Genomic DNA, 121896 nt, shown 5'->3' with positions numbered 1-121896 from the left:
TAAGCTCGATCTTATCGCAATGCAAATTTTAAAATCATAATTCAGCTAATCATAAGAGGCCATGTCGAAATTTAACAAGCTCTCTTGGGAGGAGAACTCCCCCTTTTCACCCCTTTCCATCCTGGCCTCGAGCAGACAGCAGACGGCATGCGTGCCGGGTTATGCTAATGCCGATCTGAGATCCCCGATTTCCCCCCTTTCACACACCCACCCCGCACCCCGCCCGCCGAATGGGGCAAAAGCGAGCGAATTGAAGCCAACTCGAAATGGAGCTAAAAATGCAATTCAGCGAAGAAATTAATTTAAAAAGCGTTGCAATAAGAGCGAGACACAAAAAGAAATTAAATAAAATGTGTAATAATGGAGAGAGACCCCGTTGGGTCCCAAATCCTCCCCAACCTTCTCCTCTTCACCTGTCTGCTGGCCTGTTCCCTCCGCGGCGCAATTCATAAATCATTCCAGAAATTATGACTTTATTTTTAAACATTTCCCTCCTTCTTCAACTTTTTCAACTTCTTCTTCTTCCCCCTTTTATTTGCGCATTTTTATACGAAAATTATTTACTGACGATGAGTGTTGGTAAAAAGAAAAGGTGTGCCTCAAGTTTCAAGTAGGTCGCCCTTTGAAAATATTATAAAATTGTACTATGATGCTCTTAGTACTTTATTGTGTTTTAATTGTATCGCCAAGTAGCTGCGTTAAGTAAACACAAGCCGGTTCGCTCATTGTATATGCAAATGCAAAATTCATGTTTAATACTGACCCGAGAAAGGAAAATTATGTTCACAAAATTAGTGGTGGCAATAGTGAAGGTAGTAAAGCAACCCTATCCCAGCTTTATGGCCCTCTCACACTCTTAGCCAAATCAATAAAGCCATTAACTAAACTATTACCAAAACTGGCACGCAAATTTCCAATTGATCCATAAAACACTTTAGTCTGTTGACCAATTATCGTAAACAAATTATATTAATTAAAATGAAATATTGTTTGACCAGTCTGCAGAAAGCACAAGTTCCACGACCTGCCAAACTCTAGAAATTACTAAATAAATAAGTGATGAAATTAACTATGTATTTATACTGGCACCGCCATGGCAATTATATTCTGTGGAAACTTGGTCTTTCGCTTTTTTCAATTTCAGTGAAACTTTTTAAGGCAGTTCTGTACAGTTATTTATATTAAATAATACATTTTGATCATTTGAATCAATTTTCTTTAATTTTAAAGAGCATCATGCATTTGATAAAACCTATTATTATTTGGTGGTATAAACTGTTGGATCCTTGTTCTTGTATCCCTACTGTTCTACTGTTGCTGCACCCCCTCCCACCGTCCCCGTTTTAGTCCAGGTAACACCAGCAATTTGCGCTGCATTAAAAGCAAGAGCCCAATGTTTCGCAGTCGCATTTCGTTATCAAGATGCAGGGCTTGCTGTTCCCCGATTCGCGTAATAGCCAAAGTTGTGGTCCCCTTTGACGTGGTTAAATGTGTTTACACTCGGAGGGCATTTGTGGGGGAAGCAAACTAGAATAATTAATAACTGGGGGACAGGGAACACAGGTACTCACACTCGTTGCAGTTGCTGTTGATGTGCAATTGCAATTGTTACCTTTGTTCCATTCTTCTGCGATGTCTGCACTTTGCGAGGCGTTGAAGTTGCATTGTTTTGGTCCACTCACTCAACTTCTGTGAGTGGATGGATGGGTTCCACTCAACTTCAGTTTCCAGTGGTTGGAACAAAGTGGGAACTGGAACCACGCCATGTTGTTGCCGGAATTGGCTCGCTCTCACTCATTCGCTCACACACTCACTCACTCGCTCGCTCACGCTTGTAAAAGCAACGACTTTGTGGGCGGAGCCTGGCCTTTTCCCTTTGGGCCATGTAAAGTCGGGCTTTTTTCACTTTTTTACCCGAAAAAAGTGAAGCCAACCGTTTGTTGTTGTTGCTGCTTAATTACCCGACAATTAAGCGGCCGCCACAGTTCTTCATAATTCAGACACAATTAGTAAATAATTAAAGTTGACAATTGTCGCACACAATTGTTAATCTTCATCATCAGCCGCGTTCGGTGCGTTTTTCGCTTTAAGCTTCTCATTCGGACTTGAGTACACGTCACAACATCAAGTAAGAAAACATTTCATTTTGGGTCCTTGCTTTTTACAAGTTTGTCAAAACTTTTAACTTCCATGGAAAAGACACGCATAGTTCAAAGTTGAGGTGCTGCGTTATGTATTTTCATTTCGGGCGTGGGAGTATCGATTGCTATCAGAAAGCATTGTAAGCTTAGTTAACATAAATGAACCATTACTGTATGTCGAATTTAAGAACTTTTTATTATCATGTTTCACATACTTTTTATTGGACTTGATTAAGTAAGTTAGTATGGCCATAGTTTATAACTATATACGAGTATAATGGAATTCTATGTGTATATGTATATTGTTCCTTTCCAATATATATATTGTTCCTTTTTTCTCTAGGTGAATTATGTGCATTTGCAGGTAATTTCTTATCTTGCCGTGCCAAGTTTCTTCCATTATGCAATCCCTAATCCAATATGACTTTGCCCGAATTTTATGGCGCTTACTCTCCTTCAGCTGTCGCTCGTTGGCTGCTCCAATTTGCATTTTGCATTATAAAAGCAAGCGGCCAAAGAACAAATTAAGGGAAAAACAATTGCTTATACGACATTCGCGTGCTTGGCCCTCCAAAGTTTTCCGCCTTCATTATTTTCGTTGCCAAAAAGAAGCCGCCGCCGTCGCCATGCAGACGACTACGATGATGGCAAGTCGGCCCAAACTGAAAAACTCACACTCGAAAACGGCTCTGAGTATGTATGATGGATTACAGCAATAATTAATTGCAATTAGCCGACGCCCGACTTGGCAAATCTTACCCAACATTTTCCTAATTAGCCACTTGGTAGTTGGAGGCTGGAATAAACGGGTAGAACGTAGAAATTTGGGTCTAAGGTTTTTTTGCATCGATATAGTCGGAATATCCAATACAATTATTAAAAAATACAAAACTTCGAGTTCTAATCACTCAAACTCGTAATCTGAATCATGTGACTAAACGATTAAACATTCAAATCTGTGTAGAATGGCAGACACATACGCTCGCAGGGTATTACAATAGTCGTTATAACAAATTTGTGTATTAAATCCGGTTTTCCGCTTTAGTTGCCAGCTCAGTTAGTCAAAAAAAAGAGCTAATGAAATTTGTTGGCCGAGACAGACTGGAAAGGGGATTAGGTGGCTATGAAGAGATGGATCTAATGAAAACTGGTCATGAACATGTTGCCGCCAACTCATTTAAATTAGTTATGTAAATAGCATAATTCATAATTAAACGGCAGCCATCGCAACATTAATGTTTATTAATAAGTCTCAGATTAAGTTTTTACCAGTGGACTTGTAGTGGCGCCAGTAGACGGAATTTCATGGGGAAACTTGTAGATGTTTCGGGGCAGAATTATAGGAATTAATAAGCTGAGTTTGAGTGACAGGGCAGCTGACTTTGTATCCCTCTCGTATTTGGCTTCTATAGCGGAAACCGCAAAATATTGACGATTAGGTCCTGTTCGAAAACCCCCCATAGAACCTCAATTTCGGTGTGGATAATTACACAGAAAATTCGACTTCAGGCCAATCATAATTTTCAATTTTTATTTCGCCTCATTTCGTTTCGTTTCCTTTTCCCTTGGCCGAAAATTGACCAGAACCAAGTTAATTCCCTACTTAGAAAGAGATGGATGGTCAAAGACCCTTTTATAAATTGTATAAAGATAGAAAATAACTTGCACTGCTCACTTTGCTGAGCGCCGCTGTCCCCTTTTTTCCCCTCTTATATAACTTTTGTGCCGCTTGTCTGTAATTTTCTTGTTGAGAGATTTTCTATGTGAAGGTTGTGCGGCGCTATCAAACATAAAAAAAACCAGCCTTACAATGGCAAATATAATTTGCAGTTATGTGTTTATAAAGCTCTGACATTGAGTCGGCTGCAAACCGCCGACTTTACCAACTTTTCCGAGTTCGATTCCAACTTTGCCGACTTTGGAGGGGAGCACTTAACTTTTGACAATCGCCGACAGCGAAATTGACAGCGAACAGGAGTCGCAATCGCAGGAACTTTCGAGTGGGCCGAGTTGGTCCGAGTTGGTCCACGTTCGCGCTATTTTGCACACTAAAAGGTGCTAATTGAACTGAAATCGATTGATTATTCACTCGCTCGGCATACTCGTATGTACTCAGTCCATTTGGATGGATGTGGAGTAAATGGAGTAGATGGAGCAGATGGAGGGTGTGGAAAGGGGAGGTTCTGCCGGGAACGCCTTCGCTGACCGACTCTGCGCCATTAAATCGCGACTGTCACTTTAGACCAACTTGATGACACGCACATGGAACCCAGCAGGCCAAGTCGCTGCCCAGACATATCGATAACTGACTGACAGGGCGGTTGAGGGCGGCGCAGGGGGAGTCCCCAGCCAGGGGGGCGGGGGCAAAAGGCGAAAGGCAGCCCGCAGAGGCGCATAAATTGTCCGCTGCCGCCAAGTGACGTCAGGTCAGTCAGCAGTTGCAGTAGGTGCAAGGATTGCGTGCAAAAATGCACTTCTGTCTCCCATCCCTCGACCCCCCATCCCCACCACAACCCCCTTGGCCGTCCTTGTGCGAGCCTCTCGTCGCATCAAAATGCAAATAAAGCATTTCAAATGCCCACAGATAGGGAGAGTGTCTGGCCGGAGTCGAGGTAAAAGGGTGACTGGAGCTCCAGGATCAGGCGATTCGGAAACTCTGACTCAGAAAATTTCCCATATTACCTAAAATGATCTGTCTAGATTGGAGTTGTAAGTAAATAGCTTTCTACTTGAGTGACTGGATTGAACTGCTTACATCTTGTATCATAAACATAGCCTAGGGTATATGGTATTCGGTTACCCAGCAATAGTGTGTACTTTAAAGAATGCAAGTTGACCTGAGTGGGAAGAAATGATCTTATAACGGTTTTGCAACCTCTTTTTTTATTTTTTGCTTTTTAAATCGTTTTGGCAAAACATCAACAGAGCAACGAAAAAGATACATCAATTTGGTATCAATTTTGCTGGTGGAAACAATTTAGCTTTTACTTTTTACAGCGAGCGATTTCACTCGGATCCTTCAGGGTTATTTCTGCGGCAAATTATAGCGAACCCAGGTTTGGGGTCTTCAGAACGATGGTAGATGGCAGAAAAAGCAAAATTCAACTAAAGTTTACCATTAAATTCCCATTTAGGCTGTCAATCATTTGCGCTAATTTTTCTTGGCGGCTTCAATCCAAACGAAGCCCTCATTTCTGCTCCTCCACATCTCGTCCTCCTGCTGTCGATGGCTTCCAATGAAGATTAATTTAGTTTTGAAAGGCATAAGAGTTGTGCTTAAGCGGAATTTCAGCATCGCTTTGTTTTCTCTCCGAACTCTGCAACTAACTCTGGAACGCTTGCGTTGGCGATCCGATGGAGATACAGATGGTGGGTCCCCAATAAACCTCCTTCACACTCGATGTGTCCTGTTGACTAGCTCAATTTGCCCGAAACGCTTTACACTTGTTTCCTTAGATCCTCCAGATCCCCAGATCACCAGATCACCAGATCACCAGATCCCCCGAAAGCGTTGGACATGAGTTAAGGTCAGCTGGCGGCTATGTCGATCGTAATCTGAGCCCGGCGTCGTCGTGATGGGCATGCAAATTCCCCTTCGGGCTTTTGTTCTGGCGTAATTTGTTAACAAGCCAGGGGAAAAAGGGAAAAGGGGTGAGCATGTGGAAGCGGTGCCAAGAACTTCGATCTAGGGCGAGATAATGTTGGGCTCAATAAATTAAATCTTCAAATTTCAATTGAGAAGGGCACATAAGATGATGGCCTATCTGCCTAATGGAGCATTTGCATTATTAAGTTCTCCAGGCAAAATAACCAGGACAAAACCTTCCTATTCGTTCTTTATATCTGTTTAATAGTTTGCTAAACGCATTTTATGCTTATAATTTAAGAAGCCACTGCAAACCATTAGGAATGTATAAATGAAAGAATTTAGAAATAAATTAATAAATATTACTTTTTTATGATTAGCAGCAACTATGGCAGGAGTATCTTGAGTTCCTTTGAGAACGCCATTTTTCGGAGACCCTATAGAAGACGATGCTGAAGATCCCCGTAATTGCTGGCCAAACAAAAACAGAGGCTGCGCGGAAGAGGGGGGGCAGGAGCTGCGGGGACCAATCAGCGGTGGAAAGATCAGAGGCTGGGGCGGCAGCATCGGCAGCCGTCGAAGCATCAATCAAATCAATTATTATCGACAATGGAGAGTTCGTGGAAATTATGTGCGGCTGGGACTGAAAGCGGATTCGGGGCGACTTGGAGCTGGGAATGGATGTCGATGTCGATGTGGATGTACAGAGTTGAAGTAGAAGTTGCAGTTTGACGGAGCCGCGTCTCAACCGTTGGCCGCCATTAATAAGCATCTTGGTGGCGCATTTGATATTTGATTGGTAAATTGTGATGCCACAGCCAAGATAATGTCCCCCGGTCGGTCGGTCTTGGCCATCCACTCGGGCATCCATCCACCCAGACGAATGTAAATGGCTCCAGTAGGTAGCCAGGTAGCCAAGATGGCCGCCGATCGAGCGGCTGCAGCACGAACGGATCGGGCCAAACGCCAGACGGCTAACAATGCCAAATTACAGGGGAAACATCTGCCACATCGGCCGAAAGAGGCCCCCCAGGCTGAGTTTGTGCAATCCCCGGCCAGGGTTTCCCATCACTTTTTAAGACCCCCCTAGGAAAAGTACTCTTATAGCAAATAGTGGAACTGTAATAATTTCGTGATGAAAACCAAGTAGTTTAAGCACACTTAGCGCAATGATTGCTGTAATTGCTGTTGTGTATATGTGAGAAATTATTTTGATCAATAAGCTTGCATAATTTTTTTAAACATGTATACATTTTACTCTTATACTATTCATATAAGCCAGAATGTAGTATAGGAAATATTCGGGACCATATATATTCTATATTTTTATATCTGCATCAACTTTCGAGTCGATATAGCCGTGTCCGCGTGTCCGTCCGTCCGTCCGTCCGTCCCCCTTATGAGCAAACTACTCTCTCTGTTTTAAAGCTCTACAAATAAACTTGCAGGTGGTATTTCAACTTACTTTTATAATTCAAAAGTAATAAAATTATATTTTTTAATGACTAAAATGTCATATTTCTTTAATTTTTTCTAGAAAATTGGCTCCTTTCCAAAAGGTCCAAAGACATGAAGTGACAGTCCGGCGGGAAGAGTGAAAAACGACCAGTTTTTGAGACTGAACTGAACAAATGTCGCGGCAAATCCAAACAAACAATTCATCAAAAGCGGCGACAATTAAGCAATAAACTGAAATGAAATTTAAATGAAAAACTGTATAAGCGCCAGTTCGAGTGGGGGGGGTGGTGCCGAAAGGGTGAGGAAAGGGAATTGGGAAGGGGGTAGGGGCTTGGGGCGGGTGGCTGGGGAGGTGAGCGATTATGGAAGAAAGAAGCCGCCGCTTGATGAGTTTCGTCGCTGCAACTGCGGAAAGATAAATTGACTCGCTGATGTAGGCAAATGCACAGCGATCTGCTGGACCGCTCAGATGCTCTCGCTCGCTCGCAACAGGCGGCGACATAAATCATTGTGATTGACAGCTGCTGACCATGATAGTGGATAGTGGTTATGGGATATGGGATGTTGGATGGTGGACGGTGGATGGCGGGGTAGTGGGGGAGTGGGATGTGCACTACCACCACTCCTGCCAACACGACTGCCCGCAACCAAGCTCATTTAAATTCCATTTCAATTGGCCGAAAAAATAAGCAACAGTAATAGAGCGAATACATTTCACGCGCTAATTACAGGGTGTCATCGGAAGACGCGGACTGGACACAGATCAATCATATGGGGATCTGCGCGGTAATTGAAACAAATGCGCAGATGAACACTGAAATTATTTCTTCTTGAGCGCCACGAAGATGGTATGGTATAATTCTGATCGACTTAAAAATAACTCGTAATATAAACTTGTGATTTTAAAGGGAGCTTTTAGACTTTAAAATCCCGCAAAGAATCTTATTTTGCCATGATTCATATAATTAATTAAGGAAGTATATAAAACGTTAGGTTTTTAAGATATTATGTGGACTAAATCATCCCTACAATGAATAAATTAAATGTAATGCATTGAAATCGGGAGTATTGAAAATACTACCCAATTGCAGCGGTTCTTAATCAACATTCAACATATCAACATTTTGTTTAATTAGTGGGCCCAACACTTTAAAGATCAGGAGCAGCTCAAAAGTTGCGGGAGGCACTCCAGTGGATGAAGCACGCGGAAAACTCGAATGAGTAAATTGTGAATAATTTCGTGTTGTCTCATCAATATAAATAAAATATTTATTAACAATTTGTTAAGAGCTATAAATCGCACTCAGCAGCAGCTTTCGGCCGATGCGAAAGTCAAATACAGCGAACCGAACAACACAGAGGGATGTGGCAGGGCTCCCCCAGAGTTTGGGCTCAGAGTGTCTCACCAGGATCGTGATCAGTAGGCATCTGTGGGGTATGTGGGGATAACTGGGAATATGTGGGGATGTGTGGGGATAACTGGGAACCTGTGCCCAGCTGCGGAGGACCTCCTGTGGCGAGGGCGGCGACGGCGGCAGCCTGGGCATATTAATTGTACGCTTGTTCTGCAAGCGGCGATTGCGTCCGGGTCGAATCCAGTGCCACAGATCGGCCAAGTCGTACAGATCGTACCGATCGTACAGATCGTCCATATAGGACCCCCTTTCACGGCCCAGTACCTCTGCTGTTGGTGTCTGGCCAAATTGCTGCTATTTATGTTGGTAACTACCGTATAAACTTAGCAACAACAACACATGCACACGAGACATCGGTGGAACACGGCAAACGCTGAAATCAATATGTTCGCTAATAAATTGTCCCACAATATTCATTAAATTAAAAAAGTAACGAAAAGTGTTGTAGCAGCCAATGGAAAACAGGAGCGCTGCTGCGGGGGGCTAAAAAGGCATTTGGGCGCAGGACCAACTGCTCCTTCGAGAAATATTTTTGATAATTCTGCATATTTTACTTAGTTATTTGAGTACTCAATCGCAGATAGTATGGCTATAAATGTTGTTTAAAAATTAAAAAAAATGTTTTGCAAAAATACATAATATAGTTTAGTTATATTTTTAATAAGAAGGCTACATTTGGAAATAAAGCAGTATTAATTGTCAAATGTATTAAATAAAAGTTGCTATATAAATTCGCTCCTGTCCGCTCAGAGGGCGAAAATTTATTTTTAATTACGCAGCCCCAAACATGACACAAACAGCGGCCGCCACATTCTGATGCCAATACCCAGAACGATGCCGATTCTATTCACGAATCCGGACTCCAATCCCTTAGCCTGCGGCCTGAAGGCTGTAGTGAAGACGCGGCTGGAGATGCGATTGTGACCGGGCCTGGAACAGAAGACTTCAGAGGGAGAGCGAGAGAGGGAGGCGGACTGGCGCTTGGAATGCACTGCTGACTTTGGTGCTGACTCCTCGGCCTAAACTGTGCAAAATTATGACATGAACATGAACGAAGTCCACATAATGATGTTATACAATACGCCATCTTAGCGTAAACAAGGCGAAAAGCCGCGCCAGTGTCCCATGCTCAGCTCCACTGGGGACTGGACTGGCGCTTGTTGGCCCGGCAATCGTAACCCCATCCCATCCCACTCCAATGGAATCCAATCCAATCGCAGTCGCAATCCCACAGTTCGGAGGCACAGGACATGTGTTGAGTATTTGTTGTTTGCGATGCCCTTAGCACTGAGCTCGGTTTACGCTCACTTCGTACACATGTTTGAGCTCTAGATCAATCTTTCCCAACTTGGCTAATATGCACTCAATTAGATTAAGTAGTATTTAAGTTGCAGGTAAGGCACCACTTCAAACTGTTCCAATAAAACTAATCTAATTTAAGGGAAATTAGTCCTGAAACCTAAATAGGTGAACAGCATCCGGAATTAGTTGCATACATTAAGATGACGGGGTAAGATTTAATATAAGAAATTATTAAACATATAGAAAATTGTTCCAATTGAAAAGAATGGTTATCACTTGGGAGTAATGTAGTGTATATAATAGTCGATTCGGCAATTCCTAACAGTTCTTTGTTCCTGCCCAGAAGCTGTTGTCAAGCCTTGAAGGCGCAGCTTTCGAGGGACAGGTTCCTGCAGCCAGTGGATTTGTGTTTTTATACTTTTGCGATTCTTTTCAGTGAAACGTATGGATTTTGGGCACAAATATTTGTCAAAGTGTGATTTATGGCCCACAGATGTAAGCTCAAGCTAGAGGTTAATGGCTGCAGTCGCTGCTCATGCGAATGCTAGGAATGTAACCCAGTTTTGCCAAGGGGTTTCCGCTTTAATGATATGAAAACCGAAAGTCCCAGGAGGAAGAGCCCCTCCGTTCGTGTGGGCTTCACTGTACAGGTGAGCGTGGGCGGTTTGGCCTTAGATACTTTTTCCGTAGTGCATAATGCTGGGTTCTTGACTGCCATTACGCTAAATATAGCAATTACAAGCCAATTGCGAATCACAAATGCCATTGAAAGTGCATTCAACAAAAGGCAAGATCGCCGGGTGAAGGGCGCGGGCCGGGGGGCGGGGGCTCACACGCACATTTAGACGCGATGCATATACATATGTACATGTGTACGTGCGGGCCAAATACATTCGAGTCCATTGGTGTGCGTGAGTAATTGGCAACAACCGCAATATTCTGTCATTTGCTTCGAAATCAACGCAACAAACTAACGTTAAAAGGTTCTGTCTGAAAAGGGGGGTCCGAATCCCCCCGCCACTTCCCAAGCCCCCGATGAGGCCTTTACATCGCAACGCAATGACAATGGCAACCTTCACACAGAAAATCGTTCATTAAGAAAATTATGGAGCTGTTATATGAAAATAAATGGGGGCAGGTCGCCGCGTATGTTACGAGTATAGGATGCAATAGGGCTAAAAAGCTGAACAGAAGAAAGAAGATGATTCAGACTGGTGAGTTTCAGAGTGGGAATCACGAGGAAATTGTCTTTAGGCCTGTGAAATCAAAAGTAGTTTGAAATATAAATATGGGTTGTGTAGAATCTATCAAATTTAAAAACAATTAGGGGCTTTGCGAAAATTAATGGGGAGGTTGGTGGAAAATAATACACATTGGACGATCTATAAGCCCAACTTCCTATCTTGATTCGATTGCATGTGTATGAGCTGATAAAGTTTTTTTTAGTATCAGAGCGTTTTTAGTAACTAGAGGTAAAAACTTAAGCTTTATTTTTATCAAGTTATTAGTTCTATTCTAATAAGGTTTCATTTCTCTCTATTCAGTATCTATAACAAATATAGTATACAGAAGTGAATTAGTTCTATTCTAAAAAGGTTTCATTTCTATCTATTCAGTATCTATAAGAAATGTAGTATACAGAAGTGAATTATAATTTATTTTTGTATTGCTCCAATTGCAGTGGTATAATTGAACTATTAAATCACCCAATCACTGCACTTTATCTCTTATCAATTGGAAACATTTTTTCGCATGTTATCCGGCCGAAAAATCAAATGCCTCACATGAAAGACCCATTGACTGCAGCAGTCGCAGTCTCACTCAAGTTGCCACTCAAATCCGAGAGCGAGTGGAAGTGGATGTGGATGTGGAAGTGAGCCACTGGAATCTGGAATATGGGTGGAGACACCTCCGGTTGCCTCTCGCTCGCTGCTTCTCGCTCTGGGCCGTATGGCCATCTCGTTCTCGCCGAGGCAAGGAATCTCAGTCACAGCAGGCGGTGGCAGCAACAACAAAAAGCAAGGCGTCGCCCTGAGCAACAACAAAAACAACAAAACAACAAAAAACCAAAAATCAACCACGACAATTTATGAAACACAAAAGTGGAGGGAACAACAAACAACAAAAAAATCAAAAGGCAAACTTAAATGGCGACGACGACGAAGTGGCGGCACTGATTTCGAGCGACAGAAGGGGTTGGCCCACAAAGGGGGTTAGGGGTAGGGGTTTCCAGAGGGAGGGAGAGCATGGAAGGGAAAGGGAAAGGACAAGAGTGGCAATGGCTGCGGGCACACACAGGATAATAAATAATTGCCGACATCGGCAGGAGACTTCGCTCAGAACGCTGGCAACATAATTTTTGCAGCCCAAACCTGTCAATGTATCTTCGCATCCAAGAGATGCACATGTTAGGCCCCTCGAGGTGCTTCCGCCCCAAGCACTGGGAGAAATAATGTGCTCTATCTAATTAATTTCGAACTTATTACAATCTTTAAGCCCAGAGGTTTGTAGTGGTTGATACTGAAATCTCTAGTAAATTTGTATTTATCATTGACTTCGGACATGTTTCTTCCACAAAGGGATACTACATAGCATAATCTTTCTTTGTTATAATTGTTTTTAGTGCACCTGATCTGTTCTACCATGTGCTGGAAACGTAGAAAGTTAATCCTGGATAAGCGACGCCTTTGACACTGACAGGAGGATCAGGGCCAGGAATACAGGGATCCGGGGTCACAGAGGACCGACAAACAGAAAAACAGCTGGCCAAGTGGCCAATTTCATTCTCAGTCATAATTCCCAGGGGCGGGGTGGGAAATGCGGTTGCAAGGTCACCCAACGCTTCTAGGCTAGACGACTGAAATTGCAGCACCGCCACTCCGCTTCATTCCAGTTGCGTGATCCGGGTAATTATCCTTCCGTCCATCGATCCATCGAGCGATCGATCGAACGATTGATCTGCACAGGCAGCAGATCGTGACATTTGATGGACATTTGCCGCCGCTGCCGTTTTCTGTTTGCCGTTTTCAGTTGCATTTCACGTTGGAGTCTACTAATCAAATAGCCTGGGAGATCTGGTAGATCCAGACTTGGGCACCCGCCCCACTGCAATCTGCTCTTACAGCCTTCAATCAACTCATTAGAATCTCAATTCCACAAGCTGACAACACAGCAAATTGCCATTGACGTCGCAATTGTGAAATCAGAAGCGTTTCAATGTTTAAATGAGACAATTTGTAGCCGTTTAAATGGGTACAATAGGTTGCAATCGAAAGATATTGTGAATATTATTAAACAAGAATGGATGCATAGTACAGTATATAAACGTCGAGGTCAGGCTACAACTTATCTAACAACCGAAAAGTATTAATAGATTCGTTGGTATACGAAATGGTATATATATATATATATTGGGATATTAATTATAAATATTTAAAAATGGAAAAAAAAAAATATTATTATCACCTATTTGTGATAGGCCCCGGCGAGATTCGAACTCACGATCTCCTGTTTACTAGACAGGCGCTTTAACCAACTAAGCCACGGCGCCCATATATCTCACGCTTTTCAGAGGTTGTTTATGAGGTTCCATATCTTATAAAGTAGAGCACCATTTAAGAGTTCCACTTAAAATAATTAAATTTTGGCAATAGATACTTCCAAACTACAACAAAGTTGGTAAAGATAGGTGATAAAGCACAGGAAATTGATTGATGATTTCCACTTCAATGTTTGAAAATGTCGATAAGGTTAAATCTAATCTAAATATATCACATTTTAATTTATTTTGAGCTGACAAAGTTAAAGTAAAAACATAGCTGCCTTGGATCTATACGATTTTTTCTTTCAGTTGCATGAGTTCTCAACATCGCTCAAACAGGGAGAAATAAAATTTCTAGTGCTGATCTCACATTCATCGGAATTTATGCACACCTCCAAATGCATTTTCTTGGACTTTTTACTTTTACATTGCATCGTCGTATAACCACAGCGAATCAAAAGCAGTGAATATTATACAAAAACACAAGGATATTTGGAGCAAGTACAGTGAAAACTGCTTATGATAGGCGGTTAATTATAAACTGGAGAATTGAAGAACTTAAGACAGAGTTAATTGCATAGGACTAGCATACAACAAGAAATGAATCTTTAGACAACGAATTAGTGGTTGCAGTTCAGAGCGAAATGGCTTTTAAATGGGCTCCACTGCTTATCGGCGTGCTCGTGTTTATTTGCGCAGGGTAACAATTTGAAATTTGGCTCAGGCTGCAATTTGGCGGCGTGTTTTGCATATTATCAGCTAATTTCCTTCCGAGATAAGCACTCTTTCGCCTAAACTCGTTGCAACGCCATGAGTGTAATTTATGCCCCACAGTTCTCCATCTTCTGGCCGCATTTCGAGTGTGTGGCAACAATGAAATAGTTCGCTGGTTCTGTGCCACAAAAACTATTTATGCAAATCGAGCTGCGCTTTGTTGCAGCTCCTCCAGCCATATTTTATTGCATTTTCAAATATAATTGCGCCTCGCGTTGGGCATGAATATGGACATGGACATGGACATGGGCAGGGGCATAGGAATGGGTATGGGCATGGGCATGGGCATGGGGCACATATTTCCACTTGGAGCAGCTTTGCACCGGCGATTTAATCTCGTTTAATTGCTGCGACTAAGTGCAGATATGACGGCCAGAAGGGGGATTACTCGCAGTCAGCTGCCGGCAATCGAAATTGCATCAATGTCAAGCATGTGGAGCGGCTTTCGAGGCTTTCGAGGCACAAAAACACGCCGGGTTGCACCAAATGATGGCCTGCTGCACACCTTGTCCCTGTGCTCCTCGCTCCCTACTCCGTGCCCCTGCCCCAAAGATTTTCCGCATTAATATTGCAATTTTATGAAAACAAGAACATCGCTCGCCGAGCGGGCCGCGTCTCCCAGTCGCCGGACTCAATTGCACCTGCCCATTTAGCGCATGCCGCGCTAGTGACAAGTCATTTTGAATACTCCTGTCCAGGGTCCACTTGAAAAGGATACTTTCGAAGGATACTGTGCACAAGCCCTTACCTTGAGAAGACTAGCTGATACTCTTTTAAGGTTGCATGCAAAATGATATGCCTGCAAAGGCATTAGTAACATACGAAAATATAAAACTCTTGTTCTATGTATACCATGAAATCCCTGATTTACAAGGCTGAAACCATTTGATCATACCTATGAAATACAAACTATCTTTCAGTTTTCCCTCCTGAGGCAGAGTATTTCGAGTGTTTTTATAATTGCAATGTAATATGTAGTTAATTTCTCCCCAGGGGTGGCTTTTTCAACTTGGCTACGCTGCCTAGATCAAGTGGCAAGTGGCCCTTGCGGCCAAGTGCCCTTTCCACTTGCCTCGAAATTAATAACGTTATTTTCGCATTAGGAAGCAGCCATGACACGGGCAGTTATGAGCATTTCGCGTAATTACGGCAATTATAGTATTCATTTTACCCACCGACTTCGGCTGAAGTCCGGGGGCCCTTGAGTACTGGCGATTTTGACAACCCCGACGATCGATGGCATCGAGGGCGATTAGCCACTTGAAGATACGCGTCAGTTTGCAGCGCCCCAAGTGCCACAGCACGTTGCAAGTTCGGGTTGCAATTTCAAAAGCGATTATGCTAATTGACCCAGTGAGCAGTGGCTCTTCCTCTACAGAAGCCAGCGACACGGCGCAATTTGATGAAATTAATGCCGCAAATTCGGTGTACTTTTTGCAGCCGAAAGGCCGTCTAAAATGGACACCCTATGGAAAATGTAGGGCCTCGGCAAAATTTGCATGGCAACAAAATATAGAGTACAATAAATATTTAAATTTTATTGCGCCCCTCGGCCAACATCCATCAGTGAAATGGAGACCAAGAGCGGGCGAAAAAAAGTGAAAGAAATAAAACTTAAAAGCGTTAAATTTACGAGCCAACTGGGCAAAGTGCTCGACACATTTACGGGCCAAACATGGCCGGACCAACTCTACGATTGGTCTTCTTGGTCTGGAAACTCAAGTCGGTTTTTCATTTTCTTTCTGTTCTCACGAGCGGTGCGGGGGACGGGGGGGATCCGCTTCCATTTCGCATGCGCGCGCATTTAAATTCACTTCCGTTTTTGCCGCAAATTATTGTGAGTGTGTCTGTGTGTGAGTATATGTCTGCATTTGAGTGCTTTGTGGGCTGCCATAAATTCATAACTTTGTGGAAAATCATAAAAACTGAATTTATGGCTTAATTATATATGTACACACTACTTGTGAGCGAGGAAAGAAGAGCCAAGTGCACAGTTGGCCTCAACTCGCGCATTTCATTTTCTTCATTTCACGCTGATGATTAAGTGACGCACACACCCTCACAGCCGCCTATACCATTGCGTACTAATACTAATGCAAGCGCATAGTACATATTTCAAAACAGCTTACAAATTTTAAATTTATTTAAAGTAGCATCTAGTACCATACCAACGAATTATCACTCAGAACGCAATGTCCCAAAATTATAATAAAACGAATGGCACCTTGGGAGTTGTTTCTTTGCAGCCTTTTTGGTGAATTTCCCAAATGGTTTCAGCCAACAACTTCAGGGGATATTTTTCTGAGTGTGGCAGCGCGGAGTTTTCGCTAGCATTTATGCTTAAATGCGATGCAATTGTTCTTAAAACGCTGCCAACCTGCACGCGATGATGGAAAACCTCAACGATTTTCATTTTATTCTGGCCGCTGTGTTTGTTGTTTTGACTGCGGCGGCTGTTGCTCATAACTTACAATTACGTGCCGCATTTTCTTTTGTTTCGTATTGATTTTTCGTTTTTTTTTCGCGTTGCGGCGAAGAAACAAAAAATTGGGTTAAGCTGTTTTGCATTTGCAGCAAGTCCACACGCGCCCAGATAGACGATTCCCACGATTTTTTCAGCCTCGCAGATGGGAGATGGCCTGCAGTAGGAGCGGGAGCAGCAGGAGGAACTGGAAGGAACAGGACCTGCAGACAGTTTGTCTATAAAGTTCTCCCCCGACCAGAAGATGAGAACCTCTTGCATAAAGCCAATTAAATTAAGAAATCTGATGCAGTCCGACGACAACAACACAAGCACCAGCAGCAGCAGCAAAACAACGACACACAGAAATAAAAAAATCCGAAAAAGACAGAAATGAAATGAAATGATGCAGAAACGTGAATCACAGAGGAATCTCACTCCCACTGCCACTTCCATTCCGAACTCCAGTCCAGCATTTCAGCTCCATCCGTCTCTGTTGCTCCGTGCGGATGAGCCTGGCAATTGGTATTTTACAACAAACAGAGCTCGCGTTCAGCTTATTTAACATAAATCGAATGGCTACTGAAATACACCAAGTCAACCAGCCAGTCAGTTGGCCAGTCGTCTTATCTCCTGACTTTGACTGCAGTTCTCCTGGCTGCTGGGATGTGTGATGCACTGCACCCGAAGAAAAGAGGCGCTATTGCCAAAAACAAGTATACGCCACGTTGGAGTGCGGTAAAGATAATGGAATTTGAGAAACCATGGCAGTAGAAAAAACGCCAATTTAAGATATTTTAAAACAAATCGGTACATCCAATTTATATGTTATAATTATATAATTAGATTTCATATTTTTATTATTATATATTCTGAAACCATAGATAACCGAAAATCATTTCCTTATTAAAACGAATTTAATAGTATTAAGTGGCTCTCTTTCTATAGCACTTTATTTAGTTATTTCTCCTTTTTCAGTTAGATATTTTTATTAAGGTACTACTTATTTATTTGAGCTTCCTGATACAAAATACTACTTTTTTCCCTGTGTCTCAGGTTGCTGCGCGTATTTCATTCAGTAAAGGCAAATGTAAAGCAAACGACCTTTAGAAAAATTGTTGAAGTCCGAGGAGTTGTTTGTGTCTTTTGCAAACAAATCACGACCCGCGGAGGAAACCAGCCGGCCAGCGAGAGGCCATCTAGTGGAAGGGGACGGTCAAGAGGGGATCTCAACCGATTTCACACCTCCTCCACAGGAAAAAAAGAAAAAAAAAAGTAAGACGGACTGACCCAACTAATAAGAGTCAGCTTCACCAAAAAAAATGAAAAAAAGGAAAACAGAGAAAACAGCAACTGAAACACCTCTCGACGGCGACAACAACCACATGGCATAATAAATAAAAGCCAAGTAGCTGCTGCTGCCTCGGAGTCTGGGTCTGCATTTGGGCCTGGTCTTTTGGAGTTTGGATGGAGTATGGAGGTTGGAGCATGGAGCATGGAGCATGGCCTGGAGTCCGGACTCCAGCCACAGCAACAGCCACGGAGAGGCTGCTGGGCCCTGTGATTTTCACAAGTTGATATCGCAAACACAAAATGTTAATGAGCAATTTCGAGATGGTGCGAAGTGATTTCATTATTTAAACTTTTTTTGCTTTTTTTTGCTTTGCTTAGTTTTTGCCTTTTTCTCGCTGTCTTTGTCTCCGGGATTGGACAGAGGCTGGTGCTGGGTGTTTTTTTGGGCTTTGGGCTTGGGTTTGGGGTAAGACTTTTATTACTGCTGCTCCGATGGGTAATGAAAGCGAAATAATTTTAATTGGCACTGGCACTGCCAGTGGCACTGGCTGGCAGCACTTTTATTTTGGACTCTTTCGATGCCAAATTAATTATTTCCTGTCAAATTAGTTTTGAGTTTCGGCATAAATTACGAGCGGCTCGCTATGAATATGCATTGCACTCAGGTTTCGCCATCGCAAAATGTCACCTGTCGAGCGATGTCGCGTTGGGTTACTTCAAAACATTGTTCCGCCGCATAAATTAAGGCCAGCAACGTTGATTAATTGGGTCGCGTTTGATGATTAAAACATAAATTGCAATGGATGCAGTAAACGCGGCCATGGATACAGCGACTTCGTGCCCAGGACGATATAAGTGTACGCCAGGATATGAAAAGGAGCTCGTGTTAGGGTTGCATGGCACTAAAATTACACTTAATTAAACAACAAGCCATTAGGGATCCTCATTGTGAGGGGCCCCTCGCGCAAAAGTAAGTGGAGAAGAGCCCTCAAAGGGTTGCAGTATTCGAGGAATTTTTTATATGGGCACTATCGACTGATCCAGGGTCTGGCCACAAGATGTACCAGGATCACCTAATGGATCAAGGATATCAACCACATGAAACAGTAATTTAAATATGCAGAAATGGTCAGATAAGTCGCTATGAATACAGTTTAATGCGCACGGGTTTGTTTTAGTAACCAAGCAATTCCAGTCACAAAATGTTTGAGTACCTGCTGGTTTGCTTCGTCCTGCTCATCAGACGCAGCTCCGACGGCAGTCTGTGCGCCACAAAGGTCATAGTGCGCGTGCCGCGGGACAAGGACATTGGCTTGATCTTCGGTGAGGTGCAGTTTCGATTCGCCGTGATTCCTTCGATTGACTAGTTCCAGCAGATCTGACCGTCACCAACCGCATTCGGAGTGACAAAAAGGAGACGCTGGACTTCACCATCGTCTCGGATGGGGAATGCACTGTAAACACGACCCATGGAGAGCAGGTGAACGCGATGGGAAGAATATTTGGCGGGGATTTCGGCTCCATTGAACCGGGCAAGAGTGAAACTGTTTCCCTGGTGTGGCCCACTGTGGTAAGTGCATCATTGATTCTTACAGGTTTACAATTGCATTTTTCCTGCACTTTTCCTTTGTGCAGTCTCTGTACAACCGGGTGGGCAGCTGTCCCATTTTGATCTCAGCCACGAGTGCCCGCGCCACGGATGCAGTGGCCACTGCGAAGCAAGTGCTGCACTTCGACACCCGCTTCGAGACCCTGGATCCGCAGAGCAACAAGCTGCGGCGGCGGAAGGACTACAAGGACTGTCGGAACTGGGACAAGGATTACCTGCGCAACTGCACACCGCTGAACTGCGAGGAGCGATACTTTGGGAAACGGAGCTATTTCAACGTGGAAACGGAACAGTGCGAGCCGGCGTCGGATTGCTCCGGTCCGGGGGAGTACTACGACATCTTTAGCAACGAAGGCGTCGATCCTGGAAACTTCGTATCCGAGGAGGAACTGGACCAAATTAAGCAAGGAAAGTTTGATTCCAATTTTTTGGATTTGCGGGCGCCTCCACCGGTAAATATTTTAGCTCCTTTTGATAATCAGTAATCATCACTGTATCAACAGTATATTCCATGAACTGGTTTTTAATAGAAACCCTTTCTTAAACTTTAATATATCTTAATTGTTTTCTGCATGCATATACAACCATATCGATGCTCTCACACTAGCGCCATCTTACGTGTTTGCTTTGAAGCTTGGCCGTATAGGCTTGCATCGCCTCCACGAGAGCAAGCAGTGTGTTCGTATGTACATTCCGTTGTGTGAGAAGCAGTAATCTAAAGTCTTGCCACATGCGTGAACATGGCGCCGTGGCTTAGTTGGTTAAAGCGCCTGTCTAGTAAACAGGAGATCGTGAGTTCGAATCTCGCCGGGGCCTACTGGAACACAACTTTGAGTGTCCCATAAACTTTTTTGCTTACATACACCAACCATGCTAAACAAGCTTATTTTTTAAAAACTAAATTGAATCATTATAATCTTACTTTACTTATGTAATTCCTGGTTTAGATTCCAGAGACAAAAACCAATCAGCAGGCACATCCCTACAAGAAAAAGAGCAGGAGACGGGCCACACCACCAAGGCACTTTGTCCACTCCAAGTCCACAAAGTCCGATAATTGCGACAAAGCGCGTAAGCTGACTCTGGCCGATTTCAATGACTGCTTTCAGCATTTGAAGGATGTCCAGTCGCAGCCTCTCGTAGAGTCCGCCAATGAAAAGAAAATCAAGAAAAAGTCGCCATTCGAGGTGCCTATGCTAACACAGCTCTATTACGACTGGTACCTTCCTTTAAGGACCGATAGCTGGGGCGAGGGCGGAGAAATCGGTGGCATAGGTGATCCGAGTCCCCAAAATGTCTCATCGGGATCGGAACCCCTCTTAACGTGGATTGGCAAACTGGATTGGAGGGGCTGGCTGTTCCTGATCCTCAAGGGAAGCTTTTTCGTGAGTTTGTGATGTCGGTGGCCGAACAATGTAAATTGATATTATACAATTGTTGCAGATCTTATTGCTAATTGTGTTTCAGGTTTTCGCCACTTTGACGGCGTATTTTCTGGTGTGCCTTATGGTCTATGGATTCATGGAAGTGTATAGCTTTTGGACTAGTGACGAGGCACCTGAACCTTTTATGATAGACTCCAGTTCTCAATCCACCGCCTTTAATCTTGTCACCTCAGAAAGTTTGATGTCCCATCGATAACTGAGTATTTAGATTTTTAAATGCGAATGAATGGTTTATAAATATTTAATTTAATATTTTCCTCGCTTATAATTTTTTAAATTGCATTATTTCCAAGACAGTTATAAGTTTTAAGTGGGCTGACTTGTTGTGAAACTGTTACAAATTACATTTATGCAAATAACCAAAATTCAACTATAATTAAACAGTTCTAGTAAATAAACCAATAAAAGAACGAAATAACGTCACCACATAAAAAATCCAGCGCTTGTGCATAGGGAATACCCTAATCAAATAAAAAGCAGTGTTGCAAGTCGAGTTTGCTTCACACAAACAAAAAACCATTCTCTTTAAATTCCTGATCGGCAAATCTTTTTAGTTTATTTATTTAATTTCATTTAACCGAATTCAAGTAAAATGGGAACCGAGGAGGACCTGCTGTTCCGCAACTTCCAGCGCCTGAAGAGCTACATGTTCGACGACGAGAAGGTGTCCACCACCACATCCCGCGAGCAGGTGAGTAATCCCTGAATGTCGGTCAGGAAAAGATAAGAGCCTATTGGATACTTGCAGCAAAAAACTGAGGGTTCGGTGGAAAAATGCTTCGACCGCTTCGAGCAGATGATGTTCACCCACCCGCGCCTCACCCAGATCTTTCGGCTGGAGCACCAGCACTACCTGGACGTGATGCTGAGGCGACTGCCCTCCAATTACGAATGCCTGGACAGCAGTCGTCCGTGGTGCGTTTACTGGATCCTGCAGGCGGCCCAGATACTAAGCTTTAACTTCGACGACCAGACATTGGACCACGTAGTTAAGTTTCTAAGCAAGTGCGTTGTAAAGGATATTCCTCTAATAGCCATCCGTAATGCTAAATTGGTCCACTTTTCCATAGCTGCCGCTCGCCGACTGGAGGTTTTGGAGGAGGACCCGGACAGTATGCTCATCTGGCGCCCACCTATGCGGCAGTGAACAGTCTATGTATCATTGGAACCGAGCAGGCGTACCGTGCCATCGACCGACCGACTTTGGTCCAGTTTCTGTTCAGTGTGCGTGAGTCGGACGGCTCCTTCCGGCTCCACGTGGATGGGGAGACGGATGTGCGTGGCGCCTACTGCGCCATCTCCTGCGCCAAGATGCTAAATCTTCCCGAGCCAGTGATAAAGGAGCTGTTCGCCGGCACTGGCGATTGGATAGCCCAGTGTCAAACATACGAGGGAGGATTTGGCGGTGCCCCTGGTCTGGAGGCCCATGGTGGCTACACCTTCTGCGGAATTGCCGGCTTGGCGCTGCTCAACGAGGCTGATAAGTGCGACAGGCAGGCTCTTCTCAAGTGGACACTGCGCCGTCAGATGACCTTCGAAGGCGGCTTTCAGGGGAGGACCAACAAACTGGTTGATGGCTGCTACTCCTTCTGGGTGGGCGCCACCATTCCCATTACACAGGCTACGCTATCCGGCGTCGACCAGCAAATGGAGCACACCCTGTTCGATGTGGAGGCCCTGCAGGAGTACATACTGCTCTGCTGCCAAAAGCAGAACGGCGGGCTTATAGATAAACCTGGAAAGTAAGCGATTAATGGCCACTTTGTGATATTGTATCATATGAAATCGTTATTTTCAGACCACAAGATCTCTACCACACGTGCTATACCCTAAGCGGCGTTTCCATTGCCCAGCACTCGGAGTGCGCCAACAGCCCACAGGTCCTGGGCGACACCATTAACGAGCTACTGCCCACCCACCCACTCTTCAACGTCCCACCAAAGTCCGTTGCAGCCGCCCGGAGCCACTTCAGCAATTCCAATGACACAGAGTTCTCAGGTAAAGACAGTCCCTGCAAGGAGGAGAGTTAGGGCTTCAGGATAGGAGGGCGCTGCGTAAGGAGGAACTTTTACTGGATGGTGGTTTACCTTTAAAGAACTAAATTTGCTTTAATAAATTACTCTTTGAAATATAGTATTTCCCTTCTTAATATGAATGTACTTATATGGAAAAGGAATTGATTAAAATGTGTAACGTTTTCTAAACAATATTTATATGTCAGATATTTTTGAAATAAAATTATTATGTTTGCAAATAAATTAATATGTAACCTACTTGCTTGTTATATAAATAAGATGAAACAATTAAATTCTACAATTGCGGCATTAGTCCCGAATAGTTATTATTTTGCCCGCTATTGTATTTGCCCACGTTTTCGTGTGAATGGTTAAACAGGAATACTTGCCGTAGTGAATGGCATCTTGAGTCTGATTTGAAATTGCGGCTTTGTTTTCAAAACATTTTAATTTTGTATGTTCTCCAGTCACAGGACATTGAAGCGTAGGACGCCTGCTCAGGGTATTGACCGGCGGGAGTACATCGGTCACCTGGTCGATGAGTATTACACAACAACCAACATCGGTAACGTCAGTAACTTATCTTTTTTTGCAGTGTGTACTGATTTTCGGTTTTCATTTTTAGAGGCCCAGCAGCAGGTGACTGCTAATTTGGCCAATTTTGCTTACGATCCGATCAACTGGTCACATCTCCTGGAGGCGGATGCCTTGGAAGTATTCCTGGCATCGCTGGAGACGCAGGATCAGCTATTAAAAGTGCACGGGATCGCGGCATTGTGTAACCTTTGCCTGGGTACGCAACCATCTCATTTTCAGACCTATCTTGTTGCTCATCTCATTCTTTTTGCAGACAAAACGGCTGCCCAATTAATCAGAGAACAACTAAAACTAATAACCGGCCTCTTTGTGCGCACTGATCACCCGGAAATAGTGCTGCATAGCCTGGCGCTCTTTTACCAACTCCTGGAAATCGGTGAGGTAGACCGGGATATTCTTCTAAGTCCTTCAGTGCTGAGGACGGTGCAAGAGTGGCGGCTCAAGGCTCACGATGAACGTATCGTTAGACTTTGTCAGTTGTTGCTGCAAGATTTCGCAACACGCACCGAGATTGTTGAGCTGCAAAATGCTTTCCCAAACGTTCCGGCAGCTGAGCAGCCGAGCCCTTCAGCAGGTGCAAGTGGTTAAGCGGTTTTCCCAAAGCGACTTGGAGCAGTTTGCCCAGTTCACCGGCGACCACAACTACATCCATAGCCCGGAAACACCCATCGGGGAGCGCCGAGTTCACGGAGCCCTTCTTAACGCGGTGGTAGCGGGTATAATGGGTACCCAGCTACCAGGTCCGGGCACCGTGGTTCTAGAGCAGAATTTCAAGTTTCTAAAACCCTGTCGCATTGAGACTGACACCCTGGTGACCGTACGCCTGCTCCAGTCTCGCAAAATTTCCACCGTGGAGTACGACATAAGGCAGAACGACGAGGTGGTGTTCGCCGGCAGTGCCAAGTTGCTGACTCGCAACCAAAAAGACTAGCTTTAGGTTCAATAAAAATGGATGTTAGAATATTTATTGTACTACTTCTTCGAGGCCCGCTTGCCCTCGCCCTTCTTGGGAGGCGCCTTGCCACGCAGCTTGCGCAAACGCTTCATCTCCTCCTTGAAGTCCTGGTGCTCATCGCGAAACAGACCGTAGTCGCGAAGGTTCTTCATCAGCAGGTGCGTCTCCACGTGCCGCGGATACCAGTTGACCACGTAGTCCCGCTTGTGAATTGGTTCCTCCGAGAACATGCGAACCACCTGGGGAAGTGGGGACCAAACTTGATTACATTTTCATTAATACATTTATCGTGGGAACACACCTTCATGGATTTCTCGTTTGTGGTGCGAGCCACCTCGCCGAAAATGCGATTTGAGAGGTAGTTCATCCGGCGAGCATACTGCGTGCCGAGCTTAATCAGCTCCGTGTACTTGTGGGACATAGTTTTTATTAATTTGCTGTGCTTTTCATTAAATAAACCGAGAGTTTCTAAGTTTTAGTAAATTGCGGTTATGTCACGAAACAAAAACAAGCGACAGCTGATTTCTTATGCAGTTGGCATTCACACAAAAGGCTAAATTAGGGGCATTTCATAAATTTTAAACCTGTATAGACCGTTAAATATATTATTATAAAAAAAAAATTGAGTTTATTTTCCACTAATTTAAATGAAGATTGAAATTTATAAGAAAACCAACTAGTAATAGCACATTTTCAACATTTTATAAATGAAAACTTATAAACTTTTATAAAAACTTATTTCTTTCCTACATCCGCTCTGGTAATTTTTCATAATTTTTTCAGGATGAACTAACCACAAAAGAAAGACAAATATAGATCGCTTGAGGTCAAATTAGTTTTTATTTAAAATGAAAAGGTATTAGAGTGTGTATCACCATATACGTCAATTGGAATAACAAAGTTTTAGCAACAATCTAAGCATAAGGCTCCTCCCAATGTAATACTAAAATTTCTATTCTAGCTTAGACCGTCTCTATGGCTCCCCGTCGCCTGCCCTCCGATCCTCCAGTGGCCTCGCTTCCGTCGCTCCCGATAAAAGATGTTTCCTCGGAGCTCCGCGCTGGAATCACTTCACGGGGCAGACCATTTAACTGGCTTAAGAGGGCGTTAGTTCCTCCCAGGGATGCCTCACGTGGTGAGCCGCTGTGCCCGGATAGCTGGTCATAGTGGAGCACCCGGATGGGAGTGTGAGAGCGAGAGGCGGGCGAGAGGTTTCCCCGCGAGTGCGGGCTGTTGTTACGTGAGTGCTGGAAATCCTCAAGAGGAATCTCCTCCGACCTAGAATGAGAAAATATTAAACATTTATTTATATTCCGATTGGCTGAAAATGAGTTTAGTTTATAATTAATAATATCAACTGCATCAGTATAAGTACATGAATAAACACATAGAATAACAAGGACAGATAAATTTGGAGAGCTGTAATACATGCTATTCGGTGTTTATTTGTCAAAATAATACGCAAGTTATAAAAATATATGAAAAAGTATATCTCTATACATAGTTATACAAAGTGGTATTACGAGCAAACTTAGTCAATCTTACAGAATTTGTTAAGTATATCTTAATAAAATTAAGCCGTCCTAAGAGCCAAATAATCTAAAAAATTTTGAGAATTATGTAAACAGTATAATAAATGAATCTTGTTAATGTCTTGAACGAAATTCAATTTAAAAAAAATGAAAAACTAGTTAAAACACTACAATACGTTTTAGATATCAACCATAAGAACAACCACTCCAAAACAACAAAGCTAACGAAAATGTTTCATTGTTACCGCGGCCTGGGCATTCTAGGGCTGCTCTCCCGCGATCGATTTCCAGTACTTCTGGGCTGGGAGTTTTCCCGCGACTGCGAGGAGCTGTGGCTGCCCATGCTAACACTGGGCGAACGCTCCCGATCCGAGTGATCGGCCCTAAGATTCGAGCCCGAAGTTGAGCTGGGACTGCGGCGTCGGGAGCGGCCAGCGCTTTCATTTCTAATTCTGCAGGAAGACGCACAGATGAGGATGGAAATGAGGAACATGAGGACACACCGACGTAAACTTACCCCTCGATGGATCGATTGGGGGCCATCTGGGTTCGACTAACCCCAGCGCTATTGCTTCCACGCAGCACCGCTGCAAATCCAGGCACTCGATTGGACGTGGAGAACATGGGACGGTGGTGGCCGCTGCGCGAGCTGCTGCCACTGCTGTTACCACTTCCGCCGCTTCCGGATGCGACCATGGTTCCACCAACAGCGTAGACGGGAGAGTCCATCTGTCCAGGAATCTCGATGAGCTGAGCTATCTGGTACATCTTCTTCTGTCGCGCCTTGCTGCGTCCCTTTGTCAATCTCTGCTTGGCAGCCATACAACGAATGTGATCGTCGAAAAGGAACTTGGCCGAGAGCAACGGAGTGCGGTTATGAGTGACGCCACCCCGGTGCACGGTGATGTGCAAGCAGCGCGAGTCGTCCTTATCACCCTGCACCTCTACGTCCTGCAGAAAGCCAACGAATTTTGCCACACCCCAGCCTAATAGCTTTGCATCCGGTTCGACGAGAATGAGCTGTAGTGCGTCAATAACAAGGAAGCGTCTTTGCTTGGTGCTGTCCTTGGCCACAACGGTGCAGGCTATTAGGTCACTATTGTCTGTTGAGATTGAGAATGGTTAGCCAAAATTTATGCATCGTCATATGGGCATACTTACTTAGGTCAAGTACGTTCTCCACCTGCACCAGATTGACTACATTGGTTAGCGGCAACAGTGTTTCTTTTTCATTCAAAAACTTTTGGCACGTGCGACGCAGCAGGAAGTACACGCGAATGGCCCGGCGGGCCTTTTCCACCTCCCCACAGGGAAGGCGTCGCGTAAAATTGATTCCCGTAAGGGGCGTTCCCGTGGGAGGCAGTAGAATGGTGGAGTCCATGCATAGAAATTCCACGTTCAGTTGCGCCTTTCGCATTTCGTTATATTCGTCTTCGAACAGGTCAAGAAAGATGTCCTCCGACTTGTAAAAGTTGCGGAGGACCACCATCGACTGGTTGCGGGCGCTGAAGAGCAGATCCTGTTGAGCGGCGGTAATGCAGCGCGAATCATCCGAGCTGGACCGGGTGAAAGTGACTAGTAGCTCCAAAGCAATCTCAACGGTAATCAAGCGAATGCGGGACGCTTTAAGGAATAAAGAGTTTTTCATCAAAGAGCTATAACCGTCGTTCGACCGAGTTTGAGTACATACATGGCTGACTGGACTGGGTGATGATGTTTAAAAGATGCTCAATCAAGGCTGTCTTATAACTGAAGGCGCCACGCGTTGACTTTGCCAGAACGTGCTCGAACCACTCATTTTTAATGCCTATATGGAAAGGTAGACAAAATATTTATTAAATAAACAATGGTGGATGCATATGATTGATTAGTACGGGAAGTGGACGAGTTACATACCATCTGAACGGATTGGGACATGTACCAGAATGTGACATTTTCATTACACACAAAGAAAGCAATAAGAATGAAGCAGAAATGGGGTGAACAGAGCAATGGAAAGTTAAACAACGTTAGCCAAAAATAAAGCGCCAATAAAAATTTATGGAACATCCTCATGGACCTTACCTCGATTGTGCGACATAGCATATATGAGGCACAGCGACAGCAGGGCAAGGTAGTCGTTCTCCGTGCAGTCCAAAGCATGGAGGACCGTGTCTAAAAAGGGGTTGGCCATCTCTGCAAAGTCGGCCTTCGTTGAGGAAGATGACTTCTGCAGCAGCTGTTTTTCCTCATCAGTTATGTTGCGCAGTTTTATCTGCTCCGCTTCGATCGCATCTGCTTGAGAGTCCAGTTCCGTCGTGGCTGGAGAAGAGGACTCCACGCCACTGTCCTCGCTAAGGGCATAGCTGGATGAGCTGGACTGACCGGTGACGGTATCCAAAGCCTGCTCGAGACTCTCGTCGGGCTCGCCGAAACCAGGCACAACTACCTCGCGGTGCTCAACGTATGAATTAAGAATCTCAGCCGCACCTTCCTTAAAGACGCTGTGGTTACCGTTGAGGATGACCCATGCAAGAGCGTGCACTAGGGGGGCATGAGAAACCACCAGGAAGACCAATGAGAGCAGGAAAAGGGCTACGATGGAGCTTACTCGCGGATTGTGCATCTCCTGAATGTCGATGTCAACATTGCGATTAAGCACAGCAGCTAGATTCTGGGTAACCACTGCCAGTGAGGGCGGAGGCGGAGCTGGTGTAAGTGAGAATATGTACAGAGGCACAAATAGCTTATGCAGCAAGTGCTCGGTTAACACCGCGTTCAGATCCTTGATTTCCAGCAGAAGAATGTCACTTAAATAATGCAAGTGATCCAGGTGCTCGGCCACCAAATTGGAAAGCTTTTGATTCGATTGATGGCTGCGGATGAATTAGGAATTCAGTTATATAAAGCGGATGGCGATATAACAATAGCTCTTACTCTATATCTGTGCGGACACAAGTGTCTAGTTCCAGAATGTGTTTTCCGATGAACCAGACCAGATTACTGAAATAGGGAGCAGCCGTTCTGGGGACAAAAAAAATGTAAAGGAGCTCTCATAACTGAAGATAAAAGCCTTACTTGTCCCGGATAAAACGCAACATGCTCGGGTTTTGAACCTTGTAGACATTTAAGGAAATGGTGCGCACTGCAATTCTCACCATGGACTCGGGATGATTGAAGAATTTAATAGCCTCTGTGTACAAGGGAAAGTCATTTGTGTGCTGTAAGAAAATGTTACATTAAATGGATATAAAGATTTGTTTTAGGAAGTGCAAACCTCATTGTAAAAGAAGTGTATTGTGTGGGTGTTCAGCTTTAGACTTAGCGTCTTCAGAAAAAGAATGTAATAGCCCATTACATCCTCGTCGGAGAAGTCAAACTTGTGCACCATGATGGAATTTACATGGTTGTTGCTCAACAGATAATCTGCAACGTAAAGGAATGATTATGTCGAGTGTACTATAAACAATTTTGGTAATAGGACTTACATAGGGACGTCTCGTTACGTATGTTCTCAAAGAGGATGTTGAGAGTCTGTAGGAGCTGCACGCACACGAAACTCGAGCCTCCACTCTTTTGCCGCATTATGTGCAGGAAATATGATAGCATATTCTTCTCCAGAAAGAAGCTGTTCAATGCATCAACTTGGAATAAAGTTTATTACTTTGAGATGATTGTTACTCACTCAAACACCAGAGAGTCATGCTGATCGCCCCAAATCAGGATCTCTGCGATGCAGCGCAGCGACTCCACCAGCAGGCCACGATTACTTTCCGACACAGTGGTGTTCTTCTCTAGGATGCTGTACAGGTACTTAAGGTGCTCCAGCGACAGGCGGTTCTTGGGCCGCCCGCCCCAGGGTCCGCCAAACCAGCTGCGACTCCGGAACATGCTAGCAACTCGGATGGAATCAACTGGCTGCGATCCGCCTGACTGCTCTCATATCAGGGTACGGAGGATTGAGGGGGCGCTGTTCTCTCGGATCTTTGCATGCACCGTTGCCCACGGCCACGCCACTGGATTGGCCCACAATAAAGGGGCACCTAATGCTTGATATTGCACGAATCTAATTTTGTAATTTGCGAATTGCGATTTTTCCAACAAATTGCTCTTCTTCTTCACGGGGAACACAAGTGTCACAGTCAGCTGTTGCTTCTGCCCAAGCCAATCGTTATCGGTATCGGAATAACAGAGATGACAAATGGCGATTTAGTTGTGATAGCCTAAAAACTGCGACTTGATCTTGTCTATTAGAAATCCCTCAAATTCCCACAAAAAAAACAATTACATTATTAAAAACATTTAGTGAACAAGACAGTCAAATGCGGAACAAACCTAATATATTATTAGCATATCACACCATGCATTTTATATTAAATAGATTTAGTTTCTTATCACCTCAAACTTTTTAGTATGCGTACGCATTTGTATATTCTATTGAGGTGTAAAATGTACGATTTGCTACTGCTTGTCTGTTATTTTACACATAATCTACGAAAGTAGTTTTTTTTTCTTCTGCGGAGCATTAACTAGCTGGGTTTTTGGTTGAAGTTTATGGAATACGAGCCCGTGTTGGGATCCTGTTGCATTTGGAAATTCTGTGTAGACAGCCCGAACGGTTTGAGTATCATGTTGCCCAGGTCCTTTAGGCTGGACATCATTTCGTTCTTGAGCTTCTCGTTGCGCTCGTTAATAATGGGCGGGAGGCGAACCTGAGCTTCGCGAGCTTCCTGCTGCCCGGGATCGATCTCAATAACTTTTTTGTAGTCCTCCAGGGCCTCGTCGGGCTTGTCGTCTTGTTCATAGAGCTTGGCGCGCCTGTAGGATGTTATTAGACTTTAAATTACAAAATCAAAAGTGGAATGTTGATGGTAGACCTCAGAAGCGCCCTCACATACTCCGGCCACAGTTCGATGGCCTTTGTGCAGTCGTCGATGGCTGCTTTGTTGGCTTCCAGCTTAATCTTGGCAGCAGCCCTGTTCCCGTACAGCACTGCTCGCTCCTTGGGGCTGGTCGACGGGCAAATATCCAGAGCTTCTGTGTAGGTCTTGGCGGCGCCTTCGGCATCGTCGTTCTTAAACAATTCATTGCCTTCAAGTTTCAGCTTATCGGCCTTTTCTTTGTTAGCTGCCAGCTGCTCTGGGCTGAGATCCTTCTCCCGTTCGCGCAGCTCCTCAATGGTTAGCTCGGAGTCCACAGTCGATGGTGTCGCAATGGAATCTCCGCCAGCCGCGCCCTGCTCCGCCTCGTCATCCAACGCCAGCTGGTTTTGCTTCTCCACGATCTCATCCACATCCTTTTCGCTCTGCCGCGTGCTGGTGGCCTCTTTTTCGGTTATCTCCTCGCCGATCGCGTCCTGGAATTCGTCGTCACTATTGGCGTTGTCTGCCATTCTGTTGCAAATAGATCCTTCTAGGTTTTACTAAAGATTTCGGATTGTTGAGCAGCAACAAATAAAGCTCCTCATGCTAACGATAACACTGTGTTTATCGATAACACCGCGCTGTGCAATGTTGAAAAAGGTCAGTTTTTGATTAGGTACTTCCAGAAAGTAACAAAGTACCTATCATGCGCAGATCATTTTTAAAACAAATATTTTAAGGATTAACTATTCTATTTTAATATATTTTGTCAAAAAGTTTAAAATTGTGTTTATTTTTAAGCTGCTTATTTTGGTGACCTAGGTACGGGCATAATCAATACAGATTAACACTTTCTAACACTTCTGCTTTGGCGCTTTGACTGCTGGCCATGCGAATTGGTAAGTCCGAAAAATATGGACGTAGGAGCTTATATTCTGAGTGAATACATCCCCGCCAAGCCGCTGGTCGGAAATCTGGAGGTGTGCTTTACGGCCGGAGAGCAGGTGAGTCAGAAGCTATTGTGGGAATAGGCTTTTCAATCATATCTTTGTAGACACCCACCGAAGCATGCGCCCAACTGAAATGCGGCGATGTTTTGAAGTTTCCATTCGCCCGCTTGGATTCCCAGCCAAGGTCAGTGGAGATAAAGGAGAGCAAGGTGCTCGTGGCTGCAGATAAGGCAACGGAGACGAAAAGTGTGGTGGAGCTGACCCTGGAGTCCACGTTTGACTACCAACCCGGGGACACCATCGGCATTATGCCTACTAATAACACGGAACAAGTGGAAACCCTTCTTTATCGGCTGGAACTGTTAGACCAGGCCGACGCCACTTGCCACTTGAAGATAGTGCTCAACTGCGCCAAGAAGAATGCAAAGCTACCCGCCCACATTCCAGCAACGACTACTCCCCGGGAGATCCTTACTCACTGCCTGTCCCTAAACTTTGTTCCGCAGAAGCAGCTCCTCAGCGCTCTGGCCGGATTTACCAACGACGACAAAGAGCGTGGTTTCTTGTCCTGTCTATCTTCTAAACAGGCCACCGAGCACTACCAATCGCTGATCTTAGAAAAAGGTCTGCTTTTCATTGATATTCTTGAATTGTGCGTCAACTGCAGGCCATCACTGGCCTTCCTGGCAGAGCATTTGCCACGACTGCTGCCGCGACCCTACTCAATTGCTAGTAGTCCTTTGGAGGATGGCAATCGCAACCTCCGCGTTATCTACTCGCTGCTCAGCCACAGACCTGGAGTCACAACCAGCATGTTGGAGGCGGCTGGCCAGCAAAGTAGTCCGGAGCATCCAAAAAAGGTGGTTATCTACCCTCGAATAAGCAACCTATTCCGTTACACAGAGCAGGATCTGGGCAGCAACCAAATACTTATTGCAGTTGGCACAGGTCTGGCGCCCTTTCTTGGATTCTTAGCCCACAAGGAGGAGCTTTTAAAACAGCAGTCGCAAAAGGAAAGTGGACATTCCTGGCTATACATTGGCGCCAAGACCCCAGTAGCCATTCTTAAGCGTGAAAAACTTATGGCCTGGCAGCAATGCTCGCTGCTGGAGCGCCTACGGATGTGTTATTCGCGAGGCGAGTCGCCCATCTATGTGCAACAAATGTTGGAGGAGGACTGCGAGGATCTGGTCAAGTTCCTGATGAAGCCGGAGACTGTGTTATACGTTTGTGCCGATGGCGCCAAGATTTCGCAGTCCATTGCAAGTGGCTTAGGTCGGTGCCTGCAGAAGGCTCTGCATCTTTCGGAGGACGAAGCTTCGCAGCTGTTGAAGGAACTGAAGACGCAGGGAAAATATCGCGAGGATGTTTGGCTGTAATAGACAGATCTTAGGTGCAGTCAAAGTAATAGCTTTACGAACTTTTCTTTTTAATACATTTATATATTGGTAGTTTGTATACTTTCTAACTGAAAGTCTGCTTTTTAGTTTGTTTTGTGGCTTTTTATGTACTGTCAGGGTCCTTTATTTTAACAATTAAAAATAAATCTAGCCGACGAATCCAGTTTGCTATTATTTTGACTGCAACCCCAATGTAAATAAATTCAAAACAGAATGTTTTGGTCGAATAAGTAAATAACGATATATTTAACAACACAAAATAAAAATTACAGTGCAAGGTAAACTAAATACATACAATTGTGAGGGGCCATCATCTTCAATGATCGAAGTGAATGGGGACTACGAGTACTAAATGGATTTGGGTCTGTGTGTAAGGTTGACTTAAGTGGTAAATTGCAAAATAAATCTAAATAATGGTAAAATATAGATTACGACTTAGGTTCCAAGCAAACTAAACGTGCGCACATAAAACATAAAACGTATAGTGGGGTTTGCTCTTTGAATTTAAGCGATTGGTAAAGCGCTAATGTATCGTTATTGTTTCTCCGCTTCTTTAAATATCTAAATCTTTTTATTTATTATACTGTTTATGTTTATTTTGGCAAGTCGTGTTGACCTTGCACAATAATATGCATTTTGTATTTTAACTACGTTTACGTTTAATTGAAATAGAGCCAATTTTTTTAGTGTATATTAATATAATTACGAATCGATCAAAATTGATGTCAGCTTCTTCTATCTCCTATTCGTCTCTTTACATTTGCAATAAAAGTTGCGTATAAAAAATTATTCTACTTTTTGTTGTTCTTTGTTTGGTTTCAAGACTTAAGTTTCATTTTACATTTACGTTTTTAATTGCAAATTTTGCGTTCGTCTTAAATGCGTTTGCGAATATGTAATGTCGGGTATGTTTCGGTTCCAAAAAGGCCATCTAACCCCGCTCCTACTGCCCCTAAATACTATCCGTTCGTTGCCTTGCCTAATACTCATTTAAGCTAAACCAAGAAAATCAAGAATATTTTCGATTAATAATTAAGCTCTTTAAAAATTATGAATGCATAATTATAGGCCAAATATTGGGATCTCATTTCGTATATAAAATTTAACTATGAACCGATCTGCAGCAGCAGCAATCCATTTATCCATTTTGCCTATTAATATCAAAATTGCAAGTAAAAGACAATCCCTATCGGTAAGTGTATATATAACAGATAAAGAAAGCTAACACCGGCTGGCGGAAGATCCTTGAATGTACTTTTTACACTCGCGTTCGTTGTGTTTTAGTAAAATATCTGTCGAGACTAACGACTAGCTACAGACATACTTTTCGCATAGATCTTGTGGTGGGCAATAGCATAAGATATCAAACTAAGAGCGTAATGGAAAATAAAGGTTGTTAAAACCATGTTGTTCTTCAATATAAACTCTCCTGCAATTGGCATTGCTTGTAATTCCCGATGGGACTAGGTTTAGTGTACGTATACCACTTCTATATGATCTATATAAGCCCTCTGGGGACCTTCTTCGTTATAATATTTCTCTTTAGCTTTGACACACACATTACGGCGTTAAATAACATCTCTATTGTGATAGGGTTCTGTTTAGAATTACAATTACAATCTTCTTTGTGCGTATGGCAAATATCTTCAGGGAAGGAACAAGGAAATATTTTTTAATCTGTTCTTTTGTGGCGTTTTGGTTAGTCTTACGTTTGTACTAATTAAAATGGAATATCAAACATTTATACCTATGCCTATCTCTCAATCCCATCCACACTGCGAATATCAGCTAATATACATACAAGCTCTGTCTAGCTGTCTCTAATTAGTTATCTGTTGCATTGATATCTGTATTCTATGGGAAATGCATAAATTGTGGAGATAATTTTGCTTTTGCTGGTGTGTCGTTTGCTGCTGCTAGCTCTAGTCCTAATGGCACTTGTTACACTCATTTCGACTTGCTATATTTATCGCCTTAGTTTTGTTTTGTTTTGATTTTTTTTTTTTTTCATTTGTTTTTGTTTTTTGGTAATTTACAACAAGTATTGCATGTTCTCTGTTAGGGTTCGTTTGCACTTACTGACTACGACGAATTTTATAAAGAGTCGCATAATGCTGATTTGATAAAATCGCTTAAATCACAATTATGTATATATACGGGTATATAAAGAGTAATCAAACTTATGTCCCTACATTTAATAATACAGTATCTATATCATATGTGCGTGTTTGTGTGCGTTGTTACATATACATACATGAGTGTATGCGCCATGTACGAAATAAGCTAATTTGCCATAGGACAATCTAATCTAAGCGATAACCCCGCCCCCTGCCGTCGATGAACTGCTCGAGCGATGCGATATGGATCCACGGTTTGGCGACGGTTTCCTTCGAGTTTTCCGGCCTCTGCTCATCTCTCTGCCCTCGCTGTCTCGTGCTGCAAGAAAAGAAATAAAATCCTATGGTTAATTATGGTTGTCAAGTATTTAGATCGGATTACGAGCTGCACTGTCGAAGAGTAAGGGGGCAAACAGAAAGTGCGATGGCAAATAATTAACATCATCGACCTCTAATAATTGTCATCGCCATGAAATTCGTTTATGGGCCCAAGAATGTGCAATCATGGGCACTGAAATATATAAATGGACTCGTATATTGTAGACTTTGATGCACGCACTTAAATGTGCAACGAATACAAAGTATGTACATTTAACATAAAACAATTGTACTTGCAGTTGAGAATATAAACATATAAATCGCACATCTGATTTCGTGACGTCATTAATATGCATGGTGAAAAGCTGTATTAGCAAGTTACTCATTTTTTTTTGATATGTTATAATTTATTGCCAAGTTTTTAATATGAGGGCAAAACACACAATTTATTCGGGAAGCGTAAGTCAAAGTGAGCTAATCAAACAAATGTTTCCTTATCGGCGAACCCCTTATCACCGCAATTGATACAACCAGCTGATAGGTGGCCAAAGAAGGCGGTAAAAATAGATCGTTACACTCGCGACAGGTGGAAGGACCTTGGGTTAAGGGGGGTCGAGGCCAGGTGAACTGCACATTATTATTAATAATGCACAATCAAATCCATTTAATGGCACCCCCTTCCCTTTTCAATATGTTATTTTGGGGGGTATCTGCATAATCTTTTGGCGTCATTCGCCCGTTCTGTTTGACCGCCTCCCCCGCCTAGATATCTCTGTTGGTGAAAAGAACTATTGTTATGCCATGGGAGAGCGGAGCACGTCAATTATCAGCACAATAATTGGTTATATTTATCAGCATGTGAAGCGGCACCCGTTCCAAAGTCACGCTTCGGTTTCAATGAAACGCGGTCTGTGGAGCTTTTTCAGTTTTCCCCACAAATTTCCCTTAGCGAAATCAGAGACGAGACGAGAAAATCTAAATGCCCAGGTCAACAAAAGATTTTAAGTTATACAAATTGCATCTTATAAAATAAATATTAGTTTTCAGTAACAAAATCTCGAGCTAATGCAGCAATTTCTTGCTGTGCATCTTATTATAATCTTCTCGAACTAATAAAATCGTGTTCCAGATGCAAAGGGGGTCGAAAGAAGTTCACGTGTGGTTCGTGTACCAATGCCTGCGAACATTACATTGCAATCCACTGAGTCGCTCCGCAAAAATATATATTTTTATTGCAAGTGTACTTGCACTGAGTACGTGTATGTGAGTGGATGAGTATGTCGCAGGCATTGGAGACTCTGACAAAACATGGCAATCGTTGGCAAATGTTACTAAAGCCAGTGGATTCGGATCGGATTCATTATAAAACACAACTTTGCATTGTTGGTTTGCGTGATCAGCGCAGGGGGAGGTGAGGTCGTTTACTAAATCACCCCCCCTCTCAGCGTTCGATGGGAAAAATAAGTCGCTGGCGCAAAGTAATGAATGAATCATCTAAAATTCCGCATAGCTACCAACCAAACAACAACTTGTGCGGTTCAGTTCAATAAACGAAACACTCACTCACACACGCAGGCGAACAGCCGAAAAACCTTTCGAGCAAGGTGAAATTATCATTCGACGGCGCCATTCCAAATCGAACTATATGTGAGTGGTTTAGTCATTATTTCTGGGTCTTGGTCTTGGGGCGTCGCTAGACCATTTTCAAATGTCTCTGGGGATTCACGAGGCCCTTTCACTCACTAACGCACAACTGGATGCACGGAAAGAAACCGCTGTTTTTTTTCGATTGAATTTTAAGTGTGGAATAGATAACAGTGGAAACATAATTGACTTATATTTTGCAAGTTGATATTTAATAACTAGTTTATGATGTGGGAACTGAGCATGTTTTGCAGATACTCATAAGCAAACGAATAATTTGTTTTTATTAGGAATTATTCAAAGAGTAAGTAAGTATTTGTTCAGTGCGGCCAGCTGTACTTTGCCCCAAGATCGAGGTTCCACGCCCAGAAGCCAGAATGGAAAACGAAGAAAATGTTTCAGTTTTTGCGAAATTCCTGAACGTATCCCCCTTTCTCCCGTCTTTCAGTACTTCCAGCATTCAAGATTTCAATATCCGCAAGTGAGCAGAACTATCGCAATCTCTCACTCACTCTCCCGCAAACGGAAAGCAAAAGTATGCGCCAGTAATATAAACAAATAAAGAGCCTAGAGATCCGGTAGAAGTTGGAGAAGAGACCAGGGGCGGATCCAGAAGGGGTTTGCAAGGAATATTCCCCTAATATTTTGGTAAAGAAACATAGACTATGAAAGTATCTTTTAATTATACCAAAAGTTGTCACCACATTAAAAATGTAGCCCCGCAGAAAAATTTGCCTCGAGATCCGCCCCTGGAAAATGCAGAGCCAGTGCATCACAATGGAGGGGAAGAGTGCCAAGCCAAAGTGGGAGTGGGAGAGGGTATAAATAGCGCAGCCGAGTCGCGACGTCGCCATCCCCCCTCTCGCTTACTTTCGCCGCAGAAGCAATTAAGTTGAGTAAGTGGGAGGGCGACCAAAGATGCAGAAGAACCAAGGAAGAGTGAGAGAGGGAGGAAGAGCCGGAGAACCGCCATCAGAATCAATTATACACACTCTCATTCTTTGTGTTACACACACTCACTTTGACTTTGACTCCACTTTCGCTCTCTCGCCACCCCATCTTTTGCGCTCTCTCGTAGAACTTTCACGATCTATTTTTTTTGGCTTTGCTTATCACGTTGGAAATGGACGAAAATTGTTCTAAGAATTTGATAAATTCCGCTCCGGTTTCTCTATAGCTGGGGGAATTACAATAGCACTTATACAGCATGTTGTACGCGCCTGATAAGGCCAATACAAATGCATTTCGCTGCGCGTAGGTGTTTTTGCTGTCTGTGTGCCTGAATTAAAGTTTTCTTTATTATGATGTATGAATATTTTTTGGCCAGACAAAGCGATATTCCAAACAGGAAATGCGAACGAGCGTGTTAAATTGCGTACTGAGTTGTTGTTTGTTGTTACTGCCGGAGCGGCTTCTTTCTTTTTCTTCTTGCTTTTTTGTCCATTGTCAATTTTCAATGGTATGGTTTGTGCAAAAACTCCACGTAGTAGACGTAATAGATGTCCAAACGAATGAGACATAAACAATTGCACCGCTAGCCAAGTAACGGTGTGTGCTCTCAAGTAGGAAAACTCCAAACGTAATTTTTAGGGAAAGAAATTCATGGCAAATGAAAAATTTATATCTTTTGATGGAATTTTAAAAATCTTAGAATTTCTTCATTTAAAAATGTTTAAATAAAGATATTTTTGATTATCATAAAACTGAAAACTGTGTGTCTCATAAAAAATCAAAATATAATCAAACATTTCCCAACTATGGTTGAATCATAATACACAAAGAATATTAAATATTTCAGAATAAAACATGGGATTTAAACATAAATAAAAAAGTGACTCATTTGTTGGACTCAATACGAAAGAATCTAAAACACAAGGGGAGTAACCGACCGCTGGTCCAAGTCCGATTCATTGATGGATGACTTTCTAAACTCATATTGAGCTGTCTGCCGCGAAATCATATATGCTTTATAGGGCGTTGCAAGCAATTGACCGCGTTAAAGATTCCCTTTCCTAGGTATAAAAGAAAAAAACTAATCAGACACAAAAGCCTCGTGCACTTCGCAACCTTGATCGAATTTAATCTGTTGTTCGAAGCGAAGCCAGTTACTGATTAAAAGTCTCGAGATAGGCAACTATCGCTGTTTTGGGTCTAGGTCTTTGACAAAATTCAGAGAGCGCAGTGAACAAACCCATCGGCCAATAAACCGGCATCTTCTGTTTCCACATGTGCGATTGCGAAAAGGTTTCCGTTGAAATGGATATCGTTTCGCTTGAATAATGAGCTCGGCCAGATGGACTACCTGGGACTTACCTGTTTTCGAAGGGGAGTTGCCGGGTCCTAGTCCTGCTCTCGCCATTTCTACGGTTGTACACACTACAAAAACTACGATCAGCATTCTGTTCCAGTTCCAGTTCCGGTTTCGTCCACACAAAACAAATTTACATTGAAAACTCATTATACACACGGGGCAGATCCCGAACCCGATCCCGATTCCGCTTCCGATCACGCGTAGAGCAGCCTGGCCGTCCGGTGATTGCATAGCAACTATACGTTGCGTCGGAGCACCTTCTTGGCCGCCTTAATGTTGGGCACGAGGGCCTTGACCTCGCTGCAGTCGTTGAGGAACGGATGGCTGAGCAACTCGTCGGCAGTGGCCCTTCGGTCCACCTCCACCTGGAGGCATCGGTCGAGGAAGTCTTGAAGGTTAGGACTTAGCTTGTCCCAGCTCTTGATGTCTGGCCGACCGTTGGCGGCGATCAGGTAGAGGGCGCGGAGCGGAGTCTCGTATAAATAGGGTGGCTGGCCCTCAATCATCTCGATGGCCATGATGCCGATTGACCAGATGTCCACCTTCTTACCGTACTTCTTGCGCGTGACCACTTCGGGCGCCATCCAGTACGGCGTGCCCACCATTGTCTGGCGCTTCTCATCTCCCTCGATGTTGGCGCAGAACCCAAAGTCCGTCACCTTAACGCTGCCATCCATGCCCAGCAGCACGTTGTCTGACTTGATATCCCGGTGGATAATGCCCTTGGCGTGCAGAAAACTAATCGCGTAGAGCGTCTCGCGGCAGACGCAGGCAATCTGGCGCTCCTTCATCACAGTCTCGGTAACGACGTCAGTCAGCGGGCCCCCATCCATGTACTCCATGACAACCCATAGTTGGTCTTCGGGCTCTAGCAGATAGGCATCCAAGAAGTTCACCAGATTCTTGTGGTTGAAGTCCTTGAGCACCCGGATTTCTGTGAGTATGAGATCCTTTGAGGACTGGTTCTTCATATCGATGGTCTTGACGGCCACCTGCGATTCGTTCTGCAGATCACCGGCTATGAAAACAATGCCGGATGCTCCCTTGCCCACCTCCTGGGTGGTCTTGTAGCGTTCCCTCGGGTCATCTGGATTGCAAATGTTCCGCAGCTCCACGTAGATCTCGGCGTCGGTCTTTTGGGTCCTCTTTTCCTTGGAACGGCGCAGTATCGTCTCGTCGGGATTATCATCCGCTCCAGCATCCTGGGCACCGCCGGCAGGCTTGATGATGATGGTGTCCGTATTGATCTTGTGCTGGTTGTCGGAGTCCTCATCGCGACGAATATCCGAAGTGCGTGAGAACTTCTGTGTGACACGAGGTTTGGGCTTGATTTGCGGCTTGGGCGGTATGGTGTGGGGTGACTTCTTGGGCGGTACTGGAGGGGGCTCTTGTGGCACGGCCTTCAGCGTTTCGCGGTGCTCCAGGTTGGACTTGAGCTCCTTGAACACCTCCTCCAGGGCGTCCAGTGGCACCGTCGACTGCTGGCTGCTGTCGTTTATGCTGCTGCTGTTACTATTACCTGCCGAGGAGCCACAACCGCTGCTGCTTTCCGTCTCCGTGGCCGTTGAACTGCCATCGTCGTCGGATTTTTCTGGATCCTGAGACTTATGCTTGTTTTTGTAGTTGACATAGTTCTCTATCTCCTTGGACTCCTCGTGGATCACGTCCTCGGTAATGAAGGGCTTGAAGACCTCGTTCTCCTTTTTCTTGATCGAATAGTTGTAGTACTTAACGGCATGGTAGGCGGCATCGGGATTCTTGTCCTGCTCATCGCGAGTGATCTGTGAGTTCATCAAGCGCACCCAAGGCGCTGGAAGCCCTTCCAGGTCGCCGGTTTCCTGGTTGCGCGACACATGGAAGTGCCGTTGGAAGTTTGTGGGTGCACCGATCTCGGAGATCGATCCTCCATCTCCGCCCTTCTTTTTGAACCACTTCGTGAAGCTCATTTTCCAGCGGCTTTCTCTCTCTTTGTGTATGAAAGTGTGTGTGCGGGGGGATTTTCTTCAAATGCGTTTAGTTACGCTCGACTTGGGAAATTCTAAACGCTCGGCGGATTTGTTGTTGTTTTGCGTTCGGTATTGTTAATGTTACTGTTACTCAAGCCACCACTCTCGCTCTCTTTCTCTCTCTCACTGAACCAGCCGTGAGTCATAAACACATGCACAAGCACGCACACTCGGTTGTTCAGCCTGCGCTTTGGTGTATGTGTGCGAGAGCTCTTCTTATCTCTAACTGTAGCTGTAGTTTCTTTCGCTTTACGAAAACGCAGAAGATTTTCACTTTTTATTGGCCCCACTTGCTTTGCTAATTATTAATTTAGCTACCTTAATTTATTCAGCAATCACCAGTTTTCAATTGCTCAACACACAAAGGCGGACGCGGACACGAACACGCACACATCTCGAAGTCGGACACAAAAGGAGTGGCCGTCGCAGTCTTGTTCTTCCAGTGTCTGTTGTTGTTGCTGTTCTTACGCGGGGCCGAAAACTCCCTTCCCGTATAGTTTTTTGTTAGCCCTTCCAGGCTTCCATGACTATACGGAAGTTTATTGTTGATCTGGGTTTCTAAACCGCTTTCAGAGCACCACTCAGAAATGAGTTTTTAATAACTTCTTCGCTTTTTCCCTTTGCTTCGCTGCAATTGCACTGCTGCACTCGGCCGCTATTGCTGTCGCACTCGCACCAGTTGTGCCAATAAATGCGAATCGTATACGGTAAACCCTTTATTTTTACTATTAAGCCTACGTAGCAGTTAATTCCCGATTTTAAGCTGCTCTTTGCGTTGCAATTTGATGTTTTTTAGTAAGAGCACAAAAACATCCGCGCGTGTGTAAATCTTGAAAATTGCAGACTAAGTGTGACCGCAGCTCAGTTGGCCAAGAATTCCATTGTGTGACCTTTTACTAAAACATCGATACCATTTTTGGACTATCGATGTTGATCAAGAGGTTCAGTATTTTTTTCAAACAATATCGTAACACATTAAAAATATTACAAATAATTCTTTAAAAAAATTACATAAATATTTTCAAACCTAGCATGCGACTAAATAATAGTATTTTAGTATTGACTTTAGAAAGTTAATTATAATTTTAACGATTTATAGACCCACACATTGTTGAATTATATATTTACATACATATATGTCTTCATTACCGAAAGGAAGCGACCGTTAATGAATAGAACTTACTTAAACGAAAATAAATTTTACGTTGATTGGATATTGGCTGTTCTATACCGCAAACATTTCAGTGTGATCTTCCAAGAGAATTGCACTTTTAGGAAGATAGAAATTAGCTTATTCATCAATTGGGTTAACCTTTGCGGCATTTCCCCGATGCTCTTGCGGAAGTTCATTGCCGTCGTCACCGCTGTAAACAGTAATAAAATCAGAGAATCTGGAAGATAGGCAAAGAAAAAACCCAAATGACAATGGCTAATTACGGGCAACGGTGCAGCTTCTTCAGAAATCGTGTACCCCACAAGATAACAGCCGTGATTGATAATGCGCCATTGAATATATCGACTTACGGATTCCCAATACTGGTTAGTTTCCACTCGTTCGCAGCGTCATGCAAAAGTGCCGAGCTCCGATTCCGATTCTTCTCATAGCCGGGGTCCTTGTGATCCTGGAAGCATCTCGCGCAGATGCTGCCGTTCCCCGGCAGCCGGACAGTCGGATTGTGAACGGGCGCGAGGCCGCCGAGGGCCAGTTTCCATACCAGCTCTCGCTACGCCGCCAAACGGTCCACATCTGCGGCGCCTCGATCCTCTCCAGCAACTGGGCCATTACGGCCGCACATTGCATTGACGGCCATGAGCAGCAGCCGCGGGAATTCACCCTCCGCCAGGGCAGCGTCAAGCGTACCTCGGGCGGCAGTGTTCAGCCGGTCAAGGCCATCTACAAGCATCCGGCCTACGATCGGGCGGACATGAACTTCGACGTGGCCCTTCTGCGAACGGCGGACGGTGCACTCAGCTTGCCGCTGGGCAAAGTGGCGCCCATTCAGTTGCCCACCGTGGGCGAGGCCATCTCGGACAGCATGCCCGCCGTCGTCTCGGGCTGGGGACACATGAGCACCTCCAATCCCGTCCTGTCGCCGGTACTCAAGAGCACTACGGTGCTGACAGTCAACCAAGAGAAGTGTCACAACGACCTGCGCCATCACGGAGGCGTCACCGAAGCGTAAGCAGGGGAAAGGAAACATGGGCCACTCCCGGTTATCATTGAAACACAAAAGGATACATTTATGGTTTTTCAGGTCATATTCGCATCATATTCCATTTATAAGTTCTTATTATACCAAGATAATGCTTATGTTAGAAGATACAAACCACAATAATTACCAAAGCTTGAGCAAATTCAAAATAATTGGCACCTATCACAATTTAGTAATTTTCGATAGGGAGTTGGTCCTAAAGATAGATATCCATTTAATGCTCTATCTATCAAGAGTTTTTTGGTAAGGCAAAGCCAATTAATACCCAATTAACAATATCTTTCAGAATGTTCTGCGCTGCTGCCAGAAACACAGACGCATGCCAAGGTGAGCACAGATAATTACAATTATGTATAATCGACAGCTTGATAATGACACAGTGAACTCTGTGTTTTTCAGGCGACAGCGGAGGTCCGATCAGCGCACAGGGGACCCTCATCGGAATCGTATCCTGGGGAGTTGGCTGCGCGGATCCGTACTATCCAGGAGTCTACACCCGCCTGGCCCATCCTACTATTCGCCGCTGGATACGGCTACTCACAAAGTTGTAGAACATCCGCTGATTAAATGGAACTTATACATTAAAAGATTACTGCATGAATTGCTTGAAGTATTTTGGGAATTGTATTTTATTTCCTTTGCCTTCTGCTAGGGATTATAACTGCCACTTAATCTATAATATATATAATTCTACGCTTATAACATATATATTTTTATAGTTTTATTTTAATATGACTTTCAAAAAGCGCGCCCTTACCACCATAATTTATCGATACCCAAACAGCTGAGCGGGGTTAAAAGACGATAACGATAAGTGATAAGCCCAAGCAGCGATAGAAAACTGGCTGAGAAAATGTACGGAGCGTATATTGTGCGAAATTTGATTTGCTTTTTCGACGGCTATTATTGAAAGAATCTATTCGAAAAGTGGCCCTTTGCTATAAGGAAACCGAAGCCGCCTGCACGCAATAGAAAATCCCAGAACAATCAAAGAAACAGCACATCTGAGCATCTGAAAAGCATCTCGAAAGCATCCGAGGAGGGAGTGGCAAGTGGTGCACTAGCGGGTGGTGGTGGCGGCACGCATTCTATTTAGGGTAAGTGCATCTGCATGGACACACAGACACAAGACACTTGGATCAGCAACCTTAATGCCCATATATATCCATCCACATGCACATCCACATCCACATAGTTCTGTGCTGAATGTCCTATTGGCGTTTGTTGTGGCTGGCCCTCAAAATGATTTACCAGCTGTTGTGCTGCTCCGTGAGCCTGATCTTCTTCTGCTTCAACGTATTCTGGCTCTTTTGCAACCTGGCCATCCCGTGGTGCACTCTCACCTTGCTCGTTGTCTGCATCGCCTCCAAATTCGTCAAGCTGCAACGAAGTCCCAACGAGAAGCGTCTCCTAAGCCTTCTCAGTTCTCCGGAGGAATGGCCCAGTTATTGGCCAATCGCCAACCGGGCGGCCGGCTTTGATGCTCCAGAAAACTCCAAGGCAGCCATTAAGAAGGTGGGTGACGTCACGTGCCGGGTGGTTGGCAGCACGAAAATCAATAACATCCCCTTTTCCACCCCCTTAATACAGTGTCTTGCACGTGGATATCGGAACGTGCTTCTGGATGCCGGCCTCACGTCCTGCGGTGAAATTGTCGTCGCTAACCCCGCAAAAATAAATATTGCACAGCCGCTGGGGGAGTTGCAAAAGCTAAACATCACAGAGCAACACCCAATGGGGTGAGTCCATCAATCAACTGGAAATGCCTTCAAATTATTATAATTCATCGCACACAGGTCGCAGTACGAAGCGGAAGCGGTGGCTCCCCTCAGGCAATTATCCGATTTCTTGGAGGCGGAGGCTGCTGAGACCACAGTGTTTTTGCGTCTGCACGACAACAGCGCCAGGATGATAAACCAACTGCAGAAGTTTATGACTGCCGACGAGTCGTTTGCTCAGCGCACAATTGTCATCAGTCGATCACCACTAGCCATTTACCAGGTGAAAAATAAATTGATTATTATTATATATTTCATTTTTAACTCATCCGTTTCTTTCAGCTCCGAAAACTGAAGCCAGAAATAATTTGCGGCCTTTGGCACGAGACCTACTTGTCACTGGCCATCCTCAAGTCCTCTACACTTATTACCTCAATCTACGGCGCTATTTTTCGCAACATAATTGCACCCGTGATAGGAATAAGCGTAGTTTTTCTCTGCAAAGATGAGATTAACTTGTAAGACAATATTATTGTAATAATTAGTATTTAATTGAGAGCTGATACTAATTCGAAATTTGGTTTCATATTCATTTTTCAGCCACATTGCCGATCTGTGGCGCAACGTGGGCGTCCGTCCAATAGTCTATATGGTTAACTCACCCAACGAGAAAAGATACTTTCAGAAGACCATGAAGATCCAGTACCTAACAGACTCGTTGCGGTCAGAACCGCACGTCCTTACGAAAGCCTAAGAATCCTTGAGGATTTTAACGAACGATGACGACTTAGATCGACGCACACCATACAAACACTGTTTGCATTTAGCTTGCGAGCTTAGCCCTTAAGACAAACTTAAGTACGCATGTGTTTTTGTAGAAGCTTTAGAAAGTATTATCCCAAACTTACCGGTACCAGTGAGATGTATGTTATAATTTGTTAATTTATTGCTTTACTTCTGCTTTTTTATATGAAGCTTTTATTATTTATACCCGTTACTCGTAGATTATACACGATTCGTTGAAAAGTATGTAACAGGCAGAAGGAAGGTCGAGGTCTCGGGAACTTAAAATGCTAGAAAGTTGAGATTCCGGAGAAATAGACGCAGCGCAAATTTGTTTCCCACTCGAACGACTTTTTTGTTCGCACTCCCACTATTTGAGTAACGGGTATCTGATAGTCGAGAAACTCGCGTTCAGTCTTGCTTTATTTACGTCCTGATTAATTTATGTTGTTATTTTGTTTGACGAGTACTGTAATTTATTTTATACGATTATGTTCTCAAACTTTGTATGATGTACAATATTTCTACTATGTACTCAACACAACCATACGCCGTATATGGCGTATGATTTTTGGATGCTATATATACATACAACAAGCTTTCCTCAATTCCCCTTGTTACCCGAATCCCAAATGTAATCAATCAAAAATCTGCAAAATGCTTACCAGCAATATATATGTATATGTCTATACCAAAAACCAGAATTAATTAAAACTACATTTTATTGTGATTATTAAAGAAAATAAAAATGATTGCAACGATTGATTTAAATTCATAATCCTGCCTCTTCAATAATATGATTTATTCCAATTGGTTTACGAATCTTTATTATTTTTGGGGAGTTTTGATAATGTCTTAAGAGATAAACTATATATATATGTATTAATATTTTTTAATGCCTTAAGTCTATTAAGGTTAGTTTTTGTTCTGAGCTAGGGGAGCCATCCCAACGATATCCCACCGAAATGGAGAATTAACAAGAGAAATTAAAAATTAACATGCCTTCATTAATTGATACATAAATGAAACATTTTTTTACACAAGTTAACGTAAATTGAAGTAGTTCAGATTAAAAAATAACTAAAAAAAATTATACAAAGTAGTTCAAGCTTATGAATGAAATAGATGTGATTTTACTTTCGTCGTGATCGAGTTGCGCGCTGTGATGATGGCGCACTCTCACTAGCAGCGGTCTCCGGTGCCGCCTCGAAGTGCACCTTTCGGCCTCGTCCACCACGAGCTGCCGGCACCGGTTTGGAAGAGGTGACTTCGACTTGGGGATCCTCGGCGGGCTGCTCCGGCTCTGCTGTCTTGGCGCCTTTTGCTCGACTGCGAGCAGCAGGCTTCTTCACGGGTTCCTCCTCCAGAGTAATGGCCGCCTCCTCCGAAGGTGTTTTGGCACGTGATCCGACCCGCGGCTTTTTAATGGGTGGATGCTCCTCCGTTTCAGTCTCGACTTTGGTTTTACGTCCCGCGCCGCGTATGTTCTTTTTGGCCGTTTTGACTTCCGGTTCCTCCAAATCGCTGTGGTCAGCCTTTCGACGAGTACCGCGCCCTTTGGAGGCTGGCAACGGCTCCTCCTCCGGTCCGGACGCTTCTGTTGTTGATGGAATCTCTGGGGTTGCCTTTTTTGCTGGTGGCTCCTCAACGTCTACTCCCTTGCCCTTCGGCCTTTTCGGCGTCGCCGGACGCGGCGATGAGTCCACAATTAATTCCAAGGCCTTTGCAGTCAGGTTACGAACGCGGCGACTACGAGCCGGTGTTGGCTTGTCGTCGTCCGGAGCCTCCGTGTAGTTCTTGCGCGGCAGGTTTCGTCCTTCGCGTCGCTGCGAGGTAGTGGGCTCCGGAAGAGCCACTGTGTTGTCGGGTGTAGATTCTTCTTTCACAGGTGGTTGTTTGATTGTGGGCGTAGATGGAAGTGGATCCGACTCTGACGCCTTGTTGGCCAGAGCCTTGCTTGCCGCTGGCTTGCGTGCCCGCCGCAGTCCTGAATGTGGCTTATCATCGTCTGGTGCCTCCTCGTAGTTTTTACGTGGCAGGTTACGGCCCTCTCGGCGGCGTGGAGTAAGTTCTTCTTCATCGGCAGCCTTCGAGGGGTTGCCCGATGTGACCACGAGTGCGGAAACGATTTCGGTAGGCAAGTCCTGCAAGTCGATCTGTTTTTTTTCCTCGTCCTCATGAGCTTCGTTTTTGCGACCGCGACGAATTGCCGTTTTTTTGGTCGCTGGCGGTTCCTCATCGACACTCGGTGATGCCTTGCGGACGCGCCGAGATGCTGGCTTCTTCTCCGGTGAGGTCGCTTCTATATCTGCACTTGGCTTTCTACCGCGGCGCGTAGTCTTGGCCGCTGGCAGTTCCACGACCTCGGAGCTCTGGTGGGACTCTGCTGAGGTCTCTACCTTATGTTCTGGCTCCAAGGACGCCCTGCGTCCACGTACCTTTGTTTTCGGCTCAGTCAGAACTGCAGTTGTTAAGGCCTCATCTTCGGTGGCTTTGCGTCCACGTCTGCGTGAATGAGTGGGAAGTGTAACTGGTTCCTCTGTTGGTGTATTTTGTATCGACCCTTCAACCGTTTCTACAGTTGGCTTACGACCGCGTCGCCGGGTCTTTTGTTCCTCGCCCTCCTGTGGAATAAGTTCGGATAGTGCCGTTGCCGATTCTGTGACTGGTTCGATTGCCTCGTCGATTTGCTGAAGATGCTCTTCCCCGCTACTTGAAACGGCTTCAACCGTTTCCACAGAAGCTTTTCGTGCAATGCGCCTAGTCTTTTTCGCAGGCTCTACAACTGGCTCCTGCTTTTCATCGCCCACATGGTGAGATTCATGCTCTGCTGGTGTTCTACCCCTCCGCCTTGGTTTTTCCAGAACATCTTGAACAACGTGATCAATATCTACAGAAGGCTTGCGTCCTCTACGCTTCGGTCTTTCAACGTGATCTTCCTTAGCATGATCCTCTACAGTTGCATGCTTAAGCTCAGCTGATTTTCGGGCTCGTTTTTTTGGTATATTCTGATCAGCTGGGTTTGGGTGATCCTCTTGGACGGAAACCAAGGCCTTCTCCTTTTCAGGACTGTGTGCGTCATTTGGTGCGCTGGATTCTACAATATCGTCCGATTGCTTACGACCTCTTCGCTGTGGTCTCTCCGCCCGAGTTTTACCCGTCTCTTTCGGTACATCGTCCTGTTTTTCAATAGAGCGCAAGCTTTCAAGTTTATGCTTTTTGTCTGGAACGTTGCTTATGTCCTCTGCTAATTCTTTTTGCACTTCTTTTTCCGATGAGACATTTGGCACATTATCTGGATCTAGCTCTTCCTTGGATATATTTGAAGTAGCAACCGGCGCAGGCTCTTTTGGTCCCATTTGTTCCGAGTGACTGGAATTGTGTTTACTGGACAATGCAGATTCCACTTCCACTACAGCTGCTAAAATATCTTCAGTCTTTTCCCTTTTGGGCAATGTCGTGTTCGTTTCCTTTGCAGATGCTTTCCGCACTCGTCGTTTTTGCTTTGGCTCTACATCTTCCAAAACTTCTGTTTTTAGTTTCTCTTTTTCATTGCTTGTATTTGGTATAACTGCCATATAAACTTGGCGCTCCATCTCTGTATTGGTATCTTTATTTCCATCTTCATTAATGGCCTTCAGATCTTCAGCTTTTTCGATTTTCTCGGATGCGGTGTCCGTTTCAGCAGATGCCTTTCTTCCGCGTCTTTTGGGTCGTTCTTTAGTGGTTTGTTTTAGGTTGGTATCCTGCACATCCCTTTCACCTTCTAAATCGGCTTGCAACTCTGACTTGGCTGGCAAGACAATAGGATCTTGATCATCTCGTTGCTCGGTGTTAATCGAATGAGTACTTCCAGCTTCGTTGACAACTTTTAAATCCGTATTTATATTTTCTATATTATCCGATATAGTATCCGATTCCTTTGAAGATACCTTCCGTAATCGTTTCTTGGGTTTGTCTATAATGATCTCAACTTCCGCATTTGACTCGATCCTTTCCTCAACTTTTGGCTCTGTTTCTTCCTCTAGGATGGGTTGGAGAGCTTCTTCTTTAGATTTATTGTCATCATCTTTTTTTTTCTGCTCGACATTTGCTGTAGTTTCAGAAACTTCTACTGATGGAGTTCGTGTTCGCCCTCTCCTTTTCTCTGTAATACCTTCCGTTTTGTCCTCATTTACATCCGATGGCGGTTTTCCAGCTCGACCCCTAGATGTAATGCCGAGATCATGATCTGGCTTAGTATCTCTTGAACGGTCTTCTATTTCCAAAACCTCAGCAGAAGGTTTTCTCGCCACTCTCTTCGGACGCTCGATCTCAGCAGGTCTATCAGCGGTAGCCGATCCCTTCCTAGTCACTCTTTTTATTGGCTTAGTATTTTCTTCATGCGGTGACTTTTCTTCCTGGTTTGAAGACCTTCGGTTAGGTAGGAACATCTCCGTTGGCTCGGGAGACATTGTTGGTTCGGAAGTAGGGATCTCTACTTCATTATTTGTAACATCGGGTCGCTCTTTACTTTCTTTTGAATCAGTCGAAGTAATGTTGATAGGCTCCTCAGATGGTATTTCCTCAGCTTTTGGATTCCCGAGTCCAGCATCATCTTTATTGGCTAACATTTCCTGGTCAGATCCAACTGCTGGAGCTGATATATCTTCGGATACTGGCCTGGTGTGTGTTCCGTCTCCTTGTTCTTGAACAGTATCTGGTTCCATGGGTATATTGTCTTTTTCTTGTAAGTTATTCGTAGCGTCTTCGCCATCACTTGTTCTTGCGACGTCGGCAGATTCTTCAGTAGTGACTACAACTTGTGGCTCGTTTGCTGAGGGCGTCACGAAAGAAGAAACAGAAGGATTTAATTCGTCAGTTTCTTTTTGATTAACGTCAGCGGGATCTTCGTGAGGTATAACGGAAATGGCTTCGACAGCCGTTGATTCTGGTCCCTGGCCTATTGAACTATTAGAACTACAAGTAGCTGGGTCACCGGGCTGTGCCTTCTGCTCTGCAGCGCGAGCAATATTCTCCTTTTCTTCTGATATAAATTCCACCTCTTCTACTTCGTCACCATCTTCAGCACTTTGAACATCCTGGCTCGATACATTCTCGGTTTTAGAAACCGATTTATGCAATTCTAATTCATCCGTGTGTGACGAGGTTACCAAAATGTCACTTTCTTGCATTACAACATCCTCTGCTTCAGTTGGAGCTTCTGGTGCATCTGCCATTGAATCAGACCTGTCCTTAGGTTTGTCTTCCGTTTTTGAAATAGGAAACTCAATGTCGCGTGACGAAGAAACATTAAGAAGATCGCCATTGGAGCTTGATGAACTTTGTCTTATTGATGATGCAGATGTGGTATCCTCTGGGAGATCTTTTATCTGATTTATTTGTAGCTCACTTTTTTGCGACTCCAAACGGTGTGGTGAAGAGACTGCAGCACTTATCTTAGGGCAGATTTCATTTTCGGTGGACTTTTCAGCAATAATAGAAATATTGTTGGCAGGTTCAGCGACAGAATCCTCAATAAGAGAATTTTCATCGCATATAGACTGTTGGGCTATGTTCGAGGAATCCAACTGAATCGCCTTCTCCTCTACTCCATTTTGGTTGGATGACTCTTCAGACACGGATTCTTTTGCGTCATTGGCTTGAATTAAGGTACCCTGTGGAATAGTGTCTTCAATTTGATCTTGAATTAACGAATCTTTATTTGGTGAACACTGGTCAACAATGCTTGAGGTATCTAACAAAATCACCTCATCGTCGGATTGGCTTTGATTACATTTCTCTGCTTCGTTTTTGTCCATCTCCATATCTGCATGGGTGTCGACTAACCTGGATGGTTCTGTGCAACTTTCATTTGAGCTTGAGGCATCCAATAGAACAACTTCATCGTCGTTATTCTTTTGATCCGAATGCTGGGATTCTGTGGGTTCTTCTTTGTCCATTGTGTCAACTTCTTTTATTTTTTCGACATCAGATACTTCCTCAGGCATAGTAATTTCCGTGGATTGATTAATATCCTCTATTCCTGATGTACTTTCATCTAGTGTATCTCGCTCAACAATGGTAGAGGCATCTAACTGAATCACCTCTGTTTTAGAATCCTTGTTAACTTGGCATTCCATAGATTCCTCTGCAGCGACAGCTTCGGATTCCTCCGTGATAGAAACCTCTGTATTCTGATCTGTTAAAGATTGATGAATTAGTGAAGTTTGTTCCACCGAAGTTTGCTCAACAACGTTCAAGGTGTCGTCAGATATGTTTTCTTTATTTTTCTCAGAATTCTCTTTATCAGCAGCTATAATTTCATTTGATGATTCCTCTAACACGACGTGTTCTTCAACGTCATTATTTTCATCCTGTTCATCAATTTGAGCGCTTTCATCCTGTGAAGTTAATGTTGCAGAAAGAGAAGTCTTGAGAGAATCCTGGGTGCAGCTTGGGGGAATTTTAGATGAATTGGTTGATATTTCTAGTTCGTCCTTATCTTTTGAAACAGCTTTGCTGGCATCGCCGTCTGAGGTTACATTAGCAAGTACGCACTCAATTGAAGTTTGATTAGCACAACCGACGTCATTCGGCACAGTTGCCATTTTCTCCTTTTCTTCACTTTTCTTGGAAATATCTGCATCTGTAGATGTCGTCGCATGCACCACATCTTCAGAATGTTCGATCTCAAATGCTGCAGTGGAATTGTTTAAAGATTCTTCCGCTTTACTTACGCATTGAACTTCAGAGGAAGAATTTAAACATAAGTTTTGAGTACTGAGCTGATCCTGAATTTTATCTCTATCAATATCAGAGACCACATCGATGGTTTTACTGATGCTAGTATCACAAATCTCTACCTGCGCGCAGATTTTAATTTCATCCGGAGGAATTAGCTCATCTGTTTGAGGATTAGTTTCCACAACTAAATTTTCTATTTTACTAGCGGATGAAACCTCTGTAGGACTGGCTTCTATTTGGTCTTTATTGCCGGATGATGTTTCGATGATTGGCTGTATAGTTTCAACACGTTTTGATTTCTCAGGCAGTTCTTCGGCTGGCGATTTTTCAATGTTTACTTGATCAATTTCACTTAAATCAGGCAATCCGATGGTTGGTTTTGTCGTTTTATCAATAGGATTTTCCTTCACAGACAATTCGGCAGGTGGCCTTTCGATAGCTACTTCATCACTTACACATACAGGAGGCACCTTATCAGGACATGCTTCTTCTAGAGGTTCTTCCTCAGGTGAAGATTCGATGACTACATCATCAACAGCTTTCGTTTCTATGAATCCTTTTACAGGACTGTCACTAACACTAGGCGCCTCATCAGGTTTCGCTTCTTCTTGAAGTTCCTCAATAGGATTTGCTTCAATGACGGGTTGGATAGGTTCATCAGCTTTGGTTTCCTTTAAAACCTCTTTGACGGGATATGGTTCTACTCCTTTATCAGTACGAACTGAAGAGTGTACCTCATCAGTTTGATTTTTCTCTGAAACTTCGTTAAGAGGCGAACTTTTAATGCAATGTTGATAAGGTTCTGCATCAGTGGAAACATCAGCTACTTGCTTTTGTTCCACGAAAGGCAAAGTCTCAATGGCTGGTTTAATGACTTCACCATCAATGGAAACCTCATTACAGTTAGTTTCATGTACAAGTTCATCGGAATGTGATTCAGTGAATGGTTGCTTAGACTCTGCTGGTGTATCTTTTGGGGAGGGCAAAGTTTCTGGTTGATCAGATTCTGCAGCAGTAGAAACCTTATCTGGTTCGCTTTCTTCGGAAAGTTCTTCATAGTGCTCAATAGGTGGTTTGGAGGTCTCATCGTCGATGTGCTCAACCGCAGTTTTTGTATCTTCTGCAAGTTCTTTAGGCGATATTTCGATTGGTGGGTCATCAGTATTCACTTCACGTTTATTGGAGGGTGATACGTTGGCAACTGATCGATCTAATTCGGTAAAAGATTTTTCAGGTGTAATTGCAGTGGCTTGGTCATCGGATGTGGACTTGCAAACTTCCTGTTTAAGATCATGGTCAGGTTTAGTTTTTTCCAGACTGCTGTTAAGAACATAAGTAGAATTGATCGAACTATCCGCGGTTGTGTCCAAAGGAAATACCTCTGACTCTAGGATCGTCGAATCCACCACTGCAGATTCAATATTTTCATCAAGTGGTGCTTCCGTATTATCCGAATTAGCTGTTTCGATATCGAGAGTGTTCCTTTCTTGAAGTTTGTCACCTTCGAGTTTACTTCCCTCAATTGTGCTGTCTTCCACTTCAATCAGTGAAATTTCACTAATAGTACCCGCATCGTTCTCATATTTACTTAATGTCTCATTGGCAGTTTTGTTTTCCGCCAGATGGAAAGAATCTTCAGTTTTGCAGGCTATAGATGTTTCCTGAGCAGCGTCAGACTTTTTGGAAGTTGATTCCGCTTCCTTGGGCTCCTCATCATCACTAAATACCAGGGGCTCAGTAAGGCCAACATTTGAGTCTGTATCTGAGCGATCCTCAATGTTATCAGTAGGTGGTTTGGTCTGGCCTAAAGTCCTCGTCTCATCCACAGTGACTTCGCACGACTCCACGGCCGATACTACTAGCGCCTCGGAGAACATTGAGTCGGACGTCTGGTCTAACAACTGGATTCCACTCATCTCGTTCGGGTTGGGCGAAAAAGACCTGGAGCCACATTCTGCAAAGACGCTAAGATTGGCCTGCATGGTAGCTTTGTATGTGGTGCTGGTCAGAGGATCTTTCAAGGAATCGCGCGTTTTGGCAGTCTGACCGACACTCATCAGTGCCTCTGAAGTCACGGTTTCATTCCTTTTTGACGACCCCAAAGGATCAACACCAGTCGCGTTGCTGATCGTTGTCACATTTATCTCAGTTTCCGTGTCTTCCATATTAGCCGCAGTAGTTTCGGGCACGTCATCGAAAATCTTGTCCAAATGCAATGTGTTGTTCGTCATGTTTAGATCGTATTCTGTGGTTGTCGCCAAGGAATCCTTGCGAGAGTTTAGCACTGCGCTAGCTGGTTCATTTGGCACCATTATATTCCGGGCGCTGGGCGTCTTCAGAACATTATCTAGTAGCTTTCCTTGCTCCATGCGCGCTACTGCAATGCTCCTCCTCTCGTGGTAAGGAGTCCTACCAACAGAGGTTTCTAATAGTTCTGCCATGTTTCCAAGAATTGGTGAGGCAGGAATTTTCGGTGTTCGCATCATTTCCCTTAACCCTTTAAAACGTGGTGTGCTGCAGCTTTTTGGTGTTTTCAATAAATCTCTTAGGCCGTGGTAGTCTACCTTGTCGATATCATCAGCTGGCAGTTCGTTGCCATAATTTTCGTCGTCGGCTACGGCAGACTTATTATCTATAACAAATATAATTTAAATGAAATATTTCATTGCACTCCATAAATGATATTGCATCAGCCTACCATCTTCGGGACCAACTTCTTCCAATATGACTCCCATGTCGCCAACAGATTCATCCACCTGAAGGGCCCTCTTGGGTGTGTTCAAAAGACGCATCGATTGGCGAGTTGGTGTGGACAATTCTTGCGTAAATCGACGCTTGCGCCGGGGAGTAACCACGTCTTGACTGTCCATCGCTGAACAGGAAGCACGACGCGAACGCTTGTTGTCGATCTCCGGTAACGGCTTACTGCTGGCTTCCATCGATGATCGCCGAGTGCTTCTCCGTGGCGTTGTGGCCGTTACCCTCTGTTCAACAGAAAGGCGGCGCAAGCTTCTACGAACCACGGGGGTATCTGCATTTGGAGTAGGTTGGTCCTTTTTTTGAGATGTCTCTTCTGTCGCAACAAAATGAAAATGTATTTTTGGAATTACAAAGTTTAAATTGTGAGTTACCAGTAGATCTACTTTCCGATGGCAGTTCCTCGCAAATACTTTCCTCGATTACTTTCTCAGAATTACCTGTTACGGTTTTAGAACTTTAGATTTCATTATATTTATTTTATATCATAATTACATACCATTCTGAGGAATTTGTTCAGGAATATTCGCATGAACCTCTTCGCAAATGCTATCCTCAATAACAGCTTCCTCAAGTTGTTCGTCGACTGTAGTGGACGATGTTACGATTTCTTCCTCATCTTGCTTACATTCCTCTTGATTTTTGGCAATTTCCAATTCATTTTTGACAAAAGATTCTAGTTCGCATTCATTCTCTTCGATTATGACCCCATCTGGCTTAGGATTCAAATCGTCCTGTGACGAATCTTCTTTACCTTCCGCGTCTGTTTCTGGTCCGCTTAATTCAACTTTGTCTTGGACAGGTGTAGGCTCCTCTAAGCTTACTGACGGCAAACCCTTTTCAACTAGCGAACTCAGCTGAAATGATACATCATCCTCTACTTCTCCAGTTACGAGAGCAGTCACCGCTTCGATTGCCAACACTGCGCCACTCTGATCCTTTCCTTGGGTATCATCCATTATTGTGAACGTGCGGCTCAGCTCGTCCTTTGAGTCGTCAGGTTTTTCCGGAGTGGAGCTGTTGATCTGGGGAACATCGATTGCCTTTCTTGAGCATGGCGATGACGGCATGGATGATCCAGGCTTAGGGGAACCACATTTCGGCGAGTTAAGCGAACGACGTGCCTTGGCTACGAGCTTGTTGCTCTTGTCAACGCCAGGACTACGCTTGGCCGCCGCAAACGACTTTCTAAGCTGTGAGACCTTGTTCTCCCTGGGAGATTCCATTAGGGATATCCGCTTTCGTGGCGAGGTCTTGGGTGCGTTTCCTCGCGCCTGTCCTTCGCGCTGGACTGGCGTGCGCCGCTGTGGGTGGAATGGCAAACGCCGAGGAGTAGTCAGGCAGTGGCGACGAGCCTCCAGAAGAGATGGCCGCTTGGGGGTGACCAGGGGGGTGGTCTTAACTGGCTGGTTGGCGGCGATCTGCTTCTTAGTGCTGGTAAGCAGCGCCCGTTTCATCAGGGACTGAGGCGTTCTCTTAGGTGTGGCGCCTGTGATGCCAGCCTGACGCTGAGGAGTTTTACACCGATGCGAAGGGCTTGGTGATGGCGGTGTGTCAGCGTTAGTTATGTCAATGACTATTGGGGAGGCATCTGATGATTCGTCGGTGCTGTCTACACTGATGGGCGTCTGTTTCGGTGTGTGTTTGAAACCAGGCGTCTGTTGGGGTGTTTGTCGTAGCTTTGATGGGGTGGTCAGGTCAATCAGAAACATAGAAGACTCCCGCTTGGTCTTCTTTGACGTGGATGGCGTGCTAAAATCCATCAGGTCTCGGCTGCAGCTGTCTTCGTTCAGTTCAGAGAGCACACCGCCCTTGGGGGTGCTGTAGACACTCTTTGGCGTGGAAACAGCCAAAGACGTCGTGGTGTAGCCCGGTTTCCGCACACATGTAAACGATTTCTCTATCTTAACGCCAGTCTCGCGCGGCGAGAAAGAGGTGATCACCACGTCGGACATGGCGCAAAGCTTGAGTAGCTTCTGGTGGCTACCTGGTGGCGTTGCGGTATTCTCCTTATTCTGCGTAGACTCCAGTAGATTTACTTTCGGGGACTCGCAAGGCGCCTCTTCTGTAGTGGGTGGATTAGATTCATTTAGGGAGACCTCCTCCAAGTGGCTCTCATTCTGATCACGAGACTCTATAGAAGTATTTCCTTCGTCGTCCGAATTGATGCTATAGTGAAAACTAAAAGGGAATAGGGAGAGATAAGGTTTTATGACTATTAACAGGCAGGCAACACATGCTTGAAGTAGGGATTTTTTCCTATTGTTGTTGCCCGAAGACATTTTAGGGGTTGGCCAGGTAGTCGGTCAGGCGTCTGCCTGCTGTAGTTTACTTACTTGTGGACTGTTAGGCGTTTTTCGGCTTGTAGACGATGCGATTGCTAAATTAAATAAAAATGAGGAAATTAGACGATTTGGAAGACTGTACTAGCTGGAGCAGATTGTGGATAATACCTTCAATGAAGGGCAGGAGTTGGAGGCCTGTTCGTTGGGCAACAGGCGCTCTGGGGTGCATGGGGCATCCTGTACCTCGGAGGACTTGGGAAACTCCCAAGTGTAGACCTTGTCTCGAATGGTAATCTTGCCACCGTGTAGCAAAGGGCGCTTGCCTGCAGCATTGATGGCCGCGTCGTTGAGATGAATGGGGTCTTCGCTGGACTTGTTGTATATGATCACCTGAGGGCGGAAAACGCGGGATGTTAGGGTGGTAAAGAGGGGTTTCCTGCCATCCAGACTCACCCTGCCGAAGGCGTCGCAGTTTATCTCGCAAATTAGACGCTCCTCCTCCGGCCCCTCCAGTATGAGGTCGCAATTGTAGTAGGAGCCCACCTGGAAGGTGCGCCCCTTGGCTGCCAGAACCACGGTTTTACCATTTTCGTCCTCGTAGCGCAACCTGGCGCCATCCAGCGACATTTTCCAAGCGGCGTCGCAAATGCGGCTTGGGTGCGGGGAAAACGAATACCGAAGCGAGCTCTTTGAAAAGCCGCTGCTATTGGAAAGATAAGACACTGCAAATACACGTACACACAATAGCCACAAACTTTTCACTGATTTCTCTCACACTTTACCACCAAAAACTGTTTTTACGGCCTACATTACGAGCTTGCCAAAGTTAATTGTAGCGAAAACTCTGTGCAGGAATTTTTTTGCAATGGACGCGGAAGACATGCCAACCCGCTTTTAATGCGCCGGCTTATGCGTTACATTTGAATTTTGGGGCGCGGGAACTGACAACTTGCTTAAAGAAAAAGTGTTTTAAATTAAGTGGCTATTGATAGTGGTTTCGTTCCAGAAGGGAAACGAAATCTTTATTAAAGATCATGTAATTTATAACTTTGTCACAAGGAAATATTTTATTGTATATAATCAGAAATGTAGTGCAGTCCAGCGAGCACAGCCCCTACTGCAGTGTTGGACAACTGCAGAAAAAGTACAGTTAAGAGTGTGTATCGCAATCTGCAAAATTAAATCAGAAAACGTTGTGTATTAAAATAAATAACAATAAAAATTGTATTTTATTTATTGAAAAAATTTAATAGTCAGTTAATAGTTTATGAGTCTGTATTATAATTTCATAACATAGAGTAATCGACTGACAAATGTAATCGATTGTACCTTACTGGATTTGATTGTACAGATGTTATTGGCAAGTGTCATCCCTAGAATAGAGCCGGAAAACCAAAACTTGCAACAAAAGACTAATATTATTGACCTAAGTACAATCGCAATGGACTCCGACGCCGCACAAAAGACCTGGGAGCTGGAGAACAACATCCAGACATTGCCCAGTTGTGACGAGATCTTTCGCTACGACGCAGAGCAACAGCGTCAGATCATCGACGCTAAGCCCTGGGAGAAGGATCCCCACTTCTTTAAGGACATTAAGATCTCGGCTCTGGCGCTCCTTAAGATGGTGATGCACGCCCGCTCTGGCGGTACTCTGGAGGTGATGGGTCTAATGCTTGGCAAGGTCGAGGACAACACAATGGTGAGTTTGGGAGTTTGAGAAGGTCCCCCAATTTATAAGTCGGTCCCTTGCAGATTGTCATGGATGCTTTTGCACTGCCAGTCGAGGGCACGGAGACCCGCGTCAATGCTCAGGCCCAAGCGTACGAGTACATGACCGCTTACATGGAGGCGGCAAAAGAGGTGGGCCGGATGGAACACGCCGTGGGCTGGTACCACAGCCATCCCGGTTACGGTTGCTGGTTGTCTGGCATTGATGTGTCCACGCAGATGCTCAACCAGACATACCAGGAGCCATTTGTGGCCATTGTGGTTGATCCTGTGCGCACTGTTTCCGCTGGCAAGGTGTGTCTGGGTGCATTCCGCACCTATCCTAAGGGTTATAAGCCACCAAACGAGGAGCCATCGGAGTATCAGACCATCCCGCTGAACAAGATCGAAGACTTTGGTGTCCACTGCAAACAGTACTATCCCTTGGAAATTAGCTACTTCAAGTCGGCTTTGGACCGCAAGCTGCTCGACTCTCTGTGGAACAAATACTGGGTAAACACACTGGGCAGCTCGGGTCTGCTCACCAATACAGAGTACACCACAGGTCAAATTATGGATCTCTCCGAGAAGCTGGAGCAGAGTGAGAACTTTTTAGGTCGCGGTACATAATGGGTCGGTTTAAGAATTGTGCACATAATTACCAGCATTAATATCCACAGGTACCGATGTCAACGAGAAGCGTTCCGAAGATAAGCTGTCCAAGGCCACGCGAGACTGCAGCCGCTCAACCATTGAACTGATACACGGTCTGATGGCTCAGATCGTTAAGGACAAACTATTCAACAAGGTCGGACTGGGCAAATAGTTCAACATTTCAGATTTCGCAAATTCCTAATGAATTTTACAATACGTTGTGCATTCTTTGCAAATGGGCGATTTATTAACCAATTCCGTGGAAAATACTTTAAGTAAGTCAAGCTTATCTAAAAAAAAAGAAAATATAAAAACGCCTCTCAGGCTGATAAACAACTTTTAAAAGCTTCTTTTTAATACTTATTAGATGGCAGACGGCATTAAAAAAGGTTGTATTATTTTTGCCTTGGCGGAAAACAGAAATTCTTCCAGATAAACAACCTTATTTTATTGTTAAATGAAAAACTATTCTGTATTTAAAAAAAATACAATTTACTTTTTAATTTCTAAGAGTAGGTTATTTGTATCTTTTATTTTTTTTGGCAAAGTCTGGTTTTCACATTAATTAAACCGTTCGGATAAGAAGAGGTCTAGAATGATGTAACCTAAACCGGTCTCAAAGCAACAACTGACTGAAACATTTCTTAATTGCTTTGGGATTTTTAAAGTAAATATTACAGAGTCTGGTTAGCAATATAACAAGCCGCAAAAGCGTCCCCCTCATCAATCAAATGGCTTAATTTTTTCCATCGTTCGGTTCGTCTTACATCTTTTATTCTTCGATTGCGTGTTTGCCGATGGGCTATTGGGTTTCTCCAGCAGACCCGTCGTCTACTGTCTGCTCCTGGGAGCGAAAGCCACAAGTGAGATGTCAACGCCCTTCCAGCACGTGGCCCATTCGATTTGGATGGACAAGGGGGCCGCTTGAGAAGGGCGCTAATTAAATACATTGTCACGTTTATGGCCGCTGTGAGGTACACAAAAAAAAGGGGCGCTAGGCAAATACAAGACCTGTTTAACCGTTATCATCACTCCTGCAAGGAATGCCCATTAAAATGTCAACATTTGTGTGGGTCTGTGCTGGAAGCTTTATGTGTGTATGTCCCAGGATTTATTCCGTGGATTTCTTAAATCCTCTTAAATGCAAATGTAAATTGCGGCGCATAACAAGTCCCAAAATCCCACATCAAAAAGGGAGATAAACAAAATAACCAGAAATATTAACGTACTTGAAGGAAGTAAACGAGAACCTTTATGAAGATATACGTGACGAATTCTACGAGGGCTGCGTTTGTGCGTGTAAGTTATTGGTGGAAAAGCAATAAAACTTTCACTTTCAGATATTATATCGAAAAGTAAGCGTCAATTGGCATCAACAAGGAGCATTGACATGAAATGTAACACTGCCAAAGGGGGTTAGTCCCTCCTTGAGCGCCCACCAAATGGGTAGCAGGAGTCTAAAACGATTGCCGAGCTGCTATAAAAGTTCCGGCGACAAACGACAGGCGCTTCATTCGCGTCCTGGATGCCAGCTAGCAAGCCTCCCATTTGTGCTTCACAATTTCAAGCTGAGGACATCATGGCTGCGTCTATAGCATCTAAAGCATCCTCCTCGTGGCAATAAAGTTAAATCCAATAAAAATCAAAGTAATAGCTATGGAAAACCTATTTACCGAGTGCTAGTGCGTGCGTTTAGTGCCATGGGAATTGTAGCCAGCATATGTGCGCCTTCATTGAATTTTGCGGAAGTTATAAATAAATTGCAAACTAAAAGTGGAATACAAGCAACGCGAGCAGGAAATTTATGAACTAACAAGACGGCAAATGAACATCAAAAGTGGATTTTAAAGTGAAACTCGGCCACCGGAACCTGTTGAACAAAGTACGTGAAATTAGAGGAAAAGTATTGTGGGGTAAAATAGTTTTAAATAATAAGGGATATTCTTCTATAAGCCAGATTTACATGTACTACACACCAAAAAGAAAGCTATAGAAAGACTTACCCCAATGAGATCAATTTCATAGATATTTTTTATGGTTTGCAACATTTATGATGGCATTACACTGATGGCATGATTACTTTCTGATAGAATCATATAAAATACGGAAAATAATAATAAAGCAACAATCAAAAAAGAAATGGCGAAAAAATGTAGCCACGTCGTTTTAGATTCTAAAGTGCTTTTATCTTGTTAATACATTTATTGTCTATTCACTCAATTTTTTTCAGAAACATCAACCATGTATGGGATGCTGTACGAGAGTGTGCAGCACTACGTGCAGGAGGAGTACGGCGTGGACATTTGGCGGAAGGTGTGTCACATCATCGACTGCAAGCACAACAGCTTCAAGACCCACCAGATCTATCCGGACAAGCTGATGCCGGACATCGCCGAGGCCCTGTCCGCCTGCACGGGCGAGTCCTTCGACTTCTGCATGAACTTCTTTGGGCGCTGTTTTGTGCGGTTCTTCAGCAACTTTGGCTACGACAAGATGATCCGCTCCACAGGGCGATACTTCTGCGACTTCCTGCAGTCCATAGACAACATTCACTTGATTATGCGCTTCACCTATCCCAAGATGAAGTCGCCCAGCATGCAGTTGACCAACATGGATGACAACGGAGCTGTGATCCTGTACAGAAGCAGTCGCACTGGAATGTCCAAGTACCTGATTGGACAAATGACCGAGGTGGCCCGTGAGTTTTACGGCCTGGAGATCAAGGCTTACGTGATCGAGAGCCAGAATGACATCAGTGGAGGCACTGCTGGTCCCATCAAGCTCACGGAGGGTCCCCTAACCGTGATTGTGAAGTATCGTCTGGACTTCGATAACCGGGAGTACATGGCTAAGCGGGTTAATACGGAGGCCCATCCCTCGCAGCTGAAAATGCCCACTGTGAAACTGGATGTGTTCCTCGATCTTTTCCCCTTCACAATTGTGCTGAACCACGACATGAAGATTACGCATGCGGGTGAGAAGATCGTTGAGACCTGGATTATGCACAATCCCGGGGCCAATCCAAAGGGCTTCATTGGCACCCATGTAATGGACCTATTCCAATGCCGTCGTCCGAAGGACACCACCATCGACTGGGATACCCTAATCCAGATGAGAGCCGTGCTTTTTGAGTTCGAGTTAATTCGTACGGGTCACAACCGCGCTGCCTACGACGCCGTCTTGAACATGGACTTTGAGAACTACGACGAGATGGACCTAAACGAAGCCCAGACAATGGCGCTGGCCAAGGCCAAGGAGTTCAGTGAAACCCATCCGGTGGATGATGATGAAGCTGCGTTAGAGGATGAGATCGACCCTGCCACTGGTGAACGTCGATCCTCCCAGGGCTTGCGGTCCATCCTGTTGAAGGGTCAGATGTTCTACATCAAAGATGTGGACTCGCTAATCTTCCTTTGCAGTCCTCTAATCGAAAATCTGGATGAGCTGCACGGAATTGGTCTGTATCTGAACGATCTTAATCCGCATGGACTGAGTAGAGAGCTAGTTATGGCGGGATGGCAGCACTGCTCCAAGCTGGAGATCATGTTCGAGAAGGAGGAGCAGCGATCGGACGAGCTGGAAAAGTCGCTGGAACTGGCAGATTCGTGGAAACGGCAGGGCGATGAGCTACTGTACTCCATGATTCCACGGCCCATTGCCGAGAGAATGCGCCTCAGCCAGGAGCAGGTCTGCCAGAGTTTCGAGGAGGTGTCAGTCATCTTCCTCGAGGTGATGAACGTCTACGATGAAGGATTGAACAGCATTCAGGGAGCCATGCAGGCGGTGACCACCTTGAACAAAGTGTTTTCGGCACTGGACGAGGAGATCATTTCCCCATTTGTGTACAAAGTGGAGACCGTGGGTATGGTTTACATGGCTGTTTCGGGTGCTCCTGATGTGAATCCCCTTCACGCCGAGCACGCCTGCGACTTGGCCCTGAGGGTGATGAAGAAGTTCAAGGCTCACGATATGGGAGATGTGGCCATTCGAGTTGGCATCAATTCTGGACCTGTGGTGGCTGGAGTAGTGGGCCAAAAGGTTCCTCGTTACTGCCTGTTTGGGGACACCGTTAACACCGCCTCGCGGATGGAGAGCAGCAGTGATCCCTGGAAAATTCAGCTATCGAAGTACACCGGCGATAAAGTGCGTCATGTGGGCTACAAAGTGGAGTCGCGCGGCACGGTCAAGGTCAAAGGCAAGGGCGAGATGGAGACCTATTGGCTGCTGGAGGGACCTGAGGACTAGGAATAGCAAAATATGAAATGTATCTATGTATGATTCACAATGATTTACCATGCACTGAAGGATTGTACGGCACCTGTGGCTTTTGTAATTTGTTGCAATAAAAGAGAATTTAGCTCTGCTTCATTGTGACATTGAGACGTTTGGGTGGGAAAGTATGAATAGTACCTATTTATTTATAATGAAACTTAATTTCTTTTATTACCACCTATCAAAACAACAGTCTTATGAGCTCAAGTTCTTGAAATATCCTGCGGCCTGCCTCTTCAATTACTAACTTAATTTACCAGACGCCCCTGCCCTTTGCCGCAGACAACCCTCATTTCGGAAAACCCATTTTTAATAACTTTTATGGGCGGTTTGCGTGTCACTTTGCACACCATCATCTGCAACCCACGAAGTACCATCGTAAGCCCATCCAAGCATCTAGTAACGTCCGTTCGCCTGTTCCTTATATAAATTAAATTAAGACACTCTGCGTGTCCTTAGCTCAAACGGACATTTAATTCCGGTGCCATATAGACAACAACTACACAGGAAAAAGACTCTCTAGCTATAAGTATGTAAATATTGCTTCGTTATCTTATCTTTAGTTTTTTTTGCCTGTGTAATCACTGTGAACGCTAGTCCACGTAGTGACGAAGCGCACCATGGCAGGAAGAAGGAGACTACTATACATATATACACACAGAAATAAAAATCCGCTTTAGTTATCCGAACATAACGAAAGAATTACAAGCCAATGCTTTGAATATATTTATGGCTTAGTAGGAAAACCGCTTAAAGTGGTGCTGGGAGGTAACCACACTGACAGAAAATATCAAAAAATTGTTTTTCAAATAAACCATACTTATTAAAATCCTACGCTCCGTTTTATAGATATTCCTATACCAAGAATTTTTAAAAGAAAATAACCCGGGGAAGTATTTTCTGGGTTCAATAATAGACATTTAGGGTCTTAAAAGCTTATATCATAACTTTTGTGTGTTAAGGTGCGATCGTTACTAGTTTTTAGCTCACTAGGAGGTGTTTTTGTTTGACAATTATTGTGGCAATAATTTACTTATTTTTTTGGGAGGCCAATGTACGTAAATGTAATATTTTATTAAGCAACGCAAAGCGACAGTTCTGTAATTGATGACTTTTTGAGTGGCAGAAATATCTCCTTCTTTTTTTCGACCAGGCATATTATCGTCCTTTCGGTGGAATAATGGTCTGTCCATAAAATTGTCAACGTTTATTTAAAAGACTACCCGAAATCCGTTTCGGTTAAGTGGGGCAAAGGCTTTTTGTTCGATGCTGTGAAATCCCTTTTAAATTGCTTTAAAACAACACATCAAATATGTGCAGGACTCGGGCTAACAAATGTATGTACATCTGTTTGTATATATGTATAAGTGCGTGAAAAAGGAAAAGCATTAAGCACAGAGCCACAAAACCATTCCTCCATCCGGGAAATGGCAAACGGGCAAAGCGAAAAACTCTGTTACAATGATACATTTGACAGGCGGTTTCCGATACTTCAGGGCTTGGGATACACTTTTAAAGCACTCGAGTTTTTAATGATTACCAAGAATGGGTTCATACTGTTCAGAGAATGAGAACGGAAAGTCATATATATGAAATTCAATATTGCTACGAACTGCATGACTGACTAACTTGGTCGTCAGTCTATTGCTAAGTGCTATTCAGCCCTGGTAAGGACCCAAAGGACAATACTTTGCCAGGATACCGCACACATATACATCGATGTGGTGGAGTGGGGCCATAAAAGGAAGTGAACGGGGAGAAAAATGACTCCTTCGGTTGTGTGTCAATGTTGATACTGCGTCGGAAGGAGAGAAAGTGGCAATTGTGGCAAAGAGCATTGACTGTCGATGTTCCTGGTCTGTAATAACACCGACGATGATGATGATGATGATCACGATGGTCAAACAGAGAAGTGCGTGTCGAGGCGCAGGCACGTAGGTCCAAAGTGGGCAATACAGTGGGAAACACAGCTCCAACTGCAACTTGGTTAGTGGGTGGGCTATAAAAGGCCTGACCGCCAAAGAGGCACGCTTCAGTCGACCGACATCGTCCCGGCCAAAAGGGAAAGCTCCACGGGAAGCCGACGGAAACGACGGATCCGACGGATGCGAAGGAGCCGACAGACTCACGAAGCTCGTCCGTCAGAGGAAATCATGAAGCAAAAGCAAATCAGCAGCCAGAAGCCAAGGAAGCAGCGACAGGCGGCAAAACAAATTTAGTGTAACAATAGCAACTGCCGACGACGCAACACGGAGTCCGGAAAAGTGCGAGTTCGCCGTGGAGTGCGCGTATATACGCCCGACTTTACGCATCCGGGGATGCTGTGCGTGTGCAGGCGTATATGCCTCCTTAAATTATAAATAAGCGACAGGCAAATGCCCCGTGGATAAAATTAAAACTCTTTCTGAGGCACAGACAAACGCGACTCCGATGCTGAAGAACCTAATGCAACTCAGCTAGGGGATTGGAACGAGGCGGAAAGCAATATAAGGTATGGGGGATTGCTGGGGCTATAATAAGCTAATTTCACGGTCTACTAATCAAAGAGATATATAGGGGAAACTGATGGGCTTTTCAAACATCCGAGGAAGGCAGTTCGTCAAAGGATTGGGAAGCTATAAACCAGAGAGAGATACTACATCATTTGGATTAAATCTTGTAGTTAAAGTTACATTTGACTTGGCCAGAGGGCATATCATTATAATCCATTTAACCTAAGCATCCAATCTATTATTTATCCATTTATATAGCGACCATAAATTATGAGCATTATTAACTAAGTACAAAGGAGCAAAAGTTAAGCATTGCGCTTATCTTCCATTTGACAATGTAGATTCCCTGGCCATTAATCAAACGTTAGCATTTTCAAACAGCATTTTATCTACTTATTACGACCTTGGGCTTCTCGGAAATTTGCATGTTTCTGCCAAAATTAAATACACTCAAGCTCGTGAAAGATGTTCGAGAATTTATGGCTCAGTTAGTTAGTCTTTGTGGGAAAAAATTGAAAAGCCGGCATTGCCACCAGCGAATTACCGGCAATAGGAAACGGAAATAAGTTAAGCACAATGAGCTATGTTCCTTTCGCGGAGAACGTGACAGGCTTGAAGAACCTTGAGGAGGGTCCTCCCACCGCAGGATTCCCTGCGTGTGTCTGCCACATGAACTCAAATTAAACTGTCGGGGCAATAAATCAAATAAAACGAGGGAAAAGCAGACTTTCCTTGAGTGTTGCTGCCGGCTAGATAGGAGGATATCCTATGACGGCTTGAACATACATATGTCACCTTACATTGATTACTATTTAAATGGATTTTAAATTGATGTCTCTAAGAATAGGAAGTAGATTTCACGGATCAAGCAACAGAACAATTATTAAATTGGTTTTATATTTCTGAATTTTCATATTTTGTACAGAATACAATTTAACGTTCACCTTAAACTGTTACTATAAACCGCATTTGCCCAAGGCCTATTTCAGCAACATCCTAAGCCACAATCAATCACTTGAGTTGCGAGTTTGTTGGCCTAATCCCCGACCCAGGGCAACGTAACTGCCCCAAATCCTCCGGGGTACGAACACAGTTTACCTAATTACCAGCTCTGAACGATGGAAAAACTTTGTCTGACCTCCACCCCTGATTATGTGACTGCCCACTTTGGTTCGTTACAGGAAAACTTTTGGGAAAGCAATTTGGACGATAGACAGGACTTCGCAGCACCAAGGACATTCGCATCCTGCCCCACCATGTACGGAATGCTGTACGAGAGCGTGCAGCACTACATCCAGCAGGAGTACGGCATGGAGACCTGGCGGAAGGTCTGCCAGATAGTCGACTGCAAGCACCAGAGCTTCAAGACGCACCAGATCTATCCGGACAAGCTGATGCCGGACTTTGCGGCTGCCCTGTCCGCCAGCACGGGCGAGTCCTTCGACTTCTGCATGAACTTCTTTGGGCGCTGTTTTGTGCGGTTCTTCAGCAACTTCGGCTATGACAAGATGATCCGCTCCACAGGGCGATACTTCTGCGACTTCCTGCAGTCCATCGACAACATCCACGTGCAGATGCGCTTCACGTATCCCAAGATGAAGTCGCCCAGCATGCAGTTGACCAACATGGATGATGATGGGGCTGTGATCCTGTATCGGAGCGGCCGAACTGGCATGTCCAAGTACCTGATTGGCCAGATGACAGAGGTGGCAAAGGAGTTCTACGGCCTGGACATGACTGCGTACGTCCTGGAGAGCCAAAATGACATCTGCGGCGGCACAGCTGGTCCCATCAAGCTTACGGACGGTCCTTTGACCGTGATTGTCAAGTATCGGCTGGACTTCGATAATCGCGATTATATGGCCAAGCGGGTCAATGTCATCGCGCATCCTTCCCAGCTCAAGATGCCGTCGGTGGATCTGAACGTGTTCCTCGAGCTGTTTCCCTTCACCATTGTGCTGGATCACGACATGAAAATCACACTTGCGGGCGAGAAGATTGTCGAGACGTGGATTCTGCACAATCCTGGGGTGAACCCAAAGACCTTTATTGGCAGCCACATATTGGATCGGTTCAAGTGCCGCCGTCCCAAGGACACTCAAATCCAATGGCAGACCATTCTGCAGATGCGAACCGTCCTCTTTGAGTTCGAGCTCATTCGCACGGGTCACAACCGTGCCGCTTATGATGCGGCCTTGAACTTTGACTTCGAAAACTTTGATGAAGCCAGCAGCTTGAACGAGGCGCAGGCCATGGCCTTGGCCAGTGCCAAGGAGTTCAGTGCGGAGAACGCCAAGGAAGAGGCAGCTGGCGCAGGCAGCTCCAAGGACGAAATAGATCCCGCAACGGGACAGAGACGCCATTCGGTGGGACTCCGATCCATCCTGCTGAAGGGTCAGATGTTCTACATCAAAGATGTGGACTCGCTGATCTTCCTGTGCAGTCCTCTAATCGAAAATCTGGATGAGCTGCACGGAATTGGTCTCTATCTGAACGATCTCAATCCGCATGGACTGAGTAGAGAGCTAGTAATGGCGGGATGGCAGCACTGCTCCAAGCTGGAGATCATGTTCGAGAAGGAGGAGCAGCGATCGGATGAGCTGGAAAAGTCGCTGGAACTGGCAGATTCGTGGAAACGGCAGGGCGATGAGCTCCTGTACTCCATGATTCCTCGGCCCATTGCCGAGCGAATGCGGAAGAGCGAGGAGCACGTGTGTCAGAGTTTCGAAGAGGTGTCCGTCATTTTCATCGAGGTGCTCAATGTCTATGACAGTGGATCCAACAACATCCAGGATGCCATGCAGGCGGTGACCACCTTGAATAAAGTGTTTTCGGCATTGGATGAGGAGATCATTTCCCCATTTGTGTACAAAGTGGAGACCGTGGGCATGGTATACATGGCTGTTTCGGGTGCTCCAGATGTGAATCCCTTGCACGCCGAGCACGCCTGCGACTTGGCCTTGAGGGTGATGAAGAAGGTCAAGGCCCATGCCCTTCCCGGAGTGGCCATACGGGTGGGCATCAACTCCGGACCCGTGGTTGCAGGAGTGGTTGGAATGAAGGTTCCTCGATACTGCCTCTTTGGAGACACCGTAAACACCGCCTCGCGAATGGAAAGCAGCAGTGATCCTTGGATGATCCAGCTATCCAATTACACTGCGCTGAAGGTGAGGAAGGTGGGCTACAAGGTGGAAGCGCGGGGCTTTGTCAAGGTCAAGGGCAAGGGCGAGATGGAGACCTACTGGCTGCTGGAGGGACCAGAGTAGTACTGAAAAATTGATTGTGTTTAGTAACCCACTATTTGTACAATATATAACAAAGCGGAAAACCACCGCTGGGGTATACAAATATAAAAACCATATTTTGAGAATCAAAATCTTGTAACCTTTTGGAAAAAATCAGGTTTAAAAACGTTTGAAATGTAAAGTTTTGTCAAAAGAGTCTTTTCGACTTCTTGGTAAAAGTGAACGAATACCTTATTACCTACATATATGATAAAAGTGGATCAATAAAAAATATATAAATACGTGGCACATTGAATACTGAAACATTGTTTACGTTTACATGGGAGTGGGGCGACACCGATCTGCGATCCTGACCAGAAGTATTACAAAAATGTCCCTTTTAATTCCGATGGGTAAGTAATCTATGCAATCGGAATCGGTTCCCGCCTTTTTGTTTTCACCAGCTGTTCGATTTGTTAATGCGGAAGACCATTTTCAAGTTTATGAGTTTCAGGATGCTAAGCTTCAATTTAATCGTGGCAGTTTGCGAGAATTTCGGGATCGGCATCAATGGCAATCTCCCGTGGCGCATTAGGTGGGTTGGCAATAAAGGTCACACCGCAGCTATAGGTTCCATACCCGCAGATCCGAGCTGAAGTACTTTAGCCGCACCACCAAGCGAACCAGCGATCCTAGCAAGCACAATGCAGTTGTGATGGGCAGGAAAACCTATTTCGGAGTGCCGGAAGGCAAGAGACCTCTTCCCGATCGGCTGAACATAGTGCTGAGCACCACACTCCAGGAAAACGAATTGCCCAAGGGAGTACTGTTGTGTCGCAATCTCGAGGCGGCCATGAAAGCGCTCGAGGACAAGAACGAGGTGGAGAACATTTGGATTGTGGGCGGTAGTGGCGTCTACGAGGAAGCCATGGCCTCGACAAGATGTCACCGGCTGTACATTACCAAAATCCACGAGAAGTTTGAATGCGATACCTTCTTTCCCGCGATCCCGGACAGCTTCCGTGAGGTTGCGCCCGATTCGGACACGCCACTCGGTCTCCAGGAGGAGAATGGCATCAAATTCGAGTACAAGGTCTTGGAGAAACAGTGAAAATAAAATAATCAACTAATTTATTTGCCTTGCACATCTTCAACTCCCTTGGCCGCCAGCATCAGCTCGTATAGTTGAACTACCTGGTCATCCTTCAGCATTTCGACGGTCGTCGGGTCAATCTCTTCGCCCAAATCCCCCTTGGGCTTGCCCCGAATTCCCAGTTGTTGGGTGATTGTGGACGCATATCGCTGCAATGGAGGATTTGCTTAGAAGGGCGCCTTTTTGTATATTACGTAAAACTTACGGCCCACTCTGTCATAAATAGCTGTGCCTCCATGGGATTGCACTTGAGGTGTCGCCGGAACTCGTCCCGCACATAGTTGTCGCCCAGAGCACGCAGTTCCGCTGGAAGACCTACGGAGTGCAGAAGTCTCGTTTAAAATGTATGCAATTTATGGTAAAGGGGCATCTTTCATATCACCTCTGTGCAGGCGGAGGATCGTTTTGTACAGCAGGCGGACACGCTGCGGGTGGGTCAGTTGGCTCATTAAAATTCTGGACATCCTGAGTTTATTTCATATATAACATTCTAATACTATATTTCTTAGCAGCTGACTAAAAAATAATTGAGCAAATAAAAACTGTTTTGAGGCAGCCAGTGTTGGCTAACTTCGAATTAAGGCTCGATTTGAGTTGACAGGTGGCAACGTATCAAATGCTTGGCGCGCATTTGAATACTATTTTTATCTCACTGTAAAACCTATGAAGCTCAGTCGCGAAAATAAAAAAAATGTATGAGGAATAAAGTCGCTATGCATTTCTAAGCGTTTTCAAGAATTAGAAACGTGCAAAGTGGTCTTTTTACATAATGATTTATTTGTGGCATGTTTGTATATATGTATATAATCACATGTGCAGTGTAGGTTCTATCTGTCGTGGATTCATCCCTTGGGGCTAAATTATAAATTAAAGAACATCTCGGATGGAAAGTGTGCTCTACATCAGAAAACAAACCAATAAATGACATACACACACGCTCTGCACCAGCTTTGGCTAACTATTGCACGCCTTTCTCTCAATACTATACGCCTAATTACACCAAGCACCAAACGGAAGGTGGCGGAGGGGTACACAACATTGTTGTCATCGTCGTCGTTTTGAACAGAAGAACGTTTTAACAATCAAGTTTACTAGTTTTGTTATTGCGGCGCGGCAGCAGCGGGCGCCGCTGGATTCGCTGGCTCTTCATCCTGTCCGTCATCTGCATTCTCTTCGGGCAGCAGGGGCTGACCCTCGCCGCCCCAGGGAAACCCGCCAGGACGATCCTCGGCAGCCGCCTGGAAGTTGCGTTCGATGTGCTCATTGAAGAGACGTTTCCTAGGGACAAAGACTAGTAATTAAAAGCGTTATATTCCATTTCGAAGTGAACTTACAAGAAGTAGGGGGTTTTGATCAGTCTGTAGCCGTTGGACAGTGTGGGATAGACGTCCTCCAGCACGTAGTAGATATGGCCAACACCCATGCCGATGACATCTACCCACACGGTGTTTCCTAGGATCATGGAGCAGCAGAGTAGAACCCATGGCAGGTAGGGCGCCTGGAAGTTAAGCACCCCGAAGAAGTTCATGGGCACCAGTGGATTGCGACGTGACCACACATAGACCAGCATTAATGTGAAGGCTTGGCCCAGGAACAACAGGTTGACGAAGATTCCGAAGAAGGTCATCAGCACGCCGCCAAAGATGAACATCATGACAAAATCAGAGCTGCGTCCGCGGAAAGAGCCATCCTCCAACATGCGGCAATAGCGATATGTAAACACCATATTGAAAAAGAAGCTTATGCCTATGGTGCCAAAGTACAGGAATGTGGTGGCCAGGCGCCAGATCTGGAACTTGCGCACAATCAGCGTGGGATTAAAGTATAGCTGCAGCGGCGACACCAGGTCCAGATGCTAGAAAGTTGGCAAATTATAATCGACGATAATACACGTACACGTCATCCGCGATTAAGAACGCGATCCGGGATGCACTTACCACCGCCAAGGTGGTCAGCACGCACACCGTGGTGTAGGCTCGTGTGACCACCGGGATCTCCAGGTAGAACTGCCGCAGGGCATTCATGGCGGCTCCTCCTCCAACGTTGACAAGTGGATTGGGGTCGTATCCTTTGGACTCTTCGCTACTTCACTGTTTATTCACCCACATCCAGAAGCGATCAAGCGGTTTTCGGTAGTCGCTTCACCGGATCCCTTGTACTCCAGGATTTAGACGTGTTAATGGATTGGGAATAGCGCTCGGGCCGATGGGAAAATAAATGGAACGCTAGTTTTTATTTTTATGAACAAGGTTAGAGGTGGGCAAATTACTAGTGACACTGGCGCCAGCTATCGATAAGTCTAGGTCGTGACACGATGCTCTTAAATTGAATTTAATTAAACTTTATGCTTAAAAGAATCAAGAACAGATCAAGATTGTGCCTGTTTGCGTTCATTACAATGACAACTCTTGGACCTTCCTAAAAGTGCAATATTAAGCTGTAGCTTAACTCTAATCACATCCCAATGGTGTGGTTACCATATCCGTACATCTAATTATATTTATGCGCTTTAAGCCAATTGCTTGTCGGTCTTCAGCGAATATAAAAGCTGGGAGTCTCCCAGGAGCTTAAGGACATCTGAAACCGATGGCCCAGGTTCGTTTTCCCGCATATAAAAGTAGCATTAAGTGTACTCCAAAGTGTTTTCTTTTATGGACATGATTTTGATAATAGTTTATATTTATTTAAGCACATTAGAGTGAGTCGACTAAGAGACTTAACACCTTAGTTATCGTATTTGCAAAGATGTTTGTCATTCTTGCTGAATTTCTTGAATTGTTTTAATGCTCAGAACGCTCATTGTTTGAACGACATAGAAACTCCAATAAGTAGACTACCCTTAAGAAAGCATATTTTATCCACACTTATGTTGATTTAGGAATAACGAACAATACAAATTTTAATTGCAAATGAAACGCATAATTGAGGTCTTTGGCAATTGGACATTTTGTAATTAAATAGCCATGTATTTTGTTGTACAAAAACGATTGTGAATGGATGTTTGTACACGTTTTCAGGTTCCATTTATTAACAACATCCATGCAATGGTTTCTATCCCTACGAATTCGACTCACTGTTAGCAAAACACCGAATCAATTACAACAGCAATAATGAGATTACAACATATAACAACAACATTCATTGCTCAGCCAGTTTGGCCAGCAGCTCCTCCACAACATCGACATTGCGCACAGAGATTATACCACCTGCATTTCGCTTCCAATGGGCATCAGCTTCAGCATCCTCAATCAGGTACTTTAGTGGTACTGCTCTCTGCTCCGCCACACTGGCGGTATAATCCAGTACATCTCCGCCGAGGGCACGGAGAATGGCTTGGGGAGCACAAGTGTCCCACTTGAAGGTGGACCCTTTGCTAAGCAGATACACATCAACCTCGTGGGTAATCACCTTCAAGGCCTTATGCCCAGCACCAGCAGAAAATGCAAACTCGTAGCCCAGGTCGAGGAAACGCTGAAGTATGTCGGACTGCTCCGAGCTGGAGAAGATGCCCAAACGACGGTTCTCATCGCGCGCCTCGAAATCGCAGTTGTGTGCCCTTAGCGTGGGCAGGCAAACGCCCCAGAACATCGAGGAGCTGTACACGTTCTCCTCCAGCTTCTCCCCGAAGGGCTGCGCCATCACTCCGATCACCGGCACTCCGGTGTCCCGTTCGTAGACGCCAATCAGCACGGTGACGCAGTCCAGTCCGGTGGACGTGATGCCGGGGAAGTCGGTGAACATGGTGTCGCCCGAAATGTACTCAGCGGTAGCGTCTGCAAGATACAAGTACATATTTTGATTTCAAGTAATTGAGATTAAAGAACGAAATAGTGTATTAGCTCGTCGGTTTGGTGTTGCTTCTGATGGTGATATCACACTAGGGAATACACACATAAACAAACAAAATCTAGAAATGCGTTCGAGAATTACTCATACGGTTCTCATTGGACGTATAAATATAATAAATTATAATTCCAATGGGAAGATGGAGTGGGCAGATCTACTTCATCCTAAACGAATGTGAAGACATACGATTTGCAAAGCTAACGTAAAAGCTAAAAGTAACATATCCTGTGGAAAACTATGAAAAAAGTTTTGGGAGCTACGAACCAATGGGATCGATCCAGATGCCCAAGTTGGCGTAATCCAGTTCATCCGGCAGTTGGGCAATCTCGCCGAGCTTTTCGCTGCTGAAGCTGACCTCCCGATGGACTTCTGTGGCCAGCGCGCTGGCAGCACCCTCGTGCCCGCTAAGGACAGCCTGCAGACAGGAGGCGGTGTCCTCCTCAGTCGCACCCACTGCAATGGTGACACTCTCACCCAGTTTGTTGGTGAAATTGGGCGATTCTTCGCCCAGGATGGCATCCTGCATGGCGGGAAAGAGCGCTGCCACCTCGTGCTTGATCGTCTCCTGTATGAGGACATCGGCCAGGGTCTTGAAGTCGTGCTCGAACCGCTCGTTGGCCTCCGATCCGCTCTTCTCCTGCACCAGCAATCCCAGGAGCTCCTCGTTGGAGCGACATGTCCTGGCTATGTTGGCCGCCTTCTCCGCACAATTGATCAGTACGCGCAGCAGACTCGCCTGCTCCTCGCCGCTCATCCTGTTCCTGTTCCTGCTGCTTTGCTGCTTTCTGTGGCCTATTTGGGTTCCATTTCCACACTTTTATGGCTTTTCCTTCTTCTCCAGCTGCGAATTTGTGTGGGCTTCTTTGGTTCAGTATCTTTTTCGCTGCGAATACCAAAACAGCTCGGTGGAGCCACTGGAAAGCTGTTCGGCTGGCCACACTACTGGAAATACTAAATACTGGAAATAAGAAATACTGAACTACGCGCGTAGTTCAAATATTTAAAGTACAATTTTTATTTTATTTTTACCATTTTTTCAAAGTTTAAAATTTTAATTTAGTTAAAAAAATATATTGTGCTAAAGGAATGTATTTAACAATTTTACCAATATTGTTTACATTTATTGTATAGTTGTAGTTGTAGTTGTAGTTGTAGTTGTAGTTGTAGTTGTAGTTGTAGTTGTAGTTGTAGTTGTAGTTGTAGTTGTAGTTGTAGTTGTAGTTGTAGTTGTAGTTGTAGTTGTAGTTGTAGTTGTAGTTGTAGTTGTAGTTGTAGTTGTAGTTGTAGTTGTAGTTGTAGTTGTAGTTGTAGTTGTAGTTGTAGTTGTAGTTGTAGTTGTAGTTGTAGTTGTAGTTGTAGTTGTAGTTGTAGTTGTAGTTGTAGTTGTAGTTGTAGTTGTAGTTGTAGTTGTAGTTGTAGTTGTAGTTGTAGTTGTAGTTGTAGTTGTAGTTGTAGTTGTAGTTGTAGTTGTAGTTGTAGTTGTAGTTGTAGTTGTAGTTGTAGTTGTAGTTGTAGTTGTAGTTGTAGTTGTATATAAACATAAAGTATCATAACAATACACCAACTAGTTTTTGTTTTTTCCGCAAGTAAGTCAACAAAATTACTTTAGCAATGTAGTACATACTCAATGAATTACCAATTACAAAGCTTTTTTGGTGAACGCCCCAAATAATTGTAATAAGGTTAATTCGGACCATCCCCTAATTACGGCCGAACGACTTCAAGTTCTAGCTCTTGGAGCAGCTTACACATCTTCATTGGAGCCATTTTAATTGGCAATTAAAAATTACGCACTCGCCGCCCCTCGGGAATCTCTGGGCAGCCGAGCATCATAATCATGGCCAGAAGGGAGGAGCCGAAGGCCATGACTTTTCGAGGGCTTTGTTCCAGCTGCGACTGCCGCATAATTTGCACCCGATCTTATCAGCGAGCACTGCTAATGATTCGCATTAATGATGCTGGCCTACATGGCCCACTGCTGCTCCCAATCCTCTCCAGTCTCCAGTATACAGTCTCCAGTCCTCGTTCTTTGGCTTGCCTTTTGCTTTCTGGCTCACGCACTTTGGCATCTTTTGAAATGAGACCATCAATCAGTTTGTGGTACTCGCCGTTGCATCCCATTCGCTCCTCTTCCCTGCGCTGCTGCATTTGCATATAAATTGCTGCTAATGTCGCGCTATCAAAGTGACTGCATCAATGTGGCATTCCTGCGATGCCTGGGCCATTCCCTGTTCCTTAACTCGGCCTTCCTGCACTCGCACAAATTCACTAGTTCCTTTCACATTAATGTATAATCTTGGAATATGGATATGTATCCAGTTTAAATAAGTCTGTTTCTGAATTCTTAACTTATTAGCTGAATATTCATTATATATAGCATAGGAGTAAAACTTAATTGTTTCTTCGAAATTAATTTCAAGTTTTATTATTTATAAGAAAGTAGGGAGAGTATTTCCCAATTTCCATAGAGGCAGCATTGCAAGTATGTAATATTCAATCAATCTTTAAAGGAAAAGCTCTATATCTTATGGAGTAAAATATTATTAAAATATTTCCTTGGCCATAGAGGAATTTCAAAAACGTAAGCCCCCTTTTCCGGAGTGTGCGAGTCCTCCCTCAGGCTGCAGGAGCTCCTCTTCGGTGCGTCGGAACGCTGGGCTTATGCTAATTTTTTCCCAGGCCTCGCAGGCCATTGATGTTTGGATAACGTTGACTTGATGACTTTGCATAATTTAGGCTGCAGCCGCAGCGGCATTTCGGCTGCTTTGGGTTAATTTTTCACTCAACCACGTTTACCATTTTAATGTGTTAATATTCATGGAGAAACAGCGCCAGTCGGCCAACAATAACAATCTTGGCCGCTTGCGACTGGTGACGTTTCAATTTGGCCGTTGCGTGATCTCTGGCCAAACGATTTTTCAAACAGCCCCCGAACTGGTGGGCATTTATCAGCAGCTCCACCGAAGGCATTTGTCATCTCCCTTTTTACAGTGCGGTACATCCGTATCAGGTTGCCAAGTCTTGAGGTAAAGTCGCAGTCAAATTTTGTCCTTCTTATGTACAAAGAAATAACATAAAGTAATGTATCAATATTTTACTCATTTACCAATGGGCTGGTATGTCGTATGTATGTCAAGTTTGTGTTTCGAGTCTTTTGATGGACATTAGTTAGATTTCTTAAGTCAGCGGTTACTCTTTGTTTTCGCCCCTTTCACATTTAACAGCCTTTTAATTAATCGCCCGAGTTGAACAAATTCTTAATGAGTCTTTAATTAATCGCCACAGCGAAATGTTCGACGCTCTCGAAACACGAGAACATTTACATATTATTGTGACTTGATTTCTGTGATGGCCCCCCACCAAATCAGTCCCTCTCCCTCTGCCACCCGCCAGGTGCCCCGTCTCCCTCGCACCGACGAAAGGCTCCACCCCTGAGGTGTTAAAAACGAGTTTTGAACGCTTCCAAAAATTAGTTGGCTCTTTGTTGGCTGATTGTCTTGGATGTTTTATTAATACGAAATGCCACAACAAGCTCGACAAATGTCGAATGGCTGGTATTAAGTTATGCGTGTGCGCTTCATTAGTTAGTCTAGCGGTTTATACCATTTAATGGGGGAGTGGGGGTAGATCGACTTAGCCGTTTATAAAGCCATCGTTATTGCCAGTCGAGTGCAACGGGGCGTATACGCGTTGTGGCCTTTCAATTGGCTCAATTGGCAGCGCCCACTCACTCGCGTATTCTGGCCATTCTAGCCATATTCTTCGACTTTTGGCCATCTTCTAGGTGCCAGCCTGCAGCCACAAACTGGATTGGATCCGAAATAATTTCACTCCACTGCAACTCCACTCCACTTCACTCCGCTCCACTGCAACTCCTTCCGAGTTTTTTCGGACCTGTCGATGCGGTTTAATTTATGCGCTTCAAGGTGTTTGCCTGTTTACGCTCATTGGCAGCTCACTTCCTCGTTTTTCCAGCGGTTCGGGCTTTGAGTAATTGGCTTGTGGGGGAAAATCTCATTCATATTTGCATTGGCCGCTTAATTGTTTACATTTGGCCAAGCATGCGAAGGGAGTGGCTCCCAGATGACCAATTATACACCGTATCCCGCGGGCAAATGTAGATCTATGCGAATGCTATTGAACCGGCATTAATCTGCGGAAGGCCATTGTAGAAATAATGGTGAAAGCGGTTGGGCAGGGGAAAATGGCAAAAGATAATTAATTTCGAAAGCGTTTTGCAAATGGAGTATAATCTATTTTTGGCTTACACAAGTGCGCAAATTTAATGATTTATTGATAGGTAACTATTATTGTATAGTTGGTAAATGATTTTAATGTCTTTTGAAAAAAGTTACTCAGAGAAAGATTATGCAGCCCAAAACTACACCATTCACCCATTGAGGATACCCATGAACCCGTGTACCCAGGTGTCCCCCACAGAAGCCGATCCGCTGATCCAACGGCCAGCACAAGAGAATCGGCTCCTGCCACCGCATGTGTCCCATTGTGATCGTGTTCGGATTGGGTCCCACTTTTGACCGCCGATCCGTACAAGAGCGGAAGCGTGAAGTTCGCAAAAACATGGGCCAATAATACAGATACAGATTCAATAACAAATACAAAAACAAATCTGTTTGGCCAGTGCCCGGACCAGTTGGCTATAAATTTTATGCATTTTGCGCATAGTTTGCCATTTTGCCACTTTAACATTATTGTTATGATGATAAGCGAGCCACAGAGTCGGAGGCATGGGGCAGGAACTAAAAAAAGGTAAAAAAACACAAATGCAGCCTGGCCCAGGGAGAGATGTCTTCAGACCCTGGTCTTCTGGTCAAGAGTCCTCTGCACCCTCGGTCCCGCCTCTTTTAGCGTCCCTGTGTCCAACTGTCTGGCCAAAGCGCATCCTGCCTTCAGCACTGGAAATAAAAGGGGATTTCCACATAAATAATCGTCTTAAAACAGCATTTTTAAAGAAGTTGCACAGAAAATGGAACTGTAAATTGTAACTAAAATAAACATATGCATTACTTTACTCCATTAGAAAACAGTAAACATGTTTATGGAATTAAGAGCTTAATATTTGGTTAAAAATGATTTGCAAGTTTATGAAGCAAGTTTAGTCAGTAAAACCTGCGAATTTTTCCGAGTGTCTTGTGGTCCGTCTGGAGCTGTTTGCTGATCCCCAATGCGATCGCCGTCTTGTTTGGCTTTCCTCCGTATTTAAAACCATTTCATTTTCTGGGGGCCAAAGTGTGAATATAATTTAATGTGTACGAGTGAGTCGCAGTCCTGCAGTTTGCAGTTTGCAGTTTGCCTTCCCATCTGGCTATCTTTGTATCTTTTCTGGATGCGAGGCGATTTTCAATATCGCAGCTTGTCCCTGCTGCAGAGTGATTATTTATTGTGCTTGATTGGTTTTCAAGTGATCATAAAGTAAGTGATCGTTGGCGCTGTCCGCTGGCATTGAGTGGCCCCATCTCTGGCGTTAATATGTAGATTTGGAGGCGTAGATTTATGTCCCGCGGAGCGCAGAGGGAGTGATGGAGCGATGTCGGGCTTGGGATTAACCCCTTTGAGTGGGCGATCGGAGTAATGCGTTTTGGAGACGGCTTCATCTGCTTGGAATCCAGGATCCATCTCCGTGGTCATCTGCATCCTGCTCGAACTCCCACAAGTGGCCTCCAACATTTAACATTTAATTGACATTGATGATTGCCCCACTGGACAACTCCGAGAACACGTTCCCAGGTAGCGAGTCCGTCTGAGTGTGCCCGGCATACGAAAACTACCAGGGAATTATTAATTTTCATATCGCAGCTGAGCTATTCGCATACTTCAGCTGTGCTCGCCATCAACGTGGACTCGACATGGACATGAAGAAGACGTACGAAATAAATTCTGTGGCACTTGCAGACAGCCAGCAGACAAGGCCATGGGTGTGCACAGCAGCGGACGAGAGTTTAGGACGATAGTTCGTAGTAGGAGCCTCAAGATTGCAGTTGGACTTATGTAAGGCAAGAAAGGTAACAAACAACTACAGAAAGCTTTATTGTCGCAAGACTATACCCAATAAACATCTTAATAGTGGTAAGTATCCACTAATAGTTTATAAAGAAACTTCCTTTAAAATATTCCTAACAGAGCTTCTACCATGTCCGCACTTCATTTGAACCTCAGCAAGTGCATTACTTAGCTGCTCAATCGCTGGCAAATAGTCTTTGGGGGATTTCTCTTTCCCGCAAGGAAATATTGCGTTGCTGGGCGCAATCATTCAAAGTTTCTCTATTGGGTTAAAAGAGTTAAGTGTCTGAATTCAACACCAACTCATTGGTGCTGGCTTTCGGCTGGATTTTGTTTGGTTTTCCGCTCAGCTTGGCTTTCTTCACGCCGTTGTTGGTTGTGTGTTTTGTTTTCGCTTCTTTAAATGAACGTTATTAAGCAGATCTTTATCGCCGAGTGATTTATTCATTAAAAAAACATTTATTAGCTAGAAACAAGGCGGCGTGTGTGCGTGTATCCAGCCAAACTCACACCCCAATCGCCCATATTCACATTCACATATACTCGTACATTCACATTCACATTTGTCCATATGGCCTGGTTCGCCTCGCCGCCTTATTTGTGCCGCATTAAAATGCAAAAGCGCGTTTGTTCCTGGAAAAACTGCAAAGCCCCTCTGCGTTTTTGTTTCTTTCTTTATGAAATTGCGGGTGTGGACTCCACTGCCGGCTGCTGAGGCGTGCGGCTTGTTTTATGAACTTGCATATTTTCACTATTTTCCTCGCTTCTGTTCCACGGTGTTTGCGCGTGCGTTTTAATCACTTAATTAGAGAGCCACTTAATTGACTGGGGCTCTTGCGAATTATGCAAACAATCGATGTGCGAAGTGCGATGTGCAATGTGCTAGTGTTGCAGGAAATGAGTGGTGGTCGGGTGGTCGAGTTCGTGTCTTAAGTCTTTTGTTCGGCGGTACCTTGCAGGGAAGTTGAAGTTGGAGTTTCCCCAATACGGAAAGCAAATGTTGATTATAAGCTATCTATATAACTTTTGTCATTCAAATCATGGAACACAAATATTAATGCGACATATTTTATAGAAGCAGTTTGAAAAAGTTTAGTTGAGATAAGAGCGACATGCCATTTTCCTGGCTGCACACCTATCATAATATAGGTGTGATTTTATTTCCTAGTTAAGCTCATCTGGCTTCAGCTTAACTGATTTTGATTGCCCTCCCATGTTCCCGTTTAACCCGTTCTCGTGGAGCACAATTAGCGAACGGAGCCATTCATTAGCCCCAATGTCTTTCCTCCTGAAAAACCTGTTGATGAACTCAACCTGATGGCATTGCCCGATTTCCCCAGTTTTGATTACATGTCCCATGTCCCCAGTTGCCATTTAAAGAGGGACACGCCCATTAAATTGCAGTGGAGTGCAGTGGGAAATCGCCGCCACAATGCAGACATTTCAATTAGCATTTGGCTAAACATAAGGCAAACAATCTGGCCAATTTCCAGTCAATGAAGCCAATAAAATGGAACAAACCGAGTCGCAGATGGCAGCATAAATACTTGTTAGTCGCCCATACTCGTCTTTTGTTAATCACTCTCCACTCCCAATGCTTTCATTCCGACCATAAAAACTTGGCTGGGTGGCTTCTTCTGGCCTTTCGGTGTCATAAGGAAGCGTCCAAATGATTCATAATTTATGCCTGCCCGTCGTTGGCCATGGCCATTGCCATTGCCGTTCCCCATGCCTTATGCCCCATTCTCGTGCCCATTCCTATTCCCAATCCTCGCTGCAATTCGCTGCTTTCGTTACTTAATTTCTACAACTTAACGCGTTGGCTTGTGCCCGTTGGCCTGGCTTTCCCATTCCCTCAATCAGAGGTAATTGTAATGCTTTTCGGGCTTGCACAGGAAGAAAGCATTACTTTGTTTAACAAAATATGTTTAATATTTAAACAAGCTAACAATTTGAGCTGGAAATAAACAATTTTACATATTTTTGTATCGTCTTAAAATTTAAATGCGGGTTTTTCTCTCTGTAAAAAGTGCGTGGTCGTCGACGCAGTGGCTGTCGCTTGTCTGGTGCGATGATAGTTGAAAAAATTACTTACAAATTACATGCGTAGCTTATGCCCCCCACTGCCCCCCGCACCCTGCCGCCTTCAGCTGGCTTAATGTGCAGGAAAATGCAGGAAAAGCCGGGGTGGGGAAATGGACTGTGGGGTACTAGAGTTGTGGGTCTCGTGGCCGGCTCGTAAATTGCATTTTCCAATTGAATTCTGAGTTCTGAGCACTGACAGTCCTCCGAGGTCGTCAGAACAGCCGCGGAATACCCTCGACAAAAAATGGTTGGCGAGCAGAAGTGACCACTTCCCAGAACTTTGGCCTGGTTAATTTCACATCGTTAGGGCAAAGTGACGGGCTCATTAGCATATAAATATTGTTGTAATTACGCCTGGTAAATAATGCAATTTTGCCATTTTATAGACCATGCTTGTGCTAAATTAAAATTATTATAATTGAGTTAAGCGAATGGAGGGCGAGTGTGGCAGGGCTTAGTGGAATTTCGCATGGCTTAAAATGCAGCACGGAACATGGCCATAAAGTGTAGCTGCGTTTAGCTTAAACAAGTCGACAATTTAAAAAGCCAATTTGCGCATAATACGGCGAACGTGAGCGAAAATTCAAAACAGAACTGCACACGCACAGAGGCGCAGAATAACTAATATATGTACATATGTACATAAGCTGAAATCCGAGTGCAGGTAGCGTGTTGTGCAAATTTCTACGCAAATGACCATTAATGCAAATGCTGTTTGCTCATTAAGGAAACATTGCCCGCCCACCAAAATGACCCAAATTCACTTGCCATTCGGAATGGGTGGTTCTTTTAAATATACACAATCAAACATCGATAAAAATTTGGTTTACTTTGATGAGAATATATTTTTATTATATTTATTTCTTTTTTTAATCAATACGCATTTCGATATTCTTTATTCTTAGCTACAAAGCTTTGCTTATTAAAGCACAGTTTAAAGTGTGTATTTTTCGTTAAAATTTTTAGGAATAAACATTTTAGATTTTTTTAATGCAGTTTGCATAAGTTAACTTTAACTTTATAAAAATTATTCAAATGTTTGAGCATTCGCGTTAGTCAACACTGCCACGAGCTTTGGCGCACAGCCATGCGTCGATCTGGCAGCACTATGTTAGTTCCAGGAAAACGATCTTCTTCTTCACCTTCCAGAACTTTAAAAAGAAGCGCTTGCCAAAACTGATTTTCCTGCAAAATAAGCCTATTTGAGTGGAAAACATGGGTCGTCGCCGTGCCAGGATGCCTATTTTCACGATTGGCGACTTTGTGTTCGCCAAGGTGCGCGGGTATCGCGCCTGGCCAGCCCGCATCCTAAACCGCGTCGGTGCCACGGCCTACAATGTGTACTTCTACGGAACCTGCAACTACGCCAAAGTGCCTCGCAACCAGGTCGTCGACTTCGAGAAGAACCAGCGTCGTTTGGGAGTGGTCCGGTCAAAGGGATTCGTCTGCAATCCAACTTTTCGGGGCGCCATGATGCACGCCCGCCAGGCATTCGCAGATCCGGATAAGGATTTCGGGTACTACCAGCAGTTGGCTGTGGACAACGGCGATTGCGTCGACGCCGAGGACCTCGAATTGGAGTACATGGTTACCGAACATGGAGGCCACCTACAGGAGGAGCAGGATGCCAATGAACAGGTAGCTGCGGAGCAGGATAAGGAGGTAAATTCGGTGGGGCAGGTCTTAGTCAATCAGGAGAAAGAGCCGGACTCAATAGAGCCTGCCGTAGATTGCCAAATGAAGAAGCAGGAAGAATCACATTCGGTGGCGCTGAAGGAGCAGGTCTCCGAACGGTATTACTCGATGGCTCAGTTAGTTTCCCTGAAATCGAAGAAATTGGATACGATGGAAAAGCAGCCCCATCGGAAATCAAAGATTTTGGTCTCAAAAGATCAGTTAAAGCAGGCAAAATCTCAGTTAGTGGAACAGGTTCCAGAACAGCAGGACTCAACGAAGCTTGTGGAACATTCAGAGGCCCAGTTGCCAAGTGCGAATACTAAGACAGGAGTCCACAAGTTGCAGGAGAATATTTCAAAAGATCTGCTCGACAAGCAGGTGGATGATCTAATGAAAATGCTCGAGGACATCGAAGAGTACACACGGAAAGAGGCACAAGAACTGGAGGAGTTGAAATTGGAGGAGATATACTATAGGGATACGCCAATTGATATGTCCTGCCAACGCCATCGCTAGTGAGAATGTAAGGAGATGCCGCATCTTACTCAAATATGTTAAGTGAAATGTTCTAGGCGTTTTACATGTTGATATTACGTCGCACCTTTATGTATTAAATACTCACCATTTAAAAACTAAATCTTTAAGCCTTAGATGTGAACTATTTGCCACAAGTTTTTGTTTTCATGACATACAAACCACAGTCTTAAATATATTACTTCAGCTGTGTGAAATCGATTTCAGCCTCTAAGATATAAATATAAATATAAAATAGATTTGTGTAGTTCTGTGGACTCTGGATACACAAGTTTTGCAAAATGCAGATTACGGCTGAAATTCAAATGTATAATTTAAAGGGATATTTTGAAATGTTATTACAATTTACAGACTAATATTATAATTAAGCAAAATGTACTCCGACTTATCGAAACCAAATTTTATATATTGTTTTCAATCAAAATGGATGCTTGTTACAAGTTGTTTAGAGTAGATGAGCAAAATCGAAGTAATGGAAATTTAAGAACTCCCTTTTTAGGACGCAGCATGATTCGACTTAACCGAAACAGATTTTGGGAATTGGCGGGCCATTAAGAAGGCGTGGGCGTGCCTCTGGCCATAATGGTTGTTGCGTGATCCTCCACTGCTGACCTGCACACATCATCCAGGCTAGTCGCTAATCGAAGCTCGACTTGGGGCACGTTTCCGCATTAAATGCTGCACCATCAGCATAGGGAGCTCACCCATCAAGGCAGCCACCCCAGGGATGAGTCTCCCCAGTGGTGTTTGCTGGATAGTTTAGCTAAATGCCGTCGTAAAAGAACGCCGGCCGTTAAACCAACAAGCCGGGCAGCAGAATCCACATCGAAGATTCCCACCCTACTTTCGGCAGATTTAATTGGACAATGCTGCAACTGGAGCAGAAGCAAGGGGAGAGGATTGCCAGAACTTTCTGGACAGAGTGCAAGCTGCGATGAGGATGCTTCGATTAACAAATTATCGCCACCGCAGCAAATTAATCGCAGCAGCAGCCTGGCATCTGTAGAACCAAGCACAGGAATCCGAATCTGGGTTAACGAGAGGACGACCGATGACCGCAAATCAGATTCACTAAGCCGGCAATGAGATTTCCCGACCGCATCAATTTGTTTTAGTGCCAGAAATGCCTTTACGCTGCTCCAACAGATTGCACCAGCTGGCAGAGCGAAACGCCAGGAGCTGCATCCCAAGCTGGAAGTGCACTGAGGGAAACATAGTCTCCAGATTATAGATTGGTTCTTTTCTTTTCGTTCGATTTATAGCAATGTAGAAGACACAAATTCATAATTTCAAGTTTGTTACCTTCCTTCATAGACTGAGTTCTAAACTGACTAAAGTACCCCATGTTTTTCCAAGTGCCCGAGATGCCACTGCAAAATCCCCTGGTGGCTCCAGCATCCTTGGTCCGCTCGACAGCTGTCTGCTGGGAGGCTAATCGTTGTCCTGCGCTGCTCTGCGGTCTGGACCAGATTGTTAAGTGGTGCTCCGTGCGATATGCATATGGATGCCTGGAATGGGGTACTCCTCGGCCTAAACATACATACCTCATTGCCAACGATCCCTGTCCTGGGCCGTAAAATGTCAAATTAATGTTACAACATGTCCAACGATTTCTGATGGCATTTGACAATGCCGAGTGGAAATTCCTGCAGGTGACGCAATTTCCCTGTAATTTGTTTGGCCGCACGTACCGTCGCCCTGACATGGGGCATTGTCAGCTCGTTTGTGCCTGCCCAGCATAAACAAAAAACCCAACCAAACCAAACCTAACCGAACCGAACCAAGACGATGATCTGATCCAAAACGCGCCCAGGGACCTGCAGCCCTATTGGAGTGTAGAGTGTGGAGTATGGAGGATGAAGTGTGGGGAGTGTGGATTGTGTGGTTAGGCGGTTATTGGATGGCTGGTACTTGATAGTTGGTTATTGGTAGGTGTCAATGTGTGGGCATGTCGCACACGTGTGCCGCTCCTGCCCTGGGGCCATAAATTCACTTAGTTTATTTGCTGCCTCGGCTTCTGTGTCCATTGCGGCCAGACACTCCGACACCCGGCCGGCCATCCAGTCCACCACAGTCCACCATGGCCACATCCATGCCCGGTTCGGCGGAAATTTGTGAAGGAAATCAAATTAAAATTTCGCTAATTTATCAGCCGCTCGGAAATCGTGAGTCCACTTGGGTGCCAGGGGGCGCTAATTGGCAAGCCATTCGCATATCGGTGTTGGCGGCTTGGCTTTCATGGTAGCTCAAAGTTGGGCTTATTTTTTTAAATAAGGAAAAGGTGTCCATAACATTTACAAGCAGTTGGAATACACAAATTTGTGAAGGAATAAAGCTTTGATTTTATTTTTTACATTAAACAAATTTAACATTTAAACTCGCTTTTCAATACAAAATTTGGGTTTTACAGGATTGTCCGTTACAAAGCAAAATTTAAACCATTGAGTAATATGTACTTTTGCCTCTCCGAAGTACAATTTATGTTATTACCCATTTTTTCTATATTTTTTTAGTTGGAGATAGATAGCAACAGCACTGTTCTTTTAGACCAACAAAAAAAACGAAACAGAAGGCCCGGCAAAGGAAGTGACGCGGGGTGGGGAACAATTTTTGCATTTTATCGAAACGACTTCATCAGCCAGTCGGTTTGGAGAGGTCTGTTTGGGCCAGGTCGGCAGTTTGAGGTACGAAACAAAGGCATTCTAATTAAAATTCCCATGTGTCAGAAATTTTATTTATTCCCTTGCCAAGCCAAGTGCATCAATCAAACTTTTGCACAACCAGCAATTAATTTTTTTTTTTTTTGGCAGAGTTATATTTGGCAGAGAAGGGTGTGAAGGGGGGAGGGGTTGGGACGGGATATTATTGGCAGATCCGTTAAAATCAAATTGCCTCATCGTTAACACCCGAAAGTGGTTGGGATTCAGAAATTCTGAAATTGGGACGGGATGGGAGGATTGGAATCGCGCGTTAATCGATGACTGATTGAGCACATGAAAGCTACACTCGACAGCAAAACAGGGGTTCGGGATTTCAGCTCTATGAAGGTGTAGTAATTCCATATCCTTTGAATATCAATATGAAATCCCTAGCCTTTTGTTCGACTTGTGTTCTCACTCTATTAAAACGATTATGAATAGGCCAGATCAACCCCTGTTTTCGAATCATTTTGGTGTCGCGCTTGTTGAGCATTCAGGGAGCACATGTTATTATTTGTTTTTGATGAAGTGGTTGATTACAATCGACCCTCCCCGATCATTTTCAGCCACCCTTGATTGTCCTTCAACTGTGGTTACAATTTGACTCGCCGTCGGATGGGAAAAGAAATTCGGGTCAAATGAACCGGGAGTCAAATGGATGACTTTGATTAAACAGGGTTTCGGGATGGGGATCCATTTTGAATAACTATTTAAATATATTTACATTATTAAATATCCCAGTTTAGTGAATCGAAGAAAGTTATTGACTCATATAATAACAATACGGAGTCATAAAAACACAAATACTAATAAAAATCTATAAAAGACTGTTGAAATTGAAAATACTTAGTATAAACTTAATCTAGTATAATTTTGTATTATAAAATACAACAAGTTTTAATACTAAAATATCGTCGTATATTAAACGAAAACGATTCAAGTTCTATTTTATTATCTAGAAAATATATAATTAAATTTTATTTTAGGCTTTCGATTAAGTTAAGGTCATAAATGTCTTATTTTTATGGCTTTTGGCTTGTGGGTCAGCAGGTGAAAATCGACCATCAAGGTGGATCGCCTCGCCACCCACACCTCGCATAATTGGCCCATGTCGAACATTTGGTAACATTTGGTGATGGAAGGGCTCCAAGTTGGCTAGAGAGCAGACATCATCGGCATCGATTCAATATGCAAAGCATCGTCGCATTTTAATCGCCTCAGTGGGTGGCATTCTCATTGGGAACAGCGAACTCAAGCACTCTAATGGAAACTTACGTCGCTTTTTAATTGATTTGTGCCAAAAGTTTTATAGGTTTTTAAAGCCGTCCAAAACAAATGGCAGCGATTGTTGGCCGGGCCCAAACGCAATCGAGAAACGACCCCCCGCCGGAGGAGCGAACCTAATTATGGAACGCCAGAAATGGCAAATTAGCATAAAATTTAGCAACATTAAAAATGATAGTTTATTATGCTCGATTGTCGTGTGTGCTCCTTTTTATTGTTGCTCTGTGACTAAATTGATTAATGAGCCAATTTATTAGCTGCGTCTGCTTATGGAGTTATTTTTATGACACTTGAAAAATTATGACGGGCATTTTTCCGCCTTTAATTTCAAACAATTTTTGTTTACCGTTCGCCACAAGTTGCACAATTTTTATAGCTCACAGTGAAAGTGCTCGATGATGGAGCAGGGGGGCAGGTGGAAGGGGCAGGGAAATCATTAAGTTTTGGCCATAAAAATAATTTCGGGGCTGGGCGGATTAAGCGAGTTATGGCCTGTGTTAAGGTGTTGGCGGCACATTTCTTTCACGGACATTTGAGTGGGGCGATTTTTTTGGTCGCTTTTAATGGGACCATTAAATGCAAAATTTTGATTTATCTGGCTTCGGCCATTCAGATGCTAATAATGGCGATAGAATGACGTAGTATTGTTCGTCAGTTTATGGTGGATATTCCCAATTTTTATGGATTTATTATGTGACCAAATGTGGGGGAATTTCTGAACATTAGGATATTTTCCTTCTATTTACTCTCTACTGATATCTTTTACTTTAGTTACATAAATATGATAGTTTCCTCTTTTATCCTAAACAGAACTGAGGGATGGCAATACTTTCTGTATGTCAGTACTGTCAAAACTAAAATATTTATTCACAGGCGACAACTTGTGAAATACTGTTGGTACTGTAATTCTGAAATCCTGAAAATGTCTTGGAATGCTGTGCTCACGGGGAAACAAAGATTGCTCTTTCTGGAGGGCAAGGATAGCGACTACTTTCAATCCTATTCGCGCTTGGAGACCCACATGAACATGCTGAGGGACTCGGTACGCACGGAGGCCTTTCGCGACGCCATCCTCCAGAACCGAGAGCTCTTCCGGGACAAGGTCGTCCTGGATGTGGGCTGTGGCACGGGCATACTATCCCTTTTCGCCGCCGAAGCGGGAGCCAGCAAAGTTATTGCCGTGGAATGCACCGATATAGCGGATTTAGCCGAGGAAATAGTGAGGGACAACCAGAAGGAGGATGTGGTGAAGGTGGTCAAGGGATTGGTGGAGCAGGTGGAGCTGCCCGACGGCATTAAGCAGGTGGACATAATAATCTCCGAGTGGATGGGGTATGATGTATTGCCTAATTAATGTTACTTTTAAATGACTTGTTTTTTACACTATCAGAAATGCTCTCTATATGGAGGCCATGATAAACTCCGTGCTGTTTGCCCGGGATAAGTGGCTTGTCCGTGGTGGGCTAATCCTGCCCAGCTCTGGAAACCTCTGGATAATCGGAGCCCATGATCCGCATCGACTGGCCAATCTCAACTTTTGGAGCAACGTTGAGGGCATCGACATGAGCTGTGTGAGGAAGCCCTTCTCCCAGGAGGCCTTGGTGGAGTGTGTGCCCATCCAGCAGCTGCTCACCGACGAGTGCTTCATACACTCCACCCACCTGGCTGTAGCCCCCAATCAGCCAGTGGACTTTCGGTCGAACTTCCAGTTGAAAGTGAAGCGAACTGGAATCATCAATATGCTGGTGCTCTATTTTGATGTGCTGTTTCCGGCCGGAAAGTCGACAGAAGCTGTTACCCTGTCCACCTCGCCGCATTCGCCATGGACCCACTGGGAGCAGACGGTGCTCCATCTGGACGAGCCCCTGTATGTGAGAAGCAAGGATCGGGTGCGCGGAGTGCTGTCCATGGCGCCCGCTGGTCAAGATGGTCGCTGCATGAACTTTGACCTGCACATCAGCTTCCGTGGCGATAGAACGCGAGTGGAGAGCTTTAAGAGCTTCTGCTCAGCGAGATGAACCTGTAAACCACTTGGAATTTAGAAATATGAGAGTGTTGGGCCATAAAATGGGTCGTTAATCGAGGGCCTCCAATTGCCCAAGGGTTGGGTTTTTATTTTTGTTTTCGGTGGACAATCAATCCGCGGCGGGGCTTAGAAAGTGGACAGTCGAAATGTTAACGACTTTCCTAACAAATTAATTTCAAAGCCAGGTCATTGCCGAGGGGAGAATGTGAAAATGTGTCCCTCTCCGCCTCTAATTAATTGATGGCCCCTCGTATAAATTTGTGAAAGCCAACGCCGTGGGCCCACAATGAACGCCTTTTATGCGTTTATAACTCTATTTACTATTTTAGCCATTTGCATTGTCTCGTTTCTCGATGTTTCTCGATGCTCGACCTCTAGAGGTTGCCCAAAAAATCTCTTGTCAGCTCGTTTTGTGTTTGTGCACGGACCGGGCTTTGTTAATAGCAGTTCTTAAAAGGCCATAAAGTTGCTTTATGCGCCCATGAAATTAATATGCACACCATTATTGGACATGATTATAAAATATTGGTTATCTAGCGCGCACAAAAGCGCCACAAATGAGCCAGCGATCTTTGATTTTCGGTCAGCACTTGTTCGCATCCCCCGTAAGAGATTTCGGTGGACATCCCGCTGGGCGCATTAACAAAGTCCCAGACAAAAACAGCACCCAGATGGATCCGATCCCATCCGATCCTCGCCAGCCAGTCAGCCAGCCTACCAGCCAGTGTAGGCCCAGAAAACGTTTCAATTTGTATGCCCCCATGCGCAGGTCCTACTCCTCCTCGTTGGTGTTGTTTGGGTATCAAATTGCAGGCATTTGTCAACGGAGCGGGACACTGCGCACCCAGTCACCTATAAATTAGAGACTCGTTAGAGATAGCTTAGTCCGGTGCCCAGATTTGGAGCGCAGAGTATCCTGTCTCTGCTCCCGCTGATAAGAAGGTCCGATCCCACAATTGGCTCATAACTAATTGGTGTCACTTGGATGGCGATAAGGCCTGGGGAACTGTGAGAAATGCCGGGCGATAATCTATTCTGAATTTATGGTCGCTGATTGGGGCGTGAAATTGGAAACGAGGATAATGTGAGGTACAAATTTCAAGTAATACATTTAATATAAACATAAAAAGAAGGTTTAAACAAAATGTATTACAAATGTATTAACAAGTTTTAAATTTATTTGTGCTGATTTGCTATTAATACCAATTAAAGTAACCAATCGAAAGTATCAAAGTTTGACAAGTAAAATAAGTTGTAATATAGAATAACATTCTTGAATAAGTGTAACATGGATCTGGAGAAGAATCTGCTGAGAGTAATGGCGGACAGCATGTTGAACGATGTCATAACCACCAGAGCGTACGAATGGGTTTTCAAGCGATACGAAAGGCTTTTTAAGGATAAGGTAAGGATGTGTGTTTTTTTCAGGAGTAAATAAATAAGTAAATACTTATGCCAGATTTTCAACAGATAGTCATGGACGTGGGTTGTCGCAGTGGATTGCTCAGTCTGATGAGCGTGGAAGCGGGTGCCGTCAAAGTCATGGCGCTGGGCAATATGGAAAGTGCGGAATTTGTGAAGAATGCTTTTAGTAACAACGAGAAGGAGGATATCTTCGAGTTTGTCGAGGGTGATATCCACGAGATAGTCCTGCCCTGCGGCCTGAAGAAGGTGGATATAATAGTGTCCGAGTGGATGGGGTAGGTAGTTTTGATGTTCACTTTTCATTAATTGATTGACTATTTTATAGCCACTCTATTTTTGTGGAATCGCTCTTTAAGGAGGTCATCTATGCCAGGGAAAAGTGGCTGGTCAAAGGCGGTCTCATCATACCCAATGTGGCCCATCTATTTGTCTGCGGAATCGCAGAGCATCCGCGAGAGACCATCGAAGTGAATATCCTTCCGCAGACGGACTATCCTGGTCGAAGCTATATGGTCAGAGAGCCCGTATCCCTGATAGAGGATTACGTGGCCAAGGAGCAGATGGTAACTGAAAAGTTCCTTCTGAAAACCATCGATCTCCGCACTGCCCAAATAGACGATGAGAGCTTCAGGGTTCCATTTAAGCTACGTGGCTTGACGGACAGTCCACTTGGAGCCGTGGTTCTCTACTCAGATATTGGATTCTGCCGGCCGAAGGGAAAGTTTAGACTCTTATTTTCCACAGGTCCCAAGCGACCTCGCACCTATTTGAGGCAAACTATATTGTTTATGGACGATCCCGTCGTGGTGGCCAAGCGGGAGCTGGTAATCGGAGACCTTGGGATGTACTACAAGCCCGATGAGCATCGCGAAGTGGAGTACTCCTTCTCGCTCGCCAGCTCCAAAGTCGCCAATTCAGGATCTGAGGAGTAGGTGGAGCACGAGGATGTTTCGGGTACAGATAGCGACCAAGCGAGTGACGTGGATTTGAGCGAAATAAAAGGGGCCTATTCTTGTTGATGTATTCATGGCAATCTTTGGACCCTCTGCAGCTGCAAGGGGAGCAGGCTGGGGATTGCGGATCGTTGGCCGATCAAAATTTATGGCCGTGCTGCATCAATTAGGGCGGCTGCTACCCAAAGACAATGGTTCTGGTTCTGGACAAGGGATCTGGCTGGGGATCTGGTCTGGGTCTGCCACCGATTCTGACTGACTTATTTTTTGTGTAAGCCCTCCTTTTGGCTGCTTTGGCTGACCTGATCGGTGTTTAGCTTTGACGTTGCTACAACGATTTAAAATGATGTCGCGCATAATTCACCGATCGACCAGCGAACATGGACCATCGAGGATCGAGGATCGAGGATCGGGAATCGACAATCGTCTTGCCAGACTGTGCGTCGTGATTTGGCTCTGGGGTTTGTTCCAACGGCCTCGTTTGCAGTGAGAGCTCTTTTGTTCTGATCTCATAACCGATCTCCGATCCCAGATCGCACTTGGTTAGCCCAGCGAAAGGAATCCGTCCGCGGATCTCGATTCCGATTCTTCCCGGCCGGCCATTCACATGCTTAAGTGACATTTCGTCTGCTGAATGTGCACTGCGGGAAGAAGGGGAGCTCAAGTGAGTATTACACCTTTAAATTTCCTTAACATATGGATCACCAGAAACTGACTTCCTTTTTTTGTGACTAGAGACTATAGTTTTCATTTATTCATAATATATTCCACCAAAATCTATATTTACGACCCCTTTTTCGGTAGGTTGTAGCTTGTACCTTTTCTATAGACTTTTTCTCAGTGTACCCAGTGGTCTCTGGCTGAAAAGCCCGAGGCTTGATCTTGAGGGTTCGTGATGGATTAGCATCGTTTTGCCGTGAGGATAATGTGTCGTCCGCAATGATTTTGGTTGACAAGCGCGCTTTTTTCGGTTTGTTGTCTTTTCTGCCTGCGACTGTTTCTCGGAAATAATTATGCTACTTTTGCGCAAGAATAACAGCATTTTTGTACAAATTGCATAAAAATTTAAATTGCCCCGCGCGCTGGAGCGGATTTTCGGTTTTTGTGTGCTGTTTGCTGCGAAATTGCTTAATAATGAAATGCCAATGGATTAAGCGCAATTTGTGCGGCATGTCCACTGATTGTCCCCGGGATTTTTATCTTTATCGCGTTCTTTTTTGTTTTTGCAGCTCGATCTGGCCGAAACAATTGGCCAGTCTCAGCCCAGATCCCCGGCAATCCTCGCCAGACCCATCATCACCAGTCCCATCATCGCCATCACCCTGAACACGTTCGATTTGCCGGGCTTTGCCTTTTTTTTTACACCTAACGAGGTTGGAGTACACAAAAAGTGGAGGGGAGGAGGACAAAAAAAAACGAAAACCCTATAACTGCCTCTTTTTCCCGAGGCCTTGCAGCGTTTTCATTAAATTCGCTTAATAGCGCAATATAATTTAAACAAGTAGTAACATAAAATAAAACTCACAGCCACGCACTGAAAGGCATAAAGATGAAGCAAATTACTCCGGACCGGAGCAGAACAGGCCAGAATTCAGACTCTTTGGGCCCGATGACGCTGACGATGGCGATATTCGGCTCGGGTTCGGGAAGGGAAGTGGAGGGTTTTGGCCAAGAGTCTCAGTTGGCCAGTTATGGCGCATGGGCGAGACCTCTCCGTCGACCAGCAATGGCAATAAGTTCGCTTAACGAGGGTTTAATTTATGATTTGTTATGTTTCCGGTTCATGTTCTTGTTGCCTGCAAAATTATTGGCCATAAAGCCAAGGTGTGGATTATAGTGGCTGGCAGTGGTAGCCGGGCCAAGTCATTGGCAATCGAGCCATGGCGATTTGGGCGAACAAAAAACGAAGGGGGGAAAATGGTTGTTGGTAAATACATACGAGAACGGGCATTTCGATGAGGTCACCAGGGGGAGGCAAAGTTTAATGGGTCAGCATTATCCCATGATACTTGAAAAGTTGGCTATCAAATATCCTCTTCTCCGCAGTCAGTGATTAATGACGTTCAAGGCAAAACGAAACGTAGTAAATATATAAAAAATTATTAATTTTATAAACTCGTTCGTTTATGATGGCTCTAATCCGTTTGGTAAACAAATGACTTTAACAATTAGGTCTTAACCAGTAATAGACCCTAATCCCTTCACGCTCACCGTGAATTTGTTGGCATGAAGTCCAGGATAAGGCCATCGAACGCATTGCGTTGAAAATCGATTTGTAGTTTTATTTCGTTCCATATTTTGCCCATGGCCCTTGGGTTGCGCCTGCGCAAACAACTCGCGATGCGATGCGGATAACCACGGATAAGAAAATAAGCAGAGACAAGCGGAGACACCACGAAGAGGAGGTGGACCAGGAGGCCCAGGAGGATCGGGAGGATCCCAGCCAAGTCGGTCGGTCGGTTGGTCGGTTGGTCCAAGCAACGCCAACGAATATCTGGTGGAACATAAATTACGCGACTAACAAGCAGCGCCCCGTGCAGCTAAAAAAGATACAAAAAGCCCAGGGAAGGCGGATGAAAAAACACTTCAAACTTGGGAACTGAATTGTACAGCGAAAAAAATCGATCATTGCTCCGCATGCTGCTAAATTTCGATAGCAATTAAAGGGATTACACTAGTCGACAAGGTGAATGTGATTCAAAGTATCTGAAACATTTCAGTTCGTATCAGTAAATAGTGGTTACATGTATTATAATGATGTTGTATTATTAAAGTGTGAAATAAATTTATTTATACCAAACTATTATTTTTATATTGAACATTTAAAGGATTTATCAAGTAGTGTTTTGTTTCTATATTTGTGATAATAAAGTTTTAAATATATAAATGCTTAATATAAAAACATCACTCCGTTTATTTGCAGTGCTCTTCAGCCTGAACCTCTTAGTGCAGAGCTCTGGGCCAAAGTGAGTTGCACAAATTATAAATGAAAGCGGGTGTTGGAGTCGTCCTATTCAGGGGCCCTCATCCCGATTTCGGGACCCATCCCCACACTCACGATTAGGTGCAGCAATTTGGCCGTGGCTGTCTGTGATTGAGACCGAGGCAGTGCTCGAAACGGAGTTAAAAATCAAATTAGCGAATGTGTTGAAAATTAAAAACAAATTCACGGATAAATTGCATCTGCCAGATACGCAATTATTACGAGGGCCAAAGGACGAGGGGGCCCACTGACTTATGGACTTGGTCGAGCCCGCGGTTCTGGGTAGCTGGAGCTCTGTGCGTTTCTGTGTTTGTGTATTTGTGTGCTTCCCCACGATTCTTGTGTGCGCCGTGTATCTGAGCGAGTATCTGGACCCCTGCATCTGTATCTGCCCGCGAGGTGTTGCAATTTGACGTTTCTTACGCGAGTTCTTATTCCATGAAATCCACATGAATTTCACATGGCAGTGCAAATACTCGGCCTAAATGGGTCCCGATGTCCCGATGTCCCGATGTCCCTGGTCCGATGGCGGAAAACATGTCGAATTAACACGCTCTAAGGGGCAGCTGGACGAGAAGAGTCGAGTCCAGTTGAGTTGAGTTGAGTTGAGTTAAGGTTCCCTTTTTTGTATATTTAAATGTTGGCAAATTAGCTGAAATTTCTTCTCGCAATTCTCGCATGCATGTGTGTGAGACATATAATTACAGTGGAAATTTAGCCGGGCCTAAACTCCTGGCCGGCCGAAAAAATGTTGCTCAGCTGGCGCCGTGTCTGCGCAGAAGACGGCCAAATAAATCGCGCTGCTGTTGAACTTTTTATCTGCCTTTGGGGGAAACAAAGACGAGAGGTGGGGCAGGGGGTTTGGGCCAGAATGGCACTGCTGCCAGATCTGCCAGAGATGGAAGTCGGCCACGCCTCCAGTTGTCCTGTTGGCCCGAACCTCTTTGCCGTCGTTGCCAACTTCTTCCTCCAGCCTTTTGGCCCTGAGCCTTCGCTGCTCTTCGGGGCCGTAAAAAAAAGGGCGCAAATTTTATGAGCGCATCGTTTAACAAATGAATTTACAACCGTGCAACGCCCAAATGTCTGGCGTTCAAATTCAAATTCCTGGCCACGCAACCAGCGGAAATCTTGGCCCTGCTCCAGGATGACTTACGTGGCACACGGAGGCGGATGCACAGGTACAGAGCGAGAAAATGTGCTCACAGATGTTGGGACATTTATTTTAGTTCAACTACATGTATTCTCAACCATTATTCACTGTCATGCATAATCTAAAATGCAACCATATTTATGGCATTTTGAGAAAAGAATTTCTAGCAAGGATATCTGGGATTAAATTGTTTTCAGCATCAGGAGTATTCTATACTACTCTTACATCACAAAGGTTGCTAAACAATAAACATTTATAGCTAGATGTTAAACAAATGATTTAAAAGATACATATGCATGTCTAAAATTAATCGTTTCTATTATACAGAATATAACCTTAACTAATATTAAATATATGCATATAAAGTCAGAATCTATCGAAACCACATGCGCACTTTTTCAACCTGTACTTACGTTCTGCAAAAACAAGTATTCAGCCAGGGACAAACAAACCTATGAATAATACCTGGCTCGGATCCAGGTGACTTAAAGCAAATACAAAGTGCAGGGAAGTAGATCCATGCCACATCGTTCTGCATCATCATTATCGTTTGGTAAGAGGATCCATTGCGAGCTGCCCTCTTTACATTAACGCTTTCATTAGCCCAGTTTTCGCCGCGCCGGCCGCCCTTTTATCGAGGCTCCACTTTGTCGCCCATAAATCGAGGCTCGTTAAGTGCGCTTTAATGAGAATCCGGTGCACCTTGTTCCCTGGATTCCTTGTTCCAGCTTCTACGGCGTGCTCGCTCGAGGGCCTGGTCAGCGTTTACAATTTGGTAATTGTCCCTGGCCTGTCAATAAGTTTTTATGGCCCGTCCCATAAAGGGAAAGCTCAGGTCTCAGGTCTCAGATCTCAGATCTCAGATCTCAGGCTTTAGGTCTCAGCCCCAGCATCAGTTTTAGTTTCGGTTACAGTGTGTGTCCCAGCTACTCGGCAATTACCGACACGATCGCAAATTGCGAGCACACGAGCCTGGTAATTTGCCGGGCTTAATGTCCGGTATGCAAATACATAAGTTGGCCAACCGCCCGATCGGCCGATCGATCGATCGATCATTGCAGGCACCCATATACTTAGTGGTACAATGTATTTCCTGTTGCTCTGACTTCGCACATTTGGTAGCAAACTAACTTTAAATTTAATGAAATACTTCAGCGCAAAGCTGAAACCGAGAAAAGTATTCGTAGGTTTTCCCAAGAACATTCAAGATTGTTTCGTTGTTTCTAAGCTATTCGTGCAGTGGTGTTTCTTAAATTTTCATTATCTAATGAGCCGTTGAACCATTCCTTTGTATTTTAATGCCATATCAATCACATCCCTTAAACTGTGAAAATGTAATTCCAAAGACTCTAAGGTAAAACTGTAAGCCATTTTCCGCAATATCCCACTTCTGGGCACAAAAACGTTGAGTCAATTATTCGACAAACATCTTAGATGAATTGAGGCACACTTGAGACCTCAAAGAGAACAACTGAAGTCCCGAAAGAATTTCACACTTGGTCCCAAACCATATGTAAATAGCCGGCGGCACGTTGCGATCGCCTGATCCTCAGCTCATTGTCCTGTGATCCTGCGCTCCTGCGATCCTGGCTCAGCTGTCGCACAAAGAGCCGTCAAGAGAGTGCCACTTTAGACCCGGTTTTCCATCCATTGTTTGCCCTTTTAACAACTGGCCATTGTCGGGGGGTATATATATGTCAAAAGGTTGCCCGTTTTTGACACCCCAGCCAGCGGTCAAGCGGACACAAGGACACAACTGTCTCGCAAGGACAATGGGCCACTCATAGCGAAATGGACAATTTCTGCCAATGCACCAGGCTGAAACACACGGGGATCATTTATGTGTCATTAAGACATGTCCCGGTTGCAGGAGGATGGCCTAAGCTATCGGTGCTCGGGGATCGGGGATCGGGAATAGGGGAGTGCAGCTGTCATTGGATGGCTAATGGAGCCAGGTCTCCGCCCATGTCGTACTCATACCCATATTCCCATCACATGTTCCTTGGCCAACCTGATCGATCAACCGGCCATGATGAAGTTGTTGGACTGATCGAGCTGGCCAATTTGTTGGCAACTTGCTGGACGCGTTTGTCAATTAAAATCAAATTCATTTCTGGCTAGAGCAAATGTTTGTGTGCAGACTGGGTAGTCGTATGGGTATCATTAACCACTTAGGCGCTATAGTGCAATAACTTTTAATCAACCAATAAATTTGGAACGATTTATCAAATAAAACAAAAAAAAAAGAAATAACAAAAAATGTTAAAAGGATATATAAAAACGAGAGCTGTGCGGTGCAGAGAAAATGTTGCTGGCCAAATTGCCTCTAATAACCGCAATCGATCGTTATTTTTTGTGGTTATTAATACGGATGCGTGTCTGGGGTTTTGGGATCCGCTGCGATCTGCGATCTGCAACGGCTTCTCAGGTAGTTCACAAGTAACTGCAAATTGCTGCCGTCGATAAAACTCAAATTGGCCGGACTGGAGCATCCGCGATCGTCTCGGTGGTTCAGTGGTTCGCTGGTTCGGTGGTGCAGTGGGTAAGGCGTTGCAGTGGTGCTGTGGAGCAATGGAGCGGCAATCGATCGTTGAATTTGCCTAATGGCGACGACCACTCAACACAAACACCGATCGTTCCATGGACCGCGATCGATCCTCATCCGCATCTCTGCATCTTTGCATCTTTGCATCTTTGCATCTTGGCATCTCTGCATCTCAGCTCCACTGATTGACGATGAGCGATCCTCCAACTGAAGATCCGATCCTCGAGAGGCCCAAGCCCCTCGACGATCGCGATGTTTACGCGTGCATTTAGCATGTTGTAAAAGTTTGATGGCGTCCATTATAATCAATTGGCCGGGCTCGTAAAATTAAATGATCCCGCAGGAGAATTAAGCGCCAATTACGAGTAGCTCGAGAAAATAAGAGAAGACAACTACGAACAGCTGAGGCCAAAATAATAGTTATTGTGTAAGTACTCTAAAATATTTAACTATTTAATAAAAGTAAATTATTTATGCTTTATCTATGATGCATAATATTTAACAGATCACTTAAGTCATGTTTTAGTTACAATCTTACAATTTCATTTAAAATTTTTAAATATAGTTGTAAATGATATTAGTTGATTTCAAATAAATTTCTTGAAATAAAAGTTTTGTATATTTTAGAGCGCTATTGTTTTACCCCCATCTGTACCACCATAAGTACATATATATTCGATGCCATTGGCGGTGAGGAGTCTCAAATTTGGCCGCGATCGCGAGACCAGAAAGTGAACAACCCGAAGACGGTGAGGAAGATGATGACGAGGGGAGGAACAGGGGGAGGAAATCGCTGGTCCGACTTAATTGCAGCATTTAAGTTGTCTTATTGATCATAATAACTCCATAATGGCGGAACATGTGCGTACAATATAATAATCAGACGGGGATCGAGTGAAAATTGCGAACGGGAAATGCGTACAGCCCAAGGACTCGCCATCAGTGGAGTGGTGAGGGGAACGAGGGGATGTGGAGGTATACGGGTATAGGGGGGTGCAACAGGCAGGTGGTTATGGCCAGAAAGTGGAGCAGTCGTCGAACCTCCCCCCCCGCTCACTCTGCCCCACCATTGATAGTGTGAAAGCAAACAAGCCGTAAAATTAAAAGGGATCGATTTTTCCCCTTGGCATTCCTTAGACTCCCCCTCTACCCCCCCGCACAACTGCCCCCGTCCCTGCCCGCAGAAAACTGATGAACTTGTAATGGGAAATGAGCTCCGAATTTCAACTCAATCAGCTTAATGGCCTGACAACTTTGTAGCCTGCGTGGATCGCTTTGAAAGGGGGGCTGCAAGGGGGTGATCATGGGCGGAGATTCTCGGAAAGGGGTTCAAAGAGGGGGCTGGGGGGACGGGGCAGTCACTGATCATTGGTTCGGCGACAGGCAGGTGCTTTTCCACCGGCAACACGATTACTATGAAATTACCAACTTTGTTATAAATGAAAGTTGGCTCAGGTTTAATGATGATCGGCGAGGGAAAGGGGATTCCACATAAAATGCAAACCTTATACAGTGAGTTAATATATCATAAAGATATTTTCGTTCATTAACCTTGTAGTTAAGATGTTGTTGCTAAAGTGAAATAAATTGATTACAAGTTGAAAACTATCATGCATGTGTGTTGTTAAGTTACAAATTTTTCAAGATGTTCTTTGCCTAGAAGTGGAAATGAATGGTGATTGTGGTTTTTATAGTTCTGTACTCAGTGGCAACTTTTACTTTCATGCTGCCACCACCAAAAGTCCACGCCAAAGTGCCGACTGTAATTTTCGAATTTACATACGGAATTAGCCTGCTCATACACCTTTATGAGTAATGCGTACTCACACCCTTAATTCCTTATCGAGGTGGACCCCAACCCCTAGTTTGACATTTACACTCCGCAATGGAATGCCGTTTTTATTGCGAACGCATTGCACGCTTCCTCCACTTTTGGCAGTCGAACAAAACATTATAAATTAAGTCATTTAGCATAATTTCGCTACCAAGTCGAGGAGGGATCTGGATCGCAATTGGCAACAGCAACAGCTGCCGAACGAGGGGACATGTGCCAAATGCAAAATGCTGAATGCAGATGCAGATACAAAGGATCGTGTGGGTGCAATCGGCAACTGCAGCGGAATCGGTGAAGGGGAGATTCATGTATGTAGGTATATATATATCCATATAATGCTATATACTGGGGTAATTTACAGCCCGATGACGATCCGAAAGAAGGCCAACTGAATAGCGCAACTAATTTTGAAAAGGTCGGCGGACAAAGCGTGCAATAAACGATGTCCACTTAGGAGGACAAAGGATAAAGGATCGCCAGGGGCACGGGTGTGGAGATTGAGATATTCCAGTGCCAATAAAACAGCCGGACGACGACTGCCTTTAATTAATGGAAATGCAATGACTCGGAGGAGGTGTCGCATCGCTATCCGTGCCTTGGATCTTTAAGGAGTCGCCAGGAGTGGCAGCTGGGCGATGGTTGACAAATTTATAACAAATATTCACGCGTGCTTTGGCAGCCCGTCCTTTGTCCAGTTATTGTCTTACAATTGCCACCGAAGGATCTGTGCTCGCCGCATTCAACTGATTCAGCTTCAACCGAAGGAGGAGTATCCGTCTTTGTGTGGATTCCCTGAAAAAAATAAAACACTCTATAGGATTGGCGGCTTAGCACGTTTTGTGCCAAGTCAACAGGCGAACAATAAATGCCCAATTGGGCAGAAATAACGCACACAATGCAGCGAAAACACAAGGACAATTAAATCGAAATTTCCAAATTGAATTGGTTCGGCATTGTCACTTTCTGTGAGGGTTGTTCCTCCCCGGGATTGTTCTACGGAATTTAAAGCGTCAAATGCACTCAGTCATAACAAGCCAATAGAAAACCATTTCGAAAATAAAGGCATTTCACCGCAGAAGCGAACAACAATGTTCCCAAAAAATTGATTTTCACGTTCTGCCAGGCGAACAGAAAATAATGAAAAAAAGTAAAAAAATGAAAAAAGGAATGGCTAAGTAAGTGCTGCTAAAACCGCCGTCCGAAGCGTTAATTTCATTTGGCCAGGCCAACTGGTTTGCCCTCCCCGCGCCCTCTTCGCCCTGACTATCGAACGCGAATTTCAGCGAAATCTCGCGATAAAATGCATAACAACTTCATTCACAGCGGGCATTGCCATAAAAGTGTTTTAAATCGTGTTAATAATTTTGTGCAGCATTTGCCTTCAACTGCGAGCCCCGAATTGAGAAAAGTCCTGCTGTGCCTGGCACGTCATCCACATCCATTCAGCTGCGTATGTAGTCACACACAGAAAAAGAACGAGTTCATTTGAGAATCTTAGCTACATCATTCAATCTTTAATTTCTGTATAATTCTTATGTGTAACCCTGCCAAATAATAAGTAGTTATATGTGAGTAAGTAGTAGGCACTTAGAGATATAACCTATTAAATACAATATATGCTCATACTGAATCCAAAAAACTATAGTTAAAATCTTATCATAGACCATTCAACATCGGCTGCTCAGCTAAACTTTTGACTGGGCATTGCAAAAAAGCAGTTTATTTTGTTCAGTGCAGATATGGCTACAGCTTCTCCTGATCCTCCCATCTCAACCCGGCTTGCATGTCTGGGCATATTGCACTTTGGATTCCCAGATATTTGTGTGCAAATTTCTTTTTATTATTTTCTGACTCGAGGGCCGAGTTTGTACCTTGGCGTGGCCTATTCACACCTGCAGCCCAAAAATAAATTGGGCCTGCTGAAATGTATCTGCAGGCTGCTCGATCTCCATCACGTGAGCGTTGCAATTAATTATAATTTGTCGTTAATAAACAGTTAAAAAAAGTTTCAATATGCAAAGTTTCGAAGGCATTGCGTGATATCTCCGGTATACTCGTATATCAAAGTATATACACTTTTTGGGACCTTATTAATTTGAGTTTTTGTGCTCGGGGTGCGGACATCTTGATGGACAATGATTTGACCTGTTAAGTGGATGCTTTTTAGGTCTCAGAATATTTAAGTGCTGTAGATACAAGAATTGGATAATGCTAGTTAAGGAAAAGCAGCGAGAAGATTAATTCTGCCCAATTTCACCTTTACCGAATTATAAACGAATCCATCGATTGATCTCTCTATTTATTCACAGTACCATTGACCCGGCAATAAACCCATCTCTCCGCCAATTTGCGGTCATGCCCACTGATCCATTCTCTCACCCACCCAGTCATTCATCTTGGCTTCTCGCCACCCCAACAATTTGCTTAAACTCGAGCTCCAACTTCTCATCCTGCTGCAATAAAAAGTGCAATAACTCGGTGTTTGGGTTCGGGCTTGGATACCCTGGATACCCCAATCCGCGGATCAGAATTGGGCCGTCCATGGGGCAATGCACACAGGCCGATAAATATATTTCGCCATAATGAAGGCCTGGGACTGGAGCCTGCCTAGGAATATTTATGAGCACATAATGTGATAATAAGCATGCGCTGATATCCTGCGGAACTCCGCCAAGTTCAAATGTTAAGGCGCTTTTCGTGTTCCAGCTCAATTGCTCAATTATTAGGTGAGGCGAACGGGAAAAAGTCGAAAATTATACACCCGGCACTGGGCGAGTGAAATAAAAGTCCATTACAAATGAAATCAACAACTCATTGCTCATCGGTTCTGAAAAGAGTGGGGTCCCAGTGGAAACAACACTATTATCAAGACCCCTCCTCCGAGACAAAAAAAAAACCTCCTAACTCTCTATCTTACCGATAAGCAGCAATTTCTCGATGCTCGATGCTCAATGCTCGATTCTTCGAGTGGAGCCCATTAAAATATGATAAATTGCGTCGATTCTGTGCAGTTGATTCTAACAAGACAATTTAACAAGCGTAATTTAATATTTGACAGAGTGAAGAGTGCCGCTGCTCGAGTCGTGCCGTCCCGCTTCAACCGCAGCGGCAAAATGGAAAAACGACCATGAAAATGATGTAAAGTCGATGGGTTGTTTGGCTGGAAATCTATCTCACCCTGGGGAACACTTAATGCCAACCGAAAAATTGCCCGGGTCGGACTTCAAGTGAGGCGCTGACTTCATCCGTTAATCTCGGTGGTGGTTTCTGGAATGAGGTACATATACATGCATGTATTTCAGGAATGGGAATCCGAACCGAATCCTAACCAGAAACAAAAACATCGACACAACCACAAGAACAAACACACGCGTTTCGGGGGGTTGATGTTAAACATTATAAATTAAATGGGTCGCCGGCGATAAGGTAATTGGGGTGAAATGTGAACATGGTACTCAGACAGTTGGACAGCCAGGATGAGGATGAGGACGAGGATGTGGTTGAGGTTGAGGATGGGAATCTAAATCGTGGATCGTGGCGATGACTCCCAGGCGATGCTCCCTAATCGAATGATTTATTCGTCCATTGCATGACTTTCGTTACCAACTCGGCCAGCTCGCTTAATCAAATTAAGCAATTACAGCGCTCAATCGCCGTCTGAAAAATCAAATGCCCATCAAATTGATTGTTTATTTTAAGAGTTAATTACAGTTTGAGCCGGCTAATTAACCTGATCCACATAAAGCCAAAAGTGCCGGCGGCATTGGATAAGAAATAGAGAAAAAACGGCCCAAACGAAACCCAAGACTAATTGGCCACAAATCGAGATTGACTTTAATTAATTAAGCCGCTCGAAGTTAGTCGCAGCATTTGATTGAGTTGAGTAAATAAATCTCGTTGGAAACTTGATCGGAGAGGCAAGGTTGAAGCTGAGATATATTTTGCGTACACTTAAAGAAAGACATCATTTATTTAAACAAATATTTTGCAGTAATAAGTTATGGTTCAAAGATATAAAATAGATAGATTTAATAAATCAATGTTTATAAGTAGTGAACTATTTGCAAACATTAACTCGATATTGTTTGCATTTGACAATCTTTTAACTTGAACAAATATAAAATGGTAATTTATTATTAGTTTGAACGGAGTTTGGGTAGGTGCACAATTTTCTCACAGTTTAGCATGCACATATTTCCCTAATTAAATCTAAAAAGCCAATCAACAACTCCGCTGCCAGTCGAAAACAAACAAATCACTTGAAACAATGTACGCAATTAGCAGAGCATTTCGAGTATCAAGCGAAAGAAACCGCAGCCATTTATTGGCCCTAGAGTCTAGACATTGGACCGGACCCCACACCACGCCACATCTGAAGAAAGGGGGTACTCAATGGCACTTGAGCATCGTTGACAGATAAAAGTTCAGCGAACCCCAAACACTCGTGAGTGTGCAGAGTGAGCAGAAATTACCAACCAATGAGCAGACTCCGCCTAATGGCCGCCATATCGGGCAATTATTTTCAAATTGTCTCGTTAGTTTCGAGGCAGCGCAATTACTATTGCCCGCAAGATATACACGCAGTATCGGTCGGGGGATATATGTACGAGTATATATTTGTATATATGTATACAGTTACGCCTGAACTCACACGCACTGGGAAACTGGGAAAAGTGGAGCGTTTCCACGGAACGCAGAACACAGGAAGTGCGCACTTAAGTAGACTTTGAATAGTTTCTAATTAACGGCGACAAACGGCGTAACGGGGTTGACGGATCGGACGGAATGGACGGATATGGATCGAATGGTATGCTTATGGTTATTGGGATGGTGATGGTGATGGTCCGAACCACGGACGTACTGACGCACTGATGGCCTCAATGGCCAACTAACTGACTTACTGACAATACGCACAAAGGCAGTTAATGGCTGTGAAAGAGGGGTTGCAGTTTTGCGAGGGTTGGGAGTTTAAGTATGAGAACTGGGCCAGAATGTGTTTGTAAAGGGTTCGTCCTGCAATATTTATTGCTAATGCATTTTATATTGGACAATTGAAATAAATGTTCAATACCAGATACATAATGTAAAAAGGGTTTACTTCATATACTTGCAATAAATATATAACTTACTATAATATGTAAACTCTAAAAAAATGATTTCAAATTATAATATTAACCAAATATAAGTAACCATTAAGATGGGAGGTGCTTTAAAAAAAATGGATTTCAATGCCCACCAAGCGTGACACTAACAAATGCTCGAAATTATCACTTGAATTGCAGTCACAAAAAAGCGGATCTCCACTTTCCCGATGCACATTCACTCGACTTCATCCGATCAATAACATTTGATAATACCAAAATATACAAGCCTTATTAGCCGGTGATATGGTTTCATAAAGGGAAGAATGCCCCTCGTGACTTATGCAAATTGCTTCTGGAATTCGAGCGTTTAAAAAACCGTTTGCCATCTGGGTGGTTCGTCTTGGAGATCTCACAATCCTCAGATCTTCAGTTCGGTATATGCACCCCACACGACGAGTGTTGTAAGCCATGAACCTCGGGGGAAATTCTTTAAAAAGCCATTATCGGAGCTTAACTATTTGGACGACATTTCCCCCGAAAGCGAACAATACGCTACTGTTGGCCAGGGAATCTGCATTCGAATTGAATTGAAGTGGAACTGGCTGAAACGGCCCATAAATTTCGACTGCTCAATGAAGGTGTTAGGAACGGGCCAACTTACCGGGCTAGGGATACAATAATACGGACCCGATAAAACCAATTCAGACACCCAGAAGCAGAAGCAGGTTGCGTTCGCGGTGGTTTCGGTGGCTCGTCATAAGCTGGTCGCGTGATTTATAGCGAAATTATAACGCATTAAAATCAAAATATATATCACGCCAGCAGATCGGGCAGTTTGGGCGGTGGATGGCAAGGAAACTAGTTTCTGACATTTTAATAAATCGATTGGCGGACAACGAAGCGGATCGGCGACAATGTCTTAAGCCGATAATATTATTAACTCCGCGAGTTAAATCAAACGTTTTGTACGTTTGGAGTCGTTTATCAGGCGCTTAAGTCGATTGGATATTTCCATTATTTTTCATTCCGTTTCATTGAGAGTCTGTCAAATCGCTTCCGACTTGTTAAATCCCGGTTTTGTCCTAATTTTTATTTGAAGCGTAAACAAAGTTGTTGAATACAATGTACCTACATCGACCTCACATAAATAATATATATATACTTTGAGGTACAACAAATCTATCACAAGTAGAGCAAATTATAATACTTGAAGTGGTACGAAAAGTGTATTCCGTTTTGATATAACTCAAAAAAATCGCGTCATTTCGATGAATAAATAAAGTATATTTAAATAATATAACTACTGTGTGTATTTGTTCTGACCAACTTTGTCACATTTATACTCTGTGATTTCGTTTAATTACCCACTCAGTTATTGGAAACTGGATTTGGAGCTGGTGGGTCAGTGGGCTGATGGGTCGTCCTTGGTAATGAGACCTCCAGGCCTCGTGCAATTATTAAATGAGCGCCAAAGCGAGCACTTGCCTCACATAAATTAGGGGCTCCCACTTTTTGTTGTTTCACGGCTGCGACACAATTATCTAAACGCTTGCGTAATACATATAATAGATCAGACGAACAGCTTCCTTCCAGTGCCCCCGAATGTTGAGATACTCAGATAACCAGATGGGCGACGCCCACTGGGGCATGTGGATTGCAAGTTACCCGTCTTACTCGTGTTCGTATCTAAGCCCACTCACTGGAAGCTCAGATAATCGTGCTACTCTCGGAATTTTGGTCCAGAGACTGCGCAATGGAAAGAAAGAGACGGATAAGTCCCATTTACCACACTTTATATACCCTACATAGTCAAATGAAGTAGATTTTATATACCACGGTAATTGAGGCCTTTTAAATATGTACGTTTTTCAGCCGATATTGTAATAAAAACAAATTAGTTTTGCTGTTAGCTGATGCGGTTAACTAATGAATTGTTAGCAGGCAAAAATCACGAGACAAAAACATTTAAAACTGTTAGTTTTGTATAAAAAGAGGAAATACCTTTCACTTACCAAAATAGTGATTTGTAAGAATACTATACTTAGGAGTAATTACTTAAATTAAAGCTAATTACTTTTAATTTTTATAGTAGTAATAAGCTAAGCAGTTTTAGAATGGTAATTAGCTAAGCAGTTTGAATAACTATATAATGTCATACTAGTATATGATTAAACACTGTTTAGAAACTCAAGTATTTCCAGCAGTTTCAGTAATTTTATAAGCCACTTGATAGATTAAAAACCAACTGCACCATTTTTAAATGCTGTTCCCAAACACATTAAATAAATGGCTTCATGCAACATCACAACCTATTCTTCAGTGTAATCTCCTGTTATTGAAACCTATTAATAAAGCCTATATTTCTTCACTTACCAGCCGTCGTTAAAGTAAAACCCTAAGCAATGCTAATTTGGAACGAAATCGCTGTTCGAATTTATGGACCTTGAAATCGTATTTTTAATTGGGCATAAAATTTAAATATCCATTCAAGTGCTCGAAGGACACACGGACTGCGTGCCACTTGTGTCGTATTACCATTTCCATCTCGGTTTGATTGGCATGACAAAGGATGCATAATTACATAAGAACCGAGCGACGAGCCACTGGAATGGGATCTGAGAATCCGGGCTCTAGATGGTTACATGTGTTTTCGAGCTACTTGTTTTCGAGGGATGGGGGTGCGGCACTTGAGGTCCGTGGACCACCCAGTAATCCATGAAGTGATAAACGAAATTGGTCCAGAGCTCGTAAAATAGTCAAGTATGTAGAGTGGCAGATTTTGGGGGCCTCGACAATAGCATTTTCTGGCATGTCAAGTCATTGATTTTAATGGCACATTAAGCATACGCCTTGTTGCCGCTGGCTTGGAATTCGCCCAACTTTTATGATATGTGCCGTGGTCATCTAATTTACATAACTCTGGGGGGAAAAACAATAAACATTTCCAATATAAAAACCCCGACCAGAACAATGTAGACACCAGGGTGAGAGCTGTGCAGCAATGAAGTCCATATGAACAAGTTTTTTTGTTGGTTTTCGAAGCTGTCAACTTGGCGGAACCAATTTTGTTAATGATGGGCCATATAAACAGAAATTAACTAAAATTGTTATAAAACTCAACTTTATTGCTCCGTGATCTTTTTTGTTTGAAGTGAGATTTGGATTTGGATTTGCCTTGGTCCGCCGCATGTTTTTAGCCTCTTGAAACTCCGATTTTTGGGGTTTTTGTCGCATTGGAAATCCGATCTGCAGTTCGCCAGATCACAATGCCCGCCTAATGACAGGAAATTAATTCCGAAGGCTTCTCCTTTGAGGCGCTCCATTGTGCAGATCAGCCACATAAATCAATATAATAATATTTTCATATAGCATTTAGCTAAACGCTTTTGGGCGTGGGCGCTGCCATTCGGTTGGCATTGTTTCGATCCGCGGCACTGGTGTGGTTGCCATAAATCATCATAATTATGCTTCAACGGCTTCGGCAGACCGTATAATATTACCGGAATGGGTGGGGCTCCGCTGTCGAAATCGCGCTAAAATTAGCACAAGGCACAAGAGTTTGTTTGGGGTAGGAGAATTGTTCTTTTTGAGAAGGGGCCTAAATATAAAAGATTACTAACTAATCGGATCAGATCAAAAATACGTTCTTTAGAGTTCCACTTCCGAAGTACTAAAATATGTTGAGTATTAATGTATTTTGTATTTGCCAATCCATCTAACTAGTTCTTTGAGAAATTATTGAATATTTATTTTCTCCAGTGTTCCTGATGCAACACCAATTCGCCAACTTTACCCCCAGAAAGTTTACCCTACCAACCCTTCAATTACCTCGCCGCCCAACTCCCGAAAAGTGCCGCAAATGCCCAACGACAGCTAAACAAACATTAGTCACAAAATTGCCTGCCAACAGCGAAATGAACAATATCTATATGCCATAAATATCCTTGGGGTGCCACTGCCATTTTCCCGCCATAAAGCTTAGACCGCCGGGATCTACCCCATCTCGTGGAATTCCAGAGACCCATGACGACCCGGCTGTTTACTTTCAAAACCGTTTGCCATGCGTAAATGACAAACGATTTTGTGAAATTATTATTGCCTTTGTCATCATCGCTCGACAGTCAGATCCACTCACCCCATCCTCACTCGTCCTTTCTCTCCATCCCCTCCAGCCCCAGCATCGTCGACAGCCTCGTGGCCTAACCACTCCCAACTCCCAGCTACCAGCTACCAACTCCCAATCCGATTCCGAATCCGAATCCTGTTAGCCAGCCTCCACCTCGCACTTTGCGCTGCTCAATTTGGCAAACAGTCAGCCGTTGACATTATCCTTCCGCCTGCACGGCACTGAAAACCAATAAGCCACCAGCAGCCAGAGAAAACCCTCATCCGACCCCGGCACAGTGGGTCAAAACTAGAAACAAATTGAATAAAATTATTACATGGTGAAATTAAAGGTGCAATTTTTGTTTATTAGTAGCTAAATTATTTCAATTATACTGTTATATATAATTTGTAACTACCTCTAATATAAGATTAAGAAACTATGAACCAATATGTATATTTTATATATTATATAATATTTTATTTGTATTTAAGTTTTATTCATACCTTTTTAGACGACCACTGTGTGCTTGTCGGTCGACCAAATCCCGCAGCAATTGCTCCTGGCAATGCGCACTAATCCGAGAGCACTATCACCGACTCTAAGCCACTCACCCAGTGAGCCACCCACTGGGGCACCGCACCACCCCGAATACGGCGAGTTACACGAGTTTCCGGAAAGTGCCCCGCCCCCATGCCGTCAATGCCGCCCTCGCCGCCCTCGTAGTGTATTTATTTTATAACATTGCCAATCAAGATGGCTGCGCAAACATAATCGCATTGGGGCGACACCGAAAGAGACGGGTAGCTGGTCGAGGAAAGAGAGGGAGCGAAGTGAGTGGGACAGGGAGAGGACCTTTATCCCGGCCACATAACGTGCCTTTTTTGCATGGAAGTCCCCGCCAGCTTCCTGGTTAAGGATCAATAACACTTTTGCCTCAATTCCGGCTGCCGGGATGCGCTCACATTCCCCATCCTTGTTGTTTATTTGTTTTGCAAGCAATTTCAGCATTTTCCCCCTTCTTTCTTCTCTTGTATCCCAGGAAGTACCAGTGGATTTCTCTGTGTGTGTGTGTGAGTGTGTGTATGTGTGCCTTATCCTGTGGATATACACATGCATGCTGGAATGTCCTTTTCAATTTGTTCAATGATTCGCAAGCAAATTGATTCCCATTCAATTCCGCGCCGTTTCGCATCCGACAATTTCGATTTTTATTGGTTTTCTTGCTCACTCATCATCCTTTCTCACTCTGATTGCATCCCTCCCACTCGCACTCGGCCATTTTGTCGGTGGGATCCTGGATCCTGCCCTCTCTCCTCCTTGATACGTGTGCGAAAATATAATAAAATTGTAAATTGGTTTTCGTTCGTTTATTGTTGTGTATATTGTTACTGATATTGTTATTGGTTTTGGGGTTTTATAGGCTCCTCAGTGCGGCTTTCCCAATATTTTGGCTTCCATCTGTTGGTCCTTTCTCGATTGTCCTTTATGGTTTGGGCATTTTGCTATTGGCTTGGGTCGGATGTGAGGTTGACATGAAATAAATTAATTGGAAACTCAGTTCAAGTGTTATGTATGTAAATTTATTAAACGGAAATCAATTTGTTTTCTGATTTGAAAGTGCGACTGTTAGGATACAAAGATGGGGATAATTGATAATTTGATGGGTAAAGAACGATAAAGCGGTCTGCTTAACCGTTAAAATTAGGCTTAAATACATTTCTTAACTACAACTTAACCACAACTTGTTGTTATTGCCCGATAATTATCATTTTTCTTTGTGTAAACTATTTTTTGTCTAGCACAGTTTCCCCTATTACTCGAGCAAATCACAAACAAATTGCAACTACCAACTTAGTACGCTCGTAAACCTCCACAGCAAAGTCTTTACAACTCGACCGCTGCGGATTTGTGCCCAGAGCCGAATGAGAAATCAACTTCCTACCAGCAGACGGACAAATCAAGCGGCCGGGCGAAGAATGTTTGTCACAATACATCAAATGGCTGCGAAATGACACAAAACATGAACGCGTCACTTTCCATCACTATCACTCCAAAGTGCCAGGCCGACTCGTTGGCCTAACAAGCAAGCTGTGTTTTAGCCAGAAACCCAGCCTCCACTTCAGCCAGGCCAGACAGCCTGGCTCACACAACCTGGCTCTCTGTCTTTGCCCCGAGTATCTGTCCAGATTAACTGCGCGCATGCGCAACTATTTGCGCACATTTTAAATGGGCCGTCTTGCGCACAATGGTCTCCGGGCTGCAGGGACAATGCACCTTGGAGATCCAGTTAAAGGAATAGTGGTGGCCGAGGATGCGGTGGTCCGGGCGTGAGGTGCGCGGTGAGGTACGGGATAAGGGGTGCGATCCGGTGACACTCCGTGTGGACGACAGAGAGTCGTCGCTGGGTCTGGCCCGACGACCGCCTTAATCCGCCAAGAAATGCGGCAACAGCAACAACAGCCACGAAGATGACGATCTTGGCGATTATTTGTAGCTCCGCTTGTGGGCTTTGCAGCTAGTGATGACAGCGTGACTTACGAGATTTTTTTTTTAATCACAGCAATTTAAGTACTTCATATTTTAGTTTTTTAGTTTAAGAAAAGTTTTGGGTAAATAGCCAAGATAAAAAATATTTTGTTTATTTAAGTCAATATACTGAGTAATTCATCTTCATAGTTTTGCGCCTTTCTTACGTTAAATAGTTAGCAATAAGAAAGGAATAATATTTTTAGCCCAAACAGAGTAATTAGGTACTAGGGTATAACTACATTGTTGTAAAGAACGAATGTAACTATAATTAAATTGTTGTGTGTTTGGTTATTATTAAGAACACCTAACATTTCATACAGGTGAATAACCTGAAACTGCTCGCTTGTGTTTACTATTTACTACATTCATTTAGTATATCTTTAAATACGTATTATTATTCCCAAATATTGATTCTTTATTATCATTAATACCTATTATTATTCCGCCAAACTGATACCTTATTAAGGTGCGATTAGTATTTCAATTGAACTATGCAATTACGTAGGGAATCGTAAAATATAAATGGTTTTCCATTTTTTAACGATTCAACTGTTACCACACTGTCATCTCTATGGGGAAGTGCTGCGCCCTCAGATACGCGACTTATACAAAGATTGTTTTCTGTGCGCTCTCCACCCTTTTTCAGTTTTTGTCTCAGCAATCTCGTCTGACCAAAAACGACTAACGAGCTGGGAGCTGGTAGCTGGAGCTGAATCCGACTGCTCCCCTGATCCTCCAGCTTCGAGGCGGGAGCTGGGTTTTTGGAGCTGCCGCTGAGCGACTGCCAGACTTGATATTCAGCGACAACGACATCGAGATATATACAACAAGCACAACAACGTAGATGGGGATCGGAATCGGGATCGGAAAGCTGTGGCATCATTAATCCCTTGCATTGGCAACGCCTTGTATTGCAAAGCCGCCGCGTAAGTTGTCATGTTTTTATCGCTTTATGGACTTCTAATCGTTCAATTCTATCAAAAAGCTTACGCACTAACAAATGCGTCCCAAAAACTGTAGTCCCCATACCCATACTCAAACCCATACCCAAACCGATCCAATCCAAACCGCACCGAATCGGGCAGCCAATTTTCAGGCAGTCCCCCAGATTAAGATATTTAGATTGGCCCACGACGACACAAGGGAGACGAAAGTGGTTCCTCGAGCAACTTATTTAGCACCTTTCGGGCCAAGACGGCCCACGGGTCCAGCTCCACATCCACATCCACAACCGCATCCACATCCATTGGGCCACAATGGCGATGGAGATGGAAATGGCAGCATCGGAATTGGCATCGCAATCGGAGTTGCAGTTGGAGCTGGAGAGTTTGGGATCGACTTGAGGCTGGAGGTGACAATAAGCCGGTGGCTGAGAGGCTGAGTGGCTGACTGGACCATGAAATTTGGTTCAATCTGCTGCCTTTTTTGTGCGGACCATGTGCCACTGATAGAGTCTTTGTGGCTTTGATGGGCGAATTTGTTATTTAGCCAGGCACAAACACTTTGCAGATAATCCGCTGGGAGAGGAAAGGTGCGAATATGTGCATAAATTGAGCTTCAGATACAATGCCGAGGTGGCAAGCCATCGATACCAAATGACAGCCTTATAAAAAGTAGCAGTGCTATCGGTAAAATAACCCTATGTTATAAATATAGCAGTGCAAAGTTCTAGTCTTGAATTAGTTAATTATTTTAAAATTATTTGATTGCTAATGATAGGCATATATTTATTATATCAGGGTAAATTGCTTGAAGACTGACACTCAAGTAAAAATTTTACCTTATATACATTGAAATCACCTAAACCGATACTATCCACGTTAAACCTTTTGTGATCCGAACTTTTGGACAGATTCAATTGGAAAGTGACGGTGAATTGAATCTGTTAACGGCCATACTCAAACGGTATTATTCGACTTGTGAAGGGCCCAAAAGGTCGGGTCAATTTGCATCTGACTGCTGGACTTTCGATCGCGGCCTGTTGAGTTATTGTAATTAATGCCAAATTGGCCATAAAACACAACATTTGCATGTCAAACAGCGGAGTTTTTTTGGCATAAATTTATCCATCATATTATTCATATTTTGACCTTTGCCGGAAGTGTCCATTGTGCGATCGACTGAAATAATTAAATATTAAATATGATTAAAGTTTTGTGAATTGCCTGCTCAAAGCTGGCACACTGAAAGCCCACGCAGAGCCATAAAGTAGCGACTTATAGAGCCGCTCGAATGCTAAACGCCATTCAAATATAAATAAATGTCAATTTGTGCACGCTTGGCCATAATCTGCGAGTCGCTTTGCTATAGTCTCTAGATACTTTTTGTTCTCAGACGGTCAGAAACCTAAACTGAGTCTGAGTCTGAGCCTGAGTCTGCGAGCTAAATGCAAATTAAAGCTCATTAATCCCCGAGAATTTTGAGAAGCAGCGGGGCATTAATGGGCTTCGCACTTTGCCGAACATATTGCCAACTCGTTTTGCATAGAAAGTGGCCCGCGGTTTTTGTGGGAGGGGTCTGCGATGGCGAGGTGATCGTAAAACATGCCATGATTACTTTATTAAGCCAAATGTTTCATAAACAATCGTCATGTCGTACATAAAACTCCAATCTCGGACCCAATCTGAATGCGATACTCGGATATCTCCCCTCAAATAACCCATCCCATCTAGTATAATCAAGCGTTTTGCTTAGATAAGTCACTGGAGATAAATCTCTTGGTGCGCTCAAACTTATGGGTTTCAGATATTGAAACTGAGATACAGCACAGCACACCAGTTTAGAAATTCAAATGACCAAACGACCTGCAGGGAGTTTAACTAATTTTATTAAATTGAACATTAGTTAGGTTTTGCCACAGATGCTGCTTTGATGATAAGGTGGCTAAAAAGCCAAAAATGCTTGCAATTAAGCTTGGGTTTTAGCATAATTAATTTGCCAATCGATTAATGAGCAGCGCTGATCAAAGAAAACTGTGGGAACTCGAAAGCTCGTTCAGAGATATATATATCTTGATATGTGGGATTTATTGCAAGCTACTCTGGCTACACTGGCACTGCACCATATTGGATTTCGTTCTCGTCCGACTTCCTACTCGGGAACATTAGCCGTGCATAAATGTCTAATAATGATTCACGATCCATTGGGTTGCTTATTCAATTAGCGCTTTTATGCGTTTTGCCCAACTTTGGAGAGAAGGTCTTAATTTTATGCCTTTTGGCCATAAACATCGCAGACTTTAGCCAGATTCCATGGGCCATATATCAGCACAGCACCCACACTGCTAAGTGGATACTACTCAGACTGCGACTGAGACTGTGGCTCAAATGTCTTCATTGGCCTGGCCAATTGTCACTTCCTTTCTGAATGGAGGAGCTGGCACCACTACTACTGACTGGGCTGCCTCTTCGTCTGCTTAATTTTATTATCCAGTTCCGCCATCAGCTGGCGCGGATTGGATTGTCGCCATTGTGGCCAACATGGTCGTGTCTAGCGACAAATTTAATGACTTACTTAGCCCCCCGTTTTGGGGGTAGGGAATAGGGAAAGCCAAGACTTTGTAGCCCCAATACCACCACTTGGGCGACAAAGTCTCCGCCTCGTTTTCGCCACGACCCAGTCGAAGTCGCAGTCGCAGTCAAAGTAACTTAGCTCCCCCCGTAACTTAGCATTTTTTAATGACTTAATTTACGTTCGCAACCTTCCACGTTTATTGTTTTGACTAAGTACGGATCTCGTGTTCGGCGGGTGGAGGGGTTTGGGGTTCCCGGGCTCGAGCTCGGATCGTCTGGCTCAATATGATGGCTTTATAGCCAGAGTCGCAAAGCGCTAGCGACGCCCTCGAGTTTGCTCCTTATCGCAGCGCTCTCATCGTCTCCATGGTTCCCAGTTTCCAGTTACCAGTTACCAGTTCCCAGTTTCTTGGCCAGGCTTCCTGTTCTGATCCAACGTGGGCTGGCTAAATATAAATTGTGGACACGGACACATGTGATGGGGATCGGGAGGATGTGGCTGTGATGGGGAATGGAATGGGGGCTCTGCTGCGTGGGTGTTGGCCAGGGATGAGGCGGGAGAGCCGAGTTTATTGTTAATATAATTGGGCAATTTCGTGAAAGTGTTTGCCTTGGATTGTGTAGCTTCTCGCCTAAATTAGGTGGACAGTGGGACAGATACTTATCAATCTTCTAAATTTTTACATTTTTTTAAATAAATGAACAATAGTAAGGGGTAGTCTTTGATACAACAATAAAAGAATAAGTGTTCAAAGAAATCTCTCATAATTACTATAATTACTTTGTAACCATTGTAGCACATTGCCATCGTTGCTTCCCAGTTAAATGCGTTTCCTTGAAATTTATTTGTCATTTGCTTGTTTGCCGGGCAGAACCTCAACTCAGGCTGACAATCAAAATGCGCTCGATGCCCTGAGTTTAGCTCAGCGATTCGCAATCGTGGGCAGCCAACGCGGCGTATGAGTTATGACTGCTGACTTGGCGCAATGTTTACGAGCAAACGAGCGACGATTTGGACGGCGACACTTGCTGACCAGGCGGCTTACTTTGAAATGGATTTTGCTGAAATTAACACAAAATGTTGCTCACAAATTGACAGCCAACACGATCCTAAATTAGATGGTACACTTGAAACAATAATAAGAAAAAAATCGGCGACTGGGAATGCCGCTTTTGCTGGCATTTCAAGTTCAATGTCGTCTAACACGACAAGCGGGAAATTAGCGAAACACGCCTATTAAATTCCAATGGAGGTGGGGATGAGCATGGGGATGTGGTTGGAGATGGAGATGGAGGATGCCCAGCCAAACGACGTGTCCGTGTCCATGTAAACCGATCTAAATAAAAGAGAGAACCTTGGGTGCTTTATTGGGCCAGTCAGACAAACAAAATGCATTTAAAAGCTACAAAACTACATATCACAAATGCCTCTAGGGCAGAAAAGAGGTAAATGGGGATGGTGGGGATAGGGATACGGATACAGATACAAACACGAGTTGACAACTCATCGAACATTGAACACGTTGTAATGTGATACTTAAATGCCTGATTGGCTCGTAAATATTTTCACTCTGGGCACAACTCTTTGGCTTTGGTTCTGGCTGATGCCGTGGCTGTCGTTTCTGTTGTTAACAATAATTTCTACAAAGTATCGCCCGTACCTTTGGCCGCTCTGTTTGAGGCAACAAAACAAACCAAAACCAAAGAAACAACAATGAGAAAAAAGCGAAAAGCGGCCAGCGAAAAGCGAACAAAAAAGCGCCAAATCTTGCACTAAAAACACACCAAATACGACATCAAAGCTATCGCAGCGATCGATCGGAATCGCAGGGATACAATTGTAATTGTTTGGCCCAGCTCTGGTCCTCATTCTGGCCACACAGAGGTAGTCAGTCCGCCGATATCAACCGATCCCCATCCCATTCCAACTCATCCGATCCGATCCGGCACTCTCAATGCCCGTCCTCATCATAATGTTAATGTAAATGCATTTTAAATGGACTTGCGTACAACATTTTTTGCTCTTTGTCTCGCGGCTGTTGTCGCGCTTTGTGTGGACAGTTCGGACAAGGACAAGCTGTTTGCAACACGATGCGGGCCTAGCGAAAGATCATAAAAAATGCAGACTTCCTCGGGAGCAGCCAGAACGAAGGTGGGATGCTCTTTGGGCTTAATAAATCCATAAACGTGCAAAACAAATTTATGGCAGCGTAATAATATCAAGGTGAATCTAAATTTTCATAGTTCAGGTCAACTTTCATAAAAGATCTTCTTCATTCACAGAGGTATTTGATTGAGCTTAAACGTTTATCGGGAATATTGCTCTAAGTTACTTGCTTTCATAATTTAAAAGGATTTATAATAAGAGTTCCCTGTTACATACCCACCTTATGAAGAGTACACATCTTCCCATATACACGTGTGATCTCGTGTCTGTTTGAGGTTGCAAGAGCAAAACGTTTTTAGTGTCTTACAAATGAAATCTGACAGTTGGCGAGTTAAAAATAACAAAACGCACAAAAACCCAATCCAATGAGCACCATGGGTAAAAATTAACATAATTTAATCAACACTAATTCGCGCTTTCAGCTTGACAGATCTCAAGTCCAGCAGAAACCAACGCGAAAGATGTGGGCGCCTCAATCCGAGTTCCAATTGTCACTTGGCTACGGGTTAGGATGGTATTTCCGCCCTGTTAATTGCTTTCTTTTTCCGACCTCATTAATATGCCTGGCACAAAGATCGGTGATCGGTGATCAGTGATCAGCGATCCCGAGGAAACAGGATGCTGCTTATCTATATCAATCAGGGGATGCTGCAGTTGCACTTGAAGTGCCCACCTCGCCATGAATGAATCCAAATGGCTTAGGAGCTGGGGAACGGGAATGTCAACTGAAAAACAAGTTCATTAAGAATCGTTCTGCACTGCCCACTAAAATGAGAGGCCAGGCATTGATTGTAATCGACATTTCCCCGTAAAAAGTAGTAACGAAAATCAGTATAAAGAAAAGTGTGAATTAAGACAATTACAGGTTGTAAGGAAAAATACTTTCATTGGAAGATGCTAGCCGTTGACCAGAGGCGGTGAAAAAAAGGGGACTTCAAGATCAGATGAAAATAGAGCTTACCATCGTTTACTTATGTGAAATAAATAGTAGCTTTGTGTTTAGTTTTCAAACGAGGCCTTCCTAATATTTTAGAAAATCTTGATTGTACATCTATCTATTTATCTGAACCCCCTTTTGTACCCCTTCGCATACGCCACTGCCCTCAGTAACGCGATAAGCACGTCGTTTTCATTTAAGAGCACAGCACATCACGTACGCACGAGATTCTGTTTAAATATAGCCACATGCCCAACATATTAAGCAGGCACGAGAGCAGCGCCATTCAGGGCCACAACCAAGGGATGAGGATGAGGCCCAGGCGCTGCTCCACATTGGTTTATGACTTCCTTCTAAGCCTGCTGTCGGGGAAGGGGGCAGCGATCGCGGTTACGAGCTGCTCTAATGGCTGATTTAGGGCCCAAACCAGGGCCAGGCCAACATAAATTACATGGCGTAATATATATCAGAAGACGATAAGATCGATTATGCTAAGTTGCTTGGCGTTAAAATTATGTTGACGCATGTTTCTAAAATGTTCCAACATAGAAACTGAACTCTGCGGGTATACATCTTGGTTTGGCCATATAATATACAAATACAAGCCAAACAAACCCCACCAAATTATGCAAATCTCTTGACAATCATTTAAGGCCTTTAAAGCGTATTAAGTATGCCAAGAGAGGGACGGAGCGAGTGTGCTGTGGGCAGTGCAAGAGAGATGGACGGTCGGATAAGACATTGTGATCGGAACGCACCTCTAACCCAATTTATAACGACTTATCGACAGTAATAAAAA

The 121896-nt window shown here is 44.1% G+C and overlaps 22 protein-coding genes, 2 long non-coding RNA genes and 2 other non-coding genes across 32 annotated transcripts; 15 read left to right on the top strand and 11 right to left on the bottom strand.

Moving 5' to 3' along the window:
• The first annotated feature begins 9274 nt into the window (after positions 1 to 9274).
• Positions 9275 to 10165, top strand: LOC120321958. The gene is made up of 2 exons (XR_005561690.2): positions 9275 to 9994; positions 10051 to 10165. It is a non-coding gene; the product is annotated as an uncharacterized LOC120321958 (long non-coding RNA).
• Positions 10166 to 13378: 3213 nt separating this feature from the next.
• Positions 13379 to 13452, bottom strand: Trnat-agu. The gene has a single exon. It is a non-coding gene; the product is annotated as a tRNA-Thr (tRNA).
• Positions 13453 to 19161: 5709 nt separating this feature from the next.
• LOC6537043 lies at positions 19162 to 21275 on the top strand. 2 transcript variants are annotated; one of them, XM_015192592.2, is made up of 5 exons: positions 19162 to 19294; positions 19348 to 19541; positions 19607 to 20032; positions 20528 to 20965; positions 21024 to 21275. In XM_015192592.2, the coding sequence occupies exons 1-5, from the start codon at positions 19174 to 19176 to the stop codon at positions 21219 to 21221; spliced, it is 1377 nt and encodes a 458-aa protein (XP_015048078.1). In that variant the 5' UTR covers positions 19162 to 19173; the 3' UTR covers positions 21222 to 21275. The 2 variants fall into 2 exon arrangements, with proteins under 2 accessions (XP_015048078.1, XP_015048077.1); XM_015192591.2 differs by having other exon boundaries at positions 20528 to 20995; positions 21048 to 21134.
• Positions 20323 to 20396, top strand: Trnat-agu. The gene has a single exon. It is a non-coding gene; the product is annotated as a tRNA-Thr (tRNA).
• A 248-nt stretch (positions 21276 to 21523) lies between the features above and the next one.
• Positions 21524 to 23234, top strand: LOC6537042 (protein farnesyltransferase subunit beta). The gene is made up of 4 exons (XM_002097573.3): positions 21524 to 21716; positions 21774 to 22030; positions 22096 to 22767; positions 22824 to 23234. Exons 1-4 carry the CDS (start codon positions 21618 to 21620, stop codon positions 23053 to 23055), a joined length of 1260 nt encoding a protein of 419 aa, XP_002097609.1. The 5' UTR covers positions 21524 to 21617; the 3' UTR covers positions 23056 to 23234.
• Positions 23235 to 23424: 190 nt separating this feature from the next.
• LOC6537041 lies at positions 23425 to 24600 on the top strand. The gene is made up of 4 exons (XM_002097572.3): positions 23425 to 23605; positions 23666 to 23833; positions 23891 to 24099; positions 24188 to 24600. Exons 1-4 carry the CDS (start codon positions 23497 to 23499, stop codon positions 24566 to 24568), a joined length of 867 nt encoding a protein of 288 aa, XP_002097608.1. The 5' UTR covers positions 23425 to 23496; the 3' UTR covers positions 24569 to 24600.
• LOC6537040 (28S ribosomal protein S33, mitochondrial) lies at positions 24570 to 25116 on the bottom strand. Its single transcript, XM_002097571.3, has 2 exons — positions 24894 to 25116; positions 24570 to 24831 (listed from the first exon to the last, which is right to left on the bottom strand). Exons 1-2 carry the CDS (start codon positions 25011 to 25013, stop codon positions 24610 to 24612), a joined length of 342 nt encoding a protein of 113 aa, XP_002097607.1. The 5' UTR covers positions 25014 to 25116; the 3' UTR covers positions 24570 to 24609.
• A 297-nt stretch (positions 25117 to 25413) lies between these two features.
• LOC6537039 (protein CLEC16A homolog) lies at positions 25414 to 30256 on the bottom strand. Of its 4 annotated transcripts, XM_015192589.3 has the most exons (12): positions 29789 to 30256; positions 29592 to 29731; positions 29381 to 29529; positions 29182 to 29324; positions 29041 to 29127; positions 28189 to 28979; positions 28021 to 28023; positions 27815 to 27931; positions 27286 to 27747; positions 26642 to 27227; positions 26370 to 26576; positions 25414 to 25870 (listed from the first exon to the last, which is right to left on the bottom strand). In XM_015192589.3, the coding sequence occupies exons 1-12, from the start codon at positions 29992 to 29994 to the stop codon at positions 25555 to 25557; spliced, it is 3207 nt and encodes a 1068-aa protein (XP_015048075.1). In that variant the 5' UTR covers positions 29995 to 30256; the 3' UTR covers positions 25414 to 25554. The 4 variants fall into 4 exon arrangements, with proteins under 4 accessions (XP_015048075.1, XP_015048074.1, XP_002097606.1 ...); XM_015192588.3 differs by lacking the exon at positions 26370 to 26576; XM_002097570.4 differs by lacking the exon at positions 28021 to 28023.
• Positions 30257 to 30387: 131 nt separating this feature from the next.
• Positions 30388 to 31596, bottom strand: LOC6537038 (tetratricopeptide repeat protein 1). Its single transcript, XM_002097569.3, has 2 exons — positions 30981 to 31596; positions 30388 to 30921 (listed from the first exon to the last, which is right to left on the bottom strand). The coding sequence occupies exons 1-2, from the start codon at positions 31493 to 31495 to the stop codon at positions 30633 to 30635; spliced, it is 804 nt and encodes a 267-aa protein (XP_002097605.2). The 5' UTR covers positions 31496 to 31596; the 3' UTR covers positions 30388 to 30632.
• A 154-nt stretch (positions 31597 to 31750) lies between these two features.
• Positions 31751 to 34104, top strand: LOC6537037 (methionine synthase reductase). The gene is made up of 2 exons (XM_002097568.4): positions 31751 to 31969; positions 32020 to 34104. The coding sequence occupies exons 1-2, from the start codon at positions 31880 to 31882 to the stop codon at positions 33292 to 33294; spliced, it is 1365 nt and encodes a 454-aa protein (XP_002097604.1). The 5' UTR covers positions 31751 to 31879; the 3' UTR covers positions 33295 to 34104.
• LOC6537036 (serine/threonine-protein kinase PAK 2) lies at positions 33532 to 42567 on the bottom strand. Its single transcript, XM_002097567.3, has 2 exons — positions 39708 to 42567; positions 33532 to 35751 (listed from the first exon to the last, which is right to left on the bottom strand). The coding sequence occupies exon 1, from the start codon at positions 41649 to 41651 to the stop codon at positions 39942 to 39944; it is 1710 nt and encodes a 569-aa protein (XP_002097603.3). The 5' UTR covers positions 41652 to 42567; the 3' UTR covers positions 33532 to 35751; positions 39708 to 39941.
• Positions 42568 to 42814: 247 nt separating this feature from the next.
• LOC6537035 (trypsin-4) lies at positions 42815 to 44525 on the top strand. Its single transcript, XM_002097566.4, has 3 exons — positions 42815 to 43890; positions 44211 to 44251; positions 44324 to 44525. Exons 1-3 carry the CDS (start codon positions 43277 to 43279, stop codon positions 44473 to 44475), a joined length of 807 nt encoding a protein of 268 aa, XP_002097602.1. The 5' UTR covers positions 42815 to 43276; the 3' UTR covers positions 44476 to 44525.
• Positions 44526 to 44749: 224 nt separating this feature from the next.
• Positions 44750 to 47203, top strand: LOC6537034 (glycerophosphodiester phosphodiesterase 1). Its single transcript, XM_002097565.3, has 6 exons — positions 44750 to 45021; positions 45120 to 45439; positions 45515 to 45663; positions 45721 to 45925; positions 45985 to 46160; positions 46243 to 47203. Exons 2-6 carry the CDS (start codon positions 45131 to 45133, stop codon positions 46394 to 46396), a joined length of 993 nt encoding a protein of 330 aa, XP_002097601.1. The 5' UTR covers positions 44750 to 45021; positions 45120 to 45130; the 3' UTR covers positions 46397 to 47203.
• Positions 47187 to 59095, bottom strand: LOC6537033 (titin). Of its 2 annotated transcripts, XM_002097564.4 has the most exons (8): positions 58976 to 59095; positions 58647 to 58915; positions 58362 to 58583; positions 58245 to 58288; positions 56408 to 58089; positions 56283 to 56348; positions 55850 to 56224; positions 47187 to 55783 (listed from the first exon to the last, which is right to left on the bottom strand). In XM_002097564.4, exons 2-8 carry the CDS (start codon positions 58818 to 58820, stop codon positions 47559 to 47561), a joined length of 10788 nt encoding a protein of 3595 aa, XP_002097600.2. In that variant the 5' UTR covers positions 58821 to 58915; positions 58976 to 59095; the 3' UTR covers positions 47187 to 47558. The 2 variants fall into 2 exon arrangements, with proteins under 2 accessions (XP_002097600.2, XP_039231679.1); XM_039375745.2 differs by having other exon boundaries at positions 58647 to 59091.
• Positions 59096 to 59542: 447 nt separating this feature from the next.
• LOC6537032 (COP9 signalosome complex subunit 5) lies at positions 59543 to 60902 on the top strand. 2 transcript variants are annotated; one of them, XM_015192586.3, is made up of 3 exons: positions 59543 to 59895; positions 59949 to 60519; positions 60584 to 60902. In XM_015192586.3, exons 1-3 carry the CDS (start codon positions 59545 to 59547, stop codon positions 60727 to 60729), a joined length of 1068 nt encoding a protein of 355 aa, XP_015048072.1. In that variant the 5' UTR covers positions 59543 to 59544; the 3' UTR covers positions 60730 to 60902. The 2 variants fall into 2 exon arrangements, with proteins under 2 accessions (XP_015048072.1, XP_002097599.4); XM_002097563.4 differs by having other exon boundaries at positions 59544 to 59895; positions 59949 to 60525.
• A 131-nt stretch (positions 60903 to 61033) lies between these two features.
• Positions 61034 to 64925, top strand: LOC6537031 (soluble guanylate cyclase 89Da). Its single transcript, XM_002097562.3, has 2 exons — positions 61034 to 62439; positions 62788 to 64925. The coding sequence occupies exon 2, from the start codon at positions 62799 to 62801 to the stop codon at positions 64800 to 64802; it is 2004 nt and encodes a 667-aa protein (XP_002097598.1). The 5' UTR covers positions 61034 to 62439; positions 62788 to 62798; the 3' UTR covers positions 64803 to 64925.
• Positions 64926 to 66651: 1726 nt separating this feature from the next.
• On the top strand, positions 66652 to 70869 carry LOC6537030 (soluble guanylate cyclase 89Db). Its single transcript, XM_002097561.4, has 2 exons — positions 66652 to 67320; positions 68503 to 70869. The coding sequence occupies exon 2, from the start codon at positions 68578 to 68580 to the stop codon at positions 70585 to 70587; it is 2010 nt and encodes a 669-aa protein (XP_002097597.1). The 5' UTR covers positions 66652 to 67320; positions 68503 to 68577; the 3' UTR covers positions 70588 to 70869.
• A 135-nt stretch (positions 70870 to 71004) lies between these two features.
• LOC6537029 (dihydrofolate reductase) lies at positions 71005 to 71679 on the top strand. Its single transcript, XM_002097560.4, has 2 exons — positions 71005 to 71140; positions 71191 to 71679. The coding sequence occupies exons 1-2, from the start codon at positions 71025 to 71027 to the stop codon at positions 71654 to 71656; spliced, it is 582 nt and encodes a 193-aa protein (XP_002097596.2). The 5' UTR covers positions 71005 to 71024; the 3' UTR covers positions 71657 to 71679.
• Positions 71660 to 72266, bottom strand: LOC6537028 (succinate dehydrogenase assembly factor 3, mitochondrial). The gene is made up of 3 exons (XM_002097559.4): positions 72081 to 72266; positions 71904 to 72013; positions 71660 to 71847 (listed from the first exon to the last, which is right to left on the bottom strand). The coding sequence occupies exons 1-3, from the start codon at positions 72160 to 72162 to the stop codon at positions 71677 to 71679; spliced, it is 363 nt and encodes a 120-aa protein (XP_002097595.1). The 5' UTR covers positions 72163 to 72266; the 3' UTR covers positions 71660 to 71676.
• A 186-nt stretch (positions 72267 to 72452) lies between these two features.
• On the bottom strand, positions 72453 to 73967 carry LOC6537027 (derlin-2). Its single transcript, XM_002097558.3, has 3 exons — positions 73636 to 73967; positions 73033 to 73553; positions 72453 to 72976 (listed from the first exon to the last, which is right to left on the bottom strand). Exons 1-3 carry the CDS (start codon positions 73720 to 73722, stop codon positions 72799 to 72801), a joined length of 786 nt encoding a protein of 261 aa, XP_002097594.1. The 5' UTR covers positions 73723 to 73967; the 3' UTR covers positions 72453 to 72798.
• Positions 73968 to 74620: 653 nt separating this feature from the next.
• On the bottom strand, positions 74621 to 76423 carry LOC6537026 (inositol polyphosphate 1-phosphatase). The gene is made up of 2 exons (XM_002097557.4): positions 75809 to 76423; positions 74621 to 75471 (listed from the first exon to the last, which is right to left on the bottom strand). The coding sequence occupies exons 1-2, from the start codon at positions 76296 to 76298 to the stop codon at positions 74837 to 74839; spliced, it is 1125 nt and encodes a 374-aa protein (XP_002097593.2). The 5' UTR covers positions 76299 to 76423; the 3' UTR covers positions 74621 to 74836.
• Positions 76424 to 84777: 8354 nt separating this feature from the next.
• LOC6537025 lies at positions 84778 to 86260 on the top strand. Its single transcript, XM_002097556.4, has one exon. It carries the CDS (start codon positions 84866 to 84868, stop codon positions 85841 to 85843), a length of 978 nt encoding a protein of 325 aa, XP_002097592.1. The 5' UTR covers positions 84778 to 84865; the 3' UTR covers positions 85844 to 86260.
• Positions 86261 to 86961: 701 nt separating this feature from the next.
• LOC6537024 lies at positions 86962 to 88183 on the bottom strand. Its single transcript, XM_002097555.4, has 2 exons — positions 87406 to 88183; positions 86962 to 87321 (listed from the first exon to the last, which is right to left on the bottom strand). The coding sequence occupies exons 1-2, from the start codon at positions 87564 to 87566 to the stop codon at positions 87087 to 87089; spliced, it is 396 nt and encodes a 131-aa protein (XP_002097591.1). The 5' UTR covers positions 87567 to 88183; the 3' UTR covers positions 86962 to 87086.
• A 2489-nt stretch (positions 88184 to 90672) lies between these two features.
• LOC6537023 (protein arginine N-methyltransferase 1) lies at positions 90673 to 91912 on the top strand. The gene is made up of 2 exons (XM_002097554.4): positions 90673 to 91176; positions 91235 to 91912. The coding sequence occupies exons 1-2, from the start codon at positions 90767 to 90769 to the stop codon at positions 91860 to 91862; spliced, it is 1038 nt and encodes a 345-aa protein (XP_002097590.1). The 5' UTR covers positions 90673 to 90766; the 3' UTR covers positions 91863 to 91912.
• Positions 91913 to 92411: 499 nt separating this feature from the next.
• Positions 92412 to 94314, top strand: LOC6537022 (probable protein arginine N-methyltransferase 1.2). Its single transcript, XM_002097553.4, has 3 exons — positions 92412 to 93275; positions 93341 to 93570; positions 93621 to 94314. The coding sequence occupies exons 1-3, from the start codon at positions 93159 to 93161 to the stop codon at positions 94225 to 94227; spliced, it is 954 nt and encodes a 317-aa protein (XP_002097589.1). The 5' UTR covers positions 92412 to 93158; the 3' UTR covers positions 94228 to 94314.
• A 23853-nt stretch (positions 94315 to 118167) lies between these two features.
• On the bottom strand, positions 118168 to 119090 carry LOC120321827. The gene is made up of 2 exons (XR_005561551.1): positions 118775 to 119090; positions 118168 to 118625 (listed from the first exon to the last, which is right to left on the bottom strand). It is a non-coding gene; the product is annotated as an uncharacterized LOC120321827 (long non-coding RNA).
• Between the last annotated feature and the right edge of the window lie 2806 nt (positions 119091 to 121896).

Source organism: Drosophila yakuba, chromosome 3R, assembly GCF_016746365.2.
Source record: "Drosophila yakuba strain Tai18E2 chromosome 3R, Prin_Dyak_Tai18E2_2.1, whole genome shotgun sequence".
NCBI lineage: Eukaryota > Metazoa > Arthropoda > Insecta > Diptera > Drosophilidae > Drosophila > Drosophila yakuba.
The sequence above is the reverse complement of the archived record's forward strand: the minus strand, read 5'-3'. Positions and strand labels throughout refer to the sequence as shown.

Excerpts from the sequence above, each read along its gene's own strand:
- LOC6537032 (XM_002097563.4), top strand. The coding sequence starts at position 59,545 with ATGTTATTGGCAAGTGTCATCCCTAGAATAGAGCCGGAAAACCAAAAC. Across the intron at positions 59,896-59,948 it reads AGGTCGAGGACAACACAATG|ATTGTCATGGATGCTTTTGC; the intron begins GTGAGTTTGGGA and ends GGTCCCTTGCAG. Across the intron at positions 60,526-60,583 it reads TGAGAACTTTTTAGGTCGCG|GTACCGATGTCAACGAGAAG; the intron begins GTACATAATGGG and ends TAATATCCACAG.
- LOC6537024 (XM_002097555.4), bottom strand. The coding sequence starts at position 87,566 with ATGTCAGGGCGACGGTACGTGCGGCCAAACAAATTACAGGGAAATTGC. Across the intron at positions 87,322-87,405 it reads CAGGGATCGTTGGCAATGAG|ACCGCAGAGCAGCGCAGGAC; the intron begins GTATGTATGTTT and ends AATCTGGTCCAG.
- LOC6537043 (XM_015192592.2), top strand. The coding sequence starts at position 19,174 with ATGTTTGAGTACCTGCTGGTTTGCTTCGTCCTGCTCATCAGACGCAGC. Across the intron at positions 20,033-20,527 it reads ATTTGCGGGCGCCTCCACCG|ATTCCAGAGACAAAAACCAA; the intron begins GTAAATATTTTA and ends TTCCTGGTTTAG. Across the intron at positions 20,966-21,023 it reads TCCTCAAGGGAAGCTTTTTC|ATCTTATTGCTAATTGTGTT; the intron begins GTGAGTTTGTGA and ends CAATTGTTGCAG.
- LOC6537028 (XM_002097559.4), bottom strand. The coding sequence starts at position 72,162 with ATGTCCAGAATTTTAATGAGCCAACTGACCCACCCGCAGCGTGTCCGC. Across the intron at positions 72,014-72,080 it reads GATCCTCCGCCTGCACAGAG|GTCTTCCAGCGGAACTGCGT; the intron begins GTGATATGAAAG and ends TGCACTCCGTAG. Across the intron at positions 71,848-71,903 it reads TATTTATGACAGAGTGGGCC|CGATATGCGTCCACAATCAC; the intron begins GTAAGTTTTACG and ends CCTCCATTGCAG.
- LOC6537036 (XM_002097567.3), bottom strand. The coding sequence starts at position 41,651 with ATGAGCTTCACGAAGTGGTTCAAAAAGAAGGGCGGAGATGGAGGATCG.
- LOC6537030 (XM_002097561.4), top strand. The coding sequence starts at position 68,578 with ATGTACGGAATGCTGTACGAGAGCGTGCAGCACTACATCCAGCAGGAG.
- LOC6537041 (XM_002097572.3), top strand. The coding sequence starts at position 23,497 with ATGTTCTCCAGTCACAGGACATTGAAGCGTAGGACGCCTGCTCAGGGT. Across the intron at positions 23,606-23,665 it reads TTACACAACAACCAACATCG|AGGCCCAGCAGCAGGTGACT; the intron begins GTAACGTCAGTA and ends TTTCATTTTTAG. Across the intron at positions 24,100-24,187 it reads AGGCTCACGATGAACGTATC|CTGAGCAGCCGAGCCCTTCA; the intron begins GTTAGACTTTGT and ends ACGTTCCGGCAG.
- LOC6537031 (XM_002097562.3), top strand. The coding sequence starts at position 62,799 with ATGTATGGGATGCTGTACGAGAGTGTGCAGCACTACGTGCAGGAGGAG.
- LOC6537026 (XM_002097557.4), bottom strand. The coding sequence starts at position 76,298 with ATGAGCGGCGAGGAGCAGGCGAGTCTGCTGCGCGTACTGATCAATTGT. Across the intron at positions 75,472-75,808 it reads CATCTGGATCGATCCCATTG|ACGCTACCGCTGAGTACATT; the intron begins GTTCGTAGCTCC and ends TGTATCTTGCAG.
- LOC6537022 (XM_002097553.4), top strand. The coding sequence starts at position 93,159 with ATGGATCTGGAGAAGAATCTGCTGAGAGTAATGGCGGACAGCATGTTG. Across the intron at positions 93,276-93,340 it reads AAAGGCTTTTTAAGGATAAG|ATAGTCATGGACGTGGGTTG; the intron begins GTAAGGATGTGT and ends GATTTTCAACAG. Across the intron at positions 93,571-93,620 it reads ATAGTGTCCGAGTGGATGGG|CCACTCTATTTTTGTGGAAT; the intron begins GTAGGTAGTTTT and ends ACTATTTTATAG.
- LOC6537037 (XM_002097568.4), top strand. The coding sequence starts at position 31,880 with ATGGACGTAGGAGCTTATATTCTGAGTGAATACATCCCCGCCAAGCCG. Across the intron at positions 31,970-32,019 it reads GCTTTACGGCCGGAGAGCAG|ACACCCACCGAAGCATGCGC; the intron begins GTGAGTCAGAAG and ends ATATCTTTGTAG.
- LOC6537034 (XM_002097565.3), top strand. The coding sequence starts at position 45,131 with ATGTCCTATTGGCGTTTGTTGTGGCTGGCCCTCAAAATGATTTACCAG. Across the intron at positions 45,440-45,514 it reads CCAAGGCAGCCATTAAGAAG|TGTCTTGCACGTGGATATCG; the intron begins GTGGGTGACGTC and ends CCCTTAATACAG. Across the intron at positions 46,161-46,242 it reads TGCAAAGATGAGATTAACTT|CCACATTGCCGATCTGTGGC; the intron begins GTAAGACAATAT and ends TTCATTTTTCAG.
- LOC6537027 (XM_002097558.3), bottom strand. The coding sequence starts at position 73,722 with ATGAATGCCCTGCGGCAGTTCTACCTGGAGATCCCGGTGGTCACACGA. Across the intron at positions 73,554-73,635 it reads TGCTGACCACCTTGGCGGTG|CATCTGGACCTGGTGTCGCC; the intron begins GTAAGTGCATCC and ends CCAACTTTCTAG. Across the intron at positions 72,977-73,032 it reads ATCAAAACCCCCTACTTCTT|GAAACGTCTCTTCAATGAGC; the intron begins GTAAGTTCACTT and ends CTTTGTCCCTAG.
- LOC6537023 (XM_002097554.4), top strand. The coding sequence starts at position 90,767 with ATGTCTTGGAATGCTGTGCTCACGGGGAAACAAAGATTGCTCTTTCTG. Across the intron at positions 91,177-91,234 it reads ATAATCTCCGAGTGGATGGG|AAATGCTCTCTATATGGAGG; the intron begins GTATGATGTATT and ends TTACACTATCAG.
- LOC6537040 (XM_002097571.3), bottom strand. The coding sequence starts at position 25,013 with ATGTCCCACAAGTACACGGAGCTGATTAAGCTCGGCACGCAGTATGCT. Across the intron at positions 24,832-24,893 it reads CAAACGAGAAATCCATGAAG|GTGGTTCGCATGTTCTCGGA; the intron begins GTGTGTTCCCAC and ends CCACTTCCCCAG.
- LOC6537025 (XM_002097556.4), top strand. The coding sequence starts at position 84,866 with ATGGGTCGTCGCCGTGCCAGGATGCCTATTTTCACGATTGGCGACTTT.
- LOC6537029 (XM_002097560.4), top strand. The coding sequence starts at position 71,025 with ATGCGGAAGACCATTTTCAAGTTTATGAGTTTCAGGATGCTAAGCTTC. Across the intron at positions 71,141-71,190 it reads AATCTCCCGTGGCGCATTAG|ATCCGAGCTGAAGTACTTTA; the intron begins GTGGGTTGGCAA and ends CCATACCCGCAG.
- LOC6537033 (XM_002097564.4), bottom strand. The coding sequence starts at position 58,820 with ATGTCGCTGGATGGCGCCAGGTTGCGCTACGAGGACGAAAATGGTAAA. Across the intron at positions 58,584-58,646 it reads ACTGCGACGCCTTCGGCAGG|GTGATCATATACAACAAGTC; the intron begins GTGAGTCTGGAT and ends TTCCGCCCTCAG. Across the intron at positions 58,090-58,244 it reads AAACGCCTAACAGTCCACAA|TTTTCACTATAGCATCAATT; the intron begins GTAAGTAAACTA and ends ATTCCCTTTTAG.
- LOC6537039 (XM_015192589.3), bottom strand. The coding sequence starts at position 29,994 with ATGTTCCGGAGTCGCAGCTGGTTTGGCGGACCCTGGGGCGGGCGGCCC. Across the intron at positions 29,325-29,380 it reads TACACTTCTTTTACAATGAG|CACACAAATGACTTTCCCTT; the intron begins GTTTGCACTTCC and ends ATTTTCTTACAG. Across the intron at positions 25,871-26,369 it reads CCTAGAATGCCCAGGCCGCG|GTCGGAGGAGATTCCTCTTG; the intron begins GTAACAATGAAA and ends TTCTCATTCTAG.
- LOC6537038 (XM_002097569.3), bottom strand. The coding sequence starts at position 31,495 with ATGGCAGACAACGCCAATAGTGACGACGAATTCCAGGACGCGATCGGC. Across the intron at positions 30,922-30,980 it reads TATGTGAGGGCGCTTCTGAG|GCGCGCCAAGCTCTATGAAC; the intron begins GTCTACCATCAA and ends AACATCCTACAG.
- LOC6537035 (XM_002097566.4), top strand. The coding sequence starts at position 43,277 with ATGCAAAAGTGCCGAGCTCCGATTCCGATTCTTCTCATAGCCGGGGTC. Across the intron at positions 43,891-44,210 it reads CACGGAGGCGTCACCGAAGC|AATGTTCTGCGCTGCTGCCA; the intron begins GTAAGCAGGGGA and ends AATATCTTTCAG. Across the intron at positions 44,252-44,323 it reads AAACACAGACGCATGCCAAG|GCGACAGCGGAGGTCCGATC; the intron begins GTGAGCACAGAT and ends TGTGTTTTTCAG.
- LOC6537042 (XM_002097573.3), top strand. The coding sequence starts at position 21,618 with ATGGGAACCGAGGAGGACCTGCTGTTCCGCAACTTCCAGCGCCTGAAG. Across the intron at positions 22,031-22,095 it reads GTAGTTAAGTTTCTAAGCAA|CTGCCGCTCGCCGACTGGAG; the intron begins GTGCGTTGTAAA and ends ACTTTTCCATAG. Across the intron at positions 22,768-22,823 it reads CTTATAGATAAACCTGGAAA|ACCACAAGATCTCTACCACA; the intron begins GTAAGCGATTAA and ends CGTTATTTTCAG.